General features: G+C 37.5%; 18 protein-coding genes and 1 non-coding gene across 25 annotated transcripts; 10 read left to right on the plus strand and 9 right to left on the minus strand.

Annotated features, from left to right (window-relative positions):
• Positions 1 to 1,932: 1,932 nt before the first annotated feature.
• Positions 1,933 to 7,559, plus strand: LOC143465305 (uncharacterized). Its single transcript, XM_076963534.1, has 4 exons — positions 1,933 to 4,634; positions 4,931 to 5,019; positions 5,710 to 5,846; positions 5,877 to 7,559. Exons 1-3 carry the CDS (start codon positions 2,003 to 2,005, stop codon positions 5,830 to 5,832), a joined length of 2,844 nt encoding a protein of 947 aa, XP_076819649.1. The 5' UTR covers positions 1,933 to 2,002; the 3' UTR covers positions 5,833 to 5,846; positions 5,877 to 7,559.
• Positions 7,560 to 8,053: 494 nt separating this feature from the next.
• On the minus strand, positions 8,054 to 13,132 carry LOC143465378 (protein SPMIP2-like). 3 transcript variants are annotated; one of them, XM_076963636.1, is made up of 5 exons: positions 12,985 to 13,132; positions 9,293 to 9,401; positions 8,898 to 9,015; positions 8,675 to 8,784; positions 8,054 to 8,511 (listed from the first exon to the last, which is right to left on the minus strand). In XM_076963636.1, the coding sequence occupies exons 1-5, from the start codon at positions 13,004 to 13,006 to the stop codon at positions 8,373 to 8,375; spliced, it is 498 nt and encodes a 165-aa protein (XP_076819751.1). In that variant the 5' UTR covers positions 13,007 to 13,132; the 3' UTR covers positions 8,054 to 8,372. The 3 variants fall into 3 exon arrangements, with proteins under 3 accessions (XP_076819751.1, XP_076819742.1, XP_076819736.1); XM_076963627.1 differs by lacking the exon at positions 12,985 to 13,132 and adding an exon at positions 12,583 to 12,715; XM_076963621.1 differs by lacking the exon at positions 12,985 to 13,132 and adding an exon at positions 10,261 to 10,519.
• On the plus strand, positions 11,590 to 12,907 carry LOC143465397 (uncharacterized). Its single transcript, XM_076963647.1, has 3 exons — positions 11,590 to 12,051; positions 12,226 to 12,384; positions 12,544 to 12,907. Exons 1-3 carry the CDS (start codon positions 11,973 to 11,975, stop codon positions 12,714 to 12,716), a joined length of 411 nt encoding a protein of 136 aa, XP_076819762.1. The 5' UTR covers positions 11,590 to 11,972; the 3' UTR covers positions 12,717 to 12,907.
• Positions 13,133 to 14,298: 1,166 nt separating the features above from the next.
• Positions 14,299 to 16,017, minus strand: LOC143465370 (uncharacterized). The gene is made up of 3 exons (XM_076963608.1): positions 15,815 to 16,017; positions 15,454 to 15,606; positions 14,299 to 14,967 (listed from the first exon to the last, which is right to left on the minus strand). The coding sequence occupies exons 1-3, from the start codon at positions 15,897 to 15,899 to the stop codon at positions 14,498 to 14,500; spliced, it is 708 nt and encodes a 235-aa protein (XP_076819723.1). The 5' UTR covers positions 15,900 to 16,017; the 3' UTR covers positions 14,299 to 14,497.
• Positions 16,018 to 17,840: 1,823 nt separating this feature from the next.
• On the plus strand, positions 17,841 to 19,107 carry LOC143465351 (uncharacterized). The gene is made up of 3 exons (XM_076963590.1): positions 17,841 to 18,000; positions 18,175 to 18,333; positions 18,533 to 19,107. Exons 1-3 carry the CDS (start codon positions 17,916 to 17,918, stop codon positions 19,099 to 19,101), a joined length of 813 nt encoding a protein of 270 aa, XP_076819705.1. The 5' UTR covers positions 17,841 to 17,915; the 3' UTR covers positions 19,102 to 19,107.
• Positions 19,108 to 20,296: 1,189 nt separating this feature from the next.
• Positions 20,297 to 26,343, plus strand: LOC143465316 (uncharacterized). 3 transcript variants are annotated; one of them, XM_076963551.1, is made up of 8 exons: positions 20,297 to 20,542; positions 21,517 to 21,727; positions 21,940 to 22,183; positions 22,688 to 23,781; positions 23,994 to 24,121; positions 24,212 to 24,341; positions 24,475 to 24,602; positions 24,693 to 26,343. In XM_076963551.1, exons 2-8 carry the CDS (start codon positions 21,569 to 21,571, stop codon positions 24,916 to 24,918), a joined length of 2,109 nt encoding a protein of 702 aa, XP_076819666.1. In that variant the 5' UTR covers positions 20,297 to 20,542; positions 21,517 to 21,568; the 3' UTR covers positions 24,919 to 26,343. The 3 variants fall into 3 exon arrangements, with proteins under 3 accessions (XP_076819666.1, XP_076819660.1, XP_076819674.1); XM_076963545.1 differs by lacking the exon at positions 20,297 to 20,542 and having other exon boundaries at positions 21,278 to 21,727; XM_076963559.1 differs by lacking the exon at positions 20,297 to 20,542 and having other exon boundaries at positions 21,278 to 21,727; positions 21,940 to 22,168.
• A 107-nt stretch (positions 26,344 to 26,450) lies between these two features.
• Positions 26,451 to 29,214, minus strand: LOC143465335 (uncharacterized). The gene is made up of 4 exons (XM_076963571.1): positions 29,056 to 29,214; positions 28,520 to 28,700; positions 27,901 to 28,083; positions 26,451 to 27,525 (listed from the first exon to the last, which is right to left on the minus strand). The coding sequence occupies exons 1-4, from the start codon at positions 29,146 to 29,148 to the stop codon at positions 26,684 to 26,686; spliced, it is 1,299 nt and encodes a 432-aa protein (XP_076819686.1). The 5' UTR covers positions 29,149 to 29,214; the 3' UTR covers positions 26,451 to 26,683.
• Positions 29,215 to 30,278: 1,064 nt separating this feature from the next.
• On the minus strand, positions 30,279 to 37,330 carry LOC143465361 (uncharacterized). The gene is made up of 4 exons (XM_076963601.1): positions 35,904 to 37,330; positions 32,520 to 32,688; positions 32,076 to 32,222; positions 30,279 to 31,784 (listed from the first exon to the last, which is right to left on the minus strand). The coding sequence occupies exons 1-4, from the start codon at positions 36,048 to 36,050 to the stop codon at positions 31,531 to 31,533; spliced, it is 717 nt and encodes a 238-aa protein (XP_076819716.1). The 5' UTR covers positions 36,051 to 37,330; the 3' UTR covers positions 30,279 to 31,530.
• A 121-nt stretch (positions 37,331 to 37,451) lies between these two features.
• LOC143465345 (mitochondrial ornithine transporter 1-like) lies at positions 37,452 to 41,749 on the plus strand. Its single transcript, XM_076963582.1, has 6 exons — positions 37,452 to 39,474; positions 39,629 to 39,884; positions 40,050 to 40,184; positions 40,459 to 40,631; positions 40,733 to 40,891; positions 41,044 to 41,749. Exons 1-6 carry the CDS (start codon positions 39,423 to 39,425, stop codon positions 41,160 to 41,162), a joined length of 894 nt encoding a protein of 297 aa, XP_076819697.1. The 5' UTR covers positions 37,452 to 39,422; the 3' UTR covers positions 41,163 to 41,749.
• A 1,394-nt stretch (positions 41,750 to 43,143) lies between these two features.
• On the plus strand, positions 43,144 to 45,411 carry LOC143465413 (citramalyl-CoA lyase, mitochondrial-like). 2 transcript variants are annotated; one of them, XM_076963682.1, is made up of 7 exons: positions 43,144 to 43,562; positions 43,640 to 43,835; positions 43,915 to 44,031; positions 44,116 to 44,329; positions 44,531 to 44,700; positions 44,788 to 44,946; positions 45,057 to 45,411. In XM_076963682.1, the coding sequence occupies exons 1-6, from the start codon at positions 43,264 to 43,266 to the stop codon at positions 44,899 to 44,901; spliced, it is 1,110 nt and encodes a 369-aa protein (XP_076819797.1). In that variant the 5' UTR covers positions 43,144 to 43,263; the 3' UTR covers positions 44,902 to 44,946; positions 45,057 to 45,411. The 2 variants fall into 2 exon arrangements, with proteins under 2 accessions (XP_076819797.1, XP_076819786.1); XM_076963671.1 differs by having other exon boundaries at positions 44,788 to 45,411.
• On the minus strand, positions 44,999 to 51,616 carry LOC143465404 (putative ATP-dependent RNA helicase DDX56). Its single transcript, XM_076963660.1, has 11 exons — positions 51,218 to 51,616; positions 50,170 to 50,359; positions 49,925 to 50,069; positions 47,513 to 47,735; positions 47,146 to 47,357; positions 46,918 to 47,017; positions 46,735 to 46,850; positions 46,401 to 46,526; positions 46,019 to 46,190; positions 45,577 to 45,772; positions 44,999 to 45,310 (listed from the first exon to the last, which is right to left on the minus strand). The coding sequence occupies exons 1-11, from the start codon at positions 51,281 to 51,283 to the stop codon at positions 45,120 to 45,122; spliced, it is 1,737 nt and encodes a 578-aa protein (XP_076819775.1). The 5' UTR covers positions 51,284 to 51,616; the 3' UTR covers positions 44,999 to 45,119.
• Positions 51,617 to 56,146: 4,530 nt separating this feature from the next.
• LOC143454055 (SPARC-related modular calcium-binding protein 1-like) lies at positions 56,147 to 58,021 on the plus strand. Its single transcript, XM_076954979.1, has 4 exons — positions 56,147 to 56,423; positions 56,594 to 56,716; positions 56,803 to 57,006; positions 57,859 to 58,021. The coding sequence occupies exons 2-3, from the start codon at positions 56,650 to 56,652 to the stop codon at positions 57,000 to 57,002; spliced, it is 267 nt and encodes an 88-aa protein (XP_076811094.1). The 5' UTR covers positions 56,147 to 56,423; positions 56,594 to 56,649; the 3' UTR covers positions 57,003 to 57,006; positions 57,859 to 58,021.
• Positions 58,022 to 58,099: 78 nt separating this feature from the next.
• LOC143454028 (roundabout homolog 2-like) lies at positions 58,100 to 101,914 on the minus strand. 2 transcript variants are annotated; one of them, XM_076954977.1, is made up of 27 exons: positions 101,527 to 101,914; positions 95,922 to 96,137; positions 95,611 to 95,757; positions 75,412 to 75,566; positions 75,157 to 75,280; positions 73,326 to 73,461; positions 72,970 to 73,097; positions 70,795 to 70,914; positions 69,491 to 69,658; positions 69,154 to 69,362; positions 68,540 to 68,621; positions 68,295 to 68,460; positions 66,341 to 66,510; positions 65,948 to 66,188; positions 65,479 to 65,597; positions 64,542 to 64,838; positions 64,073 to 64,246; positions 63,717 to 63,746; positions 62,583 to 62,820; positions 62,213 to 62,344; positions 61,757 to 61,966; positions 61,271 to 61,441; positions 60,954 to 61,064; positions 60,712 to 60,842; positions 60,439 to 60,557; positions 59,660 to 60,353; positions 58,100 to 59,542 (listed from the first exon to the last, which is right to left on the minus strand). In XM_076954977.1, the coding sequence occupies exons 1-27, from the start codon at positions 101,582 to 101,584 to the stop codon at positions 59,331 to 59,333; spliced, it is 4,758 nt and encodes a 1,585-aa protein (XP_076811092.1). In that variant the 5' UTR covers positions 101,585 to 101,914; the 3' UTR covers positions 58,100 to 59,330. The 2 variants fall into 2 exon arrangements, with proteins under 2 accessions (XP_076811092.1, XP_076811093.1); XM_076954978.1 differs by lacking the exon at positions 63,717 to 63,746.
• On the plus strand, positions 67,393 to 67,474 carry Trnas-aga (transfer RNA serine (anticodon AGA)). The gene has a single exon. It is a non-coding gene; the product is annotated as a tRNA-Ser (tRNA).
• A 2,695-nt stretch (positions 101,915 to 104,609) lies between the features above and the next one.
• Positions 104,610 to 106,197, minus strand: LOC143466152 (uncharacterized). Its single transcript, XM_076964783.1, has 4 exons — positions 105,870 to 106,197; positions 105,484 to 105,671; positions 105,279 to 105,408; positions 104,610 to 105,076 (listed from the first exon to the last, which is right to left on the minus strand). The coding sequence occupies exons 1-4, from the start codon at positions 106,124 to 106,126 to the stop codon at positions 104,977 to 104,979; spliced, it is 675 nt and encodes a 224-aa protein (XP_076820898.1). The 5' UTR covers positions 106,127 to 106,197; the 3' UTR covers positions 104,610 to 104,976.
• Positions 106,198 to 108,562: 2,365 nt separating this feature from the next.
• LOC143468453 (uncharacterized) lies at positions 108,563 to 110,218 on the minus strand. Its single transcript, XM_076965679.1, has 4 exons — positions 109,834 to 110,218; positions 109,448 to 109,635; positions 109,243 to 109,372; positions 108,563 to 109,045 (listed from the first exon to the last, which is right to left on the minus strand). Exons 1-4 carry the CDS (start codon positions 110,088 to 110,090, stop codon positions 108,946 to 108,948), a joined length of 675 nt encoding a protein of 224 aa, XP_076821794.1. The 5' UTR covers positions 110,091 to 110,218; the 3' UTR covers positions 108,563 to 108,945.
• Positions 110,219 to 116,792: 6,574 nt separating this feature from the next.
• On the plus strand, positions 116,793 to 120,298 carry LOC143444421 (uncharacterized). Its single transcript, XM_076943570.1, has 5 exons — positions 116,793 to 117,996; positions 118,180 to 118,348; positions 118,619 to 118,709; positions 118,958 to 119,080; positions 119,739 to 120,298. Exons 1-5 carry the CDS (start codon positions 116,911 to 116,913, stop codon positions 119,914 to 119,916), a joined length of 1,647 nt encoding a protein of 548 aa, XP_076799685.1. The 5' UTR covers positions 116,793 to 116,910; the 3' UTR covers positions 119,917 to 120,298.
• Positions 120,299 to 120,318: 20 nt separating this feature from the next.
• LOC143444437 (peptidyl-prolyl cis-trans isomerase-like 4) lies at positions 120,319 to 124,682 on the plus strand. The gene is made up of 9 exons (XM_076943571.1): positions 120,319 to 120,490; positions 120,641 to 120,742; positions 120,961 to 121,080; positions 121,226 to 121,342; positions 122,477 to 122,634; positions 122,970 to 123,088; positions 123,191 to 123,398; positions 123,586 to 124,018; positions 124,125 to 124,682. The coding sequence occupies exons 1-9, from the start codon at positions 120,319 to 120,321 to the stop codon at positions 124,232 to 124,234; spliced, it is 1,539 nt and encodes a 512-aa protein (XP_076799686.1). The 3' UTR covers positions 124,235 to 124,682.
• Positions 124,683 to 124,712: 30 nt separating this feature from the next.
• On the minus strand, positions 124,713 to 133,439 carry LOC143444453 (CCN family member 2-like). The gene is made up of 6 exons (XM_076943572.1): positions 133,251 to 133,439; positions 130,349 to 130,544; positions 129,786 to 129,954; positions 128,345 to 128,436; positions 125,756 to 125,955; positions 124,713 to 125,401 (listed from the first exon to the last, which is right to left on the minus strand). The coding sequence occupies exons 1-6, from the start codon at positions 133,383 to 133,385 to the stop codon at positions 125,090 to 125,092; spliced, it is 1,104 nt and encodes a 367-aa protein (XP_076799687.1). The 5' UTR covers positions 133,386 to 133,439; the 3' UTR covers positions 124,713 to 125,089.
• Positions 133,440 to 137,402: the final 3,963 nt, after the last annotated feature.

A 137,402-nucleotide genomic window follows, 5' to 3' on the forward strand; every position in this document is an offset into this window, starting at 1 on the left:
CGGAGCCGGAGCTGGAGCCTTTTTAAACATTTCTTGTGGAGCCGGAGCTGGAGCTGGAGCTACAAAATATTTATCAGCTCCAGCTCCAGTATTGAATATAACAAACTTTAATCACTACGCAACAAAATTTAAAAAAATTTTTGTTTGGCTTCATTTATTAAGTGTATCTGTATGATTTTCAAGCGCTGATTTCAAAAATGCTATTCAAATGCTATTCAAATGCTTTATTCAAAAATTCTTGGAGTTTTCTGTCTACTTTGAAGTTTTTGAAGACCTTTGCTATTGCAAAGATGTAGAAGGCCTGTTTGGTGCTGTTGGAATAGATCATGATCCTACTCAGTGGTGGCGTTTCATTGACAGTTCTACCAAAAGTCTTAAAGCAGTGTTACTTCACAATGGCAACATATATCCATCAATTCCACTTGCTTATTCCTTACAGATGAAAGAAGATTATGAAAACGTCAAGCAACTGCTCATTAAAATCAATTACACTCAGTTTAAGTGGTATGTTTGTGGTGACTTTAAAATGTTGGAAATTTTGCTTGGTCTGCAGGGTGGTTACTCAAAATACTCTTGCTTTCTGTGCTTGTGGAATAGTAGAGCTGACGGTGAGCACTATGAGAAAATTAATGGCCGACATGGGAAAAACTAAACCCAGGAATGTACAATGTTATTAGGGAACCTCTTGTAAGCCGGGAAATAGTTTTACTGCTTCCACTTCATATCAAATTAGGTCTGGTAAAACAGTTTGTCAAAGCTTTGGATTTTCAAGGACAAGTTTTTCAAGAAATCCGTTCAATGTTTCCCCGACTATCACTTGCCAAAATAAAAGGAGGAATATTTGTTGGTCCTCAGATAAACACAATGTTAAAGTGTAAAAGCTTGGAAGAAAAAATGAATGAAACAGAAAAAGAAGCGTGGCAAGCATTTCGAAGTGTGGTTGATGGATTTTTGGGAAATAAAAGGGACCGAAATTACAAAGAGTTGGTGGAGAAACTGATCAAAAGTTACCAAAACATGGGTTGTCGCATGTCTGTCAAACTTCATTTTTTATGTTCGCATCTGGATTTTTTTCAAGAAAATCTAGGTGACTTCAGTGAGGAGCACGGTGAGAGACTTCATCAGGATATTGAGCCAATGGAAAAATGATATAAAGGCCGCTGGTATAGTGTAATGATGGGAAACCACATTTGGTCTTTAGTAAGGCAAGACAGGAGTAGTCATAAAAGAAAAACTCGCTCAAAAGTACATTTTTGAACGACTCTTACTGTTTGACAAAACTATGTTACATTTATCTTCAAGCCTTCCTTACTAACGTTTTTAAACTGGTTTTTGCGTTTAATAAACCAAACAGAACCTTGATGTGGAGCTAAAATCTACTGCAAGAGTAGAACACGATTTGAATTTTTGAAATATCAAAATTTGAATACAGTATTTCAAAAAGTAACGATGGTACGAAAAAACTAACTGGATTTTTGAACTCAGCACCCAAAAATACATAAAGGGGCATTAAAAAAAGTAGCCAAACAAAAATTGTGTTACGTAGTGATAATTTGTCTTAGCTGCTATTTTTAAAACCTATACCGGAGCCGGAGCCGCTGTTTAAAAGTTTATAGCTCCGGAGCTGGAGCTGGAGCTAGTGGATGAATGCTTGATAGCTCCGGAGCTGGAGCCGGAGCCTATGCTTTTTTGCAGTGGCTCCCCAGCCCTAGTTTCCCTAGACCTAGATTCAAGTCAGATCTTTTTAAACATTGACTGTCCAGTAAAGTCAAGTCATTTAAAAAGTGACTCGAGTTGACTCAAATCAGTACAACACTCTAGTGTGGCCAGCTTTTTATAATGTCATTTAGAGTTTTTGTACAGGACATCAGATATAAGAAAACTGTGCTTACATCAAATGTTATTAAGATTTGCGTTATATTGTTTTATTAAAACTATGCTATACTTTTGCAGAGTAACTATTACCTATATGCTGTGAACTAGTTATTCTCATGTGAATACCATGAAAGAATATTCTGTAATTTACTTTTTATTTGTCACACTGTGCTTTCACAGTGTGTCATGTCGCACCATTCCTTCTTACCAAAAACTGAAAAGTGAAGTATCTGTGAGATCACTTTATCAACAGAGTACCACTGATGATGAATTAGCTCTTGTAAAAAGTAATAATGCTCGTGAACAAAAATCACTTAGTGATGAAACTGACCCAACAAATGAGCCATCCACTCATAATGCCAGTTCAGCTGGTAATGACGCAGAAAATAACCCATCCACTGATAATCACGACCCAGATGGTGATGACCCAGAAAATAAACCATCCTCTGATAATAGCGACCCAGATGGTGGTGACTCAGAAAATAAGCCATCCTCTAATAAGAACGACCCAGATGGTGGTGACTCAGTAAAGAAGCCATCCTCTGATAATAGCGACCCAGATGGTGATGACCCAGACAATAAGCCATCCTCTGATAATAGCAACTCGGAAAATGATGACCCAAAAAATAAGCCATCCTCTGATAATAGCGACCCAGATGGTGGTGACCCAGAAAATAAACCATCCTCTGGTAATGGCAACTCGGTTGGTGATGACTCAGAAAAGAAGCCATCTTCTGATAATGTCAACTCGGTTGGTGATGACCCAGACAATAAGCCGTCCTCAGATAATAGCGACCCAGATGGTGGTGACCCAGAAAATAAACCATCCTCTGATAATAGCGACCCAGATGGTGGTGACTCAGAAAATAAGCCATCTACTGATAATGGCAACTCGGTTGGTGATGACCCAGACAATAAGCCGTCCTCTAATAAGAACGACCCAGATGGTGGTGACTCAGTAAAGAAGCCATCCTCTGATAATAGCGACCCAGATGGTGATGACCCAGACAATAAGCCATCCTCTGATAATAGCAACTCGGAAAATGATGACCCAAAAAATAAGCCATCCTCTGATAATAGCGACCCAGATGGTGGTGACCCAGAAAATAAACCATCCTCTGGTAATGGCAACTCGGTTGGTGATGACTCAGAAAAGAAGCCATCTTCTGATAATGTCAACTCGGTTGGTGATGACCCAGACAATAAGCCGTCCTCAGATAATAGCGACCCAGATGGTGGTGACCCAGAAAATAAACCATCCACTGATAATAGCGACCCAGATGGTGGTGACTCAGAAAATAAGCCATCTACTGATAATGGCAACTCGGTTGGTGATGACCCAGACAATAAGCCGTCCTCAGATAATAGCGACCCAGATGGTGGTGACCCAGAAAATAAGCCATCCTCAGATAATAGCGACCCAGATGGTGGTGACCCAGAAAATAAACCATCCTCTGATAACGTCAACTCGGTTGGTGATGACTCAGACAATAAGCCGTCCTCTGATAATAGCGACCCAGAGGGTGATGACCCAAAAAATAAGCCGTCCTCAGATAATAGTGACCCAGATGGTGGTGACTCAGAAAATAAACCATCCTCTGGTAATGGCAACTCGGTTGGTGATGACTCAGAAAAGAAGCCATCCTCAGATAACAGCGACCCAGATGGTGGTGACCCAGAAAATAAACCATCCTCTGATAACGTCAACTCGGTTGGTGATGACTCAGACAATAAGCCGTCCTCTGATAATAGCGACCCAGAGGGTGATGACCCAAAAAATAAGCCTTCCTCAGATAATAGTGACCCAGATGGTGGTGACCTAGAAAATAAGCCTTCCTCAGATAATAGTGACCCAGATGGTGGTGACCTAGAAAAAAAACCATCCTCTGGTAATGGCAACTCGGTTGGTGATGACTCAGAAAAGAAGCCATCCTCAGATAATAGCGACCCAGATGGTGATGACTCAGAAAATAAGCCATCCTCTGATAATAGCGACCCGGATGGTGGTGACCCAAAAAATAAGCCTTCCTCAGATAATAGTGACCCAGATGGTGGTGACCCAGAAAATAAACCATCCTCTGGTAATGGCAACTCGGTTGGTGGTGACTCAGAAAAGAAGCCATCCTCTGATAATAGCGACCCAGATGGTGGTGACCCAGAAAAGAAGCCATCCTCTGATAATAGCGACCCAGATGGTGGTGACCCAAAAAATAAGCCGTCCTCAGATAATAGCGACCCAGATGGTGGTGACCCAGAAAAGAAGCCATCCTCTGATAATAGCGACCCAGAGGGTGATGACCCAAAAAATAAGCCGTCCTCAGATAATAGCGACCCAGATGGTGGTGAATCAGAAAAGAAGCCGTCCTCTGATAATAGCGACCCAGATGGTGGTGACCCAGAAAATAAACCATCCTCTGATAATGTCAACTCTGATGGTGGTGACCCAGACAATAAGCCGTCCTCAGATAATAGCAACTCAGTTGGTAATGACTCAGAAAATAAACCATCCTCAGATAATAGCAACTCGGTTGGTGATGACCCAAAAAAGAAGCCATCCTCTGATAATAGCGACCCAGATGGTGGTGACTCAGAAAAGAAGCCATCCTCTGATAATAGCGACCCAAATGGTGGTGACCCAGAAAATAAGCCATCCTCTGATAATAGCGACCCAGATGGTGGTGACCCAGAGAATATTCCACCTCTTCGAAATAGTGGTGGTCTTTCACAGAAAATATATCCTGCTGTGGTAGCTGATGAAGGTAATGTCTTTGTGAATATACATGAACCTCAACCTCGCTTAACATACCATGTCCATTGTAGGAATATTATTGGTATCTCAGGCCAGCGAAGTTTTCTGTAATAAGCATTTTGCTTAAGAATGGGTTACAATTTTCAGTTGCTTTATATCTCATAAAGATGGTAAAGTTATGTGTTCTAATGTTTTTGTATCACTTCAACTGTTAGATACTAACTAGAGTTTAAAAGATGCACTTTCTAGCTGTGGTATGTTTAAGATGTTTTGAATTAGTGAGATATACTCAAGTTTGTTCTGCAGGTGCTTATGAAGGCCATGCTTTCACATACTTCATTCTACTTCTGGTTGTGGCTGCATTTTCTTACCTGCTTTATCACAATCGAAGAAAGGTAAATAGTTTTTGGTTTAAGGAATAAGATTTACATTGTAAGTTAACGTGAAGAACTGGCCACGACCGCATTTCTTTTTTAGAAGAGATCTCAAAAGCGAACCTTTATTTTCAAATTAGGTGCGGAATAATTTTAAAAAGCGAGAGCAGCATAAAGAGCACACTCTTTTTTTGATTGACATGCGATAGCGTGAGCGACATTCTTTTTAAAAGATGAGTCATCAGTTCTGCTAGCAAGTTGACTGCTAACTATTTTTATGAAAAAGGATTAGCTTTGACTGCCAAAAGTATACCCATTGCCAGTTGAGTTCATTGCATTTTTTACAAGTTTGGTCTGCATTATACATGCAAAGTTCTCATCCTTGACAGAAAAACATGGAGAACGAAAATGGAAAAAATTTCATTACTTTTTACATGTCAAGGATGTAATTCCAAAAGAAATTGTCAATTTGGAGCTTTATTGTTCGCACCTTGAGCCCAAGTATGCTTTGGTGCCGGGGCAGTTAACGTATTGAACTGAAATTAATGTGCAGTCAATCCAGTCACATACATGAGTGCCTTGGTGCTTCCATTTCAGCGATAGGAAACGTATTGCCATTTCTTGTATATTAAAAGACACCAGCTGCATATAACACATAATGTGCAGAGCTGTTAGTGTGGATCATTTATATTTTTCCAACTCGTTTTACAGGTGGTAGCTGTGATACTTAAAAGAGGAAAGAGGACTGGTAGTCGATTCAAGAGCGGAGGAAACGGTTATCAAAAAGTGCCCACCTCTGAAGAACGATCGGCCGCAAATTCGTATGTTTTCTGATGTCTGTTGCTATCTTGCAACCACAACTATTCGGTTGCAAGATATTGCAACTATTTTGTGGTGTGCGATATTATGCAAGAATTCTTACCTGTCAAGTTATATAAAAGACGCTCGCTTTGCTTGGTACCTGCTTCTTGTGAAGATCACATATTTTATAATATTGGAAACGATACATTGTCTTAACATTGAGTTCCAATTTGCAGTTTTAAAAGCTAAAACTAAGTAAAACAAAGTTAAGAATCACCAGTATGTTCCACGTATTACTTTTCATTGTTGAATTTTATTTCAGTACCTGACTAATATCTCATTCAACTCTGACCGACTAAATCAAACTACAGAAACATTTTTTCAGTTTTAATATACAGTGAATTCATTGATCATTGCTATCAGTAATATACTGAATTATGTGTAATCCAAGTTTGACCTATTGTATTATCTTTTCCGTCTATGTACACCCAGATTTCAGCCTGCATTGTTATTGTTTTTTGTATCTTTTACTTGTTAATGTTCACAATTAATAAGTTTTTCTAACATGAATGTTAACAACCTTAGTATCCTTTCGTGCATGTTCCACAAACCCCCTCGCTAAATTGCTTTCAAAAATGACATTTTTTTCTTACAACACTGTGGCCCCTCATTGTAGTTATTGCTACTGTGGCTTGTACATTCATGTTTACGTTTTTTTGACTAAAAGCCAATCTTCAACGGGTGACAATAATTCTTTATTTAATTTCTATTAAACGATTTACAAGATATTGAATAATTCCAGTCTTCGCAATATGCTTCCACATTTCATACGTTGTCAGTACTTTAAATTTTTTTTTATGTGTGAGCAATATTTTGGCTACCATAATTTCATAATCATTTACAGAAGCTCCACTTTGCTATGATATTATTAACATAAAAAGTGTAGTTTTGTGGCAGTTGGATCCTTAGCTGTTAGTGAGTTAAATGCATGTAATGCCAGGAACTGTGTACAATTATGTTTTTATTATGCAACTCAAGTAATACTACTACTTCTAATGTCAACTTTCAATGTGCTTTGCACTTAAATCTTACTGAAGTTGTAAAGACTATTCTTTACATGCAGCGATTACATTACGTTTAAAAGTATTTAATGTAATGTAAATACACTTCTAGCAAAAGACTGTAAATTCTGAAATGGTGCTTGATGGTGTTACCTTTCCATTGAGTAATAATAATCAAGATATTTGGCTTTGTGTCGAATTGAAGTATTTTAAAGAATATTTCATGAAGCCTGATAGCTTTTTCGTGAAGTTCAAGTCTATTGCTTAAAATTTGTTGGTCTAATACTGTTATAAAATCTAGGCACTACATCGCTTTGAGTGAAAATGTTCATCGCTTATATATGTGTGGTGCTTCTGTTCTATTATTTTATGTTGTGCTTCAGTTTTGCTTATTTAGTAAATCATAGTTTTACATGAGGATAACTTTTGAAGCATAGACCTGCATAAGTATAGTTCTTGGCGGCAAATGATTATTTTCAACATCATATGACACAACTTTGTGAAACGTTTAAAAGATCTTCATTCTGAAAAATCATACAAAGTTGTTTTTGTAGTTTATTGTATCTGTTACTCATTATTTTTAATCAGTGTAGGTTTGTTTGTAGAAACTATTGATGATTTTGCATTTATTGTAAATTCTAAGTTTATTGTATTTTTTTCTTCTGGTGAATACAAGTAAAATAAAATTTATTTATGTCATGAGTCACAAATTAAATTTATGACTTTTCTGAAGGTAGTGATTTACTTTATCGTTGAAGGTTTCCTTATCTTGCTGTTTGCTGCATTTCTGATACAAAAATGACTTTAAAAAATTTAGGAAGCAATTAAACATGAAGCAACTGGAGCTTAAATTGTTCATTGACTCACGCCTATTGATAAACATAAACAACTTGTTGCCTTGGTCAAGTTTTCACTAACAGGAAATTGAAATCTTTACCATGTGCTTTTGAAACGCAAATTATTTTATGAACAGATATCTAGTTGAAGCAAGGAAGTGCTGAAAAAGGTAAAGCAGTATGGTGCACTAAAAGTTACTACCAAATTCCTATTACATCAATCAATTAAAGCTTGCAAAACATTTAGCAGTGACACCACAGGGAGTGACATAATGACAGATCTAGAAGAACAACTAACAGGCTACGCTAAACTAGAACTTAACTAAAGCAGTGGCAAACATGAATGAGCAGACAGAATTCAATCAACCCAATTTCTTCAATATTTTGATTGCACAACACACAAGACATTTGAAAACTGTGCAGTGAGTATCATTGATTCGTTATAAAGTAAAAATAAAGATGAAAGTACTTGGCTGGTTATCTTTTTCAAGGCAGTCTGTAAGAATTATAGAGTTTTTCACACCTATTCGTCCTTGAATTACTAAACGAAAATAAACACAAAAAGAAATCTCAATTTCAGCTAATATTAGGCAGACACAGGCAGCGAAACGAATGAAAGTAAGCAGGCTGCTAAAAATTAAACTATCACAAAACGGTTTCTCATATTGCACATGAATTAATAAGGTCGTCTTATTCCAGAATGTGAGCTTCCTGACAGTGAAGCTGAATCTTGATCTTTTCCTGTTTCAGGCCTTTCTCGTTCAAGTCTTGTCTCCAGAAGATAATCATCTTCCACTACTGGACGCTGTCTTGCCCTGAAACAGTTTTTTATGATGGTGTGACTTTACAAAGTATTCTGGTTACATACTCATCAATCGCTAAGCATTTGCTAGGTTCTAAAATAATCAGTTCAGCAAATACTGTTTAAATTATTGCAAACATAAAGCTGTTCTAAGATATGTTCTTATAAAAGCTTACGATGTTGGAGCAGAAAATGGCCGCCTTGTGAAGGACTTTGGCAATGGTGTCCATGGATTTTGATACAAATGCGTATGTCTGTCTTCTGCACTTTGCCGAAATTCACCTCTCTAAATTCAATGTAAGTTTTAATTATAAATAAGTGATTACTAATCAGCAATTAAATACTTTCTTTGATATCTGCTGTGCAAAGGTGTCTTTCATATCTCAGGCAATGTCAAACCTTTATATGTTGTCCTGTGTGGAGAACTGATCTGTCGCTGTGCAGCGGAATTCCCCAGCCAATTTCACCGACTCTTTTATGTTTTGGTCTGATAGCAGGAGCATTTCTCCAATCTGGCCTGCCATACAAGTTATAAACATTCACTATTGAAAGTTTACTTTGTGGTATAATGACGTGTTGTTAAACATATTTAATAAAGTATTGTCGATGAAAATTCTAAACGCAACGCTTAACTAATAAATTAAAATACCGGCTACGTTATATAAATGCAATGCGGCAATTACCTTTGTTACATCTCATGCAAAAAATATAAATTTCTCAGAATAACACTGTTTAACACAAATAGTCCAAAATAAGCCACTAAAACATTTTAAAAATATATTTCCATTACCCACCTGTATAAGTATGCTATTTCACTTGTACCTTCAGGTGACATAGTATCAATGCCAACATATCGGTGTTCTTCCTCAATATGCACTCGTTGGTTAGTGATCCCATTCGGTCCTATAAATAACATTTACTGGATGATATGAACAAAACAAACTAACACAGAGAGGATTTGTTGTTGCACATATATCACGAGGATATATGTGCAACAACATGATATATATATGGATATATGATATATTGCACATATAGAGGATTTGTGAAATAAAATAGCATAATTGTTTATATGTTGAGTTGCAATTTTGTGCAAAAGATCGATTTAAATTGGAGATGATGCAAACATGTATACTGTTTGGTATTGTTAAGATAAAGATAATAACATAATAGATAATAGAATAATAAATAAATAGTAGATAATAGAAAGATAATTTGTTTTGATAATCCAGCACAGATGTGAACAGCACACAACAAACAATTCTTCTAGATTTTTGTTCAAACGCATAAATAACATGATGCAGTTATTATTAACGACAGTGTAGTATGTTCTGTAGCTTATAATAAATTCTCATGAAAGTGCACAAGTACTGGTATATAACCTACTTTGGCGAAATTTCAACAATACTTGCAAAAAAGTCGATTTTAGTTATAAACATAGGGCTATAGGGTTAGTTTGAAGTTAGATTTAGACTAGCCTAAAAGATAGGTTTAGCTACGGTTTAGATTACTATGTTATAACCATTCAGTTAGATTAATAATAGACTGTGAAAAATAACTTCAAATCTATGACTTTTTCTGGTAGAATAAGCTTAGTGAAAGCCTAAAATTTTTCCATTCAGGCTTTCATGTGTGCGTGCAAAAGTAAACGAGAAACCAATCCATTTTAATCAAAAATATAAAAACAATAAGCTCGCGACGTTTATCCAATATAACTCTATATGTTTGATTTTAAAGTATAATGGTTCAATTGAGCTTTTACCGGTGAAAAGCATTCGACGTCCAGTAGCATTAATGCCGATGGGCCAGCAGTATCGCTTAGTGATTGTATCAAAAGCATCGCTGTCGACTCTAGATATGGAATGCGTCATTGTTGTTTTTTAATTACATACAAATTATCTTCTATTTGTTTCTTTCAACACATAGAGGCGTGAAACGACTTTATCAGCAGTATCACATTACTAATCTAACAAAACTGATGACTAACAAACAAACATTCCAATTAACACAAACTGTTGTCTCATTGGTGACAGATATTTATCGTTGCGTGGCAACATCGCTTTTGATGGTGGCGCAAGAGTGCAAGAAGTGACTGTCGTTGGACCACGACCTTAATTTTTCTAACTACAGTAAATCGTTTACCTTTTTGGCCATTGAACCGACACACTTACAACTAAAAAAAAAATTTGAAAATTACACATCTCCTGTTTAAATATATTCTTTAGAAATAATACTCAAATACAAATACTTGTGGTTTTGTCTCCTTTTGACGAAAAATAAAATGATAGATTGATTAATTGACTGTATTAAAATATGTTTCTATCCTAACCAATTTATAGAAATGTAGTAAACAAACATAACTTACTTTTTTCAAAGGTCAGGTAGTGATAATAATCACATTGAATGCAGTAGGGAGTAGCCTAGGCTATATAAGTTAAATTAAAGGATGGATACATATGGGGTACATGCGTTGATCTAGGCTAGAGCTCGTTTGATTTACTAAACGTTTATCATATGTGAATTTTAAATTTGTGTGTTAGTTAGATCGTCCGCTCTTCTTACGCTTGCGGAAAAAAAATTTCGCTTGGCGGGCAAAATTCGTGTCAAGCCTGATCTGAAGGGCAGCATAAGTTAAAATTCCAAGATAAAAATAGAAGTAAAACTCCTAGCAGCACTGGGGCACAACGACACACAATGTCATCGTTACATAAAAAGATAAACTATAACGACTGTACGAAAACTTAACTGGAACAATATTTGAGGAATATAGTTTTCAAATGTTTAGTTTTAATACAACCGATAATTAGCGAATCACGCATAAGATTGATTCTGCTTCTTGCTTATGATCAAGTTTAGAACACGTTTGTAATCAGGTATTATATGTCATTAGGATTCAAACAAGGTAAAATTAAGTACAATTTACCTTAAATAGCATCACGTACAGTCCAGTGCGTGTCGTATATCTAGGCGTACCTTAGTTTGTGACGACAGTTTTAGCCCATCCTTGAAAATAGCGTTGTACGTGAATCGAACAGACATATTATTAAAACAAAACAACTGCGTCATTTTCTTTAATTTTACCATTCTGAAACAAAACTTTGTTTGAAGTGAACAAGGAGAAGAAATATTTTAAAACAGGGAACAGGACGAGTCCTATTGCTTTTTTGCTAATTGCAAATAATCTTCTTAATTAAAACACTTTCTCTATAAACCAAAACAAGGAAAAAGTTACGTTTAAAATTAGAAACAGTAATGGTTTTCTGATCAACATTAGCGAAGTTTATATAAGTATTAGTTCAGTTTGTTGGGAAGATGATTTTAACTTTACCACAATTATAGGTTAACCAGGAAGAAAATGATTCAACATTAAAAATTTTTCCGTCGTTTCCTGTCTCATTTCAAGTATCAGACAAAAGTTTATTCGACCTCAAGATTTTTCGAACGGTTAGCATTATCAATAATTACCACAGAAAAATGTTAAAACAGATTTTAGGAGCTATTGCCACTCTACTGATTGCAATTACGCCTTTAGATGCTTTTCTTTTAGGACCAAGTAAGTGAAAGTCTTGAGATTACTTGATCTTTAGCTTGTAGTTACGCGATTTACAAAAATATACTGTTTTGTTAATAAATTGCTGGATATGCTGAATTTCTGTTAACTGTTAGAGCGTTGGATGTACAGTAGCTTTGGACGTTTTATTATTCATTTTGATGCTGATTATTTCAGTCGACTGCAGAGTGAGTGCTTTTGGTCCTTGGAGCGACTGCTTTTTCATACCTGACCTAATTTCCCGGTCACTTGTCGCTGTTCAAGCCCGGGAGCGTGTAATTTTAAGATTTCCCCTTTTTGGGGGACGCCCTTGTCCCTATTTAATCGAGGAAAGATGTAAGTAAAAATTCAATATTAGTCGAAAATGTTTATGCAAAGTTTGCATTAAAAGTAGCCTATTAGTTTAGCCGACTTAATCAAATTAGTATTTATTTGTTTTTATTAACCAATGTTCACCAAAACAAGTGGTTGAACGAGCTTCACTTTTTGTTACAGTTTGTAATATTCCCGTTTTGGGAAACGTACTACCCCCACCTTTTGATATTCCCGGCGACCTGGCGGGCATCCACGACCTTCTAGGTCCGCCGATTAGTGATCCGGACCCCGAGAAAACAAGATATGATTCTTCCTCCGATTCTGACTCTGATTCTGACTCGGACAGTGACTGAGCATAACTGATTTCGACGCAAGTTTGCGTTTTGCATTTTTGTTCGTTTTGTTTATATCGGTGTATCTTTTTCGATTTAGAATGGCTTCAGTTGGCAAGTCAATATGTTTTAAGTTGACACTATGAAGCGTCTGCATTGCCATATTACGCCCTAAATTTAACCAATATAAATACAAGAAAGTTATCGCAGGATTTATCAACTAACATTTGTACGTTTAAAACACTCCAATTACAGCAGAGTATGTACCAATCACAGCAAACGTTCTTACCCATAATGCTCCAGCAAACCATCACGTTTCAAATCAAGTCTAGCCCAAGGCGCGACAAACACGTGAACTTCGAGAACAGGTTCCGTAACATTTTCTGAAAGAGATTACTTCTAAATTTGTACAGTAACCTAATCAATCAATTGTCAGGCTCTAAAACGGAAAGAAAATGACCGTAACTCGTTTTTGTGCTATTGCAGTTTTAATTATTTTTTTCTTTGATTTAGTTTTTATGTACCTATAGGCTACCTTTAATTTTAACCTACAGAAATCGAAGCTGTTAAGCTAGATTTTTTGATAAATTTGTGACCTCGAAGGAGTTATACTAATAAGCCAAGTATCACTTTCAATTTGTTATTTTCTTTCCATATACTAAATATTTCTGAAACCAAAACTAAAAGATCTCTGAATGATACCCTTACTATAATCTTTTTCATGACAAAACTCTCATTGACCAAAAATATTAAGAGCCAAGAGGACCGCAAATATTGTTCAAACTTACTTTAATTTTTTGTACTTTTTAAATGTCAATGTCATCAGATTATAAAGATTGCATTATACAAATGCAATGGGATGCCTATAAAATTGCGGCACGTAGGCTTGATGACATTTTTTACTTCCTTGATTGCAATAGTAAGCATATGTAAACGCCATTTTATTACGACATTGCAAAGATTGTCGGTAATCAGCGGAAAAAGAATTGCGCGTTCAAAGCAGTTTTCGATTAAATATTTAACGAACTTGGAACTACATGTTAACGTTATAAATCAAATTCTCAGGTATTCTTTCTCTTAATCTAACCCCCAATAATATTTATTAACAACGGCCGCGCGTGTCATATAATTAGGGTAGACATAGTCGCATATTTGATTATGACGTGTTAGACGGCACGTTATTACATACGTTTAATTTATTACACAAAATTAAAACGTGTTTTACCGGAGTTATTTGCCGCTCTTTGTCCGGTACCATCAGTGACCTGTATATACCGTTATTTTTGCAAGCAAACCAATTATTCAATGAAAACAACGCCAAAAAAGAAATACACCGTTCCACTATAGGCTAGCATAATATGATATAAAATTTAATAAAGATTTGAGAATTATCATTAGACCCAGGGCCAGGCTTAACCGGTAACAGGCCTATGTACAATAAAGATATCAGTTTTTATCATTAATCATTTTTAGAACTATATATAAAAACCTCAGATTTTTTTTGAATTAGCGCGTCACTTATTGTGAACAATGGACATGACTTTTGTCGACATCATAATTCGTAAATCGCTTCATTCATGTGACAGTAAGCAACAGCGACAAATGAGCCAGTTTTACTTTTTATTTAATCAAATCCCATAAACATAGTTCCACGTTTATATTTAAGTTACTAGAAATGTCCATTTAACAAGAAAGAGGTTTAAGAATTATCAAGAGTTCAAGGAAACAAGACAAAAAATAAAATTCCAAGTATTCGGTTGTCATAGGTCATGCGGTAAAAACTTAAGGTGAATCCACTTCATCTAACGCCAGTAATGATGATAACCGTCTTGCCCACGGCTTGGTGATCTGCTTCCACTACGAGACGGACTTCGACTCCCGGATCGACTACGACTGCGAGATCCTCTCCTGCTGCTGCGAGACCGGCTACGGCTGCGTGATCGACTTTTTGAGCGACTCTTGCTCCTCTTTCGAGATCCACTTCGTGATCTGCTCCTGCTTCCACTTCGGGATCTGCTCCTGCTTCCACTTCGAGATCTGCTCCTGCTTCGGCTGCGAGACCGGCTTCTATCTGAATCCGAATCGCTGCTGTCGCCATCGGAAGTATCGCTGTCGGAAGTATCGCTGTCAGAAGTGTCGCTGTCATCAGAATCACTATCGGGACGGCGATCGTCGTCCTTATTGTCCCCAGTAGGCCGAGGTTTGGTGACAACTGGAGGTCGGCGAGTGTCGGCTACTTCTCTGGGAGGAAAAGCGACAAGAGGTTTGCATTCTGCAAAGTAAAATATACCTTTGATGATTAAGTAAAAACTTAGAGAGTTTAAACTTTTGAATATTGTGAATTTCTGCCGACGGTACATGCGGCAAACTATAGATTATAACTCATAACGTTGGCCAACAAAATCTTTCTTATTCTAACTAAACTGTCAGCAAAAGTATCTGTGATTAAATAACTTTTTTTTACGTATAATTAAGAGCAATATTGTAAAGTGTTATTTGAAATGGCAAATAAAATGCCCCTTCGTCCAGTTATAAATGTTTATTAGCTTAATCTACAGAGGTGCTTGTATCTGTCGCGTATCACATTCCTTGAATTAAACTGCATGAATGCATTCCCATGGAAGTTACTTTTGGTATAAAATGCAAGAACACATAGGCTATATACTATACAATCAAGTCGGCCTATCTCAATAACAAATAGATGCTGCATGTAAGAACATCTCACACAATACTCTTCCGAGAACACATTTCGGGTTACCTTTGACTTGGTATAGGCTTGGACAATCCCTTTCGTCTCCTCTGATGATGTTCCTGTATCTTACTTGAACGTAGTGATTACCGTAGCCAGTGAAATCGTCTTTGGCCCAATAACAATCACCCCAGTCACCAAACGGACCAACCTCACAACCAACTTAGAAGAAAAAATAAAAAATAATAATAAATTGAAAAATTTTGTCGTCTCAAAATTTTATTTTTCAAATCGTAATTCTGTAAGAGTCATCTGGAGGAGAAAACAACTGCTTCTTATACAAAAGAGCGAATAGGCCTATAGGCTGCATTTACGATGCATCAATAAGTGTTTGCAAATTTTTCTTATCAAGTTAGCCTACATAGCCTACCTTTTTCTCGGGCCCTGACAGCCCAGGCATCTGCCTGGTAAGAAAGAGCAGCTAAGAGGACAAATCCCAGTAAAGCTTTCCACATATTGATGAACTTGTTTGTTCAATATGTTCAATAAAAAGTGAACGAAAATCAATTCAAGTATCGACCTTTTAAAGGAAACCGTTGTCAAATGTTTAATCATCGTGACACGGCTTCTGTCACGATACCATGGACTTAATTGATGCAACAAAGTTAATAATACATATTTCGCGTAGGGAAGGTAACGATTTTAAAGTTTAAGGTTGTGACGTAAATATCTGTTACACATCGCATGGTTGAATGTAGGCTATATAATTGTTGCGACGAGATAGGCATAATGTCATCCGCAGTTGGTGGAAAAAATTCGCTTCTGTCATCAAACGTTTTTCAAGGAATAAATTCCGACTCTAAAAAAAACCAAGAACTACAGGTTACCGAGATGGAGGCTACGGGTAAATCTACCAAGCATAGATTTATAAATGGATGAAAGTTGCAAGCCATTTTTTAAACTTTTTTATATACAATGACTTACCTAAAACCATTTGTTTACCAAAAGATTGCAAATCGCTATTAGGAAAAAAATCAAATTAGGAAAAAACAAGGTTTTGTTTTATTATTACATATTTGCTGGAAAAACATCGAGTACTTTAATTGCTACGTAAAAGGAGAACGTGATTGCCTTTTTGTAATTATTTGAAAATTGCAAAACATTGTCTCACAGTTTATATAAATTACCAACCTGTGTGCGCGAACTGTTGTAACTGATCGTGGAATGTTAATTCTATATGCGAGAGTTTAATAAGCCCAAAGCGTTTGATTAAACCGTAAATGAATTTAAACACCTTCCAAAAAAGTAGGTGGGTTTGCATAATAAGTAGGCATCGTGCACGTTAATGCTCCTTATTTCTGATCTTTTCTTTCTTCTTTTAGAAAACAGCGAATACAATGTCAATATCATCATTATGTGGTTTAATTGTTCTTAGACAAATAAATTAAAAAAGTTAATTACAATTGGGATGGTCTAAGTGCTTATAAGTGCTGTCTTTTCAAAGGCACTCTATACCTTTCTTCTATAGAAAGCTATGCAATTTGAATACTTCCCAGGTTGTCTTTCTGAACCTCAGCCAGTTACTAAGTGCTGCATTTCTACAATACATGTACCAACTTGAAAACAATCAAGTACTGATATTATGATTTGTAATTCAAGTAGTAGCAGTATACTATAATAAAAAAACATAGATATGTAAAAAATATTTTCAAATTTTCAGCTAATTACTGTTAAACGAGATATCGCAGAAAGCTAAACAACTTGCTCATCGTTAATTGAAGATTGCCAATCATTATAGTGCACGTCATGATGACTAGTAGGTCGTGATGGTGCACGTCATGATCGATGGCCGAAACGGAAAAAATTCTTCTCATGATTAAAATATCCAATCACTTTTTCTTGCGAGTCGGCAAATAAATCTACAAACTGGCATCGAACACGTGATATCTAATACCGAGTGTTATGATCTTGATCAAGAAGTGCCTATAATCACAATTGGCTCGCATAAAGTAGTCTGTAGATATAAAAATATGATGCAACGAAAACAATCTTTTTGAGACAACTTGTGGTTGTCCTACTACAGGTTTTGTCAAAAGTCAAGAACGGGCTGGTGGTTCTATCTTCCATTTTTTGCAAAATAATTACTTGTGCAATTGCTACAAAGTGGAAAAACAACAAAAACTCTATAGACAGCCAAAGGCTTTTCGAAAACATCAAAGACATGATTTTTATTATCGAACGACATGACTGTGCCTAAGCGGTGTCGTTATCACAATTAGCTATCTACCTCAATTAGCAAGGTGGCGCAACTCTATATCTAAGATGCGGTTGTGTTTCAACAGACTTTGCCTTCAATTAAAAATGCGCTGGCTGTTAAATTACTCATTTTTCACAAACTAATTATACGAGTGCAATTTTTGCAAATTAAAAACAGCAGAAAAATTCCCAAACTGACAAACACCGTCTGTTATAAAAAGCAGCATTTAGCGATTTACATTCATATTTGCAAGCAGTTCACACATCGGAGTGAAATGTTGCAAAAAACTTTACAATTCGCAGCAATTTTCTCAGTGACAGCATGCGTTTTCGGCGCACTGCCTGGGAGAAATGAACCAGGTTAGACGAGTTTTTATTAAAAAGATTAACTAATAAGCTGCAATAAAAAAAATTCTTTAAAACCTATGGGTCAAAAGTAATAATATGTGCATTTGTTGTAAATGGAAAACAAATCTTGTCTTATGTTTATGTTGTGAAATGAAGTTGTTTTAAATTGTTTTTTTTTTGTCCCAGTAAACTGTATCGTAAGTGACTTCGAAGACTGGAGCGACTGCTACGACATACTAAACGAAGAGACCGGTCAATATGAAAGAATGCAATACAGAATTCGAGAAATCCTTCAGGTACCTAGAAACGGTGGAGAAGAATGCCCAAATCTACTTGAGACACGAGGTAACGACATAAAAGAAACACAAGAACTTGACTGGAGATCTAAGGCCTAAATTTTTTCTCGTTTTAGTTATAGTTTGTTAAACGTTTATGTGTGTCAAATAGATTAATTATAGTATTGGTGGGAACGTAAACGTTATTTAAAATGAGTGGAGCTTTTTCTTGTCATTTTATTGGAAAAAAATAAACGAGAGGTTTGCAGGATGCATTGATGACGTCAATCCCTGGTTTGACGTTGAGGCTGAAGTAGACGAGGAAGAAAACAATGATGAAGAAGACAATCAGGAGACATATGAAGAAGAGCGGAGACCTCCCTTGGCTCTTCCTGAAAAAAATCTGGCCGACACAAGAGCTCCCCCGGCCCGTTTTACGGAAGAAGAAAATGTGAGAAAGAGCGGTAAAAGACGCGGGTCAGATTCCTCTTCCGACTCGGATTCGAGTTCCGATTCGGATTCGAGTTCCGACAGTTCTTCTGACAGTAGCCGAAGTCGCAGCAAAAGCCGAAGCAAGTCACGCAGCCGTAGCCGGAGCAAATCTCGAAGCCGAAGCAGGTCAAATAGTCGCGGATCCTCGAGAAGCAGAAGCCGTAACAGCAGCAGAAGTAGGAGCCGTGGATCGAGCGGCGGCCGCGATTGCCATCTCAAAAGCTACTATTGGAAGCAATACAAGTACTACTTGTATAAGTATCAGCACGCCTCTTCACACAGTGACAGATCGAATTACAGCAAAAAATACCTGTGGTTTTTGAAGAAGTACAAGTCATGCCACTAAGCTAAAGAACGGCACCTGCTTTGAGTAAACAGATGAAGGATTCATGTTTTTGATTGCATTTGGTGAATTCTACAAAATTGTTTTGAAATAATTTATGAGTGCTCTGCATAATTGATAACAAAGATATTAATTAAAAAACAATAATTCATTAAAAACTTACAAGGAAATTAATATTGATAATTAAAAGAGAACCTTTGTTTCGCTTGCTGTTTTTGAAAATTTGGAAACGTTTGTACGCATGTATGTAGCACAAGCACAGTTGTGCATTCCGGTGTAGCCTACTCGTCTGACACATAGAAAACTCAACTCAATAAAAGCTTTGCAGGTGTAGAACGTTTGATATTTGTCTGAAGTTACAAATGCGAAAGTATTGCTGATAGATATATCAGTTGCTTTTGCATATACCTTCTCAGTAAAATCAGGAAAATGCGTGCGGATACGCAAATATTATCTTACTCAGAAGAAATTAAGCTACCTTTATAGCTAGCTGAGAGTTTATCAACGCATTCACTTGTTACTATCATTTAAAACGGCGTTTGTCAAGACAAACATCATGTGATAAATTTTACACTTTTGTTACCCTTCTGCAGTTTGTCAAATATCTCTTTAAATATGTATAAGCATCCATATTAAATTAAGTAGCTTAAATAATAATTTATCTTATTTACAAAGACATTTGATTAATTCATCTATTACAGCATTTTTAACACGCACAACCATTTATTACAAAATATAAGCTAATCCAAACAAAGTGATGAGTATAAATGATGTAAATGCATTACCACACTGCAATTACAGATTTAAAATTTCATTTATACGTAAATAATATACACAGTATAGCATGAATTTACAAATGGGGATATTACTCCGCAACTTGTCGAAATTCAATTCAAAATGATAGAGCCGGGCAAATAACGTGATGTTTTTCAGAAAACAAATTGCGCAGAAATATTTCAAAAACAACCTTTTTGGTATGAAAGCTTCAACAACCAAAAGCGAACAAGGTCACTGTCAATACAATTAAAGCTTTAACAATGAGGTAAACCCACGCTCATAGAGAATGTGTCGTGGTTTACAAGGCTTGCTACTTGAAGAAAACATTTGAGTATACAACAATGGATTCTTTTATTTTCGAGTGCTCTTTAAATATTGTTTCTTTTCGGTTTTACATACAGTTACACAGATGCAAAGTTAACTTAATTTTAAATCGTCTACCTACAGTATACCAGTGGATAAGTTCAAACAGAATCTTAAACGGCATATTTTTGTTCGTTTTGCTTAAAAAGTATATAGATAAGTCGAGGTAAAAAGTCAACAGGTTTTGTAAATAAAACGCATGGACACTTTAGGTAATTTTAGTAGGTTCAAAGAGATGTCTTTTGCAAATGTGAATGACGCAAGCCACTCTGTGTGTTGCATGAGGTAATGGCAGAAACGCAAAGTAAGTTGTCGAACATTTTAAAAAGCGACTGACATTTTTACGAAAATAAGATTCATTTTCTGTGTCCTTTTGACGTGAACGTTTGATTGGAGTTCGTTAATCGCAATAAATGATAAATAAATAAGTGCAAAATCATATATGGTCCGCAGCAGAAGTACAAATGATAAATGGATCTTTATACAACAATTTCAGACATTTTTTGCAAGTTTTGAAGATATACACACGTAACGATGTAAAAGAAGCAAGACAATACGATCTATGGGTGTATTGTACACTTTAGGCTTGCGCTAATCCTTCAAGTCGCCAGGTTATGAAAACAACGTTTAGCTAACAAAAGTTATCGCAATTTTTAGGTTGGTGACGACGATAGAACGCTACCCTGCGGTGAATTGGTTCGGCACAACAAAATCGGTTCAGACACTCACATACCTTTACAATACGTCAAAAACCAACAACACCCATAGCTAAAGCCTTGGAAGCTTCAGTTTTCGACTTTGCGTTTTGAGCATAAAGGGTACTTTTTGGTGACGTCAAAAGTAATTTCAGCATTTATTGTTCCATAGAAGCTCTTGACTGATGTCGATAAACATCTATTTATACAAGATCGCTTTCTTACACATCGAGTGTATGTTACATATATACTTGAAAATACAATATCGTATGAGAGCCGTCTGAGTTGTGAGTAATTGTATGAAAAAGGGGGAACCTATCAGGAGAGTTGATAAAAGATTTGAGTTTTGTGTGTGTGTGCGGTTTTCATGACTCTGAAAATGATTTCAATATCATTTTACAATAAAACACCAAAACGTATTGGTCTCAGTAAGTCAAAGGGTAGAAAAAAAATATTAAAACTTGAAGCAAAAGTGAAATTAGGTGCAATTATCAAAAAGAATTAGCAGTACAACTAACCTAACACTAAAATCTCCGCCAACAAGTAACCAGCAGGAATATTACTTTTAAAATCTTACATATAGAAGGTGAAGGCATTATAAGAGTTCTACATGAACCGACACAATACTGCCAAATATGAAAGCAACAGGGGAAGCTACGGCAGCTCTGCGAAAGAATATTACGATCCAGAGTCACGGAAATGGGACAATATCATTGCGAAGCACGAAGACAAGTGAAATATCTAGCTTTGTCAAAAACTGCAATCTCGCAGAAACTTATACACTGAGAAAGGAAGTATGTAAAACAAACAAATATAACGTAATCTTTGTTGTATTTATTCAGCATCGTAAGTTAATATATATTTGGTTTAACATAATTGTTAATTTTAACAACTTTACGTCAGAATTTTGCTTAAATTCAAAATGAATTCGCTTAAAACGCAAAAAAGTGACAGTAGAATATCAAATATTGCAGTAATTTATCAAAGATCTTACTGGGTTTTGCAGCTCAACATCTGGCATAAAGACACGGATTTTGAAATAAGACGTTTGAACAAACATCAAGAAAATATGTATAAATCACTGCTGAGACTTAGCAAGACCAAGAAAGAAATTAAAAGCCACCGGGAAGAAAAGAAAAAAGACCGCGAAGAACGAAGTATCTGGAAACAGTCGGATCGAAGAACGAGAAGGAAAAATATAGTAGTCTCACAAATAGGACTACGCATTGACGAAAGTAAGACACAAACAGGTCCAGTTCTGTTCTAATTTACCATAACTTCTATTCTAATTGATCGGGACTGTATTTCGCTGCGCCGCCGTTAACTGAGAATTCGGTTTGTTTTATCATAAAAAATGGAAATTGTGTTCTGACTTTAGCACAAAACCTAAGATTACATAAAATAGTTTTCAAAATCGCTAAAAAAAACTCAAACCAATGACTCCATAAGCTAAGTAGGGCTAGACTTCTATAATAAAAAAGCATACTATTGCCAAAAAGCTGCTTTAAAAGTCGACTACGTTAGCGCTTTTCAAGGCTTGCATTTACAAACGCCTACTTCAACTAGCAAACACTGCTATTTAAGAGTAATGGTCAGTACAGAAGCCAAAACTGAACACTGCTTGTCCAGGCTAATCCTGCTACGAGTATTTACAGAAGCTAAATGAATGTTAGATAGGCTATTACGCCTATTAGCCTACTTAAAGCAACTGCACTAACGGACTGGTCAGTTTAACTATGTGGAATCACTTTTAGTTTCAGATTATGATTGCTTATCGCCCGTTTCAAGTGTTAACTGCCTCAAAATGCACGACAAAGATGACCAGGAACACAAATTGAGAACGCAAAGGCCTAGCCCAAGCTCCAGCCTAATGCTTGGCCTTGCTAGCAACAGAGGATATAAAAAATCTCTCGCACTTACTGTTGAAAACTTGGAGAAGTTTGATGAACTCAAATCAAAGACCAGTTGCGGTTTAAGCACCTTATCTGAGCTATCTAAGTCTGTCACCAATGGTCGCTTATCTCCTGCGAGCAACCAAAAGTTTGCAGCTGACAAAAGGAAACAAAGCACGAACAATTTTGCTTCCACTAAACAAGCTTGTGAAGAAACAGCTCACAATAGTGCAAGTGTGACGTCAGACAAACTTGACAAAACGCAACCTGAACATTTGCCGTGCAGTTCTGATCACTTCTCCCGACAAGAGCCAGCTGATAAATTGCTTGAAACAAAGCAATATGATCCGATCCAAGTTGTTAACGAAATTTCATTAAAACCTGCCCAAAGGAAAACTGCAGCATCCATAAACGAAAATGATCAAAGTAGTGAGAAAAAACGTAGAGTTGGAAGTATTTTGCCACCAATTCGTCCGGCTCATTTACAACGGCTAAAAAGCACCAAGTTTGCCAAGTTAGAAAGCAACGATGCATTACGCGAAAAGGATGAAAGCGATTTTCGAAGCCAAAGTTCATCAGAATTACCTAAAATTCCAGAAATGGACACGAACTTGTACGCCGCCAGTCCAGTCCTGGGATCAGACAACAGCAACACTAAACCTAAACAGAAAACTATGAGAGAAGTGGAATATGTGAAAGCATCCAACCCACTTCACTGGGAACAGGAAGCGGAAGTGCGCTCTACCGAGTCGGAAATATTTGAAGACGTAATTCAGACCCTTCAAGCTTCAAACATTCCTGAAGACATAGTTGATACATGTGGCATGGACTCAAAGTGTACGGAAAAGAGAAAGCCCCTTTCAGGCAAGAGAAAGAAAAAACGGAAGCGAATAAAGCTGAAGAAGAAAAACAAAGTTGATCCATCGATCGAGTTAAACAACACTTCCTCAATACAGGTGAAATATTGGCGCTCACATAACACGAAATAACGCATTGCATTTTTCAACACTTCATTGACCAAGTGCATAAATATAGTTTATATGTGTACCCTAAAATATAACAGATATTTTGATGCATTAATATCTGCTGTTTAACGAATCCTATGATATTAGCCTACGATTATGTAATTTAAATTCTTGGCTTTATTTACTCAAGTTAGCGTTTTCAGACTCGGCCCGGTAAGGTGTACGATTTGACAGTCTACAAGAAAAACTCGAAGGGAAGTTTGGACGAAGATCATCTTCGCTATGACACGACCATTGACGTTGCAAAGCATTTTAATTTGGCTTCACACAAGTATAAAAGTTTTTTAACCTATAAGACTATTTCAATGCAATTTAAGACTATTATTAGTATATTGAATATTATATTTCTTTTTGTCTTTAGGGAACGTTTAGAGCGGAAAAAACTTTTAGAAAACGCGAGGAAAACCGAAGCTCAACAACGCCATCGCGTGAATGCGTTTCTGGAGCGGTTAGCGATGATGGAAGAGTCAGAAAGACGAAATCAGCTTCTGGTACACATAGTTTAATATAGTTTCTGTTTTTGTGAGTGTTTACTACTTTCAATTGACGAGTTCTATATCGTTGTCAACATATTTTGCTCTCTCTAATTTCCAATTATATTTTAACGTTGAACTTGTGTTCTAGCGTAAAAGAGAAGCTGAGGAGGCCAGACTTGCATTTGAGAAGAGATTAGAAGCAATTAAGAAAGGACCACCCACTTATGGCGTCAGAAGCAACAACACGCCCAGTTACGTCAGAAACTACGTCAGACCGTAAGCGTTTTGTCATCACATCAGTCTGTCGTATAGCCATCAGAGAAGTGATGTTTTAGTTGTTAAAGTTTCAGTTTCGTCTTTTTTAAGGTCCGTGCAAGTTAATGGAAAACGTCCACGAAAACGTTCTAGTTGGTCCGTCCCCTCTGTTTTTACCCTTCAGCTTGCAGCCGAATCGAAAACGAACTCTTCCCTACTCAATTCTTCCTTTGACAGCTCTGCGGCTCTTTCACGAGGACCCTCTGTTCCTGATTCTTCCTCTCACCTGGTCAACATCAACATCGAAAAATATCTTCTGGATGCAGCGGAAGGATAATCTTCCCGGTACAAGCTTTAAACTCATACAAAACACACTTTGGGTGCCTCCAGGGCTAAAAGTAAATTAATTTCCTTTCCGGTAGCGGCGGTAGCCTGTATGCAGAGATTAAATAGGAGATATATAGGCTAACTATATAAAGTAGGCCTCCAGACTAATTGCATTGCATTGTTGAACCGTTACTTGCAACAATTTGTAACAAACACATAAACCGGAATGTCACAACAGTGTGCAATGAACGTAGAAAAATGGAACCAAAACCGATAAGAATTTCATGAAATCGCCAAGAACTCGACGTATGCTGTCATTGAAGAAAGCGGCCTGTTTTAAGGCATTAATGCTCGAGAGCATGGGAAATGGCCAGGTCGCTATTCAAAAGAAAAACGTTGCTTTTTTGTGATATACGTTACGCCGTTACGGTTTCAACTGATTCCTTCCTTCCATTCATATCGTATTACAGTAATATGACCATACACCTGTATACAATGGGCAATTTCTAACGGATTTGGTCTCGAAAAACAACACGAATAAGAAAATAAGTGATGACAAGCTACACCTCGTTACAAAGAAATAAAGGGACGACATCCCTCGCAAATTCTTTCCAACAAGCAATGTTTGCAAATCTGTTAAAGATAACTGACTTTGCTGATAAAACTATTGAACCAGGCACAAATCACTCTGTACCCGAACTCCATAAACCGCAAGGTCAATGACGAATGTTAGGTTGGTGGCATGTCGCTGTCGCTTTTCTCAAGCTACGTTATCGATAAGCGATCCAAGCAAACCATTAAATTTTGGAAATTCTTTACACATTTGTCTTTGCAGCGTTGAAGTAAATCAGAGATCCTTCATATAATATAGCGTTATCTTCAACCGTATATAGGCTACTATATGTGCAACACAGTACTTCTTAATTTGCATATGTCACTCAAAAAATATGTTTGCAACCAGAGTGCTGCCATTTTGAACTCTATACAGATGAAAGGCTATCTGGTTAACAAATTTTGCAGATATCCGTATGCAAAAATAGGTATATTGGATGGAAGTGTTAATTTCTATGCATTCTTTGTGGTTCGAATCTGCATGCTTTGGTCATTTAACGGTACAAATTAGCGTACATAGATCATGGTAAGATATGCGTCGTTACTACTAAGAAAGTGTTTATATACAATAACAAATATCATAATCTTTTTATGTGTAATGTAATAAAAAAATTAAATGCAGTTTTATTCAACCTAAACATTTGCGTAAGGAGTTGGATATTTTATTTTTTTTCTGGAAATATGGAACTTTTCCAATTGATATTTGTATGATTGTTTGATGTTTGAATGGCCTACAACGAGTGTATTTGAACACTTTACGAGCTACAATTGTTGTTTCCTTGTAAAAATTAAACTTGTCAAGAATAAAATATATCTAAATAGACTATAATGCTGGGGTTATTGACAAAAGCCATAAATCGCTGTCGACATGTTTACCATGCAAAGTTATGTATTTATACAACACGAACTAGTTGCTGTTCGAACAAAACACCATTTCACAATGTGTAGTGGGGTATTTATTTATATAAACTGGAAGAAAATATTTGAACAACAACCAGCAGCATAAAAGTTCTTTCGTATTGCTAAGTTATAGCTAAACTGTTTAACAGAGAGTGTAGTCTGTTGTGAAATATGGTTTATACAGCAGCCAAGGGAATAGTATTTAGAAAAGATCAATGAAATGAACATTCAATGCAGCTGTACAAGCATGGTAGGTTACGCGTTTAAGCAGAAACATACGCAGTTATGCGAGATGTCCTTCCCGAACAAGCAAGTTTCCAATTGATAATCCCGGCTGCAAGCGCGGATGCATGGAAAATACAACCGCACCACAGAAAATAGATCGAATAACCAAATACCGGAAACGAGTCAAAAAATTGAAATAACATTTTGATGCCAGCGCTGTTGGGACCTGAGAAGAAAAACCTGTTTCTTCTCGGAGCTCTTCTCTTTCGTCTTTCTTCGACAAATAGAACATCATCCTCTGAGTGGGAGTTTGTCAAAATCAAACTGTTGAGAATTTCTTCAATTTCATCCCAAAGGTCTTCATTCGTTGGATTATTTAAAGTGGAGTTATCACTAAGAATGGGAGAATTGTTGTCAGTCGAGTTCCTGTGTGAAGATGAGTTTTCGTTGCTTACAACTGTGGAACTTGTGCGGCTGAAATCGGTATAACTCGAACTATTGGTCCTAAACTTGACCTGTTGCCGACTGCCTTGAGTGGTCGAAATAGGTAAGGTAAAATTTAAGTCTGTATTTGAACTTTGGTCTTCTGTGTTATTCAACAATGGCTGCGAAGTGGTGATCAACGAAACTGATATTCCTTTTGTGGGCATACCGAGCTCATTATTTTTTCCAAAATTTCGTTCGTTAAGCACATTGGAACGATTCTGATCCAAGGATGGATTAAAATTGAACGGCGTTTTACCAGCTGCTGTTAGGTCGATACTGGCGCTTTCAATACCGGCAGTTGCGCTGAGTACTTGTAGTATGAAGGTCTGGGGATGGCCGACTGCTTTCGATTTTTCATTTGTGAGAATAGAAACGCCAGCTATGAGTAATGCAACTGTAATTGCAAAGCGATAACATATGCGTTAGTATAATAGTAGCGGCCTTATTTGTCTCAAGCCGTAGGCTACGCGTCTTACGAATTACATGCATTTTGTAGTAAGTTATGCGATGTTTTATCTTATATACATAAGCTACATGTTTCATACAAAGAAATCATGAAACTTTCTGGCGAATAAGAATGTTTGCAAGGTTTGTTTCATATTTTCAATTGTGTGAAACTGAGCTAAAATTAAATGTATTTACAAAAATTCATGGAGACTGAGATTTTAAGAATACGAAGATATTTAAGACGAGCAAGTCGATGCGTGAAAGCGTTGATAACCACAGTTTGCCCAAACATCTTATCTTCAATCTTTGCATCGTTACTTACCGCTCATGCTCTGAATCACGGTTCCCTGGATATTATGTTTAGCGGCACGAAATTCCTTCTTCGGATTTCGTCTGTCTGCTCCACACGATGCGATCAGGAAGAAATGGAAAGAAACCACCGCACACGCCATTCCGACCAATAAGAGACCGGCAACCACTCGAGAATATTGCTTTTGTTCTTCAACTAAAAAACCCTGAACGTTAAACGTCTATACAACAACGCTGTTGTTGTATAGAAGGATATCTTAAGTTGGCGAGAAAAATACGTCGATTTAACTCACGACAAAAAATATTTCTAGTGAAAGTTTTGTTTTGATCGGCGACAAGGAGCTCTTAGCTTAGCTTATTATAGCCTACGTCACATCGCTTTCGGGTCTAAATTAGATAAAAATAAAATTTCACATCTTTGACATTTTTGCCTCGGGTGTGGTTGCCATGAGCAACGATAATGCAGCTGATAGCTGCGATAGATTATTAATAGTAGCTTATAAGTTTAGGCAAAGTCATTTTACCAACTATATGTTTGATGATGGTTTTGGATTTTTGAAGGCTTAAATCGTTACAAAGTTTTTTTTGTAGTTGATTTTACTTGTTCGACAGAAAGAGGTTTGAAAACTCACGCGGGGTTTGAAGGTAGACAGTCCCATCTGGCATCAGAAAACCAATATAAAACAGGCCTTGTTCAATACATATTTGTTTCCTCTCCTCTGATTTGAAACCAGGCATTCGACCAAATCCACTTCTCATTCCATGCTCTAGAAACCTCATAGCTGATGACGATTCTGGTGGACCTCGACAAACCTACAATAATTTGACAGAAGTGTTTTATGATGGGAAATATGTCCTACTCTAACAATTTAAACGCGTCATGGATTTCTTTTGCCTCGGCAGTTTTGTCAATTGAATATGCACCTTATGCAGGAAAAGGTCAACGCTTTGGTAATTTCATAAACTGATGCAGAGAGTGCAGACTTTTTAACCACTCAACCAAGTTTTTAAGTAGGTAGGCCTACTACTCGCAATACTCTCTCAAACTCTAGCACAGGTGGCTAGCTTTACTTCAATCAATGTTCCTATCTTACAAAAGCAATCGTTTTTTTGAAAGTGCCTAGCTTGCATCCTACGACATTATAACAAGCGGATAGACAAGTTTTACCTGCACTACATTGGAAGTTATTATTCCAGCAATAAGGAAGCAACTTCCAACACCAATAAGAGCCGCTGCAAAGATCAGTGCAATTTTTCTCATGTTGTTCGCACTCCACGACTCACAAGATCATCTGCAAATTTTGGGAAGCCGTTGGTATTTAAACGATAGCTTAAAATTCAAACTTCCGCATGCCGCCATTTTTCATTAGCCCTCGGGGGAGCAAGTTGAGCTTCGCCCTGAAGCGAAATCCTGATATAGATTTTTTGAATCCTCAGGTGAGGTTGGCGTTATAGCGGTTCCCAGAGTTTGTTTTTTTATTGGCACCTTGAAATGAAAGTCACGAAGTGCATGTAATCATCCGAACTTCCTTAACGCACTGTAACCAAGCCCGCTGTTTTCTGTAGATCGTAGCTTGAAGGCAAAAAGGAAATACAAAGACGCCTTACATTTTTTGGGGCAAAGTTGAAACACAATTATCGTTCGCTGATTGATTGTCGTACTGTGTTCGAATGACGTATGGATAAGTTACTCTCGGTTAATTTCCAAGCTTGGTTGAAAGCAATGAGCAGCATATCGCGCGGTCTTTGAAGCTAAAAATGTTTTGCAGTTAGAGTTGAACACAAACTTTGCGAAAAATATCTGATTTATTATTAGATGTCTAAAAATGTACCTTTTTAGAACGTTTTAAACCGCTGTTTTTTCTAGGTTGGTGGGATTACACAGCTACGTACACAAAATATAAACATTCTGAATCAGGACTATATCGTTAAGGATTTAACCTTGCCCTGTCCAAATCGAAAAATTTACGACAAACCTGTAGCTGCAGCTTTCAAGCTATTTTATTCATCTATTGATGACTACAAATGATTGTTTAAAGATTTGAAAAACAAAGTGAAGGTTGGAAGTTATCAACTGGTGGGTTTTCATCGTTTTGAAGCAAACACTGTAGTTAGCAAGACAAATTGAATTCTAATCCATTTTAATGTTGAAATATGGCTAAACCCAAATACTAGCAGACGTGGCCTTAAGTACATAGAAAGTCACACAAAATTCAGTGATAAAATAGAGTTACACAGTGAAATACGTATTAAAGTTACAAAGGTAGTAAAGCGAAATATGTAAAAAAAATTCTAGTTACGAATACATACAAAAAAAAAGCTCTGAATGATAATAATAATTAGGTCATGGGGTGACAAAACATGACAGCAGAATGATATAAAACCAGACAACACATCACTTGAACTTTAATTAATGCATGGTATGTAATGTTGAACTTGAACATAGCTCATTGTGTTTAAAATAAGTTATGCATAAGCAGACGATGGTTACTGTAACATGAAATTTGAGCAAGACCAAAGCGCCACTATATGCAACCACTTAGGTAAAACATCTGGTGACATAAGCATTGGCTAATTACTCATAAATGGCAAAAATTTATTTGAAAACTGTATACTTGACATAAACTTGGCGCCATAATCTCAATACAGTGCTAGTGGACACTATAAGAATATGTGGTGGGTTTCCATTTAGCACACACTGTATTACTAAATGTTGCATGGGCATTGAAAAACAGCATTGTTAAGAATTGAAGCATTAATTTTGCTAGAAACAAGTACGCATTAGGAACATCACAAATATGATAGTTGTCTGATACTGCATACTTGGTAATTACATGGATGAAGACAGAACATCCTGCTGATTGTTATAATATCCGGATATGACTTCTTTTATATGAAATAAGATATTTAACTGAAACAAAATTTCGCTGTTTTTCTGAAAAAATTTAAGGCGAGTCAAACAAACACAGAAAAGTGCTTAAAAGTTAAATATAATGAACAAAAAGACTGATAAATAAAAAAATTTTCTACAAACAGTTGTATGTATTTCACAAACTAATGAGGTACATGATGTATTGTCATGTGTCAACAGTTGACAGGCAAAGGCTATTTAGGCTGAAAAATACTGTGTATATTGTCTCCTCAAATTGAAATATATCAAAGATGAAAACTTACGCCTATATTTGTTTAACAACTAATGCACAAATTAACATTGTTATATACCTCCACTCATAATAAAGTAACCAATAAAGCTAAAATGCATGTTCCTACTGTTAAGCATAGGGCATCATCACGCTGGGCAATACTGAGATAAATACAACACACCACTTGCCAAAAACAATTGCCGTGATGAAATAACCGAAAGTAAACGTAAGCACAAGTCCATACAAGACTTAATATTAATTTAAATTTCAATGTGAAAATTTATATTGAAATGTTGACACCAACATATCATAGTTTATGGAACTTAAGCGGTCCTAGTACACCTAAAATTGTGGGGATATTGCAGCAACACTGTACTAGCTAGCATGGCAACCTTACAATACGATGTGGATATTGCAAAGCAAACACTACTGAAGTACACCTTCAGGTGAATAAAATTTAATTCTAAAACTTAACTGTATACCTTCTGAATAGAGCAAAGTCATAAAACAGAGATATTGCATTCTGCGTGTTTATGTAAATTTTTATCGTTGCGAGAATGATAGAATACAATGGCGCTATTTAAAGTGGCACAAGTTGAAAACAGACTTAGCCAGGCCAAATAGTATGAAAGACCATATGAACCATGGAAGTTATTCAGGAGGTCTTTGATAACGTCTTGTTCTGGATCATCAACCATTGCAGTTCGTTCTTTGTAAATTGTGAAAATAATGACGGCAGCAAAGAGAAACAACACTATAAATGAAAGAAAAACATAAATAAAATAAAAATTTCTGATTCTCTACATCTATAAAGTTTTATAGAAAGCTATATATTCAAGCACGATGCAAGTTAATGCAAGCATGTTTAGTCTTTTTTACTAACCTACAAAAAAGTAAATTGTACATTATGATTACAGCTTGGTGATTTCTAAAGAATTTCTGTATTTTCGTAACTGAATTTGATACATCATTTGTTTGCATTGATTGTAGTAACTACATTTGCAAAAAGTTGATATATGTATTTTACTATCTGCACAAAACTTACCAGAAATGATAATAGATACAATAACAAATCTTCTTTTGAATATCTCAAAATAACACAAAAATGAAACTATGGCGGAAATAGGTAGAATGAGTACGGTAATTAACATCAGTACAGCTGAAACCTTCACCATGGCATGGCATTTGTCACCTGTTGACAATGAATGAAATGCCAGCATAAATAGGCGTTGAATTGTGGGTGTGCAACAAAGCTTACCAAATTTTATCCATTGCAGACAGATATCATACTGTAATGTTTGCTTTGTATGTATTCTATGCCAATATAATATACTGCAATTGCGCATATAAAATATGGCGATAACTTAATAAAAAATCAAAATTTATTGAAATCATGCCATTAAAATGAAGGCTACTCACAAAGTGACACCACAAATTCAACTAATGGAAGCTTACAAAAACAAAATGATCTTCTAGCTACGACATTTACCTATGTACACAAAGGAAGTTGGTAGATGAGGCACAGACAAAGCACCGTTGAACAAACCAATGTTCAGGCACATTTGATGAGTGTCGTATGAAGTCGTCTGAAGATCTTCTTGCAATTCCTTGTGGTACAAGTCAAATGCATTTCCAGAAGAGCTGAACGGAGCACAAACCTGCCGTACAATAACAGAATATCATTATCGACTATGTAATTACAAAAAACAACTGATTGCATATAACTTACGAAACAAGTCAGTGACTAACTATTTGTGATTATTATTAATAAATCACAAACAACAAAGTTTTGAGTGTGTTTGCCTCTTGAAATATATTTACCAGACTCTAAGCAAATATAATTCCTGAATTGACAGTGTAAGTGAGTAAACAAGAGTCATATATACATTTTATTTTCAGCCTCAATAAAAATGAAGTGTCCTAACATAACTTAAATAACATTGCAAATGAAATGTTAACTTTCGTGCAGAAACCAATGTAACGTCCATAGAATTTGAAGTTGGAATTTACTGTGGTTACTTAGGTTGAAACATCTTATTACTGTGAAAAGTTCAATTAATAGGGTTGCAGCGGTAGAATAACAATTTATATTATATATATACTTCAAGAAACAAACAACCTGTCAAAACCATGTCATTGAAATAACAAAGATTTTTGTGTAGCTGCCAAGTGTTGATGTTATGCTTATATTGTAAGTTTGTAAGGTATGTTACAGTAACTTGTCTCTAGTTTAACAACAACTGATATGATGGGTTTAAAATTTGAAAGCAAATATATAAAAATTATTTGGCAAATATTTTGGCAGCCATCTTGTTTGAAAATGAAAATGAAAAAACAGTGATTTCACTTCACTGTCAATGACCCTATATTCAGTTCGTTTTAACAGATTTTCAAAACTTTTATAGCTTTCATATATACAACAGTGAAATCTTCTCTTTTATATACAAATGTTTCAAATTTCAAATTTAATTTGAAAATAAGGAACATCATGACGCTGTTTTCCCTGCTTTTAAACAAACTGCTTTTGCAAATTTTCATTTTTTGGTTTTGTTTAGAAATAGGATTGCAAAATACCTCTTCACCAATTTAATATAAATTCATATGCCAGTGAAATAAGCAAACATTACTGAAAAAATGGTCAATATGATAAAAATTTTATACATATATATACAATTTTTGAATACAAAGCAAACATAGCACTTTTCAAAGAAAGTTGAATTTTTAATGTACAGTGAGACCTCGTTAATCCGGACCACTTCGTTTCGTCAAAAAATGTCGGTTTAGCGGGGTTTCCGGATTGTCGGAAAGTAAAAAATCAATCAATCTTGCAAATGCAGCACCGTGTTCAAAACGCAGTATGCACCTTACTCCAATTCTAAGTACCGAGTTTCTGGTTGGACAGCAACTAAAATAAAATTATATTTTTTGTATGAACCAACCCAGTGTTGAACCCCAGAACCACCGTATTTAAGACGAATGCTGTAAGCCAGAAGTGACCAACATGCGGTCGCAAGTCGGTTTGACAACCGCTCTTGCATTGCAAAGCATTTCGGCGGGACCAGCAGTCTTGAACTTTCTTTGACCTGTTTCTAATCTTTGCGCAATGCGATATCAAAAGCTGATAGCACAATTGAGTTGCAGCAGTATGTCTTCAATAGATTGCCGCACTCAACCGATGTACTGTACGTATTTTTTTGCGATCGCGGAAGCGTTGTTTGTTAGTGTTGATGAACAATTTATTTTTTCGTTTCTGAAATACTGTACAATATTTCATAGTATGACTAAAAAGCTGTGCGGCTTATTCAGCTGTAACTAACAAAGTGGCTTGCCAGTTGCCACAACGAATAGGTCCGTCACCCCTGCTACAACGTTATTATGCAACGCAACGTAATTGACCGCAACGTTATTATGCGTAGATAATCGGCTATTGTTTCGTCAACTAACTACATAGGCTACTATATTAGGACAATCGTGAATCATTTTCGCTTAACTGTTAATAATCCGGTTTATCGGATTTTATTGCTATTGATTTAGCACGTTTGTTCCAAAACTTTTGTGTCGGAGTCGGACAGCGGGGTTTCCGGATTAAAGGGGTAAAATGCATAGGAAGAAATCCGTTCCCGGCAGTTTTGTGTCGGATAGCGGGGATTCCGGTTCATCGGGGTACGGATTAACGAGGTCTCACTGTATATTCAATGATTAATAATAATCGCAATACCGAAGCCGGTCTCAAATTTTGCCAATTACTCAAACTCTTTAAAACAATGATGTTTGTAACAGTATATTTGAAGATTAAAATCAAGTAAGAATTATACAACCCATTGAGCCAGACTGGAGATAAAGTTCAACGGCTTAAAAATGGGTTTGATATAGAAAGAGATCTTAAAAAGAAAGATGAAAAGAATGATTTTTTTATCTCATGTACAACTCATGTTAGGTTTCAATGACTCCACAAGCCAAGCAATACCAACAGCTACACAACACCCTGGACATAAATATAATAAGCCACACATACAAAAAATAATCAACTAAAAATTCAATCAATACATCTGTCCCATAGTAGCTATATATACTTGTAGATGTGATGTAATAATATACATATTACATTCATTTAACTGATTGTTATTCCAGTTTGTATATTTTTACAGCCAATTTGTGAAACAAATAAAAAAGTGAAACTAAAATTAACTATAAAACAATTAACTGAAATTAGTATCAAGCTTTGGAAGAACAAAGAGATTTGTTGTATTTAGGCTTCACATTAACCGTTTTTTAAAATAACATTTTGTCAAAAAAGCAAACAAACACATATCATGCAGTCTAACTAAGTTTGTTGGTGCCTAAGTCACAATTGGAAAAATATTTTCAATATTTAAATGTGCAATTATTTTTTTACAATAGTATAGATAATAATTAAATAATAATATATATACAATTTTTTTTAATTGGTTGATTAGATCAAAATATAAAGCGAAGCCTATTGCTGTACTAAGTCCTATGCTTTCAAGAGTTAAAAAGTGGAACTGCAATTTTTATTCCTATTGTTAGATTCATCACTAATCTATCAATCAATCATTCTATTTTTTTTCAAAAGTGTGGCGGGGATGAAAAATCAAGCCAGTTGTTACTAACACACGCCAATGCAATTAAAAGTGACAAAGCCGAAAAGGCTTAAAAGATGCTCAAGAAAAATAACGTTAATATTTGCTGGTAACAACTAGAACGGCCACTAAACGTATAACAAAATAAAATTGTTCAATACAAGGTGCATTAAATTCACTAATTAATTAATTAACTCACTTCAGTGAGTTCATGTGTAATATGCATCACATGTATAAATAACAAGATTAAGAATAAAATATTGACAACTTACACTGATCCAGTAATTGGTAAAACAGGATGCAAGCAATATAATCCAGGACAATACAATGTAAATAGTTATTCTATGAATTCGTCTGAATGGTTCCGTCACCAACTGGGTATACTTCTTAGACCCAGGACAAAAGGTGACAGTTCGCATGTCTTCATTAGATTACCAAAGGTGTATTGGATCGTTAAATATGCATTTCAGTTTTGTTTTGTCCCTATGTTGTAAAGCTTAGCTAGCCCTAAAGATCATTTTTTTGTTTTGATCAATTGGCATAGGTGCACTCAATACTGTTTTTCATGAGCTATAAATACTGGTGAACATAAGGAGAGCAATTTTGTGCTTAATCACCTGGACAGACCTTCTATGCCAAGATTGGAAAGTTTCTTGTTTTTGAGTGAGAAATCTTAATCACCCACGCACTTAGTAAATTTCTTCAATCTGGTTCTGCGCATTCAGCTTTTAATGGATTAAATTAAGCATAGTCAAATTGTGCACACATTAAGATGTAATTGTGCATTTAAAAATTTTTGTGCACTCGCACATGTCTGTATTGGTTGTTTGGCGCACGTAAGATCTTGCTGAAAACGGCCATACTTTGCGGTCTGGCCAATATCCTGATATCAGGTGTGAATATCATAACCTACCGTTATTAAGAGATCACTACTGTTTGCTAGTGAATGCTCTAGGCTACCGCTATATTGCCTTTCCATATGGAAATTCAGCCTAAATAGACAATTAATACTATAATTAGAGGCGTGCATGACGAGTGAACGAGCTATATTATAGACCTAACAAATTGTTCACTCAGTTTGCAAACCGGTTATAGGAAGGGCCAAGGTATCATCACGACAGAAAAGTAGCGACAGTTTTCGAGCAGAAATCCAAACGAACAATTGAAGCTTCTTTGAACGCTATCCAGCCAAAACTTGTGTCGTTGTCCATAGCAGAAAGTTTAGCACCTGTACGCAGAAGGTCCATCAACGTGTACGCTTATCTTTTTTATCTCACGCCAATTTATAATAAATAAACAAAAAATTGAGGCTTCAATTCACGCCTTCACACATCAAGTCAAAATTCGTATCTTTGCACGCAAGAGTTTTTGTCAAAAACTGCCGTACTTTTCATTCAGGATATTTCGACGCCCAATTTTCAATTTATTGTTGAAAACTGGAAACTGCAAAATTTTCTAGTCGGGTGCACTTACCAGTACATACAGAAGGCTAGTCCGGTCTGTAATTGTCAGTACGGTATTTAATCTAGTAGGGTTGAAAACGTCGGTCTGCTTGCTAGCCTACGTCATTAGCATTATACATCTTTTCGCTTCCCACAGTCACTGATGAAAAATAAACAATACAATACCATACCCCAGCACAAGATCTGACAAACTCAAAACAAAAAATGTTCATTTTCTGTGTTCTACACAAACGTAGTAATCTCTGCTCATACTACCTGTATTTGATAAGAATTTATCATAGAAATCTAACAACGGTGTTTCGTCACGGTTAAGGGTTTCAAATATGTTTGTTGGCCTTATGCTTCCAGTCCTAAATACTCCAACAGCGATGTTGACTCGTATTCAGTAGTTTTTCGTATGTCAATAAAATGTTTTTTGTCGTTTTTTTTAACCCTTGGAAAACATTGTTGGATAAAATGAGGTTGTAGTCACATTTTTGTGATGCAATGAACAAGAGACCTTTAGGAATCCTGCTCTTGTGCTAATTGTCATAATTAGCCCTTATTTCTATGGAATTCTCGTGCAAATCTGATGATATCATAATGTTATTAGTGCTTAATTGCGTGTGTTTAATAATAAGCGCTGTACTATAATTTGGCCGTGTCTAGTATACGCAACACATTATTACTTTCGAATTACTTCATTCGTACTATAGCGCTCAACGCTTTAGTTCTGATATTGTGCAGTCTAGTAAGTAATAATGGCAGTCTGGTTATCTGGTATTAACAGTCTACTGAATGCAACTCTATTTTGTGCTCTGAAAACAGTAAACGTTTCGTTCAGAATCAATAATATATCGATATTAAAATTTCGATATGGTATAGTGTGGTTTGGTACTGGGATGCTTAACTAGGCTATCTGTGGTTAATGAAAGCGCGATCAATGCATTCAGACTAGCTAACAATCGATCAAGCAACAATCAACCCCAACAACACGCCCAGTTAGCACACTCTTTGACGCAAGCTACCGACCGACTCGCAGTTTTTAACAAGATTTGAGTCATGATTCCTCACAAGCTCAGTCTAGTTTTTATAGAATCATGAAGTGTGCCTGCACCATTCACATGAAAGAATTCCAAATTCTGACGTGCATTAATTGTTAAGTAAAGAACTTAAGCATTTACGTGCCCATATTTCTACTACATGGCAGTGATTCACAGTTGTTTCTTGTAATTTAAATGGTAAAGTATCGCTCTACAGTAATAGGCCTATACATTCAAACATCGACATTATGCATGGGTTGTCATACGTCAGGATTTTCCCGAACATGTCAGAGATTTTAGTGTTCAAATCTGCGTCAGGAATAAATGTTAAAAAGTGCTTAAATGTCCGGGTTTTTGAATAATGTATTTTATGAAATTTAACTGGCAATATTTTCACAATAAGAATTTGTTTAGTACCAATGACTAAACTTTGTTATTGTTTTAATATTGAAAATGGCTAAGCGAAAATGTAAATTTACGGACGAGATGCAGGCAAGCTCTGAAGAAACCCTTTTGACTTATGATGGTATCTTAACTTAATTTACCTGTTGAATTATTTGACTCTATTGTTGCGTCGATTAGAATACTCTAACCTTTTGCCGGCCGTAAGGTTTTGATATTACAACAGAAATAGCTTCCAAGAAAAGGTTTTTATTATAGGTGCTGTACACTTTCCCAATATAATGAATAACCAAGAACATAAGTAATGCTATTGCTCATAAGATGGCTATTGTCTATTAAACAGAAAATTGTTGGATTAAACAAATGTGACAATTCTGTGCTTTTTCCCATTTGTTTTTACATTTACATCTTTTACATCAGATTTCCCTTTTTTCCCTCTGTGACAGTGATGTTGCCTTGCAGAAAAAATAAATGTTTTGATTGGTAGGATGTACGAACATACTGCAAAAAGTCGTATAGCGCCTGTTTAGTGTCGCAAAAGTTGGTCATTGAGACCGTCAGGAATTTGGCTTTTTCTGATATGGTACCCCTACATTATTCTCGATTGGGAAGTGCGGCAGTTTTTGATGAAAAAACGCGCGCGTGCTGACCAAGATAGAAAGACTCAAATTTTGTTGTGATGCCGTGCACTGAAGGCACAATTCTTTGTTTTTTTATTATAAATCGACGTGATGATAAAATATTTTGCGTACATGTTGTTAAACGTCGGTCGTGAAAGTGCCACACCTTCCACCATAGGCCTTGGTCAGATGACCTTTAAATCTTTTAGGACAAAGAAAATCAGGCAGTATATTGGCAAACAGTTTACTTTGTTTGTACTGTTAACTATAGGACTTATGTGGAAATGGCAGAAATCTTTAAAGAATTTATAACAACTTTTCTTGCCGGCAGTGCAGGTACATTAAAAGCATATAGTAATATAAAATCAGTAACTTGTTTAAAATTTCCTAGTTTATTGTATGTATCGGCATTCGTTATAATGAGTAAGTGTAACTATACTTAAATAATGACAAGATAAGTTTGTTCGAACTTTTTAATTTTTCATAAAAGGAGGCACAGCCTGTGTGTACGCGGGCCAACCATTGGACACTGTAAAAGTCAAACTGCAGACCTTTCCTAATGTTTATTCCGGAACATTCGATTGTTTTAAGACAACTTTGAAAACTGAAGGTCTACGTGGCTTGTACAAAGGATCAGTGCCTGCACTTGTGTGCAGTGTTTCTGAAAATGCTGTTTTGTTTGTTGCACTTGGTTGCATGAAAAATATGATTGCCTACATTACCAACAAGCAAAGTTCAAACTTGAGGTGGTTTAAATTTCTTTGTATCATATGACATTAAGTTGGATATAATATTTTGGGGTTCTTATTTTTTTGTGGATATATAGCAATGTTTAATTGTTTTTGAAGAATTTTGTTATTTATAGTTACTGTCGGTATTTAAATTAATAAATGTTGAAATTGTATTTTTAGTAATATTGAAAACGCTTGTGCAGGAAGCCTTTCATCAATTTTTTCATCATTAGTTGTTTGTCCAACTGAACTTGTAAAATGCCGAATGCAAGCAATGAGTGAGTTATACACAACAGGGAAGCTTGAAAAACCAATGTACGATTATTAAACTATGCATATGTATCTACTGCTCTGTAAATTTCATATTTAATCTTGACAAGATATGTTCTGAGAGTTGAAAGTTTGCTCTGTTAAATTTGTGGTATCGGCAAATTGTAAATGTAACAAATATTATTATATAATATGTACTGTGGTTTGTTTGATATGATTGTTCACCATAGTATCCTGTATTGCCATGGTCATGAGTATTATTATACTAGGACTGTCACTTGTTACAGTACATTGCAGTGATGTAACACTGCTTTTGAAGGTCCCCATATGGTGTTGTGAGAAGCATGATAAAAGCTGAGGGTGTTTTGTCATTATTCAATGGGTTAACAAGCACATGGGTGAGAGAAATGCCGGGGTATTTCTTTTTCTTTTATGGTTATGAATTTACAAGAAACCTTTTAACAGCAAAAGGCAAGAAAAAGGATGACATAGGTAAAGAGAATGTAAATATGTGTGCAATAGATTAATTGTTCGTCTGTGAAGAAATGCACAAACGTAGTATCTGAGGCTAGTTAGCAAGCTGTATTTTCCAGGTGTTGTAAAGACAGCATTTGCCGGTGGCACAGCAGGTCTGTGTTTGTGGGTGGCTATTTTTCCTATCGATGTCATCAAATCCAGGATACAAGTCATGTCGGTAGCTGGAAAGCAAGAAGGTTTTAGGAAGACATTATTTCATGTTGCTAGGCATGAAGGCAAGTTGGTTACATTGTACCATGTGGATACTGATACCATATAAATCTATAAAGCATATAATTATGAAATATTCTAGTCACTGTAATCTTTGTGCATGTATTTTCAGTGATACAGTTTTTGTTGCTTTTTGAATGTAACAAATTGTCAACAGGTATCAGAGCTTTGTACAGTGGACTTCTTCCAACTGTGATTCGAACTTACCCTGCCAATGGAGCCCTCTTTGTTACATATGAATACACGAGTAGATGGCTTCGGAAACGCATTAATTAATTTTTATAGTCTTTTCTATGCAGTAAAATTAATGTTTTACCTAATAACCTAGTTAATTTGTTTGGTGCAGAGTTTCTGTAATTGTAAATGTAAGCAATTGGATCAGGTAAAAACTTGTGCCATATATTACCGTATCTTGGGTCTTACTATCACCGTATACAGCACAATAAATATTGTTGCTTCCTGTGATATTACAGTACTTTACATTATCTTTCAGTGCCTGTTAATTCTTATTGTGTGTATCTGTATATACTCTCTTTCTAGTTTATACAGAAAGATTGAAAGTTTTCATTTCGTCTTCCCATCCTTTTCTTGTTCAAAAATGTAACACTCATGCAAAATAGCTTCTTTCTTTTAGAATGATTTGTTGAGCGCCTATTCATTACATACTAGCTATTTTAATGCAATCCAAGTTAGGAAAAAAGCTTGTACTCAGAGGACTTTGCACTGTGATTTTAGCCTGCCACATAAATCTTGTCCGTTGTATGATGTAGTTGCAATGCAAGTTTGTTATTCTACTTGGAATTGGATAACATTTGCTATCTACCTTTGCTAGCAAACTAATAAAAGCACATCATATCAGTCTATTAGAAACTTTCGTTTGCAGTGGCCTAACGTTTATTAGGTTGTAGACCTTTTGTGTATATGAAGCTGCTGGAAATTTGTGGAAAACTCATGAAGAGCTAATTAAAACCTGTGGTTGCTTTGTACGTGCTAAGAGCCGTTCAAAGTAGCTTTTTTAATGTATTCCTATAGCTGTGAATGGAAATAATTCGCACATCGGCACATTGACCTCAGAAACAAGTAACATTCACAGATTAGATAAAGTATTGAAATACAAAAGGAGCACAATCAAAGTAGATTGTTGTTTGTAAATGAAACGAGGGTTGGGTTACACCCAAGTGACTACTGTGTATTGGTCTTCATTGTAAGAGCTCCTAGCTCACACTGATTTATATTCAAATTTCTACAAACCATGCAAATACACATAACTTAGTGTATTGCTAGGGATGTGCCGCGTAAAAATTATTCAGCTTCATGCGAAGTGGAGTATTATGAAGGTCAGTACGAACCAATCCCGAATCTATTCTTCTAGCGCCAAACCGATGCAAAAAAACAATAATAGTTTTCAGTGTTTAGATTAAACAAATGCAGGTCGTACGGAAAAAGCGATAATCTTACATTTTGTGGGTTCAGGTTGGCCGATTCCTTATTTACTATTCCACTTTTCTCGAACAATAAGCTTAACTATCTCGCTTAATGAGAATAATTTTTTGTTTCCGTTTGTCCCATCCTATCCATTGGTACACTTGACAGGCACAACATCGTGGCATTTCTAGGCGACAGAAACAGAATTCCGGTCCTTGAGATGGATTAATTATCTTTCACGATTTTTCACAGATTGCGTTCTCGCATTGCGTGTTCAAAACAACAATTGTTTCTGTCACTTGAACCCAGAGATTAAGGTGTCGGTTAATCAAGTAAATAGGTTTTATTTCTATTCAATTAACCGGATTATGCAGTAAACCGGTATGCGATTAATCGAAGTATTTTATTAAACAAATGATTGTCTTAGTTTGGGACTTGCAATCATTATGCGATAAAACGGATTTTGCGGTTATCCGGTATGCAATGAACTGAATTCTTCTGTACCATCAAATAAATGTTTTGCGCATTTTATTTCAAATGTATACGCTTTTTTGTGCTACAGCATTCAGCATCTATTTTTGCTTCTCACAATTAATGACAAGAAATAAACCATGGGATATACTATTACATGATTTTAAATTTAGGACACTTAATTGACCAATTCTGAAAATCAACTTAATTACGTAAAGAATACCAAAAGGCAGAGTTAAAAAACAATTTGCTTAAAGTTTCTATTTTTCCTTTTTTATTTTCACAAAAGGGAGTTTCCCGGATTAAAAACCGAGGTGACTGATTACTGTTAACGGTTTATTAGTTATTACAGTAACCTGGACTCTGAAAAAGTATATGCTACTTAGAAGGTGTCAAAAGGAAATAATTTAGGTTAGAAAAAATTGGTTGTTCGGTTTCACATAAACAAGATTTTATCAGTGATTGAACGCAACTGTTTAAAATGTCGATAGTGCGCAATTTGTTCCAACGGTTTTCCTGTGGTTGTCAATGTTTGTTTAAAGTCAAATCAAACGACCCTAATTGTGTTTTATCACTGAAAAACTGTTTTTCAACCGCTTCTGTCTGCTTTTCAATTGAAACAGAGGATACCAAGCAATTCGTAAACCAATTTTCGCGGAGGCCAGTACGAAGAGCTTTGTTGTATGTTCCTGGTCATGATGTACGCAAAGTGACTAAAATACCCAGTTTGCAGGTCGACTGCACCGTTCTTGATTGTGAGGATGGTGTAGCTTTGGACAAGTAAGTAAACCGAATACCGTATTTTACGACAATGTAACTTCTTGTAGTTAGTACATTTAATACTTATTGCTATGTAGAAAGGATGAGGCCAGGTCCAAGATTGCTGAAATGTATGATGACATTGCTCAGAAGTCATCATGTGAAGTTGGAGTTCGTATCAATGCACCCAGCAGTGGTTTGGCCAAAAAGGATCTGGAAATTTTATTTGGAAAAGTCCCGTATCCTTCTTGCTTGGTCGTACCTAAGATAGATGACCATCATGAAATAACTTGGGTGAGAATGGATACTCAAACAGATTGTTACATGCTGGTTGGGAATACTTTTACCATGCAACCCATAAAACATTTTACAGATCTGTGATACTCTACGTGATATTGTGTTGAATGCAATTCTACCAAAACAAGTTCCACCAAATGTTATTCGGATAATATTTCAAATTGAGAGTGCAAGGGGTCTAATTGGTATGAAGGTAGCTGATGATTTTGTGAAAAATCTTTTGTTTTATTAGCAGTTGGTTTTATTTCATATTTTCAAAGAATTTTTATCAAATTAGGAATCTGTTGAAGCCGGTATCGCCAGCTGCGCCAAAATCAGGTGTACCAGCCAGATTGATGGAGTGATATTTGGATCTGATGATTTTTGTGCTGATCTCGGAATCAGTCGAACTTCAGAAGCAATAGAACTGATATATGCCAGACAGAAGATTCTCACCACAGCAAAGGCGTATGGCCTCCAAGCTATCGACATGGTGTATATTGATTACAAAGGTCGGAAGATTAAACACTCTGAAATTTAAGTACTTTCCTATAGTCATTAATAAGATACCAGCCTGGAGATAGAATTTTGATTTTCAAAACTCGAGCTATCTTTTTGGCTGAAAATTACGACTGTATTTTTCTCTGCCGGGGATTTTTGCATTTTCAATGGCAATTAATAATATTTTCTTATGCTATTCCGGTTATTTGCAGATACTGATGGCTTAAGAAGACAATCCATAGAAGGGTTCAAGATGGGTTTCACTGGAAAACAAATCATCCATCCTCACCAAATTCAGACTGTACAAGACGCCTTTATTCCTGAACCTAAGAAAATAGAATGGTCTTTGGAATTGCTGAAAGCATATGACGAAAGCCACAAGGTGAACCATGACATTCGCTTGGTCGTATGTTCCAAAAAAGATTGTATTTAATGTATAGATAATAATATATAGATTTGTTTTTGACAGGGAGCTTTCACTTTTCAAGGCCAGATGATTGACCTACCTACCATATTACAAGCACGAAACATTGTGAATATTTATAAACATATCAATGAGCAAAAGAAGACCAATGCTGAATAGGCTGTTTTTATGCCAAAGTCATGTATTTTGAAACTGAATCAGTTGGTTAGTTGACGGACTTCAATAGCAAGATACCACACAATTGCACTCAGTGACATTTTATAAGTTTACCAGTTTTTTTATTTCATTGTCAAATTGAAATATTTGTTTCAAAGACAGATTAGAAGAAACAAACAAGACATTGGTGCACTTGCAGTTTGAAAGCACAAGCTCCAAAATTACACCTTGCTTTTTGTTTTCACATATCTAAAACTGCGCAAAGGATCTTCCTGCTGCTTTTTATATTTCGGATTTGGTTTTCCAAATCTAGGTTTCTTTCGATCCCGTTTAACGTCATGGGATGGAGGCGGTAGTGTGCGCTTCGTCTTCACTGGAACCCGATGATACATGCTTTTTAAAGTGGGTGGTACTGCAAAGCACAAACGATATTTCACGTGATAATATATTTAGAACTAAGCGTATGTGTTATGCGGACCTTTCATGCTGAGCAAAAACACGAATGGTCTTTAACTCTGCGGCTCATTTTCCCTAGGTATAGTTTAATACTGCAGCATTGACTAAAGGCGATGGCAAGGCTGACAGTTAGATATTTTACTAAAACAGATAAAGAAACAGAATATCGACAAATACATCTTTTATATACAACAAACAATAACCACATTTATAGTAACTTACTTAAATATTCTGGCACATTCTTCATGTGTTTCTTGACCTTTACCGGCCTCGATATAGAGTCATGGCGTAACACCTGCAGATCATGTGGGTTTTCTTCAAAGTACGTCTTTAACTTCTCTGAGTTGAGCATTTCTCTTCTCACTTCCTTCACTCTTGCTTCACGGATTGCATTCTTTGTCACGGCACGAATAGCATCCTGGAATCCAGACAAGTGATAACAGACAGGAAATTTGCTACGACCTTGAGTTTACTTTGCTTAACTTGACAGCAATATTTTAAGCAGTTTTGGACATTTTTGTAAACACCATCAATCATCCTACATTGTTCCATGCAAAATACCTAACCTAGCTACACAAATTATTTAAAAAATGTGTGGCATTCAATGCTAAATATACAACACTATGCACAAAAACTCTAAAACAATACAAAATATAAATGCTACCTTGCATCGATACCGGAAGCCTTCAATTTCATCCATTTTAAACTGATATGGTTTTAGTGGTTCTTCCTCACTGTTGGTATCAGACAACTGCTTTTGAATTTTCTTTAAAACTCGCATTTCTTCGTCCACCACAAATGAGAGAGCAGTACCCATCTGCTCACCGCGAGCAGTTCTGTAAATATAATTCAGTTACGACAACAGTTTGTCCTCTAGCCTTAACTTGTAAGAAAATGATTTCTTTACTCTGTGCTGTAAACTTAAATGACACAATAATCTGTCTAAAAGATAATCAAATGGTTCAAAAATCGAAGAGTTTTAATTTTTTTCCTAGTTAAATTTATACAATAAACCGCAATTGTGCAGAAAAAATTAGAATGCATACCTGCCCACTCTATGCACATAGGATTGCAGCGATGTTGGAAAGTCAAAATTAATCACATTGGACACATTTTGAAAATCAATTCCTCTTGAAACGCCGTATTCTTTCATTTTTGTGCTTTTTTTCTTTCTAAAAATAAGCAAGATTCATTGTTTTTCTGTCTGGTAACATGCAATTTGACAAATTCATAAAACAAAACTTAGCATAAAAACTGGTGCTGGAAGTGCACATTGAAAAAACATAGCGACAGAAGACAAGTTGCATTCATTGAGATTTACATGCACTAAAATACAACTTACTTCAATAAAATAAAACTTACTTAATCAATAAAACTTACTTTATTTTTCCAGATGTTTTTGACTTCTTTTCATCAACTGATGTTGATTTTGACGATTTACTGGCAGTTGATACAACTGCACTTTCGTCAGTGGCAATTATATAATCGTACAGGCCCTAAACACACATATAAAGCTAAACATTGCACTTTGCTGTTGTTAACAAGTGTATTTATATGACGAACCTGATTAAATTGCTCTACTACATGACACCTTGTATTTACAGGAAGTTCGGAATTTAAAACGCAACAAAATATGGAAAATTGTTCCAGAAAGAGTTTGAGTCTGAATATGAAGTAAATCATCCGTATGTTATATGTTTCCTACATTCTTTTCTTAGTACCGTACAACTTCAGTTTTATTTTAGTTAACTTATTCTCACACATAATATAGTCGCTGGTGTGTTCACTTACCTATATGATCGGCCGACGGTGTTTACAAATATAAGAGACTTTCCACGGACTAGCTTAAGTTTTATAAGGGCGTAAAGTAATAAATATTTGTCATCTTCTGTGTCACAAATGACGTGGTATTGTATGAGTTGGTCAGCCATTGGTAACTGACTCTCACTAAGATTCAATGTCACTGGATTGTGAAGGACAAGTTTTTTCAGAGACTCCAAGTCCTATTAACATTGATTTTTTTAAAAACCTGATTATGAAAATTTTTTGAAAGACACACAGTTTCAGTAGCAACTTTGATGATATACTTTATCTTTCAACAGGAAACTCAATAAATACAAATAAAATACAACAAAAATATATTTCTAGGAACAAATACCTCACTGAATGTTGCAGACATTAAAAAAGCCTGATAGGACTTTGGAAAGTGTGCCAACAAGCTCTTCAAATCATTTTCATAACCGAATGAAAACAAGAGATCAGCTTCATCCATTACCACCCACTCGACCGACGTAGAAATGTCTAAGTTTTCAGCTTTTATGTGAGCCAACAAGCGACTTGGGGTACCAATTACAATATCCGGCTTCACAGCAAGCAATGGCCTGCAAAAGGTGAAACATGTATTTTATCATAATGGATGTTTTTTTTTTGTAAAAATACTCACACAATTAAGTGATTATTGTTAACATGTATATATTTTTTTGGCATTTTTTGCTTATGTTTGGTCTACATACTGTGACTAGGGATGCACAATACAGAATATCGAATCTTAGAGATTCGAATCTCAATGTATTCAAATCTTATTTGCAGTTTATTTTCGGATATCAGGATTCGAAATTAAATCTGTTAAATGAACAGTGTGCGATGTTAAACAAATGTAAAGTTGATATTTTCCGTCTTGCGCGCCGCCTTTTTTCTTCATAGACTGTTTGTTCCAAGCGCCTATTTTCTTCCTTCATAGGGTTCACGCAGTTATCAGAACTGCAGACACGCAGTGCGTTCCCGTACGAGTAAATAATTTGTCCTGCCTAGATTTTAGTTTAATCATCCGTAACGAAAAACGCCAACAAAAAGCTGAAGTTTGCACGTGCTGCATGTGTGTGCGGGCGAATGATTCATTACGTGTGCTGTGCAGTGCAGTCGCGCGCGCATTGATTCACTCACCAACCATGCGCTTGATATTCGTAAACAAGACAACAAGTAAGCAGTAGACTGTATGTAAGTGTAGACTGTAGAGGAATAAGGTAATCTATTAATTATACTGCGTCATGTCGAGTGGTCGTGGGCGAAAAAAAAGTTCCAGCGTGTGGGAACATTTTTGTAAGCCAGATGAAAACAATAGCGTGGTTTGTCGCCATTGCAAGGCAATTTTATCATATTGCAACAGTTATGGCAGTCTGTTGATTGTTGAAGCACTTGAAGAAAAAGCATGTGTTCTTTAATATCAGCGGAATTGAAGGCAGTCTCTCTGCAAGCGCAAATAACAACAGTAGGAAGTAGGAACAACACCAGTAGGAATTACAACAGTCCAAGGACTCGTGGAAGAATTGTTACCTCTAAAGGTGGCCAGTGACTTTATTGAAGGAGATAAATATGTGACAACTGCAGCCATTATAGCATTAATTAAAGGGCTGTTGACTGTTGAGTAACTACTCAAGCTCCTTCTCTACAAGCAGTGCTAGTGTGCATATTTCTGCATTTAGACAAAAGATTAAATCTGATATAGAATGAGGATTTGACTTTGCTGTTGCATCTGATGATGTTCCATTTCCATCTTTATTTGATATGGCAACATGGCTTCCCCCAGCATACAAAGATAAGTATTTTAAACCGCATCATGCTACAAGGGTTCGCCTGCATTTAAAATCAGAAATGATTTCTGACACAACCATAGCAGTGATAGCACCACACCGTAATCCCATTCCTGTTGGCGACAGCACCACCAGTTCTGTTTCCATGATGGAAAATTAGTTTAATTTAGGAATGGAGGTGCAACAAAGCAACCAAGAAGATGCAGATGATGAGGGAGCTGACATTGACACTATTGTAACTAATGAGGTTTCAGCCTACCTAAAAGATAACTCCAATAAAACAGACGTGTTGGAGTATTGGAACTTAAAAAAAAGAATTACCGAAAGTCACTTAGAAGCACTGAATATCCTACATTGCAACAAGCAGCTTCTTGATTAATTCTATGATTCGATGTGTAAATGTGTTACCTCCGAAAAGTATGGTATTAAGACTGTTGGTAGTGCAGGTGGCAAGAACTACACGGCTCTATGCTTTAATATGAATCGTATGATGCTTGATTTAGCATATGTTATACTGTTTGTCATGTGATACTAATACAATTCAAAATAATGTACAAATATTTTTGCTTTTTGTTCGTTATTACAGTATTTGGAAAAAATTGCCGCATAATTTCAGAATAGATTCGAAATTCTGGATTCGAAATTAAGTATTCTAGAATATTCTAGAATAGCCAGGTATTCTGTATTGTGCATCCCTAACTGTGACTTTTAACCAAAATAAAGCTGTATAAATATGTTGATGTAATAACAATAGCAATAGTACTGTTCGCCTATATTCAAGTCTAACACTACACATAGTCTGAAACACGCATGTGCATGCTTTTGCTGCGAGAAACATCTGTTTAACAAAGGAACATAACTTTAACTACATTAACATGATTATTAACCGCAGACTGACATATAAAACCAGCTCCTGATCAAACAGAAATCATCTATCTAGGTTTCTTATAAACTACTCGCTCCATTGAAAGGTAACTTACTTTAATAATTGTGGGTCAGCTTCAGTAGAAATATCAACACACGTGACTTGCTGTGAGCAATATGCGGCCAACTGTTGCATCATAAAGTGGGCTTGACTGGATAATTCACGGGAGGGAACAATTATGAGAGCTCTAACACACTGCTCTAAAAAATTAGCGTGAATGTTTGAAGACGAAAGAATAATTTTATATTGCATTATGCAAAACTTTCCCATTTCTATAAACGTCCAAATATGAAATTTTACCATCATGTTTGTTGTTTGAATCTAAAACTTTCTTGGCTCGCAAAATTTGTTGAATGACAGGAACTGAAAACGCCGCAGTTTTACCAGATCCTGTTCTGGCTCGAGACAAAATATCTTTCCCATCTAAAGCTAAAGGAATTGCCTTTTCTTGAATTGGCGTGGGTTCCGACCAACCAAGTTTCGCAATGGCCTGCAAAGCAGAACAAGAAGAGTTTATAACTTTTTAATTCTGTTGAAATAAATAATAAACTGTTGAGCATCTAAGTGTGCTTAAGGATGGGTTCCTTCCCCTACAAGGATTACGGAAGAAATTGCAGCAAAACCTTGCGCTGAAATATTTTTTTGGGGTTTATTGCACAACATGAGAGGCAACATATCACACAATTAAAAAGACAGAAAAACAGCTGGCAATTGTTGTTTTCAAAATTATGCTTAAGTATCCAGATTGCAAGACTGCCAAGGTTAATATCCATTGGCTTCTCAATGTCATGGCTGATTAAAGTTTATAGATTTTCCACGGTCACAGACATGGCAACTGTAAAATGCAACACATGTGCATGGTACGCACAAAGTCTTAGTACAGTAGTATGATATTCCTAATATCACTTTTGTTTTACCAAAAACAGTTATGATTATATAGTCTTGAAAATAATTGAATGAAATTGATACACATGTGGTACATATTACAAAATTGAAATTTAAAATCCTAAAACTCAAAACAATTCACCAAAATTGAGTTGGGACTTCAAGTTACCACTAAATTCAAACTGGTACTGGTATCCAGACAGACAATCTGGCACTACTAAAGATGAGGACGCTTTCACTATCATGAAGTTGTGCAAGAAATAATATTCTAGTAGTTATCTTCAAAGTGCTCAGACCGTCAGACAGCAAGCTTAGTGAGAGTTGCCAACCCGATATTGATCAGGTAACTTTCTTGACAATTTGCTAATTGTGGGCAGAAGATAATGGCAAAATATGTTTTCTGAGCATATGTTACGTAATACATATTATATTTGATTATTCCATATCCATCATATAATTTTACCTTTAGTAAACGATTGTCCAAACCCATTTCATGAAACTGAGTTTTCTTTTCGATTTCATCAGCCATTTCTTACTTAGCTATGCACGTTTTAGTGCTGTGATGTAGAATGAATGGGTCTCAGAACGAACCTTCCAACAGTCCACTGAAAAAAACTGCTCCAGTTGCTCCCGGTTTTGCAAAAAGGTAATGTAAACAATAAAAACAATGGCTTTTCAAGTTCGTATTATAATTGCATTCCAGCCAGACTGGTGAGGTTGATCTTAGAGGCCTTTTGTAGGCCTATACGCTAGCAGGAAAAACACAGCAATGGTCCAATGGGCTATGTTTAGCTTACAACCTGAAATTAAACCAGATCAAAATGTACAACTTCAACCTAACATCACACACACAGAGTCGCAACAATTGCGGCTTGTGTCCCATGGTCAATACCCGGTGGCAGTACTGTTGCAATGTTCTTGGGCAAGGCATTAACAACACTTGCTCCTGTTCTGTGGACCCGTCCAGAAAGTATGGCAATTTTGATAAGAAATCGGGCGTTCAAAGACGCACATTTTGACGAGATGGCGAGCAATGAAGGCTCAATTCTTTGTTTATTTATTGTAAATTGGCATTCAAACAACCAGCTTTTCTTTGTTTATTCATTATAAATCGGCATAAAAATTAAAAGTTTGGCGTGCACATTGATGAACCTCTAGCAGGCGGGTGTCATGATTTCCACTGTGGCTGGTGGAGAGTTTTAAATTCGGACAATCACAAAAAAAACAAATTCAAAATGTGTGATTGACAATCAGAACCAAAAGTGCGCACAAGGTTCATCAAAATTTTTACTTTCACGCCGATTTATAATAAATAAACGAAGAAAAGTTGGTTGTTGGAATATGCTAATAAAAAAGAATTGGGTCTTCAGTGCAAGGCAAGTTTCGACGAGAAATCGCTGAATCGTGCATTCAAAGATGCAAATTTTGGCGTCATGGCGTGCACGGAAGGCTCAGTTCTGTGTTTATTTATTATAAATTGGCGTTTAAACAACCAGTTTTTCTTTGTTTATTTATTATATATCAGCTTGACGATAAAAAAGTTTAGCATGCACGTTGACCAGTTGATAAATCCCGTACGTGCAGGTGCCATACTTTACACTAGGCCTACGGGTCGTGCAAAAGTCCGAGAATAAAGATTATTATCATACCGTACCGTACAGTTTTACGAATTGTAAAGTACAGAATTCAGATGGAAATTAGCCTACTTACAATTAGCAAAATGGTAACCTGCGACTAGGCCTACGGTTCTAACTTAAGTCGTGCTTTATGACGACAGTTCGAGCCTTACATGACGTTGCTGCTGGACAAAATTTTCACGTGAATCTGTTTGGCGTTTTTCAGACCACATGAAAACTCTACAGCCATAGACACAAGACATACAGGTGGCGTAGAAACAGAGATAATTTAATCGCTTGTCAATCGTTATTTGATTGCATTTTCCCAGTAAGCATATTCTATTCCAATGCATGCAGTCTTATGACTCTTATACTTTAATACTGGAGTCAATTATTTTGATTTTTTAAGTACAAATCCTGAAACAATCAAAGTAACGGAAATCGAAGTTTTGTCTGAGGGTGCAAATGTGCCAGTAAAAGGCAAAATAGATGATTTTTGCTGACTTTGTGCAACTTGTTTTCGGCGGCGACTGCACAAAGCGACTATAATTTTTACTGATATAATGCTGTGGCGACCAGATCACGATAATTGTCATTTTTCTTTAAATTTTCGTTTTCTCGCTTAATTTACTTTCTTTCGTTGATTACTTTTTTCTTACATTTTTTCTTGCGTTTTGTACTCTTATTCATTCCATTAATGACTATCAGTTCGATTAATTTTATTCTGTTCATTTCAGTTTAATAATACTTTTTTGTATTAACTTATTTTGTTTATTTGTTAGCCGTTCTGCTAAGCAAGTGCTGAGATGAACACCGAACACGCTGCCTGGAGTTGAGATTGTTGCCTTATACTACAAGCATACTTCAGTGAAATAGTCACTTCTGAAATAATAATTAAAATATCTGCATTCGTGGCAAGCTTGCTACGCGTTGCAAATATACTATATAGTATATAGACTACCGGGTTTACCAAAAAATTGTATAATGCTTCTACTTGCTCAGGGCGGAAGGGCTCGTTGTGCCGTTGATGACAACTTTAAGCTCACGTTTTGCTTCCTTGTTGTTAAGATGCACGGATGCCGACACCGTTTTGCTTTGGATGAGCTTCAACCTCTATTCTCGGAGGTTCCGCTTGGGAAACCAGTTTGCTCCGGGGCGAAGAAGGGATCAACGGTGGTATAAAGCGGGCGTGGATCAAGCTTTCGAGAATCTTGAAGGAAAACACAATAGACATATCTGACGATAACTCTTTGGGTCCCCTAGCGGCTTAACCTGAAGCTCGTTACTGCAATAGCTCTTTTCCATAATTTCGGGATGTTTTGGTGTTGCAAGCAAAAAGACAGGAAGCTGCTTACACAGCTAAAACTTCATGGGAATGTAAACGTCAGACAGATGTTGCCGGAACCCGAAGCCTTACCTGGCTTTGTTTATTGAAAGGCGAACGGCAAACTCATTTGGGGAAATCTCCAGAGATTTTGTAACCGTTAGGTTGTCCTACACCCTCCATAGGTCAGACACATCATTTGCCACAAATCTAGAAGACTTGCAGTTTCCTTGATCGCGCAAAACTTTTTTTACCAGTTCATGCGATGTGATGTGATGATGTAAGAAAAGAGAGGGAACGAGCGAGGTTTGTGAACTGTCCTTGTGTCGACAGTTTCCGTTCAACCTGCAACAAATGTGAAGCTGGATTAATGAATCGCGCTTTCTGTGTGTAATTCATCACCGTGATTCTAATGAACTCACAACAAATGAAGAATCTGTCAGGTTTGCTCACGCACCAGATTTATTGACAAAAATTTTCTTCTTGTATGAAAACGAAATTCATTATGCGTCAATGTTTCAATTTCTGTGAGTTGTAAAGTCCCGAAGTAGACCTTTTTTACAAAACCAGTAAACAAATTGTTCATACACAACACAAAAGCAAAAATACCTAATGCAGCTTTGGCTCGGCGTATTTTTTTATAGATCAAAGGTTAGGAACCACAGATTATGTGAAGGTAACATGTCGGTGACTAATGATTAAAAAGCACTGTTCTATAACCATTCATGCTCTTAAAAGGGATTCAGTATATCGACTGCTCAAACTTGCTAAAGTGGGTGTAGGACTGGTGTCCAAAATGTGTGGCCCAGAGCCAAAATACTCATATTTAACCGAACATTTGAGATCTACCGCATGTTGTTGATTTATCAAACGCAGATCTTTGTCAGAGCGTTTATGTTATAAGTCCGAAAAATAATAAACCCAGCCAATTATTATATTGTATATTATAGCCTACGCTGCAGTAGCATAGCAAATGCGGCCTGTTAGGCCTACACTTGTATTAATTACCGTGGTGTCAAGGGAAAAGCTGCGATGCTTAAAATTAATGCAAGCGTTTCCTTTTAAAATAGAATGAGCGGAAAACGAACTTAGCTGCAATTTTATAAATTACCGTTACTTCCGGGAAAATGACAATTCCAGCAAATACCGTCGCTTACAAATTAGATTACGTGCGTCACACGAAGCTGCAGACTGTATATGCACGTTATGGGCCACGTATGCCAAAATCGCCATTTGCTACATTCCTTCCTGCAAATTGCCATCAGTGATGGTGTCCTCAATGGTTTCAAGGTGATGGTGATGATATGGTGTCGTTAATGGTTATGATGGTGTCAAGCTGAATAGCCTACCTGCCATAGTCGTAAATCCGCCACTTTATAACCTTCTGACATTTGAACTTGTATTTGTTTTTATTATACTTGTGTTTTCTTTCTCTCGAACTTTGGTTGTTTCTGTTCTTGCCACGTTTTTATCTTATACACTGATTTCTTTTATGCACAGAATTGTTATTTTTGGGATTTTTATGTGATTTGCCGCCGCTTTGATTCGGTTGACCACGTAGCTGCTGCACGGCTTTTCATGATCGGTGCCGGTGTAATAAAATGGGGTTTTCTTTTGATGCAGAGCATGACTTGAGAGGATATTCCAGATGTACGGGCCCAGAGTAAGGACCTTCGTCCTTGCTCTGCTACATAGGTGCGCTGCAAAGAAGTTTTATTCATTGTTTTACTGTACAAGTCCGTTAGTGACTTTTCTTATATGTTTTTTAATCCACGAGTTTTATATTATAATGTTTGTAATTATAATGTTACCAGCGAGATGTTTTTATTCTACATGCTTGGTCTCGCGTGGGCCGTGAAAACGATAAACGAGCGGCTGGCAGACGATTTCTGCTGCAATTGTGTTGCCGTTGCCATCCTCATCAAGGCATAAGAGTAGGGCATTATTTACGTCCATATTGAGGAAAAATATTACATACCTTTTTATTGATGGTAAATATTCAAGGTTTGAAAAAATTATAAAACTTTGAAATGTTATAGTTTTACAGAAATTTTGTTCTGGCTGAAGGATTTAAGCTAAATTTTGACAATATAGTCAAAATTTTTGCTCTCCTAAGTATTCGTCGACTGGGACAACAACCCGTCTTGCCCCACCCACAATACGCCATTGTCGACAACCATACATTGATATTAACATAATTAATAATTAAAGTGTTCGACGATAATTTTCACCAGATTTCTCATTCAAGGGAAGTTGTACTGTTACGCCCGGGCGCAGTCGTTAATCTAGATCCCATAACTTCTATTTCCACACTGCAGACAATTTGCACAATTTAAATAATGTCTTCCTGTGCGCATTTGGAAAACGTTTTTAAAGTATACGTGGCCTTAAATGGGTATTTACAGCAGGGATTTGTGGTGATATGCAGCCAGTCAGCCGTTGGCTTGCTCTGAGAGGGAAGTTAGATGCCCACTTGTACCTCCAGGGCCTGGAATAACGCTTTTGCATTTGGTTTTACGTTTGTTGTAACAGTCATAGTTACACCAGCAAACGAATCGCCATACACAACAGTGCAATAAGTAAAATAGTCCCTATACTGGAGTTGCTGTGCGGCAGCGCCGATAATAAAGTTAGCAGCGAATAAAAATAAAATATAGAAAGTTACTGGTCCAATCTAGGCTGTTAAACTTACTTCGCTTATTCATTTATTCAGTAAAACGTTATATCCGGTGAGGAGTTTTTCCTATTATTTAAAATCACGCTCAATAACTGAGAAAGGGAAGGAAATATCACAGACTTTCCCCGATTTTGAGTAAATAATTTTGTAGCGACTGCACTAAGCGTTGCGTCCACTTGTTAGATTTTGTAACAACCGTTCTTCGCAATTTTGTATTTACAGGTGATATTCCAACTTTTTGAAGAAATTCTAATTCCAAGAAAATTTCAGTGAACAAAATGCGCACCTTGGTGTTATTGTCCGTGCTCTGTTTGGTCACAATGGTGGCGTTAACATCTGCAGATGGTGAGTGCAAAACATCCTGATTGTAGTGAATCCCTTGAAAAAACAGCAAACGAAATGACCCGAAATTGTTTTCTTTGATGCCATAGGATCTTGCAAATATCTTTACAATGAACTAGTGGAAGCTAGGAAGACTCTGTACGTTGAGGATCTTCCTGAATGCGAGGAAGACGGTTCTTTCAGCGCCAAGCAGTGTAACGACGCCAACAGTTCCTGTTGGTGTTCCAGCCCTGACGGTTTACTACTGCAAGGCACCATGACTGAAAATGGTGCCTCACTCCAATGTTAATAAGGTGAGTGTTTACTCGTACATTGCAACATGTTAGCTCCCACCAGCGGCCATCTGGATAAGGCACTGATGGTGACAGTGGCGTCGCGCCACCCGTTAAAATGTGAGAGGCTTAAACGCAAAACGCCAATGACGTATTTATGTTCTTAATATATGGCGTCACAAAAATACAACCTGACGTGTAGTAATCGGTTTTTTAGGGCAAAATGGTGCATTACTAATTGTCATAAACAAAATGAAAGTGTTGCGAGTTGCGCAAAATGCGTTGTAAAGTAAAAGCTTGAAAACGTTTTAAAAGTGTAGCCCAGTACCGACGCTTCACGCTTATAATCATAACGTTTCATTTATCTCTATAGCATCCTTTTAAACAGGTTTGAACAACCTGGCACCTTATTAGGCAGGATTGCAGAATTTGACAAGTGCAAAAAAAATCGTGAAAATGGGATTTTCTAAACATTCGCCTGTTTCAAAATTTTTTTTATTATTTTTCAATGCAGTCTGACTTCTATTTTCTTTTGCTTAAAATGTCCGTATATTTACCACACAAAGCGTCTGCCATCTTATTCCGGCCATTAAGTGTCGTTAACATAACAAAAAGCATAAAAGGTAATATTTCTATACTTTTTGCCTTCTACAGTACTTAGCACTTTTAAGTATCTCTTAAAGTTGATTTCAGCACCCCAGGTTAAAGACGTGCAGCGTTACTACGCAAAATCTTAGCAAATACTTGTAGGTTATTACATTTGTGTACATATAGGGTGTGAATATAACCTAATCTGCTAGTGATATACTAAGACTGTAGAAATTGAGCCTGAACGATTTAAAAAACAATAAATCATGTTTTGATTTTTTGCAGCCTAATCTCCGCTACAAACAAGGCTCAAACGAAGATTATTCATACTCAGAGCAAAGGCATGAACAGATTTATAAAATATGGATATTGCGTTACCGTTAATCAGATTGTTTTCGTGTGAAGTCTTGCTCATTTATTTGTAATAAATGTGAAGGTAGCATTATAACTGATCGTGCTGCTTGTGTGAAGTTCTTCATCGCGATTCTAATGAAACCACAATAATGCATAAAACGTTTGTCAACAATTCGCACTGAAGATTTTATTATCCAGAATAATATCCCGTCTCGCTACGGCAACTGAAAAGTAACATATGCGTAACGACATCGACTGAAAACGACAAAATAAATAAAAGGAAAAATGGGCGTAAAACAGAAACATACAACGCAAAATTGTTAAGATAGTTGAAATGAATGAAAATAAATCAGAACGATAACTTTTTTCTAAAGATCGGACGAAAAAGTTAAAATCAAAACTTTCCCATCTTTGTAAACTACGCATCGATTTATAATCGCGTACGAGTCAATCGTACGTTTTGTGCCGCAAAATGGCCAATAATATATTTTCACTAAATTTCTTCCATTTCTTCGTTTCATCACAGACGATGCGAGAAAACTAAGACAGAATCAAAAATAAAGAAAAACGCAACAATCGTGAAAGCAACATTTATTGCCTACTGCTTCTTTCTATGGAGTAAAATGAAATACATTGCACAAGCGATTGTACATAAGATGACAACGCCTGACACGCTAAGGCTGAAAAAATGAAATAAATACTTTGAGCGGTCACAGACGCTCATCTTTAAAATACTCGCGAAACTTGTTGGAGGGAACGCAATTAGAAATATAAGAATTCGTTGTGGCAGTTTTTACAAAAGCGATTTTCATCTACAAACAATCACTGATGCATTAACCAGTGTATTTAGCTACAAGAACACACCAATTTGATGCGCTGGTGTTACACTCAGGGCGTATGCAAACCCAAGTCAACTATACAAGCACTTACACTTGAGCGCCATGTTCGAACAAGCTATATAACAACACACTTTATTGCAATAATGGCAAGCACGGTACTCTTATAATAAACAGTGGAAAACTTTCTAAACAAAGAAATTTAAAGCAGCTAACACACGTCAAAATTAAAGTTTGCTTACGTCATTGCAAAACAGACTTTACAAAAGCGATCTCTGAATGCGGATAACTAAGGAGATTGTATGACAAAGGTTGCCGGTTAGGGCAATGCTGGCCAGACTAGGAAATGCAAAATTTCGTGCAAACGTAGTCAGACAGAATGTGGACAAAAGTATTTCTGTTTCTGACAGTTTTGCGTGTCATTTGCATGCGATATTCACTGTGGCGATGTGAACGTTTTGAAGATATGAGAGGCCGGCCGTAGTGTATAACATTGCCCGCAAAAGTTGCTTTAGGAGCTTTGTCAGCTTTACTACGTCCCATCAAGTGTTCGTGATAGCTGCTGTTTTATTGACTCTGGTCGCTGTAATCTTCGCAAAAATCTGAAGTTGATACTTCGGGAACATCGGACAATTCTTTTGGTCTTTGCCGGTCAAGTTTGTCAGCAAAAGCTGCCCTTGCAGATTGAAATTGTGTTATACTGCCATCAGTTGGGGTTTGGTCCGGGTAATGCTGCGGCGTTTGAGGCTTCGTGTTTAGTTGGCACGCTTTCTGAACATCTAAAAAATTTAAGAACTGAGCATAAAGATCAAATCGCAATAGCTCATGTTAAAGGTGATTGATTGACATTAAGAGATCTAGACCATTAAAACAAAAAACTCAGAAAATATTTTTACCTTGGAAATTAGTGGGTCGTTGGGAAGAAGGTAGGGGCGGGCGTCCACCGGTACCTATACGGGCAGGTCGGCGGGGCGTTAACTGGCCTTGCTTGGACGGGGACGGGGGTAGAAACTGCCAACAGCTTGACGCCGTGCTCATGTAACCACTTTGTTCGGAGACTCCGCTGGCAGTCGGAGAAACCGGGGTTGAATCGTCCCCTTTAAACCCAGCCAAGGCCCGGGCGATGTCCAGTCTGGGCGGGATTGCCTCTACTGGACCATTGGATGCGTTCGCAAAGCAAAGAGCATTGTCCGCAGTTCGGCTGCGCGGGATTAGGCCTCCGTCCGTATTTTTTCCCGCGCTTGTGGCACTGGCGTTGCTGTTTAGGCTGTTGTGTTCAGTTGAAGTCACGCCAGCGCTCATGCCACTGTCACCAGTGTTGTGAAGATATGATGACGAAGTGCTGCTTGCACTATTCATGCGAGTCAGGCTGTTGTTTGATGTCTTTTTATTACTAAAACGTCGGGATTTTCCGCTTTTCCGCTTAGCCTGCTGTCCACTGTTCCGCATTAGGGCATCGTCTTCAACCGGGTAGTTGTGATAAGTGTTCGAGTACTGGCGATGAGGAGAGTGTTCGGTCAGAACCGGTTTATGCGATCGAGGTGATTGGTTGTTCTGCAAATCGTCGTCATGTATAAGATGCTGACCAACCTGACATAGAAACAAGATTTCATATAAGCCAGAAAAACTCGAGCTAAAAAAATGAACTCCTTTACATCATTTGATTCCTACTAACCTGAGAGACAGATTCCATGTGGAAAGATTCGGCGGAGGAGGAGGACACAGTCGAATCCCGATCCAGAGATGAATCTCTTCCGTCCGACGGATCGTGGTTCATCATTGAAACGCCGGACACTACACGGAATTTCAAATAACGTTAAAGTTCTATACTTTTAACCATTTTTTTTGTAAAATAGCAAAGAAATTTTACAAAATATTCTTCAATGTAACATTAAACTTGATCGTTTTCGTTTGTGACGACACTAAGCTTCCCATCTAGCTTACTTACCCGCCATGCTACTCCTCGGGTCAAGTTCAGGATAACGGGCTCGAACCTGGAGCTGCGCGACCTGGTCATTCTCGATTTCGCTTTCCCCCTCCGATGCTTCGGCCATGTAACCCAGGTTCAGTGTGGGGTCTCTGGGGGAAACGGGGTCAATTTTGAGTAACTTTATAATAATACCGGTAACATAGATTACGGTAACTATTACCTGAATTAGCATAAACTGGTCAAACACACCATTTTCTTACCTGGAATGATTAAAATGCATCATAGCTTGCCCATACGGCGGGTAATTAGATGCCCCGCGTACAGGAGGGGTCGGAGGGGCGGGGGAAACTTTTCCTGTACCTTCATCGGATCTGAAGCAAAATAATATATTGAAGAGAACTATGAAATATTAAAAACCCTGTTTTATAAACCAGAACATTTCTTCCCAAGTGTTCCGCTTTATCGCGATAGTTTTGACGCTATAATTATAATCATACGCTACTAATTTAAGAGACAACAGTACATTAAAGATGCATCATATATAATTGTGTAAAACAATTGTGAGACTCAACGTCACCTGTGAGGCGAGCACAAGAGATGAAGATTATCGTTATCAGGGTCAGTTGTAAAGTATGCGGCTACCGGTGCGGTGTTGTGGGGCAATCTTTGGCCTCGGTTCGAACGCTTCGACTTGTGGCTTGAGCGTGAAGTCCTTTCTCCAGTTGAATGCATTCCACTACTGCGGCTCCTGATAGCGGATGCGATTTAATAAATTGCGACCGGACTTCGGTTTTATGGTAATGTCGGTAAACTCAATACATCAAATGTAGTCCAACTCCGGTCAATTCAACCTCCGTTTATTCGAGCAATTATAATTATATTAAACCCATGTTCAAAGGAGTTGAATTGACAGGGGTTGAGTTAACAGGAGTTAGGACCCTTAGCAGCCATTGAAGAGACCGTTATAAAATACATTACAGAACTCATCAGAAAGTTTTATATTTTGCCCAAATTTCTATTTAGCTGAACCAACTATAGCGATATCCTAAAACGAAGCTTTTACCGGTCACTGACGCCAGTTCTCTGTGATAAAGGGGGACTCGGAGGTGGCGGAGGTAGTGGAAAATCCGATAAATTTTCATCTGTAGGGCAGACATCCGCTTGATTAGTGCTCCCAAAAGTGCTGTTATTGTTGCTTCTCTGCCTGGAAAGATGCTGTTGATGTTGCTGAAGATGCTGAACTGTGCTCGACTGCGTGGAAGTCAGACTCGGTCTGCGAGAAGAACGAAAACTGCATCAATCTTTCATTCATTCAACAAAGAAAGACAAAAAAGGGAGAAAAAAGAAAACAGAGAGACTCATCCAAGGGGGAAACAAAGATGATAACAGTTGCGGTACTTATGTGTATATTTATAACTGGTGACCATAAAGTATTTAACTTTATTAAGCAAAAGCGACATAATAAAGTTAATGCAGCCTATTATCTAATGGAAAATGTCTTTTGTAATTTCAAACGCACCTGGACAGGTTGGTGTTGGAAAACTGGGGCGGAATGCTTGTCTTGCTTGTCAGCTGATCAGTGACGTATGAGAAACCTCCCTGGGGAATCCCCGCTGACTTGTCATCAAGCAGGAGAGGCAGATTATCAGAACTAAAAGAAGAAAATAATTTCAAAATAATAAGTTCTCGTTCTAAAAACCGAAATCGGTTTAGCAAAAAAAGCCTTAAAATTTAAAAATCAGCAGTTGGCGGTTCTTTTGCTTGACAATAAAACTTCTCTTATAATTTGTGGATATAAGTGCAATCCTCTTAGCAAGGTTCGTAGTAACCTATACATCTTACATACGAATTAATGGCACAGATATCTTGTACAGTAACTTGATTCGTACTTGGCGTTATAAGAGACAATTGTATTCTTTGGGGCGTTGTTGTTGGTTCCGTGATGAGGCGGGGCTTGCTGTAAATAATTGTTTGTTTCGCTCTGTGGCGGACCCATCGGGGGAAAACCATCTGTACCAGGATTCGCCCCTTGTGCACCCCCGCCCCCTGCGGTCGGTGCCATGTGAAAGCCGGCGCTGTATTGGGTGTTGTCAAACCTGTCCCTGGCAACTCCTCCTCGGTGGCTCGCTGCAACAAAAATCGGTTTCATTAAAAATATAAAAAATAAATATTGTAAAATATCAGAATAACTTTAAAGTTAAGCGCAAGTCCAAAAACAAGTCGATTTTATATGAAAGAACACTAACCACTGAATATTCTGGTAAAATATTTTTGAAAAATAATACGAGGTTAGGCAGTTATCGACGAAAGAAAATCGCAAAAAGTCTTAGTTTTTGGCTTTCATTGTGAAGTAATTGAAGGCTATTGTTATGTCATAGATCAGTCAAGTTGATTGACAGCATGCTGCTGCTGTTGCTTTCCTTGCGCGGTAGTCAACTGAAGTCAGAAGTGTAAGTCATTGTAATTGAATAAATTATGAATGTTTGAAACCTAAAAAATCTGGTGGCCCAATCATTTTCCTTCATGAAGTCACGGTACCCTTTGGACCGCATAGGCTACTCGTCAAACCGGTACGTACTGGTTGCCGTGATTGGGCTACAGGCTGTCACCTATCAAGCTCTCGGCAGTTAGAGCAATCTATACAGTTGTAACAGATACATACAAGTCATACGTGATATACAGTAGGTATAGCTAATTTATGAATTTGTGAATGTTGTGTGTGACTACGTATGACATCACAAGAGCCTTGATCTACGTCACAATAAAGGCCAATTTTGCAATCTTCTTTTGCATATAATTCCTTTAACCAAGAATTATTCTTCAAAAACATTTCAACAGGATATTCAGTGAGTAGTGTTCTTTCATATAAATTCAACTTGGTTTTGGACTTTCCCTTCACTTTACAGTAAGTTTGCAATTAGGTTAAGTTGAAAGCAAAAAACTTCAAAAAAAAACGAGCGCAAAATCCATAGAAATCTCAAACATGCAAGAAGGAAAAAACTACGTGAGACCTTATGAATTACCTGAACGAGCAGCGAAACTGAAGGTTCGAACTGTAGTGAAAATAAGAAAACAAACCGGTTAGTGCAAGTTTGATTATATGGGCAGCACACACTTGTAGTTGAATTAAAACAGAATTAGTAAAACAAGAAAAAAAGGAACTCATGCAAGGCTGTGTGGAAGCATATTTCGCACATTAGTATTCTCATCAAACAATTAGTGGGCTATCCATAGTAATTATACGGGATTTAGTTAATGTCAAATGTAGACAAGTTGCTAAATGATACCACATTACCACTGCGAACATTTATGACTCTGGTAATCGAAATGCATTTCAAACCGAGCAGCTCATGCATGAGATCTATTAAAGCCAATTTACCGTGTAAGCTTCGTGATTTGTGGCCGCGTTTCGATTTTCGATAATAACAAATCCCACCGACGATCAAAGCGATAACGGCGACGAATGCGACAGCCACGCCGACGACTACCGCGGGCTGACGTTGGATCATGCCGACGAATCCCTCGTCCGCGCCAGGAGCGTCAGTTGAAGCCGCTGTGTTTAGAAAAAGACAAGTTCTAAGAGCTCGCCAACTTACAAGTTATGGTGGTGGGTCAATTTAACCATCGGACAATTAAACCCAGAACAATTCAACCAAAAAACTATTCGACCCACAGACGTTGGTTGGGTCGTTCTGGGTTTAGTTATCTTGGGTTGACTCGACCTGGAAGCGAAAATTATACCAACACCGTGACTAAGGACTGCAATATAAGTTATGGTTATAGCGCGGTAAAGAATCAAAAGAATTAACGACAAGGGAAAATAGCAAATGTAAATTGTTAGCATATACCTTCGATTGTGAATTCCTTTTCTTCGCTCGTTTTGCCTTCGCCAAGATTAGTCGAATACGTAACATTGGCGACGTACGTTGCGTCATCACGTAGATCACGCAGCGTGTACTCGATCACTGAAGAATTTACATGCACAACGTGTCCCTGGGCGCGGCCAGCACGCAAACGGTATCTCAATGCGTAGCCGGTGACGTATTGAGCAGGTAGGTCACGTGGCGGATGCCATTGAAAAGTTACCTTCCTTCCGTCATCTGGGTCAACTTTGATGGACAGTGACGGAGTGGCCGCGTCAACAACTATAAAACAAATAATTTTCATTATACTCACAAAAAACGTTTAGGGAAGAAACATCAGAAGTAAGAGAATACTGTAAAAGTAGAGGCTCGTTTACGATTAAAGGCACAAGTGATTGATTTTCTGCCAAAGACTAGACAAGTCAATCATTCAAAGTGGCAAATTACTGATCTGTTGATGGCAGACCGTGCAGAAGAAAAGCTTCAGTAGCCTGGAAGCCGCCAGCGGATCGTAATTCTATTTTAAGGCCTATAACTGCCCCCAATTAATTATTAATAAAAACAACCAACTCAAGTCAGTTCGGTCATGTGCCATAGGATATAAAATTTTCATGTCTTGTATATGGTTTATGGCGAGTCACATTGATAGGACAGGTCAGGTTAAGTGTTTGTGCGGCGATTACTTCAAGAAATACTTCCATATGTTCATATACAAGTCATGAAACATTATTTATAAATCCAAAACATTCATTTGCATTTTGTCTGCTTGTAAGCAAATTTTAACGGCAACTTCCCAAGCAATTATAATTGTTCATTGATGATATTTAACAGTTAGGCCGTAACGCAGGTTTGTTCGGCGTTCATTCATAAATTTTAAATGGTTTATGAAGCACAATCACGACACAAATGTCCAGATACTCACTTCCGCTTTGTAAAGACATGAAGACAATAGGACTGGCCTTCCCGATCTCCTGACCTCTGTATGGCCGGACTCTGACCTCATACTTGGCGCTGGAGACGATGTTTTTCAAGTCGAATGACCTGTTACAACAGAAGTAAACATCCTCAAATAAATGTATAAATAGCAAATGTTTCAACTTCTATGACGCCTTCGTATTAGGCTCGGGCTTTGTTGCTTAAAATAACTCAATATTCCAAAGCGAGTAACCTGCGATAAATTGTGTGACGTAATCAGTTTTATTCTCGGAAGCGACTATTTGATCGTAAGTTGCCCATAGTAGCCCTATCGCACAGGTTTGTAAGTTTTGCTTTTAAATATTTAAAGTTAAAGTAAAGTTGGGTTTACCTTGGAATGTAAGACTTATTGATTAAATTTAAATTACCACGCTATATCCTTTCAGTTACTGACACACTTTATTCTTAATACCTACCTTACGTCACAAGCAACAGCACGCCTGATCATCTCGCTTGACGGAATTGAAACCGGTTGTGCGACTATCATAAAACCCCCTATGACGTCACAATTGCTACCCGCGCTCCAGCTGAGTTGGACGTCCCCGGATGAAGCTCCGGGAGAAAAAGATGGTCTTGCTTCCTCCAGCTTCACGGACACCGATTGCAGGTTGGTTGATGCGGTGTTGGGGATAGTGGATGTGGGCTGGATAACCAGATCTTGGAGGAAGAAGAAAGATTATGTAGCATGCAGGAGAGCAAGAAAATAATAACAATATCTAACTTTAATGCATACGGTTAATGAATTAATTGTTTTACAAGACATAACCTGATAGCGTCTCAAGATTATCCGTTTTTGTAGTCATGTTTACCTTTAGTGCTCATGTACAAAGACATGCGGCTTGGGTCACCCACACCGTGCAAATTGACGCTTCGCACAACAAATACGTAATCCGATGACGCCGCTAGATGGCTCACAGTGCAACTTGGTTGCCTAACACGGTCGGTGACGTAATGCCAAGTTGACGGGGATTCACCGATTCTAATAACAAAATATAAAATAGATTAAATTCATTTCAATTCAAAATATTTACCTCGGGCGTAAGCTTTTGCAAGTAGTTGAAGATTGTAAAATCACACCATGAGCAGCCCACATAGTTTGGCATGTTAAAGTTTGAGCCATCGTCACAGCGGTCCCCACAAAAACAGCAAAGTACTTGACACTATCATTTATGTCCGGAAAAATATAATCTACGAAATTCAGTCACGCGTGACTTCGTCTTTAGCATTCATGACGTCGTTTATCAAGTAGCCCATCAAAGGGTTTAACAGCTTGAAAAAATTACTTTCAAATTCGAAGTATTGAACAATTTTGGGGGTCTATTTTGTGAATCTTGCAACAAAGAATGCTTTCAAAGAACATAAGTGCAGTATTATCTTCATATTCACCGGCAAGATTGCATTAGAGAGCAACTCTTCAAAGCCCTGACATCAGTGTTATAAATTACACTTGAATTTAAAGCAGCTGCTTAAACCCATGTGACAAAAAATTGTTTGAGACGCCAAGAAAGGTTTCAAATTTCGTTTGAACACTTTGGAAGTCAAAGGGGCATGAAAAAGGTTGTTATAATCGTGGCTTAAAGACGTCGCAAGGTAAAACTTACCAAGTTTACCAAGTTACTACCAATGCCTGCGCACTTATTGACCTTAACGATTTGAAGTGGAGCAGTTATATTTATAGGAAATAGGGGTCGAGTGTCGCCGCCACTGCTGAAAAATGGAGCGTAGAATAACCACAACACTGCGCGTTTCAGATACAGCAGTTGTCCGTCGAAACATAGATAATAATAACCGGCGCTTAAATAAACTTTGAGTTTCTCGTGGATGTCTAACAGGAGAGAATGTGGGAAACAACAAATACCGAGTTGTCGTGGCCGAGTGGTTAAGGCGACAGACTAGAAATCTGTTGGGCTCTGCCCGCGCAGGTTCGAATCCTGCCGACAACGCCTTACAACTTTCCTTTTACAATACTAACAGGTGGTCTACAGCTCCAGATTTTCGAGCATACAGTAGGCACGAGATACGTGAGAAGTTTCCATATCAATCTCAAAGATGTTAGACCTATACATACAGTTCAACATAATTCAGATAAGCATAAATGTTATCGGTAGATTATGCATGGACTCCCTGGTGATTCCTCTTAAATAAGCCTTTTGCTTTCTAATTATCCACACACAACTTAGGTTGCTCCCATAAGCATTCGTCAGCATTATTTGTAACGTTCTTTGGTCCAATAACTGTCGAAGTTGTAAAGTTATTGATTTTGTGCAAAATCTTTCATTGTCAAAATCAATCGATATCTTATCAAAACATCGTTTGGGTCTTTTCTTATTCACAAGAGCCAGAGTTTTCAGTGATCTTCTACTTTAAATACGTGACCGGTAAATCTGTTTCTAATATCTTACCTTGGTTGTCAAAATGAAATAAAAGCGAAACAATATTCATGAGTTTGAATATATTTCTACATCGATCTTACAGCCAGTCATGATCATCATAAAACAATAAGGTCTTTTATTTAAATAACACCTTATCCACGTAAAGCTGAAAGACCAGAGAGGTGCGAAAATTCCTCAGAGATGCCATGTGCGGCCGGGTAGGCAAACATAATCAACGCAATTGCGATCAAAATCGATTTCCAACAGTTAATGACGCGAACGTATTCATCCCGTGTACAGGACAGAGGAGAAACCGTCACAAATTACTGTTTTATCCACGTCATAGCCCAATTTCAAAACGTATATAAAAACAATCAATTACAAAACTTACTTGTAATATTCGACCATGTAGTATTGAATAGGTGAATCCCCGCTGTTGGAACCAGGTTTCCATGACAACGTGATAGAGTCAGAAGTTGAATTGAGCATATTTGGTCTGCTTGGTGCCTGTGGCAACTGCAGGGCCTTGGCTGGATTCGCAGAAGACTTGCCATTGGCTGAGAAAATACAGACAACAGTTAATCAGCTTTTAAATAACACGCGATTTGTACCGGAATTGGCAACTTAATCACTCACGTGAAATAGCAAGCAAGGCCTCCCATCTCGTCGTTCCGTGACTGTTCGACGCCTGGCAGGTGTAAAGACCGACATTTGAACTCTGCAGAAAACGTACATATGAAGATTTCTTATAATGATGGAATGCATTTATCAAACAATCAGTCTAACACCTTACCAAGACAACAAGTAACTATTTGCTTGCAGTGATACCAAAATCAAAATATAATCAAAAGTGTTTTTAAAGTGTAGACAATAATAATTTTGATGTCGATGGTAGCAAAGCCATTCGTTTATTAAGCACGACCATTGTAGTGTGGTAATATGGGATTTGCGAAAGATTGTTTACAGTTATGCGGATTAGTGAATTAAGTCATGTCCATCATCAAGCGCCATCTACGTAAGGCAGATCAGTTCTTTCTATTTATGTAACCGACCAATTAGAAAGCTCCAATTATGGTTGGGACTTTTAGCAAGCTTGGCCCGGCGGCGCGTGCCGCTGCTGGCAAATTCTATTCTGGTCTATTCTTGCCTATATAGCAAAGCGGTTGTCGTGTTTGCATGTAGAAGTAATAATAATAGTAACAATAGTAGTAAATGATAGAACGAAGTGGCAAAGCGTACAACGGCCTTACCTTTACGTCTTGGATTTCTAAATTTCCGCTCGAATCTTGCGTAACTCCGTCCAAGCCGGTCTCAACCGGTTTGTCGTCTTTGTACCAACTTATGTCCGGTTCCGGAATGCTGAGAGACGAACACTCGAACAAGACGCTACCTCCAGTGGTTACCGTTGCATTGGCCGGTCCTCGTTTGATGATAGGTGGCGGTGTGGTGACACGACGTGCTAAATTTGATTCAAACGTTGAAACAACTTTAACGGGAGTTTAACCATTTTAGTTGCAAGGTCGTTAGTCCAACTGCGAGTTGGTAGTTTCACATAATCAGCCTCAAATATTAAGTCGATTTACTTACGAAGCACTGTTAATTGTACTTGAGCCGAGTTTGAGCCAACTGGATTGAGCGCCTCGCACGTGTAGGTTCCCTGGTCCTGAGTATGCACACTGTATATGGTCAATGTACCGTCGGCCACGATTATGTGACCATCTTGGTAGGACCGGCCACTAAACATTCCTTCTTTGCCTGCGTTTAAGTCACAGAGTCTGGTTAGCATCCCGTTAATAGAAAAACTTGCCCTAAATTGTTGACTAGTTTTGTAAGTAAAAGCTACATTTATCATTGAATCGGTCAAACTAAATGTAGGCTTATGACAGGGCGTAAATAACAGGCAATTTTCAGAAGAGACACCGCCCAAAGTGAAAACGATTCACAAGTGCTACTTATAAGTATGCCATTACACGCCATAAAGTCTAGCATGCAGTCACAGATATAGTAAATGGGGATTGACATATTGAAATAGACAGAAAAAAGCCTGGGACAAATCGGTGGACGATTTAAATGTCATTACAATTTATAGAGCCAGCAATTTTAAACTTTGACGCGCTTCTTTGCTATTCAAGTACTGTATAACCTAAAGCTAGCTGCAAAGCGATTATATGACGTCAGTCAACGTCACAACCATGAAACATATTAAAATTAGTCATTAAAATTTAATGATTAAATTAATGTTGGGTCAAAATCGGCTACAACGAGAAATAAAAAATTGCACAAATTATGGGTTACAAATTTTTCTTGCTTTTTGAATTTGAAGAATACCGGTGAGGCATCGCAATAAGCGGGCAAATAACATAGCATGTCATTCCTGACTTGAGGAGGTGACTAAAATGAGTCATCGCGTATAATTTGTCCGACGTTATTGCGACGGCATAATGCCTACGAAGGCTACTCACAAGGTACGAACTAAATCCGATTTAAAACAAATTGTGCGTCAGGTCGAATCATAAATCCCCTCTTTCACAATTATTTCGTCACAAAACGACATTCAGGAGTCGTCCATCAAGCTTCACGCTGTGTCAGATTTTACGAAATTTTCCAACGAATTTAATTGAGTTGAGCGTCTAAAGCTGACAGTTGAGAAATTCATAAATCTTGTTAATTTTCAAATTTTGCGTCACAAGAGGGTGGCATTCAACAGTTCTCCACGGCTAACGAAATGTTGATCAAAAAGTTATTAGTTACTACTACTACTACTACTACTTACTAATAGTAGGTTAGGTTTACAAGCTTTGATAGTAGTCCAAAGGTAAAAATGAGGTCGTTTTTACATATACAATATAAGTACAACGTACAAGCCATGTTTGACATAAACAGTGACCTACCATGAAGTTTTCTCCAGTAGACCGTCGGTGGAGGGTCGCCCCCCGCCCTACAGGGCAGGCTGACAGTCTCCCCGACTTGCACCGTCGTGTCCGAGGCTACTTCTATCAGTTCCGGTTCAGCTGCGACAAGAAAAGCCGAATATTAACTAAATTTTATGAAAATCACGTATCCTTTGTAGCCTAACTGAGCGAACAGCCTACAAATGCCTCCCAAAAACGCCACATCAAAAGATTTCCTTTACCAGGTCGTGACGACTGATATGGGTTTCTGACGCACGCGTACACGTCGCTTGCGAAGCGATTTTAATATAGCAAAGTCGATGAAAACAAGTTTTATTATCCGCCTCAAACGGTTTCCTACAAGATTTTACAGAGGGTCTTATGGCCTGCATTGCTGTGAAATTTTCAGTGGTAACTATGTCGCCCCGTCTCCGTGAGATAAAGGAATTAATAAGTTACTGTCAGCAAGGAAAAGCGTATATTAAAATCGCTTTTGAAAACTCCCCAGGTTTAAACAGATCCTTTGAAAGCTTCGTCGTTTAAAAACATTAACTCCTACACGGCGCGTTTCCCTATTGTTATGTAACAAAAGTCCATTACGAGCAAGTTTGTGTTGTCACAATGCTGTATGATGTGGACTTGAAAGTGCAAAATATGAAAGCGTTTTGATATGTTTTGTCCGCTGCTTGGCACGCCAAAAACGGATTTAGAAAAAATATAACTGTCTTTTGCAATGGAGTCGACATACTTTTGAAAGCCATTATTGGTTAAGGGTGGATATTTTAAATTCTTCTGGGTATAAATTTCAAATCACATTGACGTTTTTTATCCATTTTTTTTCGCTTTTTTACTAGCAATAACAGTTCATCAAACACTAAACGTAATAGCCCTAACCCAGACAGAGGGTGGTAGGCCAATTGGCCCGGGTAAGCTACTCTTTACAGGTTCACTATTTGCAAACCACATTGATTATATCACATAGACATAAATGAAACCGGAAAAAAAGTAAGACAAAATTTATAACATAATTAAGAAAGAATTAAAAGAAAATCTCCGTGTACTTATCGATTACATTTTTGCAAAAAATAAAAATTCCCTTCAAGGAAAAGTAATACCTTACATGACGTAATTATAGCAGCAACATGTACAATTCGTGACCATAAAGAAGCTCTATATTTAGCGATAAAGAGACCATAAAGTTTTAACTGGGGTCTAAAATTCCCACACGGCCATGGCCATGGACCTGGCCCATATCCGCACGATACACGATGAAACTTATTTATAACTTCTAACTAACGCGACATTTGTTTACAGTTCGAGGGACAACCGACTGTATCATTGACACCGTTCAAATGCAGCTGTCACGAATACAGGAAGGCAATTTATACGGCAAGAAAACTTCAAAGACACGGGACTATCATTACCGTGGTTATTATAGTTTTAATCTTGCCACCCAGTCGGCTTATAATCATTATCAAGTGGTCATCTACGCTTATAGGTTCAATAACCAACGCCAGTTAATCTCTGTGATTGAGTTCTTCAACAACACTCCATAACGCTTGTGTGTTTACGTCGGATGCGACAATTTAACGGATTTTACAAGTTCAAATTTATCTTTGTCCGTTTCAGATTTTCCCCTTTTCTATAAAAACGAAATTTTGAAAACAATGAATTATAAAAATTTCCTCAGAGAGAAATTGAAAATTTAATTTAATTTGTCTAAAACTCCCAAAAAAATTTGTTTAAAAAGACGCCAAAATCAATTCAATTCTGACGATGAATTCAATTTAAAAAGAGGAATTTTATTAAAAATTGCTCGCATACTTTTGCGCTTCAAATTCAAAGCTACACTCGAAAAAGCATATTTGAAGTTGAAAATAAGGAGTGTACGTTTTTGTAAACGGGGCCGACGCGAGGGCTGAGGAGTCGTCTGCGCAAACAAAACTATTTCGATTTTACACCGGGTTTTGTTGTAACTTTGCAAGTATGTTGCGTAATAACCCTGTAACCTTAAGCAGAAAACACAATGGCGTTTCGAAAGACGCACTTAACGTTGGCATATAAGGGCTTTGCACAGACTGACGGTAAACCTCTGGGAAAGAGACAGATTTACTGAGAAATCAATTTCAAATTTTAAGAAAAGTAACAATGTTAAGAAAGAGTTAAATGCATTACCTTGTACGGTCACGTATGCACTGGCTGTCTGGCTTCCCACTTTGTTCTCCGCTGTGCAAATGTACTCCCCTTCGTCTTCAACTTGTATGTTGCTTATTACCATGTTTCCGTTGCTTTCAACTTCTCGCCTAAGCGCGTACAGCGGATGATTTTATGAATCAGTTAATGGTGTGTTGTTATTGAAATATATTTTATGCATTGTTGACCAGTAAGCTATATTTTAGAATATACTCTATGCTTCTGATCGGTAACTAATTCAACCATTAAGTTTTACGTAATTTTTTCCTCAAAACTGTTAAAATTAGTAGAAAAACAGCCCAAAATTGACTTCTTATCAAACCCTAGCTTCAGCTTACCGCTCCGGCATGGAACCAATGTTGCGTGACCAACTAATCCTAGGTAGGGGATCCCCCACCGCGTTGCACTTGAGTTGAACACTTTGACCTTTCAGCACGTTTTGATTGGTCGGTCGCGACGTGAACCTCGGAGGTTCTAAAAACAAAAACTGTATCAAAGCTCTGGGTTGCATTGCTGTCAATTTTAATAGTTTCGTTTAAAATAAAGTTGATATGTGGACATCGGATAACTTTTTAAGTGTCCTGTTAACTTTTAAGGAACGTCTCTAACTTTTCAACCCCTTAATAGTTGATCTTTAAAATCTTTACTTTCGTTAATGAAAATACTTTTTGCGAAAGAGTTCACGCATCGAATTCTATACAAGTCAGACGAATAAGAAGTGACGTCCAACAGAGCAATAGACTTCTGGTTGTGTACCTTGAAGTCAGAACTACATTTGACGAGCAAGGTTATTTTGACATGTCAGCCGTACAAATCGAGAGACTTTTAAATAATTCATTGACTTGGCGAACAACATCGGGTGGAATAAATTAAGCGGCAAAATACCGTGACATTGTGCCTTGAAAAAACATACGGTAACTAAATAATGAAAACTCCCCCAAAATTGATTCTTTTTCGCAAAAATGGTTTTTGTATGTTTGTGGTGCTTTTACAAATTATTTCAGTAAAACTTCATAAACGTGAGATTACTACGTTATAGTGACAAGCAATAGAAAATCTACATACAACATCCGCGTTTGTTTAATTTATTTGTACACAAAATAATTGGATATTTATTAAATTTAGGGGTATATTTAGACGGCAAACGAGGGCAAAGTAGTCAGCATGAGTAAGACATTAGCTGTATCCTCCCAGGGATAAACGCCACTGGGGGACCAGGTGATAATCTTTTAATGTGCTTAATGATTAGTCAGGGCGTCCGCATACGACAGACCTCGGAAGTTGGTTTAATAGAACAAAAGAAATGCAAATTAACATCGATTTGCCGAAACAAACGCGTCGACTTTCTAGCATTAAGATGAAGAGAATTTACGGCATTCTATTCCGCCTGTTATTATTCACCCCCAAGCGAACGCGACTGGTTTAAATTTAGTATTTTTATTTCAGAAATCCTAATGAAAGACTCACAAAGGAAATACTTGAATAACTTAAATAACTTGAATAATTAAAATCTCGCTGGAACATGAAGCCAACAACATACAGCACCTTAATTGCTGGACACGAACCCAAAAAATATGTGTGCACTTTGCCTCGCGTCATCGGTCGCAATAACTGAAATTATGAAATACAACTTTTTGAAAATTGTGTTTCGCAATTGCAATTCGTCAACTAAAAATGCTGGCGTATCTGATGACGCAACTATAGACTAATGTATTTATTGTCTTTCAAAAACCTTTGCTGTCCATAACAATGCAATTAAAATCAATAATAGTAGGGGGCAAGGGGCAAGGGGCAAGGGGCATAGTTATTGCTCAATATTTTGTCTCGGACGATTCAATCAAATTATTTCAAGTTTATATTATCTAACCTCACTAGAACCGCAACCAGTAACCCAAATAAATAACTTGCTGAGTTTAATCGATAATATTTTCAATCTTGCGGAAAGTCTTTATGGCAACCTGTGCAATTAATTACGCTCCGCACACTTACTAAACTGTAACAGCTACTAATTAAACTGATGGATGGATTGAATATAACAACATATTGCACAGGTTGTCGTCGCATAAAACTAATCATGTCCACTTTACATTACAGTCTGGAAACGTTTGTTGAAACCTATTGGGCCAGTGACTATACAAAAAACGTTGGGTCAGACAACGATAGACTCACTCTGTACGCGCAAAACCGCTTCGTTGCTCTCCCTTTCACCCGCCATGTTCGTTGCCACGCACACGTAGGTACCTGCGTCACCTTTAGCCAACCTGCTGATCACCAGGTCACCACCTACTTTGACCTAAAGAAATATATATAATTTAAAAGTAGCTAAAGAGTTTCTTTCAAGTCAAATAAGGCTGTTATCAGTCGTCTCTATTCTGATTTGATACTTTCAAAGCATATTCAAATCGGATGAGTCAGTGAACTTACTTGTATTCTGCTGTTGATTTTCAGTGGCTTGTTGTTCTTTCGCCAGCTTATCTCTGGTTCTGGAATACCTTTCGGTCCCTGGCACCTGAGGGTTGCCGAATCACCTAGCGGTGCCCATGTGTCATCGGGATCCTTTCGAAAGTCATTTCTTAAACCTGATACAACAGTTAACATGTTAAGAAATGACTTTCAATGAGCGTCTACTTCAAGTTGGTTTTAGTGTTTGAAAATTATCTACAAAACATAGATGCACTATCATATACGGTTCAGAACAAGATAAGATATAAGATAGAACACACAACGTGTTCTATGGCAAAGTAAAACCGTAAAAAGTACACCACGTTCGAATTAAATTACCATAAGGTTTTTAACAACACTGAAAAATCAATTTTAGCTGGAATTCACGTTGTTTGCGTTGCGTGGATATTTCATCTTAACATATTCCTTTACGCGGCACAACCTCGGTTGAAAAGATTTCGTAATTGGAAGCGATGGGTTTGTTTAAAAGATTAGCGTCTGGCCGATAACATATTGTCAAAACGTTAACATCACTTAATCCGCATTCTCCTAAATATACATTCCAGTCGCTGAGCACATACAAAAAAAATCTGCATTATTTCTGGCAACGTCATATTGATTTCGTAATTGTCTGGCACCTGCCTCGTGGCACCGCCAATGATGCAATCTATGTCGAGTTAGGAATAGATTATGAAGCCGAAATACGACCATATGGTGCAGTGTGCTAATGCATCAACTTCACAAGCTATCGTATTCGCGGGACGTGGATTAGGTTTGAGACTTGTGATGGTAATTTCACGCATTTCTGTTTTACAACTGCCGTTGCGATTTTGTTTCACGCAAATAAACATAACGGCCACGAAAATGGTCAATTTAGACTGGTTCAGGTATGACCAAAAATATACAAAGAGCAATTTATAATTTAGGTGTGCGCCCGTTGGGAAGTAGAGCCAAAGTTCGTTTCAAACATTTGGAAGAAATACTTTTGCCATCTATCACTTCGCCTCAATGTTTAATTAGAGGCTACTACTTTAGTCCATATGACCAATTTTTTTTGCCAAAATTGTGTAATAATTATCAAGAACATTGCAGCGAGCTACAATCGCCGTTGTACAACACCTCTGACCTATCTTATTACAACATTTAATACTGCACAGAATGTAAACACGCACACAGTATTACTACATTAGACTATCCTACACATACGAAGCGCATGGACAAGTTTTCAAACCATCAGGTGCCGGTAACCAGTGATAAAGTCACACATGGCCTTCCAAACCACAAGACTATTTGGAAGAGCTGTGAAGATTATGTAAGATTGTGTTCAATGGCAATAGTTATCCTTTTATATTGTAAACATTAAAATAAGCAGGCGGTTAAGCGGTATGTTGTATTAATTACATATAAGCTATCAACGGCTGGCTGTTGGTATGTAACAAGCAAACAAATTAAGTAATAACTACAACATATACCACGACTAAGTACAGTTTCTGGGTTACACACATTACTGAAACATATGCTGTTTAATCTGTGCCAAAGCCCAAATTTCAACTCTAAGATTGATGAAAATAAACAGAAAAGATTATGCAGAAATTTTTCAAATATATTCGGTCAATAAGGAGAAATATGTATTGTTGAACTCTAGGGCGGTTGAAGAAGTTTTATACATGCATTAACATCAGCCTTCTAAGAACGTTTATTTGCATAGTTTAAAGTTGCAAAAACTAGGCCATTTATGAGTGTCAGTTTGACTAGGCATTTTTCAACAATTTCATGGTTGTTTGGCAAGACACATCAAAACGAAAATAATTATCAGCCCACGACGAACGAAACCAATCCGAGTTGTCAGATTTTTCCCTGTAATTTGCCATTAATAAATCACTACTGACTGTATTTTCCACAAAACGAAAAAAAAAACTCACAAAAATGCGGCATATTGTTCGCGGGCGTCCCTATTTTACGCCAAATGCAGTGGATTAGTTTTTAAAAACTGGCGGCGTGGTTGCTTTTTGACTGAATATTGAAGATGAAGTCAAGCGGAACAGCATTTCCCATAAGAAAGCCCAGCCTGCTGTCAACATACTTATAATTAGTGGCAAAAACAGAAAATACAAGATCGAATCCGCACTGAGGCACTATCTATCTCAATTTTACGGTGTCACACTCGTGCGGGACTAGCATAATGACGTGGACACTGACAGATGGCGACATTTCCGTTCTTTTTAATGATAAAAATCCTTTTTCATGACTTACGTTGTCTGACAATAGACCCTCGTTCCGTTTTCGTTCTCCAATTTCGTTTTTCATTTACACCGAATAATTGCAAAGTTATACGACGGAATTAGTTTCCTGAAAACGGGCGTCGCTGTGGCGAAATCGATACGTAATAACTTGTCCATATACAAGATGGTCGCCATTCAGTGAAGTTAATTAGGTGACTTCCCAAAGCGCTTATTCCGCTACTCGAAGTCTATTCACGTCAAATGAGCGAGTCGGTAACAAGTGAAAGATAAAGGGATTACACGACACCCCAACAGGGGTAAGCAGAAGGGTAAATAAAGGGGACCCGCCTTCTGACGTCTCGTTATTTACCATTGAAGCATACAGCGGGGTATGGGTTACACTTGTTCATTGTGACGTCGTTGAGATGGGGTCAGAAACGTGGGATGTTTTAGGGTAAGCTCCGTGATTAGAAATCATAGCTTCCTCCGCAAACTTCCGCTTATTCAACTTCCCATGTTGTCGTGGGAACCAGACATACGTGAATAATCATATCCTTGTTATAGGTAGAATCAAACCACTGAGAAGCAAGGTTTTGTGAAGCGAAAAGCAAAAACTGTTCAAATTAAACATATAAGCTTTACACCAAAAAACGAATTACAAACGTGCCAAATATATTAAAACAATGATAAAAGATTCACAGGACTTCAGTTTCTAACATACGTTTATTCTACTAAACGATTTCGGATTCTGAAATAGAGTTATATTCTACGACATTGCATAAACCAATAAATCTAATGAAATTACAAAGAAATCAGCGGCAGTTAATGTACAATCGAAGGTTCGCACAACGGTTGACAATAGATTCTGTCCAGAAAGAGCGTAAATATGTTCGGAAAGCATCACCAACGTCCAGGTGCCACCCGGAATGAATGATTTTATCATAACTGGTAGTTATGTGTCAAGAAAGGACGATTTTCACGATTATTGATTAAATTCACAAAGCTACGTGATACCTATCGGCCAGATATCTTAGAGTTTGAACCCTTCACCTTCAATACGTGTCATTGTGGTACCGCAGCAAGAACTGGGTATACAACAAAAACAAAATGAACACAATACGGAATCGAAAGGGAAGATTGGTTTATCGTAGGCGGCGTTGGTCTATCACTCTATCCCAAGAATGTGAAGTGGACGATACAATGTTATCATCCCGCTTAATCGCACTCCCGAGATATAAGGTACATCGTTTAATAGCCTGAGATTTGGGTTTGAATCTAGAAAATGTCACTTTGCCCTTGTATGGTCAATACGCTTAAACAAACAAACTTCAACAGTTTAGAATTCTAATTTGAATTGATTAGGTTCGCTTTATGGGAGGTTCAACGCAAAGAAAACAGGTTTAGGTGAAGACATTTTAACATTTGAACGTTGTTTACTAGTTACAGAAACCACCCATATGTCTTGCCTTAACGCTGTGACCGAGGTCAATTTTCATCTTACCCGGGGCATGCTACAATGTTACTGAAATCATGGGTCTAAAAAGCGATCAAACTCTCGAACAGTAAAGGCTGTGACATATCAACTATAGCTACACCTTAAATTTAAACTTTTTCTTATAAATCATATCCGTCACATCTTGTTGGCTACAGCAGTGGTAAGCAAAATAATCGAAAAGTTGTAAGCTTGACGATTCACTGCGTCAGTAAACCGGGATTCAAGGGGTCCAGACTCTTTTAAACAAGCATTATATAATAAAAACGGATTAGGTCGAAATGGACGTGGAGACGCTACCTAGGCCAGGCGGTTTAGTCAAGCGACAGCACATCACTGTTGCCAGGGTCGACAAGTGGACAGCTTTCGGTTGTACAAACACGGCGTTAAATTTTGCTGGAAAAATGGTTATGTTTATCACTGAAAAACGTAAACGTCGCAAAAAACACTTATAAAGGATTAATAACTGTTCTGGGATTTCAAGATTCTGGAAATACCTCGGATGGACTAGCACAATAGCCATCATGGCTTCAACAAATGAAGTGCTGCGCCCCTTATTACCGTGATAAATTCAGACGTACCTTACCAAAAGCGAGGCATCAAAACAGAAGCGTGCAATGTACTTGTATTAAAACGTTGTGGAATATACGTTGGAACAACTAAACCTATACGTTGTTTAGCATTCACGCAAACACATCATTGTTACCAACGCCTACGCAAGACGAGGTTGGAACCTTGGGAATGTCCAAGATAACAAGAGCGTGTTACACCACACAGGTTTAGCTGTTACCTGTTGTAGGTACAAAATCGTTTGTGCATTTTTCGCGCAATTGGTTAACAGAGATAAAGGGACAAAGCACAACTGTTATCGGTGTTTGTCACTTTCTTGTGGACACTTAAATCAAGACGACGATGACGCGTTGTCACGTGACTGTTACCTAGGATTATTTTCCACTCAATTTTCGTCGACAAGGTAGTGAAGTACACTTCACAAGTAAGTTCAATGTGGCTTAATAACGCCTGTTTAATCCAACAAAACTACTTACAAGAGTCTAAAATCTCCGCAGTTGCAACGAAACGTGTGAAATGACGGCTTAGCTATGGAACTGCTGTTCTGAAGTTACACCAAGATAGGCTAAAAAAACAACCAACCGAGCCGTCGTTTACACTCAAGTCTGGTCGTTAATTTCACGTATGTTTCGTTTTTCTATAGAAATAGTTCACTTGAAATAGTTTGCCGACTTTTCGCGATTGTTCTTTAACAAACATAGGATCGAAAGCTGATATTTTCCCCTGGAGCGACGAGGTCACCTACTTCCAAAACAAACCAAACGGTTTCAATTTCTTGCTCTTATAAAAGCCGGCAACGAACTTAAAGACCCGTTAAAAGGATTATGCCAAGTTTGATTAATGGTTGGCAGAAGTGTACGTGACTTAGTGTACAAATGTGAAACCTTTTGCCTTAAATGTTTAAAATATTTCGCAATAAATCAATTAGGCAGTCGTTTAAAATAATTCACGGGTCCTACTACTCCTAGGTAAAGATTAGTCAATGACATCAGTCTGCTACAAAGCGAAACAAGATATTACAGGATTTTTGTTGCTGCAATTAACCACAATTTTCGCTCGAAGCAATTTCCTATTATACTACAAAGTTACACATCGCCTTGAGAGCCACTTGTGAACAAAATAGGACATCAAAAGTAATGCCCTTGACTTTGACCAATGTGTCATAATGTCGTTTTGGTATTGATCCCATGCCGAAAATACTTTCTGTTTCGACCACGATGAGATCGGCTCGATTGAAATTGAATATCTCCACGCTCTCCCGAATGTAGTTTCAACGCACAATGCTATACAACGAGCATTGATCTTACAAACATTTTGCCCATCCTTTTGTACCTAATGACCCATCCATAGGAAGCGTAAGAACGTTTATGTTTAGAAATTGTTATAAATTTGAACATAATGCCTCCAATGTAATTCTATACATGCAGGAAAGCTGGACTTAAACTTCCGAAGTGGGATTTAACAGGCTTTTAATCCATCTAGCTTTTGCTTGAGCACGCAAAGCAACGTGGAGCAAGGGTCAGTGAAAAGCATTACGGTATCGGGTTATCACTTGTGTTTCGATGAATTATCACCGTCAGTGCCGAACCACCAAACTACAGCAAAAACTTCACAAAAGCCGCTTCAAAGATAAACAATAAATTCTGGAAAGCTTTTTAGGTTCAGGCGCATGACGTCCTCTTTTAAAATGTTACAAAAGTTTCCCTTGATTTATAGTTTCGTATGGGTGAAAGCCAGCCAGGAATTTCGGTCCACCAATTTCGTTTATCCGCACATCAGCCACTGAGAAACCACGCAGAAAACCCCGGTAGCGGTTCCATGTTTAAATCGTCCACCACCAACCGAACCACACAACCGCCTATGACACTTAGCGATATGACCCCGAAAAGGCGTAAACGCAAAGCAAACAGAGCTGTGTTTGCTGAAGTTTGTTCAATTTGGGTTGAATGATACGCCAAGTGGACTTGAAAACTTCAAATACGTTGTTAAATTAAAGAAGACCAGTTATTTGAAAGGTTTTCATTGTCAACGTTGATATTGTTGGTAGATTGTTTACGTAATAGGAGACAATCGCTGTTGCAAGTGTAACAAAATTATTTTTCAAAATTATACAATCGAGATGCAAAGAGTGACTTCTCCAATCCAAACCTACTTACGCAAGATTCACGCAGAAGGTAAAATTTGGTCGTTGGTTAATGACGTAATTAACTGTCAATCAACGTGGATTTCAATCAAACGAAAAAAAGAAAATTTCTTTCTCAAAAATCAATAAATCATCGCACTTAGTTTGGTGTATGACGCAGCAATTATCATCAATCTTTTTAAGTCGGAACAAACATGAGATTTCCAACTGGGTCTTTAAACTCTCAGACAAACAAATTTCGGAAACTTATAGTGGTCTGCAATCATCTTGGCTGAACTGCTCCTTTGTTTTACGCGTAAATATTACGACAAAACAAAATGTGAAATTTGAAAGTGAAATCACAGAAATGTCAAAAAAAGCGCAAATAAACACGAAAATATCAGCACGTCAATCAAACTTGACTAATTTGTCAGTCATCACTCAACGCTGGTGTACTTGACACAACCGTACTGAAAGAAAAATCCAAAATCATACTTTTAAGGCAACGTGGTGAGGGTTACGGGTCAAAACTTAACCCCTGTTCATGAATGGGTTAATACGAACCCGGAGTAATCGGGCGCATCGGGCGCACCACCAGCAAGGATAAAACACAAATGGTTTTTGCGGAAGAGTTGAACTTCTTTGGTTGATGAATATTTAAAACAGCAATTTCACTCAGATTGACAAATCGTTTTGAAGTTCAGCGTGACAGCGTTGATCGGCTTGCTAGGATATCTCCTGCGTGGGCTGGCAGATTTGACAGACTTTTAAATCGGAGGAGTGTGTCGTGAACAGCTCAGATCTCCATAAAGTCCGTCTCTACGGAGACCCAACAGCACCGTAATAACGAGGGTACTGGTTTTCCGCGTACAAGTTATGAACATTAAATCGATTCCCGTGATTATTTTGTGAGAAATCCAGCCGGTTATTCCTCTTTACAACACCGGTATGTGACGAAGTGTGTCACTCAGTAATCAACTTCGTCGGTGGTATCCGCTTATTTGTCTACGAACGATGACAAAATATTCGTCCAAGAACAAACAAGAAAGAAGACGGAGAAAATAAAAAAGATAAAACTTGTTGAAAGTCACGTGGCCTTGCATGGCGATCGATATTTGGCGACCCCAATATGAACACAAGTAGAGTTTGCGGACGATGTCTTTCAAGAAACGTAATGAATTATGGATGACGAAATCCTATTAACGCGACCGCGATCAGATAGAGAACAAGAGAAAACGTCAAACTTGATTAAACCGTAAAAGCCTAACTCCCTGAAAGCCACCAACGAAGTTAAACAAAAATAATTTACTGTAAAGATCTCACTTCAAAGGCTTAAGGCTTGTCGAACAAGGCGCAAGATTTCTGTAATAAATCATATCTTATCGGCAACGTCAACGCTATATGAAGAGCTTATGGAAAATTTGGTCTAACACACGCCACAAAGCAGACTCTGGTTCAGCAAGACCCGCGTAACGCAAATACGAAAACGACGAATGCTACTGGACAGTGAGACTTTTTTGCTTGGAATCACATAAACATTTGTTTTCCATAACTTCACATCTTCAGACCGTTTCTCCTATTTTTAAGTCGCAGTTAAATTATTTTGATTCATAAAATTAGTTGCCGGGCTGAACAAAAGCGCCATTGGGTAAACATTACAACATAACTTATCTTTATCTTGAGCTTAAGTTATTAAAAATTGTTTCCGTATGGTTATTTTTAAATCAACGTGAGCAACATTGCTTCTTTATGACCAGTGAAAGCGGCGACTTATAATTTACTGTCGGTCTGTAGAACTGGTAAACCCGTAAGTCGGAGTTTATCGCGCATAAAACTGGTCCCGCATACTCAGTACTTTAACAAAGGGACAGGTACTTTCATGTGATCCTTCGCTGATGGGGATATCCGATCGCAAACATGCTCTAATCGTCCCGGTGTTGATATAAAGTGTGTTGCCGGTGGAAAACACGAAATAAGTCGCCCCTCCGACAGCGCCAACACGAATTCACACGTCAGAGCATTATGGCGTCATGCTTACGAGCCAGTGACAAACATATGGGGAAGTTTTCATACAACATTTTCTGCTGGATCACGCGCAATGTTTTTTGTCATTAAAAGCCGTTTACGCTGTGACGTTATTTGCACTTTCCCTCCCAAGGTTTCCACATTACGTAATATCAGGAATATCTTTATGTCGAATAGATTACAGACTTGACGGAATACAAGGGAAATACCAATTCGATAAAAGTTGGGGAATTCTCTTGTTTGAAGTATTTATCTGAAGTGCCTCGTATCTAAATGGTACAGTAATAGCATACAGTATCGTAATACTTGGGACGGTGATTTTTGTTAAAAAATTACTTCAGAAGTTCTCAAATCAACGAAAGATATACATTTCAAATAAGAAACATATGTGTCTATGTCAATGGATAACTTTCTGCAAAACACAACCAACGGTGCAATTGCATTGAAATATTTGTTTTACGTTCAGCGGCTTTAAGACAAGCGCATGGTTCCGGCAGCGGCACACTTCATACTCAGTCGGCAGATTTAAAAAAAATGCATCATGCATGAAACCAAACCAAATGGTCGCTAATACCAAGCAGCTAAACAAGCTGTCCCACCCTAAGTTTACGTAGTTTCATTTTTCCAAATCCAAGAGTTAGGCCGAAAGAGCGAACCTTTCAGCACGGATAAACTTGTAAACAAATGTGTGGTATGTGCTATTTTTAACCAAGAGGTCAACATTATTCGAAGGTTTGTTTCATAACTTGTCGTTTTAGTTTACGTTTGAAACTTATGATTTTAAACATGTTAGTATGCTAATCTACTAAAAATTATAATGATCAAGCGCTGAAGTTAAACGACAAAATCAAAGCGGGCATGACAAACAAACGGTACGGTCAGCCTAAAGCGCCGGCTACACCAAATATAGGTTGAAGGTAGGTGGTAATGTTAACAAACTTTAAGCTTAAGCAGGGTGTGTAGGTGCTTGCGAATGATGCTCGGACGCTTTGTACAAAGTCGAATCGACGTTGGTCGTGGAAGATTTGGTTCAAACTAAGACTTTCTCCGACTCTTCTTAACGCTTTCTATCTTAAGTATAGATATCATGGTTTCGTTCCAACACAAACACAAACAGTGTGGTGACTGATTTCCTGAAAATCCATCCTTCCATCAAATCTACCAAAATCCAAGTCGCTTCGGTGAACAAGCAACGCACCTTTCACAACGAGCGAAGAAATATATTTCAAGCACTGCCTGAGTCAACACGGGATTTAGCCGACAAACCCTGTTCAAAGTCGAACGCGCACATTTTTCAAGTGATATTAAAGCCCTTCTAAAAGCAACGTTTACCAAAATCTCGCGTAGATCTTTGTTGGAATGCTTGGTATGAAATAATATCGACGTTGGTTGTTTTAATTCATGTTCCGGAGATTTAAGTTTGAAGCAAAATAATTCCAATTCAATTCCACGCGTTTCAAACCAATTTCGCGCGACCGGCAACAAGCTTAAAAAAACGTAGTTAAATTTGCACTTGCGGGATATAGTGAGAAGCTATATCGTGTGACCAATAAAAACAAGGGTTTCTGATAATTTCCGGGAGTGCTGCACATGCACAGCCCTTGCGGCCGTTCAAGAATTTAATTGCTTCAGGTGATGTTGCCTTACTTTTGAATTCGCATTTTAGGCTTACCTTTGAATTGATCCGGCCGTTCGGACTCTTATGGGGTTAAAGTTCTTTATGTATGACTGGCAATATGCCACGTCAGTGCGGTTATGTTTCGATGTATTGCCCTGTATGACGACGACAATACTTCATTTTAAGCAAAAATAAGTTACCGTCGTAATCGATTCAATTCGAAATGACTCGACGCAATTTTGATTTTCTTTCCGTGCCTGGCAATCTAGTTGGCATTCAGCGCAAATAAAACAATTGCAAATGTGTCAAATTAGCAGTTGAAATGCCTTACTAAGGGAAATAATACTGTTCAAGTGAACGACGCCTATTGCTGTAATGCCATATCAAGTCAAATCTTAAAAGAGGATTTTAACAATCGCCAACAAACTTTCAGAGAATTCTACAATAATTTTAATAAAATTTAAACGCTTGCAATAAAGTTTTGGCACGTGAGCTAATAACTTTGACAGAAATAAATTAACCGTACTATGTTTGGACCAGACCTTCTATAAATAGGTAATAACCAGGAATAGAAAAAACCAGCCAGCCATAGCAATATATACCAGGCAAACGTTTTGAAATTTATTTTGTTCCCCAACACAAAACAATGTCTATTTATTGCGACTAAACGATGTTTACGGTCGACAGCTGTATTTAAAGAAGAGATACAGGATCAGTAATATCAACGCAAACCACAACACCGAACCACCAAGTTATGTGTTTTGGAGATAAACTTTCTTCAATGCTGTCCTAACACGTCTAGCAGGGTCATCGTGTATCCAGCCTGTTTGGACAACGATACAGTCCATTTACGTTTGCAACATTGCAGTATGTGATGAGATAAGCGGATTTCTTGTCAAGGAACTGCTGGGAAAGTTGGTAAAAATATTTTCCGCATTGAACACACCTTTGACCCTGTTAGACTGTGATAAGTAAGCTGTCGATTTTAACCTTCGCGTTTGTGCGCTGAGATTTTTTGGTCGCTGGGAATGAAATCAGCAGAAGCGCTTAGTTCTTTCATACAGTTCACACCAAGTTCAACATATGAGTCAACGCCTATAAAATTATTTGTTGATATTCGTCTATTCCCTGTAGTACCGTGCCACGACGGGTCAAAGATTTTAATAAGTTTGTGGATATCCTTTTAATATCTTGGGAGTTGCAATTTCGTCTTTAATTACAACCAAGAAGCGCGTCGTCTTGGCTACTCCCTTGATATATAAATGACACCGATATGGTTGGATAAACTGGAAAAATTACATTCCAAAATGGCTCGCTGATAAACACGAAATTAGGAAATAATATAGCGGAAAATATAAAGTTAGAAAAATAAAAAGGACCTAAAAATCGCAACAACGCATGAGTACAAAAATAACACAAGTCCCCAATAATCTGATATTTCTGAAAGAAAAGAAACGGGAGCAATGAAGTGCCTGGAAGAAATTGACGGCGTGGACTGGGGATGTCGCCTGTACAAAGCAGGGACAAATCTATCGTTCAGTAAGTAAAATCTAATTTTGAAACTCGCTGTGCGCCAAGTAATAAGATTGTTTCAGACCGGAGCGTTTCGGGGTCACCAAGTTAGGATTTCGCCAGTCTAGGGCAACTGACAAGTATGATAAATCGAGACCAAAGGGGCAATGATGACGTCATAGATATAACCACGTGGGAAGTTTCTGTGAAAAGTTTATGGATGGAAGTTGAACCGCCGCAGTTACTGAAATCTTTCTTTCAAAAGTCGGGTTGTAAATTTCGTAGCAGAAACCTGAATTTGTCAAACGTCATAACTCCTTATAACGCGTTCATCTGACTGTGAACCATAAAAGTTATTTTTCCTTTTATCTTGTTATCAATAAAATGACTGGGCCTATTTACAGTCCGACCCATTACGTTCACCTTAGCTTAGTCAGCGGGTCCGGTCGCATCATTAAAGCTTTCGAGTCAGACAAAACGTCGTCATTTCACTATTGGCTTACATCGGCCAATTTTACGGTTAGCGCAAAATGACGGAAAAAAAGCTTAAATATTATCAGAAAAAACGAAAGCGTCAACATCTCAACTGTTACCGATTGTGACGTAACCATTGAACCCCGCGATCCATCGTCAGACAAAGCTGGAAATGGTTCGGATCGCGTCGTCAACCAGTCATACCCGAGGGACTACCCCGGACGAAAAGTTGATGAAATTGAATTATGCGATTTGACGCTTTTGCGACTCGCTCACCGTCCCTTGTTTACAGTGGGCCATGCAACTGCCTTGGGCTATTATTAATATTATTGTTATTACTTAGTGACCGTACACTGGCCAGCTTGAGCACAACAGCACATTAAAACCTTGCGACACATCCGACCACCCGTACGATCAGTTAAAGGAGCTCTATAGCTAACGCTGGGTATTTGAGGACTTCGCCCTGCCGAAAAAGTTTACGAAGCCGTAATTCGCCCTTCCAATCTCTCTCTTCGCATCAGGGATTATTCTGCCCAGATCATTCATCAAACGATGTGATCAGCAGATCGCGAATTCCAGCACAATTGGTGAAGAGGTGAAATGATAATGGCACAGAAATTGGACGATAATTGGCTCGCTTATAACTGAAGGAAACCGACGCACACACTTGCGTCCTTCGCCCCTTTTAACTTATTATTGCTGTTTTTCAGAATCATACGTCTACCGTAGCATAGCATAGCATACTAATTCAAGTAAATACGTTTATGTAAAAATATTTACGGGCGTACAAACATACTCTATATAGCAGTTATAATCTACAATTCGAAATACGCAAAGGCCTCGTACATCAAACGAAGTTATGGTCAATATTATTTTTGTAACTTGACACTAGTCTGCAAACTCTGTTTACAAATTGAAGTCGGGCTCTCTAATTTAGACGCCGTCACTAAATTCTGAAAAAACCCGATCACAGAATAAGTATTGGAGTGGCTGCAGTGACTTATGAGTTGTTACGTGTTCGTAATTCGTTCCAGCAATTTAGTCTTATTAACTCGGTTTGTATGATTCTCCCGGCGCTTGCTGGATGTGAAAGAGGTGCACGAGACGTTTCTAATGCGGGATAATAGCCTGATTAAACCGTTTTTTTTTTGTCACAACAAACTCTTTCGAACTCGTCACAGACATAACTGTTGTAGGCTACGTGTTTGCTTGGTTATAACGCACTTTCAACGCTAAATAAGCGAAATACAGCCACGTTTAAAAACAATTGCAATTTCTTCCAGCGTAGCGCTCGGCAACAACACAGTTGCATAAATTTGTCAAGAATCCACATCGCGAAATTGTGGTTAGAAGATAGATCGGCGAAATTACGAAGTTGTTTGCCGGTTCCAGTGATCTAAGCAAAAAGGTTGGAATGCGGACAACCACCGAGGTAACGAGAGTGAAAACCAGCGGGGTCCCTTGAAATGGCATCAAGGGCGACTTTACAATTTGCTATCAGCTGATTCAACAACTAGATTGGTTCTATATAGGAAATGAATCACTACGCACTTGCCTAAATATGTCGATATATGATACGGTCGTTAAGCCTATCTGGATGAGACCAATTGCGCAGTTATCGTAAAATCGCATTGCGCCAATTTCAATCGAAGTTGGAAATGAAAACGACAGCGTTGTTAGACATTTCACTAGGGTGGGAATAATTTTCGTCTAGGAATGTAATTCGCTCAACAGGGCGCAAAATCAAGGTTTGTAATGGGCCTTACTTATATGTTATTTATGCATATTAAAATGCCCCCACAAAACGTTGTAATACGCATGTCAAACCATTAACCAAAAGATTTATCGTAGCCGTCGATGTGTTTTACACATTTCTAAGCCGACCGAAATCCTATTAACAAGCATCCCACGCAATGGCTGATATTGGGAATGTTTCATGCGTGCGGTTGACGGTGGCAGCCTCTGAATGTCGACAAACAAAGCATCACACCTGATATCTGGCTTCCTTAGTCATGCTGAACACGACAACAGTGAAATATCACATAGTAGCGAAAATATATCAAAGCGGCGGGTCTAAACGAGTTATTTTGGTGATAACACCTGGACGATTTCATATATGGGTATGTCCAGACATATGTAACATTATTACTGGCTAGCGGTTGCCATGTGTAACCGTTTCCTCTCTATCTGACGCTTTATTGTAGTAGCTATAATGATGACGTATCATTTTTAAAGCCTCTTTTATGAAAGTTACAAAATTGAAGGCGTGGCCGCGGGCAATATTTTTCTTTCGGCTTAAACACCCAAATATTTTTCTAGCGGCCAACATGACGTTTTCATTGTTACTTTTCCTCCCACATATACAAAGCATTCGAGTTTTAAACTCCAAAAACCTTTAATTAAATTCCCAATGTAATATTCATAACAATAAAGAACTGTAATGGACAGATTGGTTGCCAACGTAGGTTAGAATTTCTCCCGTTCCACGTGGACCTCAGCAGCAGCACTTTGGTTACACCAAGCTCCGTGTCAAGTGATGAAATAGTATATATTGGCGATCAATCGTTGTATCAAAGCATGAAACCGTACCCTGAACCATTATGCGTATGTCTTTGTGTAGCTACGCTTGCAAGGTAAACGAAAACTCAACTTTGATTGACAGACATAACGATGATTTTACATAGGTTATAACACGTCTTGAAGAGCCGAAATATTAACACGAGTATTTGATTAACAAGTAGGCTACATATTTTGTAATCGAGGATACGTTCAAAGATGAAAGAACGAAAGCAGGAGCCGAAGTGAAAAAATTGATATAGTAGACTGTAGAGTGTAGAGCATCAAGATGGCCTGAGAAGACTGCGGGGATTGTAAAATGTGAGCGCTTTGAAATTGCTAAAAGGATTTTTAATATTCCCAACCAACCCAACAAAAATGCCTTGATCTTGTGCATACAACCATAATATAACGGTCAATACTGCAAGTTCAAATGAATTGGAACTCTTTTAGAAGACATTCTACTGTAACAGAATATCATCTCGGTATGTTGTGCCAAAACTCTGTCGCCAAATTGTCGGCTATTCTTGACGATGTCTATGGTATTCCCTTTACGAAGTAACGAAAGACTTTATGTTCGGTTTGAAATTTCTGGCAATCGTAGCAGCTATGAAAGTAATTTTATCGTAGATTTCATGCCAAAGTCGACACGTAATTTAAATCGGGTTATTACCTCTTTAAAAGATTAAACGGAGTAGCTTTAAAGTCAACCCTTTGAAGTTTTAGAAACTTGAATATAAACAGAAGTAAAATTTTTCAATTTCACTTTAAATAACGAACCAGCTAATACAACACAGAACAAACTTATTTGCAAGAAATAAACCCATTGTATAGGCAAGAAGGCCTACAGATTATGAGAACTGCCTTTCGAGGAAAAAGTTGGGCCATACCATAAAGTTATCGCCCAATATTAACAAAGTGTCATTGACCAATGCCAGGACATACAACAACGGAAATCAATACCAAAATGAACAGTTACTTCCCGCCAAGAACATTGATTACTTGGACATAACATGATGTTATAACTTGTCAACAGCCGTATATGAGCACGTTTTGTCCGCCATACTGTTTGTTTTGGTTGGTTGGATACTGACTCATCCGCCGCCGCTTGTTTGAGTGACGTCTCGAACAAAACGACGGATATAATGACCGCTTTTGACAGTCATTTGCGTTAGACCTTTGAACACGCTATAACAATACTTGAAATCGGCAACGAGCTTTAAGTACTTTGCATAACCCATTTGAGACGTCACAACCTTCAGAAAGAGTAACTGTTACAGGACGTGGGTTACAAGTTGGCCCAAACGATTTGGTTTTGGTCGATTTCGTTTACATGATGCGTGCAAATCGGCCGCATCAAACACATCGAAGAAAGCCAAAGGTAACTCTTGGCCGCTGCCAATGAGCTCGTTAACAAAAACCAGTTAGCAGCTTAATCATTTTGAGGCATTTCCTTCCACTTGACGTCCAATACCAGAACCGCGGAGTTCCTTTTTAAACCCTAAGAAAAACCCCAAGAGAGTTATTCCAAGTTTTCGTTGATCACGAAATCCAGGAAATGCCAAAGCTACAGCTTCAATTCAAGCCCAGCCCGTTGTCGTTTCAAGATAACGGATTTAAGGTGGTTGTTAACATCAGCACAGGTGCGTTATCGGTCACTAAACAATTTACGTTGCCACAACCAGCGAAATTTCACACGCACAACTCATAAAGCGTAAAATGTACAAGCAAAAAATATTCCAGTAGACGTTTGTCATTGAAGGTTTAAAAGATATTAACATCAACCCAACAAGAATGTATTGAAAATGACTTGAAGGTAGTGCTCCCAACCCAAATAGATACTCTCTGGTTTAAACAAACTCAGAAATAAAATTTTAAATTTAGTTGAAGCGTTTTAATTTTAGAACGGATTTGAAAACGTCTGTTAATAAATATTTCATACCTGTTGAAAAAACGACACTTAATCCTAAACAGTGGGCCGCTTATACTTTCAACAGCTGTAGAAAACGTAGCTTCGGCAATTTCGTTAAAGAACCTTCTATAACTTAAATTGCTGCATACATGTTACATGAGCCTTGACCAGTAGAAACATTGAAAGAACTAAGAATGGGTCATATTTTGTGATTGTGCTAACCTGCCATTGTCATCGGCCCACACAGTCCCATTGTGTATTTGTCACCTTTTTTGCGTCCGCTAATTCGACTGGGTATTTCTTTGATTTTTGCTATAACAACGGTTAGCACCACGACTTCGCTTCCCACAAATAATGGAAAAATATGAACAATACAAAATCATGATTTGCAGAACCACCGCTGCCGTCGCGGTAATTGCCAATCGATGACGTAATGACACCTGAGCGGGAAGCTGCGATTAGCAGATTTTGAATAATGGATGAAGTTTGCAGTTAGCGATGAATGTTTCATTGCGCTTTTGATAAATGAAGGAATAATAAACTGTGATGTTGTTGAAAACGCCATCTTGATTATCCAACGTTTCTACTTCAAGTTTTGCAAATACTAGTTGCTACCGTCTTTTACAGACGATTTACAGACCAGTGTTTCTTGCTGACTTGCTGTCATTAAATGCAGTCATGACGTCAAACTTGGAAAATGTTTTGAAAAAAGTCAAGTAACCTTTCATCTACAGATCGGTATGGTGCAGCAAACTAGCGATGCAACAGGTTTCACATATATGGCAGGCACACGTAAATGATTTTCTGCGCCAAGTTAAACTACAGTAATGCATTATGACACGAAGTCATCTTACATCATGTCATGCCAACCCTTGCGTTAAAGGTACAATGTAGTCTTTGTGTGCTTGTATTAGCAAGGGTAATGCAGCACAATTTTCAAAATTAAACAACTTGGGGTGATTCATTCAACAATAGGCGGTTGTACAATGCAGCTGAGAAGAAGAATGTTTATTTCAACTTGTTAAGCTAGAATTCGGTATTTAAGCATATGCCGAACAGGAAGTGGCAACGCAATGACTGAAATAACTTCCCACAGCCTTGGGATTTTTTCAGGTGAAATACTTCGCAAAGCCGATGTTCCACTGGTAGGAATTGGCCATAACAAAGCAGAATATGGGTTTGGTTTAAAATTACAGTTAAAAAAATTTTACAGGACCTTTCTGCACTGTGCATGAGAAATAGCCGCTTTGAAAAGTAACATATTTTCGATTTAAAGCTGTCAGTTAATCTTACCACAGGGCAATTGTGTTCAGTTTACGAAATATGCTTTTAACGGAGTCGGCGACGCTTTCTCACAGCATATTTTTCTCCAAATGCACTTTATGACGTAACAAAGCAATAGAGTATAATTGCCAGCAAAGGTACGTTAAGTGTGAAGAAGATCCCACAAAATAAACAGTAATTTGCTGACAAAAATTGAATAATGGCAAAGAAATTGCCTCTCAGAAATATGTTAATTCGTTTTAAGACCCAAGCTATGAAATTACTTTGTCAACCAAAACAGAATATATTCCTAACCCAGTCAACACGAACTTAACGAATAGTCGCTTGCATCAACAACAGATTTAACTCCAAATTTTGGTTCCAAATTTCAAGCGATGATGTCATTAACTGATGACGTCGCCATTACCTACAGCCAGCTGAGACGCATATAACAAACTTTAAGCTTCGGACGTAGATAACGATAAAATTACCTAAGCAAACACCCAGAAATTTAAAGCTACATATTAAAAGCTATTTTACGGCTTACAATGAGACGCGTTTAGCAAGATCCTTAGGGCGTTTAGGAACTCGTGGTGTGGGGCGGTGGAAGAATTAGTTCACACAGGGTCGGGACTCGGGAGCGTAAACGCTTCTAGAACGGCCATATACAGAACTCAAGATACGTCCAGCAATAGTTAAGCATTCTATCATTTACGTAATATGTGGACACTGGTCACGCCAACAAGCATCGCGTCTTGGTAACGAGTTGAAGCCGTGACGTCAGCCGTTGTTCGTTTTTTATGGGTGACGTAACGCATACGAAATTCCATTTGTTGACATTCCTTACCGAGAAACTGGTTTACAAAATGGTATTATTGGCAGGTATTAAATCAAAATGGAATAGTTACTCCCTTCTTGTCAAAACGGGCCGATAATGTCAACGCAGATACGGAACCAAGTTAATTTATTGTCCAATAACACACGCTTTTCTTTTACGGCAGCATAACCGAGGTTCGTTTCCCAGCAGCAAAATCTTTAATTAAAACACTCTGGTTTTTTCTGAGCTTTACGTACAAGACGACACATGTTGAAAAACTACAACAGAAATTCCGTAATAGCTTATTCTATGCCGTGTGTTTGGTGTTTAATGTAAGCATGATCCGCTGTCCATATTTCTCAAATCAAGTCGTAACAGTCGTTGAAACTGGAACTTCCCCAAAGAATGAAGAAAGCTTGCAGCATTCATGATTAAAATAATACATTCATCTAAACTTGTCCAAAATCCGAATTGATTTTTGGTTGCGGTTTATTCCACAAGTGCGAGGCAAACTTTCACTTATAAAAATGCTCAGAAGATATGTTACTAAAACAATTCCGGCGAAAAAGTTTATTGGTTTAAAACAGAAACCGTGCGCGGTAAAAGAGTTGTAATAACTTGAGCCTGTGACGTCATAATAGGGCTATAGTGACAGAAGATAAAAGACGTAGCTGAGATAAGCTAAAGACGGGCGCCCATTGCTAACCAACATAACTAATAACGACCGTCTCTGCGCCTTTTACGGGCAAAATAATAACCAACTTCAACTGGAAATCAAAACTGACTGATATGGTACAATGGCGATGGATTGCACCATCATATACTGTAAATGTAAGTGATTTGAGCATTACGTAATATTTCCTGAAGTAATTCCTGATTGTTCAAAAAATTGTTATGAGTTATAAGCAAGGTTTACGGTGGCACACCTGGGAAGTTTAAGATATAACTGTGCGTTGATTAGGTTGAAATGCGTTGACATTACCCAATACTAAACCGACGACAAGTCCTTCGTATAATTTTCGCCGTATCATAACCCTGTTATCAGTTCAGTTTGGAGTTTTATAGGTTGGCTTTTAAAGGAAAAACGGAGTTTTAGCTTGACTAATTAAACGCCACTGCAAGCTTGGTTGTGTTTTCGCAATATATCACCACAGAAAAGTTATGCAGTGTACACAACGATAACACGCTATAATTGGACAAGATACAGCGTTCGATTTAATTAAAACTTGGCTCAAATAATTTTGGATTTGAATTTCAAACAAGATTACGTAATCTACAATGTACAAGCGGAACAAGGTGAACTCGAATAGTATCGTTCTGCCACTGAAGTAGGAAGTGACGTCAACTCACAGCAGATATTTGTGACAGACTTTGACAGAAATTGAGATTTGTAACGCTATGCATTACCTAACGACAGAATTATCTTCCCTTTTCCCTGCCCAGTATTACCAATCGATCAATCAATCAATCAATCAATCCAACAGCAGAAACAGGATAAAATTTTTAGCCTGGTTCGCGATTGTTTCATAATCTCTCGGAGGCAACGTTGCGCAATCGAAATCCAAATCATCAGAACATGAAGAAAATTGAACACTTACTCGCAAGTTGCACGGTGGCGTTTCTGCTGCGTATTTCTCCCTCAGTGTTGGAAGCGATGCATTGATAGGTGCCCGTGTTGGCCGAACTCCCCTTACTCTGGATGAACATGAGTAGGATGTCGGGATGTAGGTCAACGTATCCGCTCACTGGAGGAGAACAAAGATGATGTTAGGTACGACCTATAAATGGAACCTTAGAAGTTAACTTTTTTTCTGAAACTACGACTGTATAGCAGTGTTTGGGTTACTTTGGTTGCGTCATACACTTTATTCTTTACGATTTTAGAATCTTAATGCAGCAAGACAAGCACCTGACTGGTCCGCCAGAGGTTGTCCGTCCTTCAACCACGTGACCAAAGGAGGGGGATTTCCCTTGACGCGGCAATCGAGACGCACAGATTCGGAAGAAATCGCGAAGTGACTTTTGGGTTCGGCGGTAAATCTCGGCGGGCTTAGCGTGTTGGAACGGCGACCCATGGGTTTGGGAAGAGTTTCTAAACCGGGTTCTGTTTCCGAATTGCCCAACACTGAAAAAGTAAGTTATATCTAACAAACATTATGGGTTGTAGACTATAAATAATTATTACAACGAGTAAGAGTATATAATACTACACATCCACTGTCACAATGCTACTACTGTGGCCTTTTCTGCCAATCACATGACATTTTCCAAAGGGAATCGCTAAAATGCAAAATATTCCCGATAAGGTTAGCTTTTGTTGTTATCCAGAAAACATATTTTATTTTTTGGTTTATTCTAGAGTCTAAATAGAATCTTTGCGAACGGATTGCATTTCATATAAAATCAACAACCTTGTACTGGAGATAAAGAAATGTCCAGCAAGAGCTTCTGAAAATAAAGGGGAAGTCGAACACGCGATTGAATTAAAATGTATTCTACCCCATTAACTTGAAAGAAAAAAATGAGGCAATAAGACGAGTATGTGTCAAAAGGCGTGTGTTTCAATAGCAACCTGTATCAATTACCTCCATCAATAGGTGGTCTTCCATGCGCTTATCATCGTAACAACGTTAGACCGGCTAAATGTCATAAAACAAAGAGACGCACAATACCAAGAGCCATGCCCATTCCTTTCATAAAAATAAGTGCTCCATTTCCATGCAAACTATCGTCTGTACTAATTGTGGGGGGTCGAGTTCGGGTTTCTGTCACTTCGGCGCAGATATAAACCCACTAAATTTAGTACATTTATTAAGAATGTAAGGTCTCGGTTGAAAACGCGTGAATGCGTTTCTCATCAACTCTCTACGCGGCGGAGGGTAAAGCTACCGGGGAACTTTGACCTGTAAAAGCTGCAAAATGCAAGCGGCAACAGGTTCGATTACCGTGGTAAAATTTCATACCTATCAGCGAGATCAAAGCACGGTTAGAAGTTTGCAATCCCACAGTGTGCCAAGCAATATGGGTCGGCAGGAAATCTGTATAAATGCAAAGCACCTGGATTTCCAGCTGCCTGCAGCTTCTCAACAAACATTTATGTATTAAATAGGAAGCGACAAGTGCTTTTGAACAATTGACCGGGGTACTGGAGTCTTTCGTCACAACGGTCGACTGCAGTGGCATCCAATCAGCACACACCAGAGAACGGGGGTCACGACTTGAAATCAGGGTCAAGCCTTTAATCGTTTTACCCCTCTTTCGTCGATTTCCTAATAGGAACTACAAACATGAAAGTTTCTAGTTAACACCGCCATGTATTTTAATGTGACAATAAGCTTTGGGCCTATCTACAAGTGAGTAATAGTTTCTGTAGATTGTAAATACCAACACTAAATGTTAACCATAAATGGACTTTTTATGTGAAGCTTACCCAGTATTGAAACACTTTCTTCCCCACGATAAGTTTTACGACTTCTAAACAGCGTTCAACTGAAGTAACGTCAACATCTTATTCTTAACACGAACTGACATTATTCGCATAATAAAATCAAATTTAATAGACACCAAGTCACTCTTAACCACACTTTAGCAAAGCCGCAATTTGGGGTCAACGGAAGAAGTTTATTTATAAAGTAAAACATTTTGAAGCTCAGGTTAAGATTGAGAGTATAACGCGGTTACGTACATCCCCCGCCTTGTATTCGACAGGATGGAAAAACAAACGGAAATATTGTGCGTCAGTTTCGTGAGAATTATTTTTGGCCAGGATAAAACCGAACTTTAGGAAATTGCCCGTTTGTTCTGGAGTCAAACGCTTATCCGGTAAATACGTTGTCTACCATGTACAACGCTTGTATTTGATGGGTAAAACACCGACCAAAAACCTGTATTGGAAACACAATGAAACCGACAAGTCCTTATTGCGGCAGTAAACAGCCCCCTTTGCCCACGTGATTAATTAGTTATGTTCTGGAAGGAGTTTGGGCGAAGTAGGAAACAAGGTCACCTTAGTGCCGATGGTAATAAAAGTTATCGCGGAGACTTCGGCGTTGAAGAAAGATCAAATCAATGTTTCTCATTAAAACCGAGGACCGGAGGCTTAATGAGGAAGGGCGTTCAATATGTCGATATTGAGAACGGAGCGCGACTCATCAGGGTTGACCAAACGCGTTTCCACTCGCAGTGCCAGCTCATATCACTCCACACAATGACTGAATTCTGTCTCTTGGTCATAAATAATGCAAATGTCTAAAAACGATAAAATTTCGGTCGCATATTGAAACGAAATTAAAATCCTTCGTAAATGTTTGTTCAAAACCTTGTTTGTAATCGGCCAGAGCTTGTTATCAACAAACCCTCACTATATATCATGCTCAGTGAAATCTACTGGAAGCTCTTTACTACTTTTAGATCTATAAGTAAATAGGTTTTAAACACAAAGCCTTTTCTTTCATGTTGAAAATGAAACGTTTAGCTAAGTTCCTTTCCGCCTAGTAAAGCTATAATTTTTTTGTTTATGGTTGTATTAGTTTTAACTTGGTTTAAATGGATTCGTCGCAATGAAAAACTTGGCCTGCAATTAGTTTAGCATAATTTTGATAAGTCATATAGTTATAGATAAGCCATCAAACCAGCCTATCAAATTCCAGGATCCTTATCTGTAAAATTAAACAGAGTTAAGTGTCAAAATCTCACCACAGCCGCCATCTTGGCTTCAAGGCCCGCAGAAAATGCCAAGATCCCTTGTCAATACAGATTTAGCGATTTTTCCCATAAGCCTTAGACAAATGGTCGGTAAGTTTGGCTTATATTAATTAGCTTCGTTGCTTTCCTTATCCGACTGATATTAACCAAAAATCACGTTCGAAGAAACACTGGCCGCATAACTTGGATGTAAATAAAGATAATTTAATCCTAAACCAAGCTAGCGCCGAAAAATTTGTTTGCTTGGACGTGCCGGCGCGATTAGATTGTTCTTAGCCAATAATCAATGCGGTTTTCCGTCAAAATAAGGTATTTCTAAGGCGTTATTGCCTATATGGCAATAATAACAACAAAGTGAACATTTCTTATCATAAGTTATTCGGGACTAGCGCCCGGACATAACTTACGACATTGTGTGCAAAAAAGTCGAGAGTCTCTCAAACAACACACAGGACATGAGTGTAAGGCAAATAGAATAGTTCGCCAACGACATACAGAGCTCAAGAAGCTTATCTGAATATTATCGTTTGACGAAAGACACATATTACCTTGTGTCGTTCTTTCTCGAGTTAGGTCAATGAAAAATGACGTTAAAATGACCATAAATCCATCACGCTTCAATGCTCGGTGATAGCAATGCTAAACAAAACAGGAGGAAATGTGCCAAGATTGTGTTTCCTTTTCACTTTGTCAAGTACAAGGAGGTTGAGATGTTAACCCATTAATTCGGCTACCGGTAAATCTCCACTGCCAGGCTTCACAACAACGTTTTAAAATAAACGGCCTTTTAAAACATAACAGGGCTTTTGGAATCAAACCCGAAAACAAGTTTGCTTTATATTTAGCTTTTGTGCAGTCCAGTGCAAGTAGGCGCTTTAGCTCGGTTGAGTATTGTAATTATGAATAATGCATGTTGCAGTCAATGAACTAACAATTGCTTTCCCATCTGCTCTTGCTTAGCAATGCTCGTCTTTCAACGACGATGCAGTCAACGTCACCAGCCAATCGATTATTACGTAATAATCCAGATAAAAACCCTGTCCAATAAAAAATCATTTTTGTTGTTTAAAATAAGTGCGCAATATCTTAAATCTAGCGGAGACATCTTAAAAATCGATTGTTTTCAATTCTGGTAGCATACTTTGTTCACAGCTGCTTATGATGAAATTTGGCGACGACATCAGCTAAACTATTTGATTTACGAAAATCGGAAAATTTCCTTACGAGATAATACAACAAAAATCGGTCAACCATGTCGGACGGAATTCAAATGCAAACACCAAGACGAACTTCACCAGTTAATTATGTGCACTCTTTACCGCCAGATACGACACTTTGGCAGCGAATATTTGTAATATTGTTTACCCTTGAACTTTTGCTCGTTCTTACGTCAGCATCAGATAGCAAGGGCACATTTGCAAATTTATGAACAAATAAGTTAGAATGTTTAACCCCGTTACCAGTTGACATGTACAAACACAGCTACCTGTGAAAAGCAGTCAAACACTTCACCGCTTTAATACAAGAGAAGTATTTTTTAAGACATTGCAAAGTACACAACAGTAATCATGCAATTAGCCAGTAACCTGCCCCCAATACCGTGACCGTTTAGAATCTGTAAACAGATTAATGATGGTAAGCAACTGTAAAATTTGATGACGGAACTGCTGGTGAAATTGGTTTATTGGTGTATGCCATAAACAATTCTAAAAAGGCCCAATGATAGACCATAAACCCTTGTCACTCAAAAAGTGATTGCTCAGTATTGCAAGACACAACACAGATTCAAAGTCTTAGGTTGCAAAAATATAAACGCATTCAGCAAAGTTCATGTTAGTTTGTTCGGCCAATTTGTCACCATTTAACAAACGATGAAATTTACTAAAATGGACCGTTCGCGTTTCAAGTTAAGCAAAGCAGCAAAAGTCGTTTTTGGCTAACAATTTTTCGCGTTAGCACAAGATGTAGGGTGTAGGCTGTACAGCCCACATCTTCCACCATACAATAACTGAAAGACTTCAAAGCAAAACGAGCGCTTAAAATACAAGCTGTTAGGCCAACATCAAAATGACATGCTATAGCTATGGCGGAGACAAAAGAAAGAAAAACAATGTCAGTTTAAATCGCACAATTGATGTCACATAGACGTTACGCAAGACTGGGAATATATCACACGAATGTTTCTACAACACAGCAGCACAATGCTGGGAAGAAGTGATCTATTTTTCGCAGTTTCCACAGCACCGTGGTTTAACTAAACCATGAGAGAGGGGATATATATATATACATACCTGATTAAATGCTGGATTAATGCGGCGAATTCATTCATAAGCAAATAGGAAAGCGCGTTAACGCGCGAGAATGTAAAAAAACACTTCGGTCAATCGGCCGTTCTGAGCTGAAACCTGCTCACTAAACTGAATTCCAAACATTCTACTAAAATGGAAATTCACAAAATCATGAATAATTTGCAATGCAGCACCAGCATGCCTTCACCAAAACAAAAACAAGTTATAAACATGTTTGGAACATATATCAAAACCGTGCCATTCTGATCGGAAATTGTCAGGTTTGAGCTCGTACAGACGGCAGACAAGGTCGGAATTTGGGACAATTTCTTTTGTTTATGATAAGGTGTTTGTGGGTAGCACTAATCTCTTAGTACATTTGTTTAAAACATAAACTTTACTTCATAGCCTTAACAATTGTATTGCGTTTGAAGAAAAAGCAAAACAACAGCGTGTTAGTGGTACCACAGCTTAAGATATATTTATTTATGCAGTTTTAAACCACAAATAAAAATAGTTTACCTGAGTGCAGTCCCAAATGAACATAAAGTAGCAGAAGAAGCACAGAATACGAATCCATTTTTCAAAAGCTGATCAATAAAACTATTGATTGGTCGGCGAATTGCTTTCAGCGGTCAGAGCTATAGGCTGGTCTAATCACCAACACGAATACGGCCATAAACTTGTAGCGTTGACTGTTTTGGGATGGCAGTTGTTGTCAAAATGTGACCATGTATGACTTCGTTAATGTTTGCAAAGTTATAGCAACTAGCCTAGTACTTGCTACACAGTCGATAACACTTGAGGGCAAACCGTAATCCAGTAGGTTAGAGCACTGTATCCATACGTAGCAAATGCCGCAGCGTTTTCAGAGGCGCTCTTGTTGAATCAGTCTCCAGTCTTACCTTAACCTACTAACACCATTGAAAATACATTCAGACAAAGATTCATGATTTTTCACACTAAAGCGTCACTTACACACCATGGCATATAACAATCCTTTCCGTTATCATGCGCTTATTCTTTACATCAAACTGTAGCCTACCCATAAGATATTAACCTGAAATGCGCAAGAAGCCATGCCAACATTTAAGCTCTAGTCTAGATATAATCCAAAATCGGTCTTCATTGTGCAAAATAAAAGTAGTTCGCCGCAAGCACAGTTGTTCTGTTGTAAACTATGACACTTCACCAAAATGGTCTTTTTTGCCGATTTCAACTGATATCGGCGCCTTTAAACGTACTCAGCTGTCCGGCCAACGTGTTTATGGCGGAATGCATAACAATGGACGGGAATTAACAGCCTATAACTACGGTTTTCGGTGTCCTGGCGCAGCCCGGCATTTTAAAGTTGCCGCCGAAAAAGGTCTGTGCAGCGGATCAAAACGCCTTACTGCGGCTATAGGAGGCTAGTGCATAAGCCCAGAATGCCTTGAATGGGCCGCCGCCTTTTTTTATATATCGCGACCAAAAGCATCGAAGTAAGTGACGTCATCATTCGAACGCCCTTCATAACGGCTTAGGTTTTCTGTCCTATTTCCTACGTTCCCGTGGGTAAGAATTTAAAACCGTTGTACACGCGTACGCGCTCTTATTATACTTTCTATGCCGGCAACTATCCCTTTGACAGTGGCATGATACCTCCGAATATTGACAAGGCAAAATCATATCCTTACGCGAGATAAAACGGAACTGTGAGTGGATTTCCATTACGGCTAGCGACTAAGCTCTAATCTTGTGGTAGTGGCCCATCTGCCTGTTTTTTCACTACAAGCTTTGGCTCTAATCCATCTATGACTAAGCCCGAAGAATCAGCAAAATCGTCAGTGCCGCTACGAAAAATTTTAACGCGCAAAATTTTATGCGCTTATACTTGGCTAAAGTTTTTGTCCTCACCGGAGTTACTCTGGGGTCTGGTAGATCTTAAGAAAATTTTAAAGGGGTTGACTACTGCTAGAGTACGTCACAGACAGTGCAGTTCCTATAAAATGTTATATTATACCACGTCATAAGATCTTGCTATCACACAACACATTATCACTACTCTCACTGACTGTCATTACGCTACTCCGACATAAGACGATTATTTGCAATGCTCCCATCGAGATTTTTTCCGCTTCTTGCCGGAAAAAAGAACCTTAAACCCGGTCGAATTGTTAACTAATTGCGTTATATTCTATAACATAACATTCGTTACACAATTTATATCAGTACCTATTCCGAGTATAAAATTAAAAAATACAAGTCAATTAAGCTAACTTGGTAATAACTTAGTCTTATTCATAGATTAAAATATTGAGGAATTACAAGTGATAAAATGCTTTTTTGTAACAAAAGCATTAACGTTAGAATAGACCTTAACCTGTACAACTAAACCTACAACCTGAAAAGCTTGATACTGATGGCAAACATATTCGTTCACGATATCCCTCTGTTAGGAACAGTCTCGACATTGTCACTTCTATGGTGACGCAATAATTTTGACACGCCTACGACCGGAAAGCGATGAAATTTGCGAAGTGAATCGGTAACTATTAGGCACTCGTCAAAAACCGCCTTCGTTAAGGTTATTTACTTATTAGTCATAACTACGACCCAAGTATATGGGCCCTTGGTGTAAGATACGCGCCTTCCCACGAAAAAGTAACTTTAGAAGAGGATGATAAAAGCGTTTGGCCACAAATAACTTACAACTTTAACTTTACCTTTGATGTTTACATGCTACATATGTAACATGAGGTAGTTTGCAAAGTTCTTTAGGCTTCTTACCACGTATTCTAAAAATACTTCCGTTGCGTGATAACCACGAAACAATGAAAATAGAAATTGGCACCGATTCGGTGTCAAAAATCTTATCAATGGTCGTCCACACATCTGTCTGTATCGATAACTTAATGAGAAATTTCACACATTCGCCGCTTTTCTCTACGCAGCGGGTGCGGAGGTCAGGTTTGTTTACGTTCAAATCATTTGTTTACGTTTCTCAAGACGTTACTGTCAATGGGGCCTTTAAAGAGATCTTGGTCAATACTCAACAATGGAAGTTTCGAACAAATAGCAAAGTTCGATGCGAGAGGTCATCGGGGATCAGTAAACAATGAAAAATAAAAATTTGATCAACTTTTTGTCGCAAATAATTATGCAGCTGCTTAAATTCTTCCCGCTGAGAATTTGTTATTTCAAAATATCAATATGAATATACGTTTCAGGCTACATACCAACTGAAATTGTGGGACACCATAAAGTTTTTAAGCAGATTTGCAACAATTCTTTATTTAAAAGTCTCGGCTAAACTCGATGTCTGGCCTCATCCGAATTATTTTAACGTTAAAAGTTAAAACTATAAAAACCGTTGAAAACTGAATAGTCTTGCGTTGTAAAACTCGGCATCCCACATGACGTGCATTACATCTAGTTCTAAAGGCCCACCGTCACGCAAGGCAGCGAGTGAACACACACTTGAATTCAAGTCTGCCATCCGATAGCCTGAAACTTTTTTGTTTCTGCCTCATGGGATTTTCGGCATGCTTGATCTTTAGTGTCACCAAGCGGAAGCGAAATAACTAAACAACTGGAACAAAAAGATTTAAATTTTTTTTTCGGTATATACTACGGTAAATTGCCATATACATGATTATCACCATAGACAATAAAAAAAAGAGTGTTAACGGAGTAATAGCACAAGTCTTAGTAGAATGTACAACACTACTTCAACATTTGTTCAAGGACTTACCAAAAGTATTGGATTTGTGATTTGTAAATATGTTAAAAATCGAAAAAGATGTAGGCCTATCCACGAGGAATATAAGAAGAATTTTCAAGAATAAGTGCTTTGTAAATCAAGTAGAGCAAGTTATTCGCTCTTAAGTTAACGAATAAAGGGTTTTTGATCGCGAATTGATTTCAAGCCAAAATTAGACGGTGATAGTGATACGGTCATGATTTTTTGATAAAATCCCAAGCACTATTAGGCTAATTCTGATCCACGGATGAACAAATTCTTTTCCTTAGAAGCTTCAGCTTACTCTCTTTCACCTTCTTGCGATACCATTGTATTTTGAACTCATGTAATCTGCGTCATAATAAATACATTGTTATTATTTCGCTCATGCATTAATGAGAGTATGAATAGTAACTTATATGTATAATAATTATACTTTAAGTACAACTGCAATGTATGAACAAAACAACTTAAAAAACAATATTCTTTTCTCAAAAACCACAGCGCCGTCGATGATATGCATTTCAAAAGTTTTCTGTAAGTTAACAGCTACCTTAAACTTGTCGCGTGACAAAATCTCTTGTGAAACTTTCCTTCAACTGAATTGTTCCTTTTCGATCTCTTCCTTTTCCCCAGCAATTTGGATGTTTTTATCTCGATATCATTGTCCACTTGGCGATAATCTACAATAATATCAAACACCTTGATATGTTTATTAAGCTACAGTATTTAAGAAACAGAAAAAAAGAATATTTTACCAGTTAATGCATTGTTTTCGTCTGATTCGCCATTATCTGTTTCTATTGACGCTTGCTGAGGCAAGTTAGAAGAAAACTCAGGAGAATTTTGTCCTGATTTTCCAGCAGTTTCCTCAAGAAACTTCTCAACCTTTTCCATAACTTCAAGAAGAATTTCCTGAATTTCGTGATCGTCCTCTTTTGTACTCCTGATCCATAATTAATTCAGGAGGGTTTTGTAAGATTTAAAATATGTTCATGTGCACAAGAAAATAAAGCTTTAATAAAAACCTTATACGCACAAGTCATCATCGTTTAGCGAGATTTGTTGTAATTTTGCAAAGTTTACCATTTAACTATATTCTATAGGACAACTATTCTATTAGGAGATTGGAAGAATAACTCACTCTCGCACTGGACTTGGAGGAGGAGTTGGTATTTCGTGATGTAATGTAGAACCTTGTCGGACACAAATTTTTCTGCCGTCATTTTTGGTGGTAAACTTACTTGGGTTGATGCTATCATTAGTAAGATAGACTGCTATTGTAGGCAATTTTCCTTTGTGATGAAGCACGCGAAAAATGTATAATCTGCGATTGTCCAGGCTGTAATATTTTCCGTCTTTTTTAACGACTGTTATTGCGGGAAAATCCGATGCTCTCATTTTTTCGTTTATTATATTAGTTATGCACTCGTTTACAGTCGGACAATTTCGACGACGGCAGTGGGATTTATTTATGCGTCTTCCAATGCTATCCTGAGTAAATCGTATCTCCAATGGACTCAAATTAATAACCGGCATCCTTATCACTTATATATCTGCAAATGCGGTATAGGTTATTCTCAATCCAAAAAGGACTATAATTCTACAGTACATGCATAAGTTATAAGTAGGGCAACCAAAAGTCAATATGGTCAATTTTTTTTACCTGCTCAGAATGCTATGAAACAAGCACAAAACAAATTTCAGCTTTGTACGACGTGTGGTATTGAAGTTATTAGGTCAGATAAAGTCAAGGTCAAAATACGGTCAAATTGTTTCGTTAGGTCTTTTTTTTAGGTCAAAATCTATTAAACTTGTAATTTTGTAACCATTTTGTAATATTATTCTTCCGTTTTTCTCTTTTCTTGTACCGCAAACAATTCCAGTCCCGCAAATTTTACTTAGAACCAAAGCCACAAAGAGAGGGGAGGCTTTTCAGCGCGTTTGGTGACGTCACGATGTGACGTCATTGCATTTGAAACTGCAAGTTGTCAATCTTAATACGCAGAAACGAAAAAAAAGTCAACACTAGAAAAGCATTTTGTCATTTTTAAATGCAGCTTTAGATTAGAAAGTTGCTGTAGACAGTGTAGCGACTATCAGTATAGCGTTTTTCAAAATAAGGTCAAAATGTAAACTTTTTAGGTCAAAATAAGGTCAAAATGTAAACTTTTTAGGTCAAAATGAGGTCAAAATTTGCAAATTTTAAGGTCAAAATTTAAAATTTTTAGGTCAAAAAAATGGTTGCCCTAGTTATAAGATGTTTTTCTAGCTCTGAACTACAGCTATGCTAAGCTCCATAGCTACCTATCGATCCTATAAAATGATTTATGCTTCGAAGTAAATGACAAACTATATGCTACAGTCAACAAACCAAATAAAAAAGATATTTGCCTATCAATAAAAATCGAGCAAGCTGTATAAATCAAATACTTTTCTTTGTATTAGTTTTAGTACATGTTGGCCTTCCTAGAAATTTACTAATCTTGTTGAAATCCTGGAAAACTTTAAACAGTACCCAACTTGAGTTTTGGGGCCCCAAAATTACGGAATACGTATATAGCAATCTATCGTAGGGAGGTCTGGGAACATGCTCCCCCGGGAAATTTTGAGTTTGCATGGTCTGAACTCCATAAAGTTTTTCTTTTGTTTCAAAAGACAAAGTGCATGTCTAAGATTTTTAAGTTTTCCGCTCCCTAAATTTTGCTCTATCACCTCTAAGTTCTGACACCCTTCATTTCTTTGTTGTTATCGGGCGCTTAATACTTTAGAGGATTTCCACCAGAAAACACAACTTTTTTCTTCTTGGATTGATGTTTTAAATCATGTAAAGGTTTAAGCATCAAGCTATTTGAAAGTAATCTCAAGGCAAAAAGGGACCAATTTACACGGAGGTTCGATTTACACAACTTTTTCCGTATTCTAAAGATAATTCATACTGCTAATTAGCATTAACCTATGAATAACTCCTATCCTGAAAATCTGCGAATACAGTAGTTAACATGAATACTCGTATTCAATGCCTGTTCTCTTAGAGCGCGTATATACTGTACACAAACAGGGTAGGGAGCGAGGCGATCGACCGCTTCGCTCGCTGCCTCGCCTCCCTCTAAACTTCTAAAGTCACTACTGCTCATACTGTCACACTGCTGCCAAAATACTTTATTGCTGTCACATTGCCAAAACACTTCATTAAGTTATTTACGATGTTTCTGAGGTCAGAACTATCTCAAAGTCTTACTATAGGTATCTCAGTTAGCTATCGGCCCTAAACAAATTATTCATATCAAAATATATGTCATGACAAACTATATGACGTAGTCAATAAAACAAGCACAAAAGATATTTGCTTGTCAATAAGAACCGAGCAAGCGGTATAACTAAAATACTTTGCCTCCTACTGGTTTTAGCAAATTTTGACTTTCCTAGAAAGTTTATGTCTTGTTAGAAATACCGGAAAGCTTTAAACATTTAAATTGGTATATGTGGTAAAATTGTAATATTTGCAACAGATTTGCAACAATTCTTTATTTTAAAGTCTCGGCTAAACTCGATGTCTGGCCTCATCCGAATTATTTTAACGTTAAAAGTTAAAACTATAAAAACCGTTGAAAACTGATTAGTCTTGCGTTGTAAAACTCGGCATCCCACATGACGTGCATTACATCTAGTTCTAAAGGCGCACCGTCACGCAAGGCAGCGAGTGAACACACACTTGAATTCAAGTCTGCCATCCGATAGCCTGAAACTTTTTTGTTTCTGCCTCATGTGATTTTCTGCTTGCTTGATCTTTAGTGTCACCAAGCGGAAGCGAAATAACAAAACAACTGGAACAAAAAGATTTAAATTTTTTTTTCGGTATATACTACGGTAAATTGCCATATACATGATTATCACAATAGACAATAAAAAGAAACGATTGTTAACGGAGTAATAGCACAAGTCTTAGTAGAATGTACAACACTACATCAACATTTGTTCAAGGACTTACCTAAAGTATTGGATTTGTGATTTGTAAATATGTTAAAAATCTAAACAGATGTATATGGAATATAAGAAGAATTTTCAAGAGTAAGTGCTTTGTAAATCAAGTAGAGCAAGTTATTCGCTCTTAAGTTAACGCATAAAAGGTTTTTGATCGCGAATTGATTTCAAGCCAAAATTAGACGGTTATAGTGATACGGTCATGATTTTTTGATAAAATCCCAAGCACTATTAGGCTAATTCTGATGCACGGATGAACAAATTCTTTTCCTTAAAAGCTTCAGCTTACTCTCTTTCACCTTCTTGCGATACCATTGTATTTTGAACTCATGTAATCTGCGTCATAATATATACATTGTTATTATTTCGCTCATGCATTAATGAGAGTATGAATAGTATATGTATAATAATTATACTTTAAGTACAACTGCAATGTATGAACAAAACAACTTGAAAAACAATATTCTTTTCTCAAAAACCACAGCGCCGTCGATGATATGCATTTCAAAAGTTTTCTGTAAGTTAACAGCTACCTTAAACTTGTCGCGTGACAAAATCTCTTGTGAAACTTTCCTTCAACTGAATTGTTCCTTTTCCATCTCTTCCTTTTCCCCAGCAATTTGGATGTTTTTATCTCGATACCATTGTCCACTTGGCGATAATCTACAATAATATCAAACACCTTGATATGTTTATTAAGCTACAGTATTTAAGAAACAGAAAAAAAGAATATTTTACCAGTTAATGCATTGTTTTCGTCTGATTCGCCATTATCTGTTTCTATTGACGTTTGCTGAGGCAAGTTAGAAGCTAACTCAGGAGAATTTTGTCCTGATTTTCCAGCAGTTTCCTCAAGAAACTTCTCAACCTTTTCCATAACCTCAAGAAGAATTTCCTGAATTTCGTGATCGTCCTCTTTTGTACTCCTGATCCATAATTAATTCAGGAAGGTTTTGTAAGATTTAAAATGTGTTCATGTGCACAAGAAAATAAAGCTTTAATAAAAACCTTACACGCACAAGTCATCATCGTTTAGCGAGATTTGTTGTAATTTTGCAAAGTTTAACATTTAACTATATTCTATAGGACAACTATTCTATTAGGAGATTGGAAGAATAACTCACTCTCGCACTGGACTTGGAGGAGGAGTTGGTATTTCGTGATGTAATGTAGAACCTTGTCGGACACAAATTTTTCTGCCGTCATTTTTGGTGGTAAACTTACTTGGGTTGATGCTATCATTAATAAGATTGACTGCAATTGTAGGCAATTTTCCTTTGTGATGAAGCACGCGAAAAATGTATAATCTGCGATTGTCCAGGCTGTAATATTTTCCGTCCTTTTTAACGACTGTTATTGCGGGAAAATCCGATGCTCTCATTGTTTCGTCTATTATATTAGTTATACATTCGTTTACAGTTGGACAATTTCGACGACGGCAGTGGGATTTATTTATGCGTCTTCCAATGCTATCCTGAGTAAATCGTATCTCCAATGGACTCAAATTAGTAGTCGACATCCTTATCACTTATATATCTGCAAATGTGGTAGGTTATTCTCAAACCAAAAAGGACTAAAATTAAAAAGTACATTCATACGTTATAAGATGTTTTTCTAGCTCTGAACTACGTCGAAGCTATGCTAAGCTCCATAGCCACCTATCGATCCTATAAAATGATTTATGCTTCGAAGTAAATGACAAACTATATGACACAGTCAACAAACCAAATAAAAAAAATATTTGCCTATCAATAAAAATCGAGCAAGCTGTATAAATCAAATTCTTTGCTTTGTATTAGTTTTAGTACATGTTGGCCTTCCTAGAAATTTACTAATCTTGTTGAAATCCTGGAAAACTTTAAACAGTACGCAACTTGGGGCCCCAAAGTTACGGAATACGTATATAGCAATCTATCGTAGGGAGGTCTGGGAACATGCTCCCCGGGAAATTTTGAGTTTGCATGGTCTGAAATCCATAAAGTTTTTCTTTTGTTTCAAAAGACAAAGTGTCTAAGATTTTTGTGCATTTCTTCTCAGTTTTCCGCTCCCTAAATTTTGCTCTATCGCCTCTAAGTTCTGACACCCTTCATTTCTTTGTTGCTATCGGGCGCTTAATACTTTAGAGGATTTCCACTAGAAAACACAGCTTTTTTCTTCTTGGATTGATGTTTTAAATCATGTAAAGGTTTAAGCATCAAGCTATTTGAAAGTAATCTCAAGGCAAAAAGGGACCAATTTACACGGAGGTTCGATTTACACAACTTTTTCCGTATTCTAAAGATAATTCATAATGCTAATTAGCATTAACCTATGAATTACTCCTATCCTGAAAATCTGCGAATACAGTAGTTAACATGAATACTCGTATGCAATGTCTGTTCTCTTAGAGCGCGTATATACTGTACACAAACAGGGTAGGGAGCGAGGCGATCGACCGCTTCGCTCGCCGCCTCGCCTCCCTCTAAACTTCTAAAGTCACTACTGCTCATACTGTCACACTGCTGCCAAAATACTTTATTGCTGTCACATTGCCAAAACACTTCATTAAGTTATTTACGATGTTTCTGAGGTCAGAACTATCTCAAAGTCTTACTATAGGTATCTTAGTTAGCTATCGGCCCTAAACAAATTATTCATATCAAAATATATGTCATGACAAACTATATGACGTAGTCAATAAAACAAGCACAAAAGATATTTGCTTGTCAATAAGAACCGAGCAAGCGGTATAACTAGAATACTTTGCCTCCTACTGGTTTTAGCAAATTTTGACTTTCCTAGAAAGTTTATGTCTTGTTAGAAATATCGGAAAGCTTTAAACATTTAAATTGGTATATGTTATAAAATTGTAATATCCGCTGCCATATCCTTTTTCTCACCGGGCTATGCTATTGCTATGCACTTTTTGGTTGTTTTGCGTTTGTTGTCACAACAACCAAACACAACTAAAATCTGTAAGTTTAATCAAAGCACAGCATCTAAATCCTGATCATTTGCATTAAGGAGTATCTGTACTAAAAAAATTAATATAGATGTTATTATAGGCTATCCCCACTCAATTGAACAATAGACATCACAAAGAGAGCTTTATTGTTGTGGGTGTGCTTTGAAATACAATACACGACGGGACTATATATACTTTTATATAGAAATAGAAACTGAAGTAAAAATGATATTAGCGTCTGCACGGCCACCAAACTCAAATTATAAACACATTATTAAAAACATAATTTAACACAAAAACACGTAACTTAAACACATTTAATATAAAACAAAAGTTACGCTGATTATAGTTTGGCACAACATAAGCGTTGTGTCACCAACGATGTAAAGAACATGATGGGAAACTACCTCCTCCTCGTTTGTTTCTTTTTTATGAGAAGAAAAGGTGTTGTTTCGCCCGCGTCACGCATGGTTGCTGATACATACTCACTCACACTACGCCAGTCGTGGCGAAAAGTAATACGCATTTGCATGGTTCATTTATCGATTACTGAGAAGTGAGGTTGCTGTTAGCGTTGTTTTCATTGTTCTACTATCCTTGAGGTGCACATTTGTAAAGAAAGCCACCGGGTTTGACACATTTTCAACATCTTGTGTGGTTCGGTTTTGCAAAAATGTTGAAATTCTTTCAATGACTCCTGTCTGCTGGATGAATTTTTAAAATAATTATAGATGTCTTGCACAAGTTGCTCAGCTGTTTTTGAAAGCTTTTTGCAAGCATGATTTGCCACTAGATGGATGCTGTGGGAATAACACTCCAATACAAAAATATCAGGAATCTTTTCTAACATCCGTGTTAAAAATGAATTACTACCACCTTGCATCAAATTTTCTCCATCTGAAGCATATCCAACCACTTGTTGCCATGTGAGTTTGTCTTTAACCAATGCTTCTTCCAAGGAAGCAAATAGAGCTTCTGCGTTTCCCCTTTTTAGCCTAATGAGTCGGTATAACTGTGTTCTTGGTGATCCATTGTATAAGTAGCGGACGTTTATACAAAAGATTTTATTCATTGATATATCTGATGCTTTATCACAGAGAATTGAAAAGCCTTTAGCTTCTTGTAGCTCTTGAATTAACCTTTCATGAGCATCAACAGCTAGACATTCTGTTAGTAGATATGTTGTTTTTGTCCGACCACAGGTCATATCTTTTATTGCTTTGGAATCACTAGCAATATATGCTTCAGGGTTGGTACCATGTATGACATAAAATTGAAAGAAATATTGCGTCTTGCAATTAAGGCCACAGTATTTAATTCAGCTTTGATGCAGCCTTGACTACTTGTGACATATTGCTTCATCGATGTGCTTCCAAGAACTTGTGCAGCATTTTGACAATGTTGAGCAGTTTTTGCATGCCTCATTAGTTCTGATTTCCCAGCAAGAATGTTCTTGTCACAAAATTGACAAAATGCTTTTGATGCTCCCTGAGACGAAACTTTTAACCATCCTTGTGCCCAGTTTTCCTTTTCCCATTCTTTTCTGTAGCTTTGCGATCGAAACCTAGAATTTTTGGATCTCACCTCTTTGGGCATTACCGTTGTCAACTTTTCAACAACCAGAATTATTGTAATTTAATGATAAAAGTATCGTATTAGTAACAAGATCACTTGATTCCTGTAATCCTGTCTGTTAAATCTGCTCATCTGCTGTCTCACTCTCCAGTCTCCACCCGCTGGGCTTCTTCAACTCTTTTTGCAATTTACAATTATTAGCATAACCATAACCAAGACTTGAAACTAGGTCAGCCCTGACGTACAGTTTCAATCTGACAATTTATTTAACTAAAATGTCCAACTGTCCATTGTTACAACAATGACTCCATCGTTACTACATGAGATAGAACGCATTGTTTCATAATCTGATCAAACAACTCGTCTAGACCGGGAAAAGGCATGTCTAATTCAACAATGCTAATTCATTAAAGAAAGAGCCGCATGCCGCAGTTTGGCCACCCCTGGCTTTGACTATGTTTTTGTCATTATTCAGTAAATTTATTATTTGAATTTATTTTTATTTTACTTTAAACAAAAGGAAATCTATGAATAAAGGTGAAAAACCCGTAGGGTCACCCTACGGCCTACACCCTACAACAGGCCAAAAAAACCTACCGTAGGGTAAAATCCCTACGAGTGGCAGCCTTGGTCCAAGGTCCAACCAAAGTCAAACGTGACAAACGAATGTGACAGCACTGAAGCGTAACGAGGGCGAAATAAAAACGGTACTTCCCCTAGCAGTTTCCTATCATGTTCTTTATATCGTTGGTGTCACCGTCCAGATGGAACCGACCTGTGTGTCTGGATGGAAAAATATGAATATTGTAGAAAAGTCCAATGCCGATAATTTGCCCTTTGCAATATCATCGATACAATTGTTTACAAATATTCTAATTTCTCTAAATTTCGGATATAAACGAAACCTGTTCCGGTTTTCCTCACTCCATGCTTGTGATCCATATCTGGGACTCAAATGTTCCGCGATGCTTTTTTGAGTAAACCTTATTTCTACTGCGCAACAACGTAACTTCAGACATCCTTTCAATTGATGTTGAAGTGTGCTTTGACCCAGGTAATCTGGCGAAAGTAGCTAAGTATACAAATACATAAACAAATTTTATTTCATTTTCCACAAAAGGTTCAACTTCGAAATCCAAACTTTGAAAATTGGGGGGTGGGGACATGGGTCCTTTCGCCCCCCGCTGGCTACGCTTATGGTTCTACGGCTTACACTTTCGCATACAACTTCAAATATGAAGCGACATTAGCAAATCAAATCGATAGCTCTTTTTTATTTCCGATTTATGATTCTGCTGAGATTCTGTTCACAATCATCGAAGTCTATATGTAAATTCTTTCTTATAGATTTCTATGATCTTTGACCATCATTCTGGCAATATGGCAAGTTCTTGTGGTTGTCCAACTGCGGTAGAACTATAGCAGGGTTGGGCTAACTTGTTCAATGAAAGAGTCACTTGCGGAAAACTACAAACACCAGCGAGGCGCAAGATCAGTAGTGTGAATACAAATACGGTAAACAATGCATTGATAATGAACAATAATGGATATTAGTATTTAGGTAAAATAGACCAGAGGTAGGCAATCGGTACCTTAAAAGTACCGTCGGTAACGGTACCGGTAATTGGCAAAAAATGTATCGACGGTTCCGGTATTCGGTACTATTTAAAAAAAGTAGTTCGGTACTTTTTCGGTAGCGGTACTTTTTTGTAAACGATGCTGCTGCAAATGCAATGTTTGCCGCTATTATGCCTCGGTAAAGGTTACTCAGTATAAGTACACTGTAAAAAATCTTTTCTAATTATAAGTCAGTGAGACAATTGAGACTAACTATAAGCCATACTTTTCGTTGGAAGACTAACTATTAGTTCATTCGAACAACAGGACTAACTATTAGAATTTATTTTTTACAGTGTATAAGGATACGCTAAGGCACTAATGAATGGCCACGGCATCATCATTTCAATAGGCCTAATTAAACTGGGATATAAGACAAGCCACAAGTAACTCGAACCAGTGTGCCGAACTTTTGAGTTTTGTGTGTCTTGGTATTTAGATTAGCCTATAGCCTCTAAGGCCAGTTGCATGATTGTCTATTCAATAATAACCTAGATGGACTATTCAATGTTTGGGTCTAGCCTAGTATACAAGTGCACAACCAGATGACGTCACAATTTGAGTAGCTGGGGTCTAGTACAGTGCTGTTCAACTGGGCTGCACTGCAACAGCCAAAGGGGTGCACAAGAGTTCACTACTGTTTTTTTAGGTCTAGTATACAAGTGCACAACCACAGGATGTCTAAGTCTTTTGTCAATTGTGTTGTTTACTGTCGGAATACGAATAATGCTTCGTAGACATCGGTATACAAACAGATATGTAGGCAAGATCTTGGGAAGCAAGAGTTAGCAAGTTTTTATTGCACATAGAATTGACTTAATTGTTAATTCCTTATCAGTTTGGCATGGCCAACAATAAATAATTGTTTTGTATCACTTGATTGACTGCATGGTCAATCAAGCATAATTTATTGTTTTAAATTATGACAATGACACTCCTTAATCACATAAATGTGGAAAAAGGTTCACTGCATATGTAATTTTAATGCTTCAAAATGCAGTGTTTCCTAGGTGTGATAACTTATAATTATATGTGTGAAATCTGTCATCAGTCAATGCTTAAATATTATTTTACGTGTCATTTCCAAGTTAATGTTACAATTTTATCAGTTGTAGCAGAGTTGAAAAAATGCGATTTACTTTCCAATTTATGAATTTTCATAATTTCATATATAAGGGATAACTTTTCGAGACCTTTTGAGAAATAACAAGGTTGAATACCTCAGGCTGTCACTATTTCAACAGAAAAATTCTAGCTTTCTCATGTAGTCTGGTTTCTAAATTCTAGCTACATTATATAGTTTCTTGTTAACCTTACTTCAATTAAACCTTTTATATTCAAAATCAGCTTTTTTCATGTCCATTTTCCTGACTTCATCTCCTATCTGTAACGGCGGCGTTTTGACATGCTTGAGATGAAATTGTCAGTTCCAATACCACATGCTCGAATATTACTGTCCCATTACTTTTGCAAATATATCAATTATTGACACTTAATAGTACTATTGCTATTAAACTAGACTTTCTAAACGCATAATTTACTGAATGCAAGTTACGGTATCCTGGGCTCCTGGCGTAGAGCCCGCAATTGCTGTGTTTCTTCTCTTGCACGGTGTGAATTCATACGCTGTAATGGCCCAAGTAATGTCATAGAATAGATGAAAATAAGCTCTGCTTTTTTCACATTTGGTTCAATATTTCACTCTGGTGTTAAATAGTTTACCAAAAAGAAAAGGCGGATCATTCGAAGAAAAATTAAAAATACTTTGTGAATGTATACGAATACAAATTCTTTGTCAATCGTATCCAAATAAGAATACAGAATTTGAACACTCCAAGCCTGCTGTATATATATTTATTGTAAGACGTATTCATATTGCAAATTAATCTTGTTATTGAAAATATTAGTATTGCTGACCATCATTTGTTTCGTCTGGTTCTACGTGAAAACTCCTGTAAAATGCTTACAATGCAGTCGACTGTTTAGGACTAGTTTTATGCTAAGAATCATCTAACCATTACATTAATTGCTGTTGGGATCTGAGAAGGCTCTATCTTTAGCTGTCATGTCTTCTAGTATGGAAGCTGAAATGGCCCGCTTTGAAGAGGAGATCTCGGCGGGCCAGGACCCATCAGCTAATGAAAATTATCAAGATGATAAACCTAACTTCAATGATTTTAACCCACCGCCTCCTCCTCCAATGATGCCCCCACCAATGTTCTTACCTCATTCCTTGCAAAAAGGTTCAAATCAGCCACCATTTGGCGATCAACGCAATGAAGAAAACCACCTTCCTGAACACGAGGATCTTGCAAGAGACAATGGGAATGCATTACCTGATAACTTTGATGGACCATGTAATAGTGAAATGCCTTTCCATGGCCAAAATAATTTCAAAGCTCAGTCAGATTCAGAGTTTTCTGCTCCTGCAGATAATCAATTTGAGCCACAGCCTATTGGACAAAGTCAACCTATAGGACCACCTGGTGTTGGGTCAATGTCTGGCCCTCGTATGAATGCTGGAGCACCGCCACCAATGGGTCCCGGTTCTTCTAGGCTTCCAAATCATGGACAACAAAGAATGAGACCTCCAATGCCAATGGGGCATGGTCCAGGAGGACCCCCAGGTCCAATGGGGCATGGTCCAGGAGGACCTCAGGGTCCAATGGGGCATGGTCTAGGAGGACCTCCGGGTCCAATGGGTCCATCTGGGCCCAGACCTGGTGGCCCGCCTAGACCTATGGGACCTCCTCAAAGAATGGGACCTGGACCAATGGGTCCGCCAGGACCTATGCTACCAGGACCAATGATGCCTCCTGGTCCAATGGGACCTAGAGGACCAGGAATGATGGGGCCTCATGGACCTGGTATGGGTCTTAGAGGTCCAAGGCCTTTGGGCCCAGGTGATGAATCTGGAATGATAGGTCCAATGCCACCTATGCCTGGCTTTTTCCCTCCACCAGTTTTAGACTTTGGGGATATGTTACCAAAGCCGCAAGCTGTCTACTCTTCTGCCCCAGTCTTAAAGAAGAGGACCATAGAAAACAAAAGTGAAGAGAAGGAGAAAGAAATTCCAAATGCTAAAGAATTAAAGAAAGATGCCAAGAAAATCATGGCTGAGAAAGACATGGAAGTAGCTGAGGCAAAAATTGTATGTCATATTTTGTTTTCAAATATACGAGTTTTCAGATGTGCATAAAACTGGTTTATTTTGTGTGATTATGATTATCATTGTATATATGTTTTCTCTTGTTAAAATTTCTTTGACAATAACAGACCATAACATACTTAACTTCAGCTTTTGACCAACTTTCTATTAAAATATTTGTCACAGTCATCTAAAGCTGGCCTCCCTCTGGGCGCTGAAAAGATGCCAGAGCTGGGCCCACAAGCTGGTCCTCAGATTCCACAAATGCATTCTTCACCGTTTCCTCAACAGCCTATGCTTTATGGACTTTCCCCTTTAGCAGGAAACCCCGAGCAAGCAAAAGCCGCAGCACAAGGTGAAAGTGATATGTCTAAATCGTTTTTTTTTCAGACTGCTTAATTTTTGTTGCAAGGTGTACTCAATAATGTGCAGCATAACTCAACTGCTAACTACTGTATTAATCCACTGTACAGCTATATGAAATCTTTAAATAGAAGGATTGGGAACATGACTTCGTTTTTATCATTGTATAAATTTTTCATGTTCAGATTATGAAAGCCACATCTTTGTTATCATATTGCTTCAAGCGTTTAATGCACAAATAGGATGAATTTTATGTTTGCAGCAACACAGAAGCGAAAAAAGATAATCAGAACTGCGGCTGGAAATAAATGGGAAGATCCAACACTTCAGGAATGGGATTCTAGTGACTACAGGTTTGCTGTTGTTGGTTTATACTTGAAATTGCTGGCAGTGATTTTTATGTTTTTAACATTCATCTTCATTTAACATTTGTTTTTCTCTTCAAAAATGTTGAGAACTTAAGGTAATATCAATGATTGTGTCGGTTATCCACGGATATTTTTGTGCAGAATTGGAACTCTTTGGTTATGCATTTATGGTACCAGCATAAAAATTTACTAATTAATGTTGTTAGTCATGTTTAATCATTTTTTCTATGCAGAATATTTTGTGGTGACCTTGGCAATGAAGTGACTGATGACACACTTGCTCGTATATTCAGTCGCTATTCTTCATTTCAAAAGGCTAAAGTTGTTCGTGAGAAACATTCCAAAAAAAGTAAAGGGTAAGTAAATTGATCCTTTTATTCCCAAAACAAACTTTGAAACAAATTGCAAACAAACAAAACAAACAAATTGCCAAATCATGATTGACAATATTTTAACTAGATCAGGACTTCCATTCATAAGCAATGTGTAAATTGGTGATTGTTGCAAGATTTTTATTTCTTAGGATAGCGTCGTATGAGATATTGTCATTTCTGGAAATTAGTTTATGGGAAAACATTATAGAATCAAGCATAATACTATTCATATTCATGATATATTTCTATTAAGATAGACCTAGAACCGGATGCCACTAAAAAGAAATATATGTAAAATTACATATTGTTACATATTATATATACATATATATCCAGCTTAATATCCAAAATTTTGTAATTGAAAAAATTCTACTGTATTTTTATGAAGGTTTGATATTCTATGTATAACATATCCTTTTATTAATGACAAAATATGTTTATCTAGTACAACTTTTTAGCTTAGCAAACATTTCGCTGATTTGTAGTGGCAAGCTTTGTTAGGATAGAAATATGGTAACAAATATGCTGTTCAGCAAATAATTCTTTAAATAATTTAATAAGTTTATATCTAATTTATATGAGCACTTCTGATAACTTTTATCAGTTCCGTATAACTTGGTATCTTTGTGTTTCGGATCAGGTATGGATTTGTCAGTTTTAAAGATCCAAACGATTTCATTCGCGCCATGAGAGAGATGAATGGAAAATACGTTGGAAATCGACCAATAAAACTGCGTAAGAGTAACTGGAAAGATCGTAATATTGAAGTCGTTCGGAAGAAAGTCAAGGAAAAGAAAAAGCTTGGCTACAAAACATGATTCTTGCTATAGTTGGACTTTTACAAGGGAGTTTTACACCAAATCAGATTGGAGAGTTGACTGGTGTACATGGACTCAAGTTTTGTGAAAAAGACTCAAAATGCATTTCGGACATTTCATTACCTCGTCCTCGCTCTTGAAACAAATATGACATTTTATTCTTGCAATTAATCCATGGAATGTTTTTGTTTTCTACGATTTTTAAAATTTTGCAGTTTGCTTGTTCTCATAAATTGACATTTCATTCCAAATGAAGTGGTTTAGGAATTTCTTATTGATCGAATGTTCATCCGACAATTCTGGTTTAAAATTATTTTGTTCAACCAATAACATTCTATACAAGATTGTACAGGGTGCATTAGCAATCATTTTTTTGCATTAGGTGCACCCTTGGTAGGGAAAATGTCTGTAATCATAGAAACCACACTGGGTGATATTACTGTAGATTTGTATGTCGATGAAAGACCAAGATCATGCTTAAACTTTCTGAAACTGTGCAAGGTGAAATATTACAACTACTGTCTTTTTCACAATGTTCAGAGAAATTTTATTGCACAGACTGGGGATCCTACAGGTAGAATACTCTAGTCTAGGATATGTTCAGTGTCACTGAATTAAATATCTAAGAATTCCTAATTTTTGTGATAAGGTAGTGTTTCTGTAGAATTTACAAAAATTTGGTTACTGCTGCAATGCTTTTTCATGTTGTTTTGTTTGTGGTCAGGCACTGGACGTGGAGGTGAATCATTATTCCGTCTGCTTTATGGTGATCAAGCCAAATTCTTTGATGCAGAAAAAATGCCAAAGATAAAGCATAAGACAGCCGGTAAGAAGAAAAGTCAAATACAGTCGTATGCTAAACTATTTCTCAAAATCTACTTGCAAACCATAAAAAGTTGAACATTTTCTGATGTAACAAAGAAGGTTTATTGTGAAGATTGTAGTAACATTTCTTTACATTGTTTTGTAACATTGATTTCACAACACTAAAATATCAATGCTTAATAACATTGCATATGACAAACTGTTCATTATAATTTAAAGGGGTGGTTTCCATGGTGAATGATGGCAATGGATATCATGGCTCTCAATTCCTCATCACTCTTGGAGAAAATCTTGACTCCCTGGATGGAATCCACACTGTGTTTGGCGAAGTGGCCGAAGGTATAAGATTATAAACCAGATCGTATAATGTGTTGTACTGCTTTGTTCAGTGAAATGATATTTTATAGCGAATGAAATAATAATTTTAGCTACACCAGCTATGGATGTAAATAACTAAACCTCGCTGGTGTTCGCGTCACTATAGGTATGGATGTTGTGATGAAGATTAGCGAAGCGTTTTGCGATAAAGAAAATCGACCATACCAAGACATCAGAATCACTCACACGGTTATCCTCGATGACCCACTGGATGACCCCACTGGTATGAAAGCTTTGCTTTTGGCTTAATTCTTCTAGTAGGCAATCCAGCATCGCCTATCACCATGAACCTGAACTTACTGGTTCCACGACATATGGCCGCGGGAAAATGACCGCGAACAAACTCACCGGGGACAACTGAACGTGACGTAAATTGACCGCGAACAAAATGACTGTGATGTAAATTGACCGCGAACAAACTAACCGGGAACAGACTTATCGGAATGAAAATTGACTGGGAGGTAATTTGACCGTGGGAGTCCTGACGTACAGCTTCAATCTGACAATTTACTTAACTAAAGTGTCCATTGTTATTGCAATGAGTCCATTGTTACTACATGAGATAGGCTACAACGCATTGTTTCAAAATCTCATCAAACAACTCGTCTAGACCGGGAAAATGCATGTAACAATAGGAAATCTATGAATAAAGGTGAAAAACCCGTAGGGTCACCCTACACCCAAAACTCTCTACGAGTGGCAACCTTGACTGCAATACACATACTAAATTGGATAGTGACTAGATAGCGACTAGATAGTGAATTAGAATTTTGACCTTTTGACGGCCAATTTGTCGCCGGTTAATTTGATCGCCGGCCAATTTATTGACGGTTAATTTCATCGCCGGCCAGTTTACGTCACGGTTAATTTGATCGCCGGGCAATTTGTTGCCGGTCAGTTGTCCACTACCAGTTGTCGCCGGTGAGTTTGTTCACGGCCATATGTCGTGATCCCGAACTTACTTGCTTCAGTGTCAGTTTGTATATATCACCAAGGTGGCTGATAATGTGGTGACTTAATTTTTCTCATGCATTTGTTGCTTGTCATTGTATCGCAAATAAGAGCACTAGAGCATGTTATTATGTGAGTGAAGAAAAATTTCGTTTGAGTTTTATTTATTAACAAAAATGCTCACTTGGATAATAATTGAAAGTAAAAGGGCAAATCCAAAACAAGTTTGCATTAAAATTAAGTATTGAGTATGCAGTTTATAATGTTACACACGCATTTTAAGAAATTAGTAGTTTATTTTGCTCTGCATACATACATGCATGCATCATCATGCATGTACCATTGTTGATGGATACTGTTTGTCTTGCATGCATCCACATTTGCTATGTATTTTATTTTTTTGCAGGGCTGGTAATCCCAGATCGGTCGCCAGAGCCGACAAAGGAGCAGTTGGAGGGATGTTTTCGGATAGGAGCAGACGAGTCCGTCATTGACGACGAGGGAATTGATCAAGAAGAGATTAAGAAAATCGAAGAAAAGAAAGAAGCTACCCATAAAGCACAGGTGAGTAACAATCTTGAGAGAGAGTTTTTATTTCGACGAGAGTTGTATGTTTGTTCGTCCAATTTCCCTCCGTGAACCCAATTTAATGAATGATGTGATCCGTCAACCAATGAAAGGTTTGTCTGTTAGCGTTAAAAGAACTTAACTACAACTTATGCACTATACAACAGTTACATAGGTACTAAAATGACCCTTGTGAACTATATGGTGCAAAATGTTAAATTGACGTTCCCATAAGTTCTAACGCGTCTCTAATTGTTTATTAGAGACTAGTCATGTGCTTGATTTAAACTCAGTTTGCGGAATTTGATAATTCTGTGTCGATGTTTTCCAAGATCTTAGAAATCATCGGTGACATCCCGGACAAAGATGTGAAACCTCCCGATAACGTTTTATTCGTCTGTAAACTCAACTCTGTAACAACAGATGATGACCTGGAGATTATATTTTCAAGGTGATTAAACATCTGTTTTTGTTATGGTTTTTTGCTTAAAGGACAACGATCGTAATTTTTGTCTGGAATGTCGTTAAAACTTGAGCTCAATGTCACTTTTAGGTTTGGGACAATTGTTTCTTGTGAAATTATTCGGGATTGGAAGTCAGGGGAGTCCTTGCAATATGCGTTCGTTGAGTTTGAAACCTCAGAGATGTGTGAAAAAGCTTATCACAAAATGGACAACGTGCTTATTGATGATCGAAGGATTCATGTTGACTTCAGTCAGTCTGTGTCTAAAATGAAATTCCCAAGATCAAACCAACAAAAGGTGATAATGCCCCGCTGTTTTGATCGATTTTTTTGCAAAGATTAGAAATTAATTGAAAGTTGTTAACTGTAGAAGTTATTCTAGAATCTGATTAATTATGGCCAATTTTTGTATTCATTTTGCAGCAGTAGACGTTAGTGTACACACATGCACTTCACCAGATTTATGAAGTTTTACCTTTTTAAAGGAAGGTGAAAAAAATCCGAAGAAAGAGGAGAAACGTGACAGAAGCAAGTCACCATCTCGAAAGAAACGTCATCGCGACGCCTCATCGCCTACAGGATTACGTCATCGAAGCGTGACGCCAACTTATCGTGAAAAACGACGTAATCGCGACGTTTCACCGTTACGCGGCTACAAACGTCACTATAACACGTCACCAAGTCGAGAAAGACGGCGTGATAATTCGTCGCCTTTGCGTCATCATCGACGTCATCGAGACGTTTCGCCGGAATCACGTCATAGTAATAAAAGTTATTCTAGAATCAGAAGGCCGGATTATGATAGAAACGGGTCACGTGATTCTAGTTCATCCCCGACCAGTGAAGAGAGAAAAAGGAAAATGAAAAAAGAGAAAAAGAAAAATAAACAGAAGCAACGACGCCGGGGTTCCAGCTCTGGTAAATTTCTGCCCAGTTTTTGAGAAAAAACTCGTTTTGAGAAATTTGTAAATTGCTAGCGTTAGGTCATTATGCGACAACAAGGTTGACATTCTTTTGATTGCAGATTCTGAGGAAAGCGATAATTTGTCATCGGACAAGGAGGTAAGATGCGGGAAACACCGGAAGCGATCCGTACAGAAAGAAGACTTCCGGAGGCATAAACACAGGACCTGAATTTTCCAGCTCGTCATTGTGTAGAAAAATTTGCGTCCTGATATGGATTTTTTGCCGCCTCACAGCGCTCGAGCAATCTAGTGACTTTGCTACTTGCAAGTTTTCTCCGCTACCTGGCGCAGCGAGAAGCCAATAAATTTCAAACTCTTTCTATCCAAGGAAGCTTGGGTCAGGAGCCGGCTAAGTCAATGCTGACCTCCTGCGGTTGTGCTTTCAGAACCATTTGAAATAAATTAGGAATTTGATGTCAGTAACTCCGGGTTCATTACTTTTGTATTAGCCATGAGAAGATTATCTCCTTGCTTTAATCTTTTTCTTAGCGCGTTAGTTACTGGAAGTCTTTCATTTGGACGCTGATTGCCCTATGTCCACTATGTGACACGATTTTTGTTTTTGTATGAAGGAAATTTTGTCGCGAGTAAAAGCATTTGTCGGTCTGCCAACGCTGCTTGTGTGTGTGAAAAACTGACAACAGTCGCTCGTTTTGTTGCAAAAATGTTTTACAAGCTACTACAACAAAAGTAAAAAAGAGCTTTCAAACATGTAGGCTATTCCCCGTGTAAAGTAAAACCGACGCCATATATAGAAGCACAGTAACAGATGAAAATAAAGAAAGTAGCAAGATACTCCAGGTCAAACAAACAATAAATAGACCCAAAGAGAAAAAACGATTTTCGTTGTCGACAATGTTGTAAATGCACCAACGTTACAGGGCGATTCGTGTGAAAGAATAATCGGCTCCTAGATTAGGTGTTTGTTAACCGCATCCTTCAAGTTAGTGATGGAAATGTTTTTGGCCCAGAACCATTGTTCTTGCTAATTTTGCCAACGTGGGCCAGTAAAACGTAACAACGACTACGTTAACCTTGCAACGTCATTTCCCATGCCTACGCCATATCCGATTGAAAAGATGTCGTTTTCGTTGACACAGTCTTCGCAGTAGCATTTTTTTATCCACATCATCTTCCTGGTAAACGTTGACGTTACTTCAGATCCTTCTCGGCATTCAAACTCCACCGTTATTGTTTTGGACAACTTGGGCCGGCAGCACTTGTTTCTGCAGAAGCCACAATATTTCGGCCGGTAGACGGCGCTGCTGATGCATCCGCTGAGCGAAAATTGAACTCTCTTCGGGTGTTTAACATTTTTGCGGCATGTTCTTTTTCGCTGAAAAGTAGCAGGAGAGATATAAAGAAAAAACGCGTAAACTCGCAAACATATCCATGCTAAAACAATCATATACAAAAGGATGTATCGCAAAAATTAAAGTTTATCAATAGCTTGATAACTTGTTATAATTTTTGAAAGTTTGCGCAAACGTTTATAGTTGTAATTTCTGTTACGTGGCTTGGATTATTCCGGATATTAAATAAAGTGAAAGATCTAGCAGCTAGCTGAACACGACAGACTTGATTAACTAATAATTTTAATAACAAAAGAAGGCGATAATGATTAAACCATCATTTGGACACATAACGAGCAACCCATTATTCCACCATTTACACCCAGTATAATACGTACCGATGTCACTGACGCTTCTGTCATGGAGCAAGGCCTGAGGTTACAAAGCCTGGTTTGTTTCTCCAACTTACAGTCTTCATTGTCGTTCGTAACTCGATCAGAGATGCCAAAGCCGCAGGTCTTGGAGCAGGGAGACCATTCTGTGGTTTGGACCATGCAGGAATTTCTGAAAGTCACCTCCGTTTCTGGTCGTCCTCTCACTAATGCATAAATTTATAGAAGTTAGAATGCTGCAATGTATGCAAAATGCATATCTACAAAAGTTTGGAATTTGCACCAATAGACCGGTTAGACGTCAATGAAAAGCCTATTTCGATGAGAATAAACACGAATAAATAAATAAATATGAATAAACAAAGTTGAATAAACCAATTAGGTGATAGTAATCGAGTGGGCCTGTTCCCTTGGCTATATGGAAAAGTATTTTATTCTAATGAAAACTTTAACATTGAGTGACGATTGCTTATATAAGAATGATGCCTTGCTATTACAGCAAAATCGACATATTTTGAGGCAGGTTAATCTTCGAACAGTTTCAGCCTCAAAACCTCAGAAATTTACAAGGAAAATCTGCCGTGATATTTTAATTAAGTAACTAACGTTCAACATAGTGAACATGATACGTAGCCGTAAAAATTGATCCATTCCGTAAAAATTCATATCAATTGCAAAATCGATCATGAATTCGTCCAATAATCCCACCCACGGCTACACCGAAAATACACTGTGTGACGCCAAGTTTACGTGATAGGGAGCTTGTTTATCTCCCTTGACGTTCTTCAAGTTAATTCCGTCTTTGGGATACCGCCAAATGACGTTAAAGTTGGTCACTACAAGGAGAAAACCATCTTGATTAAGCCGCAATAAGCTGTGCTACGTGATTGCTGATGTTGTTTTTCCTCGTAATCAGTTCGGTAGGACATGCTGACATATTGACAGTGGTAGCAATCTCTAAAATCGTGGTTGATTGTTTTTCGACTTGGTTTTGGAAAAACTTACATTGCAACATCATTTGGCCCGTAAGTAAGTTGTAAAATCTATAATCACACGTTATAAGAATTAAGTTGCTCTGTACACGCCTTATGTGGAAATTTACCGTAGAAATAGTTTGAGCGAAGGTTGTCATAAGAGCCAGAAATTTTTCTAATGGCCTTATATAGTTCCATGTTTTTCACATGTCATAATTTCGAAGTTCATTTACAACATTCAATTGGTCCTGTACAGATACCGTTTACCTATTTTGGAAAAATATGTGATACGCCTCGTATCCGTATGGTTTTTTAATTTGAGGTTTACATTTTAATACTTGGGTTTGGATTTCATCTTTGGCCAAAGAACAAATAAACTGCACTTGATGTGTTTCGAATTGTTGGCAAAGTCGTAAATTTAATTAAGTTGCCACATTTTCACCGTAAGCAAGATCACTTTGATGGAAGTGATACAGAGTTTACACAAAAATTCAATTTTTATAAAAAGGACACCTGCTTTTTCCTGTGAAGCATTTTTTGATGACGCCTAAATATTTTAATTAGAGACTTGTACTCTGCGGAAGTTGATAATTATCGCTCAACTATAATTTCAATTACAATAATGATTGCCCGTGTTTACATTGAAGTTCAAGATTCTTTCCGCTATCTTTCTAAGTAAATACAAGCTCTACAAACTCATAAATAGTTTTTGCAAATTTTATGATTCCTTTCGAAGGTTTAAACAAAGAGTTTAAGCCATCTTTCAAAAAACTCATGTTTTGTGTGTCAGTCAAGTAATGAAATTTTTGATTGTGACTCATACCCAGGTTACCCTAAAGACGAGTTTGTAAATGTCAAGTCTGTAAAGTCTAAGATCTAATCCACCATCATTGAATTATGATTCATGATCATTTTACGAGTTATGATCATTTTCTAGAACTCCCATCCTACTGGGCAAGAGCAGCGCATAAACAGACAAAATTTCTGAAATTCCTGAAACTGGGAAGTTCCTAAACTTTATTTATATCGACTGGACTCATAAAAACGCTATTTTGATATCACAAGTGCAGTGCTCGTCGTCACGAGTGCTTTTCGCATCCCAATAATAGCCAGATCTTTGTCGATCTGACGACCCAATATTTGTGAGTGTTAAGTTATAAGGTCAGTGTAGGTTATGGATTTTGATCAATCGAACCTCTCCAAGACAGGATATTAAAATATTTCTTTCAAGGTCTGGTATTTCTAGTCATTTGTAACGTCCGTGGCAACGATACGGGTGAAAGATATGTGGGGGTGCTTTATGATTATGTTCCAGCAATCGCGTTTTTAATTTAGGCCCATGTCATAAACTTCTACTTCCTATAGCACTTTTATCGGCAAAAATAAACGTGTTATGTATTAACTACTGTATTTATTTATTAACTATTTATTATAACTATTTAGTTATTATTAACTTGCCGGACCAGAATGTTCAGGAAACTAAAATCATGACTCGAATTAGGAAATAACATCGACACTCTAATTTTGAAAAATAACATTTCAACGCTTTCTCAACGACTAATACAGACAGTCTGTCATCAAGCTGTGTGATATCATTAACCAAACTAGATTATTAACTTACCTTCGTTGTCGAATCGCAAAACATTTTTTCCCAATTTGCCTCCTTTGGGACATATCCACTCCCCACAGCATTTTCCCTTGCGACGAATCAACCTGCATGAAAATAAGAACACATTACGCAACCGAAGAAACGACTTAAAATATCATTTCAGGATTAATTGTAGCTTATCCAGCTCGAATCAACGAGCTTTGTTGCAAGCTGATATCTCTGAGGCTAAGCTTGTAATTGGTGGAGCTATTTTTCATAAGCTGCTTTTTGGCGCTTCTTCGTTTTATTTTGGCCATGTAGCTAAACACCAGTATCACTTTCCTGCTAACGTCACCTCACAATTGCGCCTTTGTTGCATGTTTTTTAAGCGATTTTAAGCGCAGAAGATTACGAGAAAATGACAACGTTTTGTTGCAGTATCCTGCTGTGGCTTAAAGAAGTATAAGATGACACAGATTTTTATCTTTGTGACATCACAATACTACCATTGTTTTAAGTCGCCTCTCTGTCATTGAAGTCAAGCATTAACACCTGCGGTGCCAAACGGAACGCCAAAGCGTAACCAGTTTTTTTTATCCAGGAATTGAATTAAGTCGTGAAAATGAACAAGAAATTTAACACAGACAGAGGCCAGTAGAAACGTCATTACAAACATAAGTGCGACAAGTATTAAATGCCGATTTGTTGAGTGAGAACCTTGTCGGGATGGATTTGTACCGCATCAAGTTGTATTAGCTTCTGCTCAAAGATACGATTCAAGACTTGTACCCTCAGAGACAGCCTCCTAGTATAGGCTAGTATTTGATGGGTCGGTTTCCTTTTGACGTGATACAATGCGTGTTTAAGATGCAAAATAATTGAAGGATCTGTGATGATTGCATTTAAGAAAATAACCTTACTATGGCGTCGGCGTGTCAGATGCACCTGCATGTGGTATGCACGATTGGAAGAAATTAAAAAACTGACCCATTTAGCTCATCATAGCACCGTAGCACCCTAGGTGTAAGTAAAATATGTAATTTAACATAGACATCAAATAAATGTCCTCTTCGAAGCTATAATTAAGCGACAGACTGCCGGCTTAGCCCTGCATAGCGCCTTTTAAATTTGATTAATGGCCTTTTAAACTCAAACAGCACGGTTTTAAGCTTAACAGCCATATCCAAGTCACTGATTATATCAAAGCTAACTGCATGTCAGCTTAGGTAACAAAACAGGATATAATTTAAAGACTTTTTACCAACCAACTCAAAATTGCTCAAGATCTTGCTTAAATTTTTTTATCAGTCATTATCGAATTTGCGATTTGAGTTTCATCTGAACCGATGCTTAAACTTATCATCAAGAAATGACGTAAAATGAATACGATTGGTTTAATTAAGTTTACTGTTACAGAAGGCCAGCTATTGTTTGCCGTATTATGTTGAAAAATGCTTTATAATAACCGGCTTACCTTGGTCTTGTACAGCTGAGTGAAGCAGGTGGGAATCTTGGGGTGGTGCAAGTCGGAAAACAACCCAGGTCCCCGTCAATACAAGAGCATGTTGCTCTACAGTTCAGTTGAAAAAGTTCCCCATTCCCATAAAGTCTGCCCTGGACGTTGCAAGGTCGGCCTGGGCTCGCTGAAATTTGTATATAGTCAAGTTGTTAAATAAATCGAAGTCTGAAGAAATTCTTATATGCTATTATGATATCGTTAACGGACAGGTTATCTCATGGATCACCTGGCAAAGTTAATTGCTACTTATTAATTGTTAATTGTTACTTATTAATTGTTAATTTCTACTTATTAATTGTTAGTTGTTACTTATTACTATCATGGCTAGGAAGGCAAAAACAGGACCACGATGTGTGATGTTTAATGTGATAAATACGCTTTTCACAACATGCTGGCCTATGGCTACGTTTAGTTATTATTGACCCGTGGATGTTTCTAGGTTTTAATCTTAGTTACTGCTCATTACAAACTAATTGCCTACGTTGTAACAAGAACCAGTTACAAGAAGATGCATTTACCTTTGCACACTCGGGTTTCAGGGTCACAGAAAAGTCCTTTGTGGTAATCGCAGACGTGTTTCGCATCACAACTTTCACCCAACTGCCTGGCGCACACCTTGCAGCATTCGCAGCCATCTTCGACGAGACTGATCCCGGGTGAGCAGGTGGGAGTTTGCGGGCAGACACATTCCTCACATTCGGTCGAATTGTTTTGCTGCGTTGGCAAAAATTTGATGTCAAGGAGTCGTCGAAGAAATTCTTACACATGTAGGTTGCATGTTCTGTTGTGTGGCGGACATTTTTTCTTGGTTTGTGTTACTTTTCATTTTCGTTTTCTTACCTTTCCATTTAAAAACTAAAAGTAAAATCCACTTCTGCTTTTCAAAATAATGTCGAATGCCAGCCGAAAAACGCTCGGCTGGCTCAAACTTTTTTATCAAGTTGACCGTGACCTTTACTCTTTGTTTAACCAATCATTAGAAAAAGTGCAAAATTAACAACAGCATTTCACGTTTCGTGGAAACGTTTATTAACCTCTCAAAAGAAATTTGGGCAACAAATTGAACGATGGTTTTAACCAAAATTTGACTGCTTAGAACACCTAGTTAAAAGCGATTTATCAAATAAAAACACAGCAAACGAACCAAAAACTCATACATCATAGATTGGAATCTTAGATAATGCGAACACAAAAGCCCAAGGAAGGGAGAGCTTCCGAACATTTTTCTTTGTGGCTAACCAGAAGCACTGATAAGTGCTCAAAAACCGTTTTAATGCTTCAACAGCCATTTTTGTGAGGCATGTTTCACCAGAGTGCCGACAGAGTTTTGTGCTAAGTAAATGTTAAACACGGTTTCCGTTGATGTGCGTTTCCATAATTACATATGATATCGCACATTTACGCTATGGGTGTACTAAACTAACCGCGTACACACGGTCTCATAAGGATTGACCCCCAAAGATCGGATGGTAAAAGATTAAAGCGCATTTTACACTCAACCAACGTCATAATGCTAGCGAGTTTACGTCACAATATCCGAAAATATATCGTCGTGGGAACAACAGCTTTTTGGCGGCCGGTAAACGTGGGTGTGTGGTTGTTTGTGGATGGCCTTTGCCTCTCTTTAAAGCCGGGTTTATCACAATTTCTAAACTTTGTGTTAGCTGACAAGAATCTTGGCAAGTTGATAATTCACTGTCTCTACGTGACCTTTAACCCATAGAAACCCTAAGCAACCAGCAGCCTTCCGATCAGATTTTTCTATTTCGTTGTTTGAGACCGTTGTGAATTGTTTCGATATAGCGTTTGTCAGTTATTGATATCGAATGCCGCTTTTGATAGTTCTTGGAAACGTCGTTTGATATTGAATGAGCGTTTCGTCAGTACGTTTCTTCTTCCACGTTAAAGTAATCATAAGTCAACGAACACTTTGGTGATTGGCGTACAACCGAATCAAATCTGAAATTATGTTAGTGGTTAATTTGCAAAACTATTACCGGTTTTCTGCATTCCAGTCGCCAAATTATAATTCATTTAGACAGTTTTCTTCATAAAAACTGCTACGATTTGCAGCTTTTTCGTAAGTATGTGGAGCTATTAGTTTTTTGCAATCGGTGAATCTTTTGAAACCAAATAAATCCGTGTTCCGGGCAATTTCCTGCATTTTACGGTGCGGGCACAAACCGCTGGATCCGTTTAAAGCAAAACCTTATTTTTAACCCATACACGCCCCCGTTTAAATTGCAGAACTTCAACGTAAATGGGCACTTTATGTGCGACAAGTGCGAAGGTTTAACATGGTCAATTGCAGAAGTCAAAAGTTGTTGTTTTTACGTAAAAATTTCGCTAAAGTTTTTTCATACGCTTGAGAAGTTTTATTAATTGTTTTATTCGGAAAACGTTTTTAAAAAAAATGCTTAAATGATAAAGCAACAAACAGTGACAACGTTAACATAGCCCTTGAGAGTTTGGCTGCTGTAATACGTTGATTTCTTGTAATGACTTAATTTGCATTCCATGTCCCGGCAAACAACTTCGTTACAAACTTGTTAGACAGGCGGAAACCAAATACATTGCGTGCAGTTTAATTCCGACGCTTCCTTTGACTTATCAAATATTTTTACAACCAGATATAAAACGGGTATGACTGAATTACCGACGTCACCAGGCCTCAACTGTGTTCTTTTGACAGTACAACATATTGCGCAAAAGGTTTTACCCGATCAAATTGAAAAGTTACTTCCTATTCTTTGCAAAAAACAACAACTAAAGTATTAATTTTAAGTTGGATTTTGGTCAGTTGTAATTTGGTTACATTTAGCGTTTAACAACGTGATATTTTTAAACTATATTTTAATTACCTTCATTTGCTTAAACCTCATCCAAGAGCAAGTTTATAATCAATAAAAATACGCGAATACGCGAAAATACGCGAGTTTTACCTTCTTCAAGTATTTATTGTGCTGAGCTGTTGCCATGGCTATGAGATGTCTTAAAAAGAGCAGCGTCACAAGTGAAAAGCAAAGTTTAAAAATTTTAGTTTTTCAACATTTTAATTAGCCCGTTAATTAAGCCGCGCGTATTTACGATTCGAAATACACGCCGTCATAGTAGTTTAACTGCGTAAGTGACATTTAATATTACGTCAAAAATCAAAGTTGTTAATAAAAAAGTCATTCAATTGATTTTTCGCAAAGTGCATAACGTCAACGCCTGACAAGACGTTAAACTAATTAAGACATTCATTAAACTCATGTCCCAGTCGCTCAAGTTACCATATGTGCACATTCGGAAAGAAAGCTTATTGGAAAACGCAATTTTCTCTCCAAATTATAAAAGGTTAGAGATATTAGAAGCACAAAATGTATATAATTATTTTATTAAAACAAACAAACAAACAAACAAACAAATACAACTTACAGACAGATAAAAGTCCCTTTCTGAATGGCCATCATGCGCAAGATCAAAGCGAGGATTCGCATTTGACCGATGTCTTTGTGACGCAATCGAAGATACGGCGATTGCAAAAATCACAAGTAGTATGTTATTCAACATTTTCAGATGATGCTTATTACGACTTACAATAAAATCTAAGATAAAAACAATGAAATGTAAATATTCTGCTGCGACACAATTGCCCAACAGAGCGTAGGCGTTAAACAGTAAACTTGAAATACCCATGACAACACACAGGTACTTTAGTAAGACAGACAATACAAACAAAATACTTATGGCAAAGCTGCTATGTGCTCTCTCAACACTATCATTGTTGGTTATCCAGAGAAGTCGGCACGAGGTAATTTATTTTAAACTTGCCATGACAAAAACCGCACTTGGCTAACTACTGGCTTTACATGGTCGTTTCTGAAATTTTACGGTTTCTCTTATCGGGGACTTGTCTGCCGAAAGTTAATGACAAATTTCCCGCTATTCTCCTAAATCTTCCCGACGTTGTAACGGAAACCGTGCACTTGGGCGTATCCTGTCGAACGTGTTGCAACACGGTTTGATCGCTTGTTTAAATACCAACTGCTCACCACGAAAAAGCACAATCAAGATCACTTGAGGGCATTCAAGCGCAAATGTTTCAAGGTAAATTTCCGTCATTTAAAGAAAACGGACTCGATAATTATCTTGCATATGACGTCATGGCTACTGGCCCGATATGGCAAAGCGGTTTCAACAATCCGTACAAGCCGCATTTTTCAAACAACTTTGTTGTGCACGAGTGAAGCAAAAGGTGTATTTTATCTATCTTTTATCACCACATTAATATAAACCTGTAGTACCTTATCATTCTTCATAAGGCATAATAATGCATGCTAATGGCACCCTGACCGTTGTCTAGCATTAGCGACTCAGATTGATTGACATGCAGACATTGAATGCGTATTTTCTCGGAAGACTAAGAGATTTTAGGCGACTTTTAAGGATTATTTTCTGCTTTAGATTACAAACGTGACGTACTCATTGCAGAGTGGGTCGACTTGATTGAACCGATAATGCCAAAGCTTAAGTCCCGCTCGTCCTGTTGTGTGAAATAGGTGAGCATCTGCTTAACTACGCACTTATACCGAAAACGAACTTTTTTAACATTTTGAAATCATCTTGAAGATTTCTAGACTGGAGGATCATGCACCACCAGGCACCACAAGTCTTTCTTAATCTAAAAAAACATCAACGCGCCAGAATTTGAATTTTCTGTCTGAAAGTATAGCGGTAACATTTTAACCGTAATATTGATAATAATAGTCGATCCATTGTTTGTGGTTGGTTTGCAAGGGTTGGCGTTTAATCTTATTATCTGCTTGTATACCTAAAAGTGTAAATATACTGTACAACTAATAATGTAAACTTTTTCGGCCGCGAAATGTAATCCCTTATGATGTCATAATCGGTTTGCGCGGACTTTAGCCATATGACGTATTGTTTACATCGCAAAGTGTTAACGCTTATTGTAAACTTGGTTGTCTGCGAGGTTTTAGTAGAGGAGTGTTGCGGTGAGACCGAAGCGAGTGGATTGATTGTTTGATAAAAATACAACTGTTACACAATTCTTGTGTCAATCAATGCCGCACCTTCTATCCACATGGATTGTAGTGTTTCTGTAGCAAATTTTTAGTTGCCTTTCACGTGTGCGTTTTTTTGGTAACTCGTTGTTATATTTTTTTAAAATATGGTCATTAATATTGGCGCTTTCCAGTCCCCGAAAAGATTTTATATTGTTTTGTTTGTTTACTCAAACATGACGTAAGCATAGCAAGCAAGGTTATGGTCACCGCACCGCAAGGTCAACGTCGCATGGTGATTGGTTTTATCGCTTGGATGTTTTTCTACGTCAGGAATGAGTCAAACTGAGTCAGTCTTCGATGATAAATCTCTTTCTTTTTTTGCGTGTTGTTCTAAATAAGCGCAAATACTAAACGGTGAAATGAGGCTTTCGTATTATCGCTCAAAACCAGCTACGTAGCTGTCGTGTTTGTAACTATACATGTCACAAATATTTACGTTATATAGATCACATCAGCTTTTCCTGTGTGTTTTACAATCGGTTCGCCTTGAGTTTATAAGTCTTTTTACAATTATCATCCCGTCATCTTCACCACTGCACAGTGATATGTATGCAGATGTATTTTAGATGTCATTCATATTGTTACGTTCACTCTTACGCACGATCTAAGCGTTAGTGTGTTTTAGTTTGCACGATGTGTGGCTTTGTATTTTACTAATATTTTTCCGGTACGCGACTTGTGATTCGTTTCAACGATTTTAATAAGTTTCTATACACACGCATACGGCTTACAGCCTTACACCATTATACGCAACTTCTCCACGAGGCATATAAGTATAACGCCGCCCGCGATTTTTAATCTCATCCCTTAGCCAGTTAATTGCACTGCGGTGATTGGGATTTCTGGGCAAAGGATCAATTCTACAGTTTGGTTTTTTCAAGAAAGGGCGGTGCTTGTATTGTGATAGTTGGCAATAATTTTATTTCGTACCAGCTAAGACAGTTGATTTTATTAAAAGTTTTAAAAGCAAGTGTTGGCTATATTGACTAGCCGTAAGCACAAGAAGAGCTTGGCGTGACATATAGGCCAACATGCAAAAGATCAAGTAATACAAATTTGGCAAATGTTGTACGCTTGCAAACTTATTATTTATTGGGGTATATATTTTTGTGTCCTAAGTTTATCCCGTTTCTTTATGTCAGATCGAAAAAAGTCTATTTTGAATAAGTTCAAAAAGAGACTGTTTCAAAGACTTTTTAAAGCTATAGTTGGAAGAAAAACTATCTCTCACCATGCATGCAGTGTGGTAAAGGCTGTGTTTGACAACAAGCAACTCTCTTCCGCTCATTGAAGTGACCTAACCAAGCTAAGTTAAACGATTTTAACTAATTAAACCCACCACTTTTGAAAGAATCTGTCGAGTTTAGTTATCAGGACTACAGGCTTTGAAAAAGGTCCTTGTATTCTGCTTCACGTTGGTGGTTTCAAACTCTTTGAAGCAAATTAGTCAACGACAAAATTAGATAGCACAATGCGCTCCCGTAAAACAACTAACGTCATAGGAGGCTTGAATTCATTACGTAATTGTCTTCCGTAATCATCTAAATATAGCGCTATCTGTTTGAGGGCGTTTAAATTACCGTAGTTCTGTCCAAAAATAAAACTTTGAGTTAATGACTTTGCGTTAAGAAAGGTTAAGCTACAATTGTTTTGTTTTTTTGGGTTTTTCCTCTCTTTGTGAACCAGCATTGCAGCATTGATATGTTGTTTTTATTCGACATGAAACAGCTATAGGAAGAGATTTCGTACCATGCATTAACCCCTTCAATCCGAAAACCTCTCTGTCCCGGCTCAAACTCCGAGTCTAGAAACAAATATGCTAATTTAATGAAATAAACATCTGCTACATCGAATTACGACAAATATTACATATTTATATATGTCAATCATTCATACTTGTCACACTTTAATGTTCGTTTTAGGCGCAATCATCGACCAATTTTCCAACTTTCTTTACCTGAATTATTTATTTCGGATGCAATTGGTTCTTCAATACAGTTATTGTTTGGCGTTTTAATTTAGTGCAGTCCTAAATGCATGCTATCTTACGTAAATTGATTTCACTGTGACATTCTTTCGATTATCCAGATGCCACGCTCAACCGACATTTTTTAACGAAACAAAATCGCCTGGATTAAAGAAGTCTGATTGTACTCGTAAAACGATATGTCAGTTTCATATTCGATAGTTTCCTCAGAGAGTTCCACTTGTCAAGAGTTACAACCACATAGAAACCAGACTCCGAATGCCAGCTTGCCACCTGGTTTTGCTTTAAATTTCAACCTGCTGAATAAAACCAAATAGATCGGCGGGTGTTAATTTCACCAAATTTAAGACAAAACGATCGAGTGGCTTTCATTTAGATGCTGGTAATCTGACAGGAAATACCCGAAAAACGACTCAATCGTGGAATTTTTCATCCTTCCGGTTGCACAGCTGAGTATTCAAGAAGAATTACCGTTTCACTGTCAACAATAGCAGTCATACGAGACCACACAGA

The sequence above is a fragment of the Clavelina lepadiformis genome, chromosome 1 (assembly GCF_947623445.1).
Source record: "Clavelina lepadiformis chromosome 1, kaClaLepa1.1, whole genome shotgun sequence".
Classification (NCBI taxonomy): Eukaryota; Metazoa; Chordata; class Ascidiacea; order Aplousobranchia; family Clavelinidae; genus Clavelina; species Clavelina lepadiformis.

What these genes read in the sequence shown, in the direction of transcription:
- LOC143465413 (XM_076963671.1), top strand. Translation starts at nt 43,264, where the DNA reads ATGTCGATAGTGCGCAATTTGTTCCAACGGTTTTCCTGTGGTTGTCAA. An exon ending in ACCATCATGAAATAACTTGG is followed by an intron (nt 43,836 to 43,914) that starts GTGAGAATGGAT and finishes AACATTTTACAG; the next exon opens with ATCTGTGATACTCTACGTGA. An exon ending in CATATGACGAAAGCCACAAG is followed by an intron (nt 44,701 to 44,787) that starts GTGAACCATGAC and finishes TGTTTTTGACAG; the next exon opens with GGAGCTTTCACTTTTCAAGG.
- LOC143465361 (XM_076963601.1), bottom strand. Translation starts at nt 36,050, where the DNA reads ATGCGAACTGTCACCTTTTGTCCTGGGTCTAAGAAGTATACCCAGTTG. An exon ending in AACTTCCTTTGTGTACATAG is followed by an intron (nt 32,223 to 32,519) that starts GTAAATGTCGTA and finishes CATTGTCAACAG; the next exon opens with GTGACAAATGCCATGCCATG. An exon ending in TGTATCTATTATCATTTCTG is followed by an intron (nt 31,785 to 32,075) that starts GTAAGTTTTGTG and finishes TTTCATTTATAG; the next exon opens with TGTTGTTTCTCTTTGCTGCC.
- LOC143465335 (XM_076963571.1), bottom strand. Translation starts at nt 29,148, where the DNA reads ATGAGAAAAATTGCACTGATCTTTGCAGCGGCTCTTATTGGTGTTGGA. An exon ending in TGTCTACCTTCAAACCCCGC is followed by an intron (nt 28,084 to 28,519) that starts GTGAGTTTTCAA and finishes AGGGTTTTTTAG; the next exon opens with TTGAAGAACAAAAGCAATAT. An exon ending in CGTGATTCAGAGCATGAGCG is followed by an intron (nt 27,526 to 27,900) that starts GTAAGTAACGAT and finishes TTGCAATTACAG; the next exon opens with TTGCATTACTCATAGCTGGC.
- LOC143465316 (XM_076963551.1), top strand. Translation starts at nt 21,569, where the DNA reads ATGAAAGCAACAGGGGAAGCTACGGCAGCTCTGCGAAAGAATATTACG. An exon ending in CGAAAGTAAGACACAAACAG is followed by an intron (nt 22,184 to 22,687) that starts GTCCAGTTCTGT and finishes AATCACTTTTAG; the next exon opens with TTTCAGATTATGATTGCTTA. An exon ending in GTCAGAAACTACGTCAGACC is followed by an intron (nt 24,603 to 24,692) that starts GTAAGCGTTTTG and finishes GTCTTTTTTAAG; the next exon opens with GTCCGTGCAAGTTAATGGAA.
- LOC143444421 (XM_076943570.1), top strand. Translation starts at nt 116,911, where the DNA reads ATGTCTTCTAGTATGGAAGCTGAAATGGCCCGCTTTGAAGAGGAGATC. An exon ending in AGCAAAAGCCGCAGCACAAG is followed by an intron (nt 118,349 to 118,618) that starts GTGAAAGTGATA and finishes TTATGTTTGCAG; the next exon opens with CAACACAGAAGCGAAAAAAG. An exon ending in TGGGATTCTAGTGACTACAG is followed by an intron (nt 118,710 to 118,957) that starts GTTTGCTGTTGT and finishes TTTTCTATGCAG; the next exon opens with AATATTTTGTGGTGACCTTG.
- LOC143444437 (XM_076943571.1), top strand. Translation starts at nt 120,319, where the DNA reads ATGTCTGTAATCATAGAAACCACACTGGGTGATATTACTGTAGATTTG. An exon ending in CTGGAGATTATATTTTCAAG is followed by an intron (nt 123,089 to 123,190) that starts GTGATTAAACAT and finishes TGTCACTTTTAG; the next exon opens with GTTTGGGACAATTGTTTCTT. An exon ending in ACGCCGGGGTTCCAGCTCTG is followed by an intron (nt 124,019 to 124,124) that starts GTAAATTTCTGC and finishes TTTTGATTGCAG; the next exon opens with ATTCTGAGGAAAGCGATAAT.
- LOC143465305 (XM_076963534.1), top strand. Translation starts at nt 2,003, where the DNA reads ATGAAAGAATATTCTGTAATTTACTTTTTATTTGTCACACTGTGCTTT. An exon ending in TGCTGTGGTAGCTGATGAAG is followed by an intron (nt 4,635 to 4,930) that starts GTAATGTCTTTG and finishes TTTGTTCTGCAG; the next exon opens with GTGCTTATGAAGGCCATGCT. An exon ending in TTTATCACAATCGAAGAAAG is followed by an intron (nt 5,020 to 5,709) that starts GTAAATAGTTTT and finishes CTCGTTTTACAG; the next exon opens with GTGGTAGCTGTGATACTTAA.
- LOC143465404 (XM_076963660.1), bottom strand. Translation starts at nt 51,283, where the DNA reads ATGGCTGATGAAATCGAAAAGAAAACTCAGTTTCATGAAATGGGTTTG. An exon ending in TGGACAATCGTTTACTAAAG is followed by an intron (nt 50,360 to 51,217) that starts GTAAAATTATAT and finishes TCTGCTTTGCAG; the next exon opens with GCCATTGCGAAACTTGGTTG. An exon ending in TATGTGCATAGAGTGGGCAG is followed by an intron (nt 46,191 to 46,400) that starts GTATGCATTCTA and finishes TTATATTTACAG; the next exon opens with AACTGCTCGCGGTGAGCAGA.
- LOC143465351 (XM_076963590.1), top strand. Translation starts at nt 17,916, where the DNA reads ATGTTGCAAAAAACTTTACAATTCGCAGCAATTTTCTCAGTGACAGCA. An exon ending in GCCTGGGAGAAATGAACCAG is followed by an intron (nt 18,001 to 18,174) that starts GTTAGACGAGTT and finishes TTTTTGTCCCAG; the next exon opens with TAAACTGTATCGTAAGTGAC. An exon ending in AAATCTACTTGAGACACGAG is followed by an intron (nt 18,334 to 18,532) that starts GTAACGACATAA and finishes AGAGGTTTGCAG; the next exon opens with GATGCATTGATGACGTCAAT.
- LOC143465345 (XM_076963582.1), top strand. Translation starts at nt 39,423, where the DNA reads ATGGCAGAAATCTTTAAAGAATTTATAACAACTTTTCTTGCCGGCAGT. An exon ending in AAGCAAAGTTCAAACTTGAG is followed by an intron (nt 39,885 to 40,049) that starts GTGGTTTAAATT and finishes TTGTATTTTTAG; the next exon opens with TAATATTGAAAACGCTTGTG. An exon ending in CAAGAAAAAGGATGACATAG is followed by an intron (nt 40,632 to 40,732) that starts GTAAAGAGAATG and finishes TGTATTTTCCAG; the next exon opens with GTGTTGTAAAGACAGCATTT.
- LOC143465370 (XM_076963608.1), bottom strand. Translation starts at nt 15,899, where the DNA reads ATGTGGAAAGCTTTACTGGGATTTGTCCTCTTAGCTGCTCTTTCTTAC. An exon ending in TGTCAGGGCCCGAGAAAAAG is followed by an intron (nt 15,607 to 15,814) that starts GTAGGCTATGTA and finishes TTTTCTTCTAAG; the next exon opens with TTGGTTGTGAGGTTGGTCCG. An exon ending in AAGCCTATACCAAGTCAAAG is followed by an intron (nt 14,968 to 15,453) that starts GTAACCCGAAAT and finishes TTTACTTTGCAG; the next exon opens with AATGCAAACCTCTTGTCGCT.
- LOC143444453 (XM_076943572.1), bottom strand. Translation starts at nt 133,385, where the DNA reads ATGTTGAATAACATACTACTTGTGATTTTTGCAATCGCCGTATCTTCG. An exon ending in CTCAGCTGTACAAGACCAAG is followed by an intron (nt 128,437 to 129,785) that starts GTAAGCCGGTTA and finishes ATTTTCATGCAG; the next exon opens with GTTGATTCGTCGCAAGGGAA. An exon ending in TTTGCGATTCGACAACGAAG is followed by an intron (nt 125,956 to 128,344) that starts GTAAGTTAATAA and finishes TTTATGCATTAG; the next exon opens with TGAGAGGACGACCAGAAACG.
- LOC143465397 (XM_076963647.1), top strand. Translation starts at nt 11,973, where the DNA reads ATGTTAAAACAGATTTTAGGAGCTATTGCCACTCTACTGATTGCAATT. An exon ending in TGCTTTTCTTTTAGGACCAA is followed by an intron (nt 12,052 to 12,225) that starts GTAAGTGAAAGT and finishes TGATTATTTCAG; the next exon opens with TCGACTGCAGAGTGAGTGCT. An exon ending in CTATTTAATCGAGGAAAGAT is followed by an intron (nt 12,385 to 12,543) that starts GTAAGTAAAAAT and finishes TTTTTGTTACAG; the next exon opens with TTTGTAATATTCCCGTTTTG.
- LOC143465378 (XM_076963621.1), bottom strand. Translation starts at nt 10,369, where the DNA reads ATGACGCATTCCATATCTAGAGTCGACAGCGATGCTTTTGATACAATC. An exon ending in GAAATAGCATACTTATACAG is followed by an intron (nt 9,016 to 9,292) that starts GTGGGTAATGGA and finishes CTTGTATGGCAG; the next exon opens with GCCAGATTGGAGAAATGCTC. An exon ending in ACACAGGACAACATATAAAG is followed by an intron (nt 8,785 to 8,897) that starts GTTTGACATTGC and finishes CATTGAATTTAG; the next exon opens with AGAGGTGAATTTCGGCAAAG.
- LOC143466152 (XM_076964783.1), bottom strand. Translation starts at nt 106,126, where the DNA reads ATGAGAGCATCGGATTTTCCCGCAATAACAGTCGTTAAAAAAGACGGA. An exon ending in CGAAAACAATGCATTAACTG is followed by an intron (nt 105,409 to 105,483) that starts GTAAAATATTCT and finishes ATATTATTGTAG; the next exon opens with ATTATCGCCAAGTGGACAAT. An exon ending in TGTCACGCGACAAGTTTAAG is followed by an intron (nt 105,077 to 105,278) that starts GTAGCTGTTAAC and finishes ATTATGACGCAG; the next exon opens with ATTACATGAGTTCAAAATAC.
- LOC143468453 (XM_076965679.1), bottom strand. Translation starts at nt 110,090, where the DNA reads ATGAGAGCATCGGATTTTCCCGCAATAACAGTCGTTAAAAAGGACGGA. An exon ending in CCTCCAAGTCCAGTGCGAGA is followed by an intron (nt 109,636 to 109,833) that starts GTGAGTTATTCT and finishes ATTATGGATCAG; the next exon opens with GAGTACAAAAGAGGACGATC. An exon ending in TGTCACGCGACAAGTTTAAG is followed by an intron (nt 109,046 to 109,242) that starts GTAGCTGTTAAC and finishes ATTATGACGCAG; the next exon opens with ATTACATGAGTTCAAAATAC.
- LOC143454028 (XM_076954977.1), bottom strand. Translation starts at nt 101,584, where the DNA reads ATGGATTCGTATTCTGTGCTTCTTCTGCTACTTTATGTTCATTTGGGA. An exon ending in TCATTTGGGACTGCACTCAG is followed by an intron (nt 96,138 to 101,526) that starts GTAAACTATTTT and finishes TTACTTTTTCAG; the next exon opens with TGTTGGGCAATTCGGAAACA. An exon ending in AGAACTGGCGTCAGTGACCG is followed by an intron (nt 61,442 to 61,756) that starts GTAAAAGCTTCG and finishes ATCCGCTATCAG; the next exon opens with GAGCCGCAGTAGTGGAATGC.
- LOC143454055 (XM_076954979.1), top strand. Translation starts at nt 56,650, where the DNA reads ATGCGCACCTTGGTGTTATTGTCCGTGCTCTGTTTGGTCACAATGGTG. An exon ending in GGCGTTAACATCTGCAGATG is followed by an intron (nt 56,717 to 56,802) that starts GTGAGTGCAAAA and finishes TTGATGCCATAG; the next exon opens with GATCTTGCAAATATCTTTAC.